Source organism: Struthio camelus, chromosome Z, assembly GCF_040807025.1.
Source record: "Struthio camelus isolate bStrCam1 chromosome Z, bStrCam1.hap1, whole genome shotgun sequence".
NCBI lineage: Eukaryota > Metazoa > Chordata > Aves > Struthioniformes > Struthionidae > Struthio > Struthio camelus.
Genome location: NC_090982.1, coordinates 7689967 through 7834145, shown reverse-complemented (window position 1 = coordinate 7834145; position 144179 = coordinate 7689967). Strand labels below are relative to the sequence as shown.

Below are 144179 nucleotides of genomic sequence, written 5' to 3'. Positions count from 1 at the left end.
GAATTACACCTGATGGTTGCATTTTTATTTTTTGCTTTGTAATACTCTGATATTTGGAAAATAACTTAAAATCATTTGACTGAAGTACCTGGATAAAACCCAGAGGATTAGACATACACAATTTCTGCATTTTTAATTGTCTGATCAAGGAAACTTGGATACTAATGTGAGGGCCACTTTGTAGGATGTTGGTGTTTTGTATATTAACATATACAGATTACATGCTTAGATAGTTCACACTAACAATTTAAAACTAGGCAGGAGAGTTCACTTGAACATTAGCAAATAGCACATCCAATACTGATTAAGATCCCGTGTGCATCTGTTGCAGAGTCCTGTGAGACAGAGTCATGTCAGGATACACGTAAGGTGATCATAGAATTAGAGAGCACATTAAGACTCTTGTAAAGCTACAGGGATGCATTTCCCCAGCATTACAACCAGGACCTTTTAGCTTTAAATTTCTTTTGTGAAATAGATATTTATGTGCAATACCCTACATGCCTTTTATGAAAAGGGAAAATACATAGTTTTGATTGTAGCAAGCATTGCATATTGAGCCTGAAAATAAAACAGCTCTAACTCCAGACAGAAACTGGATTACCTGGATCCAGCAACGTCTGGGAATGGTCTCCAACCCCTCGCCCTCACAACTACATTACTGGAAGCTCCATGTGTTTGTAATATGGTTGCATCGGTGGGAGCACAAGCCCTGCCTCAATATACTGAGATATTCAACACTGACATGTTGCCAAACTCTGAAACGAAAGAATGAATCTGAGAGATGATCAACACAAAGTGTGAAATAACCATGAGCTGGAGAAGGGGTGCCCCCCTGATGCTGCAGAGGGGCTGGCGTGAGAAGAAATAGGGTTACCTTAAAGCTCAGTGAAAGAGTGAGACTGCAGAACTGGGAGGCACTCGTGGATGAAGCAGCTCACAGGGAACAGAGAAACACATGGGCATACAGTCCTCACAGAAGTGACTTCCATCCAGCTGCAAGATACATCAAAATAAAAGAAACTGACTGATCAAAACACTTGCACAAATCTGTTGACTGAGTAACAATACACAAACAGGAAACAACACTCGCAAGGTCTTTGATGTACAGGGACATGCAGAAGTTGAAACACAGAGAGTAGCTGGTTTATAATGACTTCATACAAAATTGCTGTGCTTTCAAGCACACGAAATAAATGACTCGAAGTGAGAGCTCAATAAAACGTGTTTCCCTGGCTGGGTTTCCTCACCCATCTACAGCATTCTTTGTGATCTGATCAAAGGTCTTGTGAGTGTTGTCTTCGGCTGAGTGTCCCAAAGGCTGGAGCAGTAAGAAACATGGTCATGTCAGCCAGTGGCGTATCTAGAAAGTTCAGCATTGCCGCAGGGGTCGGTCTTAATGGAGCTGACTAGGAGACTAACAAACCATCTGCTAGACAGAGAGGCTAAAAGACAGATAGGGTTGACTCCTATTCTCAGCCCAAGGAAGACAAAATGTATGGATATGCAATTCAAACATCAACTGGAGTGCATCGCATATGGTTGTTACCAGATTTGCTTAGATTTAAAATGCTAGGCTATTTGAAGTTGCAGCCATGGCCTACACCTTACTTTTAAACCCACAACATAATTTTCCAAAAAGTTTAGAAAATAAAATTAACAACGAATCTAGCTTAGTTTACAGGAGACAAAATGCAATTACCTAAATTTGGTGTGGATGTGGGGAATTTAATTTTTTCTCTGAGATACAGAACTCTACACCACAAATGCACTATACAATCTTCAAGGAATCCCTGTAGAAATTTTGGGAGACATCAACCCTTCCTGAAGTGTTCCTAACCAGCGACCCTCTCCCTCCTTCCCACCCACCTCCTTTGCAGATTTTCCACTGAGGAACTTCAGGTAGCTCTTCAAATCACTGCTCAAGACTAAACAGTTGATGAATTTCCTTGATTTTCATGCCCTTCTACTTTTTCTTCTTTTGCCACCTTCACATATCACATGTCAGCAACAGGAAGACAACAGGTATTTACTCAGTTAAAAGTTGGAAGTGTCTAATGCACATGAAAGCAGTAAAATTTAAATGTAGTCCCTAGGTTGCTGCCAAATGCATACTTTGATTAAAATAACTAGCAGAGGATACACACACTCAAATATTAATAAAATGCTGCTTCTCCCACAGTCACTGTCATCTAATAAAGGTTATATGATTTATTTTGCAAACTGATCAAACAGTTTTACACCCATGGGTAGCATGTTGGTTGTGGGAGGCAATTTTATTCTAATTTAATGGCAGAGGTAAGCGTAACAAATACGCATTATACTCGCTCTCTAGCTTCAAGGAAATTGCTTATTATGAAGGGAGGTAGGCATGCCTGTGCTTGTTAAACTGTTAAAATTAACATATTTAAACTTTATTTAGAATATACATTATTTTTCACTCTCTCAGAAGACCTTAACTGACTATAGATTATAATGAATATTTTTACTGTTTTGTTGCAGAGGAGCAGAGTATGCAAGTGGTAGGAAGTAACTCTGATCAGAGATAAATCTAGCAATCCCTACGAAAGAAACTCAAGCTCCCAGTTATCACTAGAGAATCCCATATGAACTCATAGTGTACCCACCTTTAAGTCCAGCTAGTGCTCCACTGTTTTATAATTATCTATTCAGGTCTATATCTAATAATAAATTTCTGTATAACCCTACAACTGGCATTTCATTCTCAATTGCTTTTTAAAGCAGTAGTGAGGCACACACATTGAGATAACGACTAAATGCCATATACATGTATCTACTAAGAGAGATAGGTGAATCAAAAAAATTTATAGGCTAGTCAGGGAAATAATAGGAAAAAAAAAAGACTTCCCATGCCACTAACCAGACAGCAAAACTTAACATCTTCCCAACTGATCCGACACCAATCCACTTGATCATGCTGCTTTCCTGTTCATTTTAAGATCCCAGCCTTCTCTAAGAAGAAATTCAAGGCATTATAGAGAAGCTAATATGATGAATGGTGTGATATCAGAAAACGGCATGAGCTTATGAACGCTTTGCTGCCTATATATTCATAGCAATTTCAAATAAGTGGTATCTTTCATCACTGAACTCTTTTGCATTCAGCAGAACATCTAAGAGCAGTCTACAGACTTCCTACTTCCCCTAGAAAGCTCTGAGGCACAGAAAACACCAAAAGCTGCATACTAGCAGAGCCAGTCAAACCCTAATCAAACCGGACTCAGTAGAGCTTTCAGTTTCTTTAAAAACATATGGTTGTCTCAAAGCAGAAAATGACCACAAAGAATATGCTGGGCTTATCCGCAAGGCAGATGTTTTGAGCACATCAGAATAACAGTGGATGAAGCTACTTAAGCAAGTTACTAGCACTCCTTCGGGTGTCCCAAGAATACCTTTACACTATATAGATACACATTTCTGTTTAGATTTTAATTTTATCAGAAATTCTGATAAGGTTTCCACTAGATTTGATGTGATACAGAGCAACACATTTGCCACTAACACCCTTTTATTGCCTATTTTGGAAGTGACAAACAGAAGAGAGGTTAAGGTGAATGAGATATACTATTTTTAGAGAACCATTTCTCTCTTTGGCTTAGTTTGTGTCACTCTACACTGAAGGTAGGCTCTTAATTCAAGTGATTAAAGTCAGCCTCTGCACGCCAGCTGCCATTTCTGCCTCCATAAAATAAGATCTTCTTTGTCTCCTGGGAGGTGGCTCTTCATGTCTATAATAAAGGAATGTGTAATGCACCCTGGTCAGCTGCAGGCAGCCCAACAACCAGTTCTCACAAATTTACTTTTAACCTCTCAACAGTCTAAAAAGGGCTGACATGAACAAGGAGACAAGTTCTTCAGCTTTATACCACAAAAACTGGGACGATTTCTTCCTTAGAAGAATCTTAAGCCAGGAACAAAACAAATTTAAGCAAGTGACAGCTTCTCTCTGCATCTGTACATACTGTTTTAGAAAGTACTTTCCTGTGCATCTGCAAGTCTAAAAATAGGTACTTTGCTTCTTGTACAAGGGAGATTTTCACCTTACTGCTGTTCTTGAGCGAGCCCAAGGTAACAGTCTTTAACATATTGATTCTCTCACACTATTTCAGGTATACCTACAGCACAATAAAAGGTTGTGTAGAGATAAGCTAGCTAGCTTAAGGACAAGAAGTATCACACTTACTTGAACAGAAAGAGAAGCTTGTGTTAATGAGCTCTGTCAAGAAGCTAGCAATTAGAATGGGTGGAAAGTAGAGCTAATCCAGCCACACTATGTTCGTTAACACTGCTTAGTCTCGTCTCTGCATGATCCTATAGGTGAAATGTAACCACACCCTATGTGCTATTTCAAGTCAGTTTTAGAGACCTGGTTAACCCTGAAATTTTCTTCCTTCTTGTGTAGTCAAATTAAATTTATAGATTTAAATACAAAATCAAACGGAGTTTGGAACAATCCTATGTTGCCATCCTAAAATTTTAGTAATGCTCCTCTTTCTATCCTTGAGGTTAGTTTCTATGCTGTCATAGATAGCTTGGATGTTTGCTACTCTTTTGAGAATGCCATGTGCACACTGATTTTGTTTGAAAGACTTGCATATTCTGCTTTTCTGTGAAATTTGCCCTGGCATGTTAGTAGCCGCTCTTTCAAGTCTTCTCACTAGCAATTAAAACATTTTCACAAAAGTGCTATTAAATAAATGCATTTTTAAAGCCTACAGAACTAACCGCTGCAAAGCAACAGAACTCCAGTTAATAGTTCAAAAAGCAGAAGACGTCAACAAGATACAGCTTTCTTTTTACTGGAATTGGTAGAATAAGTTCTTATTTAAATCAAACTTTCATCTCCCCAGTGAAGTCAGTTTACACTAATGTTTTGTCAGACTTGTTTTCCCTTGCAACCTAATTTTGTTCACTAGACACGAGATAACTACATGCTAGATAAATGTTGATTTCTTACTTTTTTCCTTTTTTAAATAGAGACTTACAAGACCATCTTTAGGGACCTGACTGATTTGCTATTGCACTTCTAATCATTTTGCTGTCTTTGGTAAGTTAAGTTGATAAAATCCTATAAATTTTACAACCATTTAGCAAGAAGAAAATGATTTTGATGGCTTGATCAAATGGGACCATATTAGCTTTACAACCTGCAGAGAGCAGAAGCAAAGGGTATATTGCAGATCAAATAGAAGTTGTGATTTTCATGTTCATCCCTAGTTGCTAGTTTTCAATGCATCTTTCACTCAACTTCAAAAGTGAATAAAAACATGAGCCTGTTACTCATTATGACTTCAGTGTCAGATGCTGGATGCCGTAGTTACCTGCTGCCATTTCAACTGGAAAGAACTGGCAGGCTTTACAGTGAGACAAAGAAACTTCTGAAAACTAGTGACGCACGGCTGTCTCCTAATACTAGAAACCCTGGAGACAGGACATATGCGTACCAGGACACTGGCTTCACCAAACAGGAGATGCAGTGGTCCCTTATTTCATTGTGTGGTCAGCTCCGGATGCACGCTCGGAAAGTCTGAAAAGCAAACCTTGCTACATGCAGTCAGAGTGAGTCAGTATTTCTTGGGAAGTGAGCCTGAGCTCTGTGCATGCAGTGCAGATTCACTCCCCTCTTGCATCCTTGCCCTTCTTCAGACTTCTCCTAGGTGGGGTCAGAGGGACCTGCACCAGGCATACCTCTGCCTGCTGCCCCTGGCTATGCAGCCCCCTCCAGATAGCTTTGGCCTCATGAAACTCCAGCTCACATAGGGTTAAGAGGTCACTCAGAAGAGGCTAGCAACAGTTGCAAAGTGCTATACAATTGCTAATACTACTCATGAAACAGCTGTTAAAAAATGCACTGGTTTTGTCCCAGTAAACTTTCAAAAATTAGTAATAGAAAGGAATTCAAATAAAGTTTGTGTTCTCTTACTGCTCAGGGAGAAGAAAATTTGTTTTTCAGTTTCCCCAGCATTTTAAATGGTAGTCTATGAGAAGTACTACTTTCCTAGCTACTCCTGTTTCATTTCAAAGCACCTTATCCAGGAGGAGAGGCAATCTTAGAAGAGTGAGCACCACATTCTTGCTTAGCCACAAATTCACTTTGTGACCCAGCTGAGATTTGCTTACATTACTGAGCACGCACAACTGTGCAGGTCCCGCTGGCTTTTAGGAATCTTTGTAAAAACGGAAAATAACATCATTCTCTCACTTTCAACCTTCATTTATGCTTCTTCATTTTTACATAATATGAAATGAGGTTTTGCTCTAGAGCTCTACCTAGACCATGCATCTTTCAGTTGGCTATGCTCTCCTGAAGTAAGATTAAGCATGACTCTCAAACGAAGATTGTATGCTGATTAAAAGACTTTATTGATTCCGAAGAAAATTCAGAATCCATCAGATCTGTGGCTACATTATTGTTGCTGTTCATGGAACATTTGGAAATTCCTGTGTCGTTATGTATTCAGTCAAGTCCAAGAATTTCTTCTCATATTGGTTTTTAATATTCCATAAAGGGCCACAATGATTACTACATTAACAAGTTGCTATTCTATTTAGAAAAAATTATGTGAGTAGAATAATCACTATCTCTTGTACTCTACACAAGATTCTACTAGAACAGTAAAAAAAAAAAATCAAGAGGTAAGATCTTATTTAAATTTTAAATTTTAATCTCATTATATAGATCAAATAAAGCAAACAGCAATAGATCACTCACGAGTTTTTTAGAAGAAAGTGTTTATAGTTAATCTAGGCTGCACATGTGCTGCACAACACAGAACTGTAAAAATGTCCCGTATATGATACACACTTGGAATTTTGCTCACAACCGTCCTTCTCCGATGGAGCTTTCCAAGCTGGGCTGGCAGGGAATTGTCTTACTCCACAGATGAAGAGTATAGGGAATGCTTGAAAAGAAAAAAGCAAATCCATGACGGCTTGGACAAAACTATTAAAAATAGCACTATCAAAAGTTCCATGCCTGTTGCAGAAGGTCCAAGGAGCTGCAGAGGGATTTAAACCGATCAACCTTTGATTACTAAAAGTAAAATAATTATAAAAAGTTTAGGTTACCTGAAAAGTTTCTTCATTAAAGTCATGCAATAGGATTAGTCTGACTAATTCTACCTACTTTCATGCTCAGTCTGAGAATGACAGATATTATAGATTATTTAAAATCATCCCTCCTCTTTGAAATTCAGAAAAATGGAAGGATTTCCATCACTGTTTGTCTTCCTGAACTTATTTGCTTTTACCGAAGGCAATCTAGGCTGAGTCAAATTAATTTTCTTGCTTCTGATGACATGCACATTTCCCGTATTGCTCTTAATTTGAGCTGCTAGCTCAGATATAAACCTTCTCACCCTGTGCAAGGCATTCTCTAGGTGTAGCAGAGAGGCAGGCAGCAATTGCCTCCAAAGGACAGTGACCTGACAACTTCAGCACCGCATTATAAAATGCAGTGGTCCTCAGAATGAATGTTGATAAACACCTAAATATCTTTGCGTTTTAGAATCAAATTCACTCACATCTGAGAAAAGAAATAAAACACCCATGCAAACAATTTTCTGCTATGAGTAGGGTTTCAGTCTGTGGTTTTCAGAGGTTTCACGATCCACTTTTCAGGACATCAGATGCAAGATGATGAAGAAAGATGACTAAGAATATAGGCATATGCTGTGTAACAATCTACAACGATGGACTTTTCAGAAAGGTCCACACTTTCCTTAGTAAATTATCAAAAAGGTCAAAAGCTACTGGCTAGATAAACCTACCAGTTTACAAATTTCATATTACAGATGCAGTACATTGTTTTCAACACATTTGTAGTTCTGTCATGGAACAACCACAGAAAAAACTCCAGTTCTAATTATTTCATATCAATTAAAAATTCATCATTGACACTGCAGTAGGATAAACTATTAGGTCAAGGAGCTAATATTTTATTAAATTTTAAGGTTAATTCCAGATTATTGTAGACCATCAATATTCATGTTTAAGCTTAGCCAGTTATTTTCATGCACAGTCACAGGTAAAAACAAGCCTAAATTTGTGAATCTTTATGGACGAACATTACTAACACTGACTGTTCGCATCTCTGAAAAACAGGATTCAGCAAACTTCTCCTTATCAACAAGATGCCTTAGTCACAGTAGTTATAGAGGACACCTTTATTCATACATTTTCTGCTTTGATACTAAATTCAGTTCACATGACTACACAAACATGTACTCTAAAGACATGCAATCTGCAAAACAGATCTGCTTTTATCATAGAATTATTAATTCAATAACTTTTGCTCTTAGTCTAAAATATTAAGTACTGGGTAATTTGGGAATGAACTTGACAAAATATTCTGTTATCTGTGTTTGGATAGTTACGGCCCTGAGGAAGAATCTTGTTTGAACAACTCTGTTAAGGAAGGTAGTTTCATGATAGCAATGAAGTTGGAATTAGGAACTGAGAAGATCCTGGTGCAAACGTGGCTCAAAGTTGGACCAATCTAATGCAAAAATTTTAGTATTAGCTATGATTCTTAGCTTTGCATACCATATAAAAGCAATTCTCCTCTTTACAGACTACTCAGTAGATTGTGTACAGCAGGAAATCTCACCATTAACATGCAGCCACAATAGATCAATTAAAAAAAAAATCACAGTATCAATGCTGTAAGCCATAAATACTTATGAATAGGCTGAAAAATTTACATGCATATAAGCTGAAATGCTAAACGTTCTCCTTTTAAAAGAAGCTATTTGATCTTTAAGTTTTAAAATTTCCATAAGAGTTTTACTCTTGGTACCATAGAGATTGCAGACATGGGGTCTAATTGAACTTAAGTCCACACAGCTCAGCTTCAGGCCAAGGTGATGGGAGAATATAGAAACTCTAAATTGTAGAAGTGGTAAGCTATAGAGAAATATCATGGGGCTGAACTGCCATGTACTATGCTTGACTTGCATCCTAGACAGATTTTTCTTCCTCAAAATGTTAAAATGTTGTTTCTAGAAAATAAGGTTGTTAAAAAAATGTTCCTGATGCCAAACATGGGATTTGTCCAAATGTAATTTAATCAGTCACAACTTCAGAGAATTAACAACAAGAACCATAGCTTTTGAGCTTCATTCCTCTCTGCTAGTCTGCGAGGCTGTTACTAACAAGACTGTTGTCTTAAGTTTATGCTTATATGTATCACAAATGGTTGAGTCGCATAATTCTGCCTTGAGGTAGCTGTGGAAAACTCACTGCTTTTCTCTTTCAGGATACAGATCCATGGGTATGTCACAGAGGTCTTATTGACAGGAAACCTTTCATTTGTAATTTGTCAGCCCTTTGAACCAAGGCTAGCCAAACATTTGAGGTCTTGCAGGTTGTTCCTGTTAGAGGGATTCATCAGTGGTGCCAAGGTCTCTTCATAATAGACTTCTGCTTTGCTTCAACAAAGGCATAACATCCTATTCTCTTCAACATAGCAGAAGATAGCTTTTAGGCTGAGCTGTACCTAGCAAGATCCTGTAGCTATCAGCAAAGGAACATGCTCAGCGATTTTCCGCTATTTAACTTCTTTCAGCTATGCTCATCCTTTCTACTCCTTGTTCAGTAACAAAACCTTTCAATGAAAAAACAGCTAGCCAAACCTTTCTTCCAGCTGTTCCTTGTGTACTTCCTGAGGATGGCAGTGACATGTACTTTTGAACACGTGCTCGATATGCGCTCTTCTTGGAGCAGATATTGTTTCCATAACCATAACTCACCTAGTTTCTATAGCTATTTTAAAATGAGAAGTAGCTAGTCCCGTCCCCAGGATCCTATCAATCTGACTACAGCGCAAGCGTCCTTTGATTAGCAGGGACAATTTTATTCCAAGTCAGGAGCAGCTCTGCTGAGATCAGACTGGTTACTGTAAGGTTTGACTTGCTTAACGTGAGAACAAGCCCTAGCCTGATTTAAATACATACAAATGCTTAGCTTGCATCTGAACGGCAAAGTAAATCAGTCACTTACTGGCATCTGATTTTTGGAAGTCCAGCTCACATACATGGTTGCAGAATATAAATATCATGTTTCCTACTGCTTTTTAAAGCAGTAGTTTCCATCTTGTCTACCTCTTTCCAGTTGCCTGAAAAGCTCTGACATCTGCAATCAGAGTGCTTCAGCCCTATGGCAGCCCCACAATTAGAGCTGGGTTTCATAAACAAAGCCCCAAGTTTTCATTTACCAAAGCTATAGCAACAAAAAACACTGCTACTCTTTTCACAAGGAACTAAAGGCACTTGATTTCTGATCAAAACACATGAACAAAACTCAAAACAACTGCTAACATTTATTTTAAATTGAGGAACAGCCTGCACATTTAAGAAGAAGAGGTTGAACACTATATCTCCCTTTAACACGGCTATAAACAAAGACATTAAGCAAGGGGCTAAAAAAGGCAAAACGATAACTCTTAAAAGAAACAAAATTCACCCTGAATATCACGTGTTTAGATCAACAAAAAAAGGATGGGGAGAATTTACTCTTTTTGCATTACCTGGCAGTCAGTGATGTACGGACTAACTCCCTCGCCCTCTTCTCTAGCCCATAGACGGTACGGCTTCTTGTCATCCCACATTTATGTGCGGTACAGCTAGTTTCTTCAGCTTCTCGCAGTACCCGTGGTTGTACTGAAACAGATAGGCTCAGCATCTTGCAGGTGTTGTCACATGAAACGATCATAAGCATCCTACAAAAGCAGTAACTAGTCCAACTATGACCATTTTCTCTTCAAAAGGAGAGTAACAGATAAAGAAAAATGCACACAAACATTAGAAACCTTTCACTCTGTCAGAACTGTAGAGAACAAACCACTTCACTTACCTTTGTTATTAATTCAAATTTGAGAAGACTAAAAACACCCACAGTGGCAAATATCAGCAACTGAAAAAGAAGAATAGCTGTAACTGTAAATAAAATTCATTCCGCTTAAGAGCTTTGTTTTCTCCCAGTCGTACAAAACTCAGAAAGAAAGGTTACTTCTTGTAAGAGCTTAATTTAAATCTAGACCTTTCAAACTGCTCAATGACTTATAACACTAATTGAATGCAAAATCTGAATGTCAGGAAGAAGAGGAAATACCCCTTCCAGCTAAAATACTTATTCTCCCTTCTCTGTCCCCCCTCACCTCAGCCCAAACTATGCAAATAAACTCGCTACTTTCTCTAATAGTGAGTCATCTGCTGCCAAAGTTGACCTTCCCATTATTCACTGTGCATCAACCCCCTCCTGTACAAATAACAGGGGCGATGGACTACAGCAAAGAATTAATTCTGCGGAGGACATCTGGAGGCATGCCACAAGAGCTGCTGAGTGCTGGGATGCACAGTCAGGGCAATATTCTGCAGCATACCTCCTCTTGGGACTTATTCCCAGTGCGAGCAGAATTGCTGCACAAAGCGTGTCAAAATATAGATTAGCGTTAGTGAAATAACTAGGATAAAATTGATTTAAATAATTAAATTGTTGAAAGAGGCTTTTTAGCTACTCTCAGAAGAAGAATTAATTTAGGAAATTTAAATTACAATTCTGTAATTGACACATGCATATTTTTTAAAAGGGTATAATCATCCTGATGTCAGATATGCAGACTTAAGACTTAAAAAACTAAGAATGGCTTACAGTTGGCACTTTCCACACAATATTGTAACGGAAGACTAGGTATCTGTGTTAAATTATTGGCAGTTTTCTGCAAGACAAGCACCATTTTCACAAAATCATTCCTCTTCTTGCAACATTTCTAAGACTTTCTACTATGATACATGGCATAAAGCAGCACAGCCCTTTCTGGTGGTGAAGATCACTTTCCTATTTTAGAGTTAGTGGCTCTGTGCATGACAGGCCCGTTCTGAGCACCTGACAGAAGAAACCGCACATGCACTAGGCTCCTAGTAAGCTGATTAATTGCACATATGCTGTCTTAACATACAACGCATTGGAATCTGATGCTTTCAGGCAATTTCATTTACAAGCTTGCAGAAGACTATGTGTGCAGTAACTGATGCAAAGAGTATACTTGAAAAGGGTTGGGGGGCACCAAAGTTGAGTAATAGGGGATGGTGGAACAATTAATTTTCCCTCTAGCCTTCACTTTCTTTGCTCCTGAATTTCCCACAGGAAAGAGACCACTGGAGGAGACCATAAGAATGGTTTCATTGTTCAAATGCAGTCCCTGCAACGAAGTACGCAAAAGCAAATAATGCGTTGAGGGCTACAAAAGTCTTTCAAGCAGTGCCACAGCTCTGATTTTTCTAGTTATAAGTCACTGCTGCAGAAGCTACTATAAAGATGGAATTGGTCACTCGTGGCAATAGAAAATGCAACAGCATACTACCCATGGTTGGGCATGTATTGTAGCAGTGAAGGGGTCAGCTTATCTGGGCAGATAAAAATCAGTCTTTGAAGGTTACAAATACTTCTGACTGTTGGTAAGGTCAAAAAAGCAGCAATTTCATTGGTATATCACAAAAGCATTGGATCTCTGGAAACCACTTGGTTCAACACCCTGCTCAAAGCAGGTCCACTTAGATCAGATCGCTCATGGATTTGCTGAGATTTGATCATCTTCCCCATGCTCACAGTGAAGATCGCTTCTCTTACATCTAATCTACGTTTCTTCTGTTGCAACTTGTGCCTATTGCCTCTCATCCTGTCACTGTGATCTTTCAGGAGAATCTGACTGCATCTTTGCTGTAGCCTCCCGTCAGGTAATTGCAGACGGTAGTGAGGTCTCCCCTTCCCCTTCTCTTCTTCAGGCTGAACCAGCCTAGTGCCCTTTGCCTCTTCTCGTATGCCTTTCCCCCCAGCCATCCCTGTGACTGTGCACTGGCTCACCCCAGTAAATCCACATCTGTGCTGTGCTGGAGAGCCCAAACCTGGACACCACACTCCAGGTGCGGTCTCACCAGTGCTGAGCAGCTGGCAGGCTTGCTTGCCCACACCATGCTAATGCAGCCCAGGCAGTGGGGGACCCTCTTTGCCACCCAGGTTCCCTGCTGCCTTGTGGTAGAGGTGTTGCTCCCCAAGGAGCCCCAGAGCCTTTCCTCTAGAGCTGCTGCCCGGCTGGATGGCTGCAGGCTGTCCTGCTGTAGGGAGTGAATGCATCCCAGGGGCCAGGCTTTGCGCTGGCCTTTGGTGAACACCACGAGGCTCTCATCAGCCCATTTCTCCAGCCTCTCTGGGTCACTCTGAAGAGCCACTCGGCCTTCCAGAGTATTAGCTGTTCCCTCCACTCCCCACCTTGTTTGGCATTGTCCACAAACTTGCTGAGAGAGCACTGCCCTGTCATCTAGCGCAACAGATAGTACTAGCCCTATTATCAACTCCTGAAAGACACTACTGGTCTCCAATCAGTCTTGGACCTCATAGCACTGATGGTACCCTCTCAACTCTAGTGGTACAGCCAATTTCCTACCCACCTTATCATCCACTTATCCAGCCCATACCTCACCAATTTGGTGAGGAGACAGCTTTAGAAGGCTGTGTCAAAGGCCTTGCTAAAGTGAAAGTGTACAACACCCACTGCCCTCTCCTTGTTCAGAACTTTTTCTGTTGAGATGAATGGTGCTGTCACAGCTTAGTCAGGCAGGATTTGCCTTGGTAAACCCATGCTGGCTGCTCCCTGTCACCACCTTCTCCTTCTTGTGGCTGGAAGTGGCTGACAGGAGGATTTGCTCCATCACCTTCCCAGGGATTGAGGTGAGGCTGACCAGCCTGTAGCTCCCTGGATCCTCCTCCTTTGCCCTTTGTGAAGATGGGTGCAATATTCGCCTTTTTGCCTATGATCAGGAACCTTCCCCAATTGCCATGACCTTTTAAAGAGAGTAGAGAGCTGCCTCACAATGACACTAACCAGTTCCTTTAGCATCCTTGGATGCATCCTGTCTGGTCCCAGGGATTTGTGGGTGTCCAGTAGCTGAAGTGCTCCCTACTTTGATCCCCCCTCCTCCGTGTTCACTGTCTCACTCCCCCAGACTCCGCTAGGAGGTTCAGGGACCTCAGAGACCCAAAGGGCAGACTTTACCAGCAAAACTAAGACAAAAAGATGAATCGATCACTTTGGCTATTTGCATATACTGCTGCACTGAGCAGCAGGCACAAATTTTCCTCTAGTTTTTTTGTTTAATTACGTTGATGTATTCATGGAAAAGCTACCTGGTGCCCTTCATGTGCTTAACTGGCTTCAACTCCATTTGAGTGTTGGCTTTCCTGACTCCACTCCCGCACACTCAGGCAATGGGTACTCTCTCAGGTGCCTCTTCCTTGTTTCCAGCTTCTCTGAACTGCCTTTATGCTCTTGAGCTCAGTCACGAGTTCCTTGTTCAGCCATGCCAGACCCTTGCCATGCTTGCTTGGTTTCCTGCATGCTGGAAAGGACCATTCTTGTCCTTAGAGGATGTTTTCCTTGAATATCGTCACGGGCCCTTTGCCCTCCAGCGTAGTTTCCCAGTCATTTCTTACCTATTTGCATCCAGCAGAGGAACTCCGTAAGTTAGTTCATCCATCACCTGCAACCACAAATTCTCACCAACCCGCTCCAGAAATCTCCTGGATTGCTTTCTTCTCACCATCAAGCAGGTGTTGGGCTTGTGCAAGTTAACCATGAATACTAGGTCCTGCACATGGCTTTCTCAAGATGCCTAAACACAGCTTTATCTACTTCTTCTTGATCAGGATGTCTTTAGCAGACACCAGCTGCTACACCATGGGTGCTGTCTTCTGACACTTACCCATAAGCTCTCTGCTGGTTCAGCTCCTGCCCCAAGGCAAAGCTCCACACACTGGAACTTCTCCTTTGCACCTCCCTGCACCCTACCTACCCTGTCTTTCCTAAAGCGCCTGTATCCCTGTATCCCCACCACTGCAGGTCTCTGGTCATGAGAGCTGTCCCACCACATCTCTCCAACCCCAGTGGGGTCACAGCTCTGCAGCTGTGCATGGACTGCTGATTCTCCTTCCTTGTTCCCTGTGCTGCTTGCACTCACGTACGGGCTTATGAGATGCTCCCTAAGTTATGCTGCTTTTACAGGGAAGTGTGAGATCCTCCCCTCTGAACACCTCTGCTTTGCCTGGGTTGCTCTCGCTTCTCCTAACATTACAGGAACCCTATCCTGATAAGTCTAGTTTAAGCTCTCTTCATGAGCTTAGCAAGCCTGTTGGCAAAGACACTACAGGTTCACTTTGTTAGATGTATCCCAACCCTGCCCAGCACTCCTCATTTCTCAGGGATGGTCCCCAAGAGACTGTATTTAAAGCTTTCATTCATGAACCTATTTTCATTGCCTCAATAATATTAAAATGAAGAGAGAAGATTTTTATTTCAAACTGACCGTTAAATATCTGAATTTATTAGTGACTCCTAACAAAATGCCTTTCATCAGGCTTACTCCTCAGATAGGAATAAGCACTAACTCCATCCAAGCTGAAAATTAAGAGTCCAAAATATAGAAAGAGAAATATATATAAACATATGACCAATTCAATCTGCATTTTATCTTTGTGACTGATTGCAGACTGGCAGATGTCACAATTAACTTTAGCAACATAAATATAAATCATAAAAATTGCTTTAACTTACTTCTACAGGAAAATTATAAGCAGCTATTGAGTTTTGAACAACTAATATGCATATAGTAAGGAATTCTTTTCTGGGCTTCCAAATTTGAGACTCGTTTGCCTTTGCCTGTTTCTTGCAGGCTCCTCTTTGTACCACTTCAGAGTAGCTTACAGCCCACCTAAATAAAACTTCCAGAAGACATTATGAAGTCCTTGCAGTAGTAGGGATTTTAGGATATTGGCAATGCTGTTGATGTCTCCTGTTCTTGTGGTACATTTGTGGTATTAGCATGAAACAGGAAGCATTTTTGCCTTCGTTCCACAAAACTAAAGAGCACAAAAGTTGTGTAGGTCCTTCTGCATTACCAGTGCTTTGTGACTGCAGAGGACGAGATGCAATAACCAAAGCGTAAGCTTGTTTCAAGTTGCTTTAAGAGACAGCTTTAACTATTTATAGCTTCACACAACAATTGATGCCCTTCCCATCTCTGTACCTACAAATGTTGGAGAAAGATGACTGAAATACCTCACACAATGCAAAACCCCATCCCCTATTTTCTCAAGAACATGGTATAAACAAACAAACTCATGAGTGCTGAGGGCAAGACTGTGATTGCATGAATAACAGGAAAATAAAACGACTAAATGTTAAACTATAAGATCTGCAACGAGAAATTTAACTAAACAGCATTCAAGTAAATGATTTATGGTTCAAGCCAGCATTCTCCATGTAACAACAATGGGGGGGGGGGGAGAGGGAAGAAGCTACTTAGCAGGGAATACTCTCAGTGGAAAAACGAGCTGCAGCTTTCACTTCTGGCAAATGGCAACTCATTTACACCCAGGAAACAGGAGGTCCTACACAGGAACATGCTTAGCCGTTGACATTTCCCTGCTCTTATATTCAGTCAATTCCCTCGTCCTATTCAAGGGAAAGTCCACATCATCTACAGATTAGTTCCTGTAGTCTTTTAGCTAATACTGAGCTGGAATCTTTCCTCAGCACATTAATTACCAATACAGAAAAAACACATATGTTAGGTGCAAAGGCTTAAGTCCCAGTGGTAGGCAACAAATTATTCCTTCCAAGTTGAATAAAAAGCCCTAAAGACATCTTTTTTTCCCTAAACCAACTCAAAAGTTATTTACTTATTTTGAAGGAGTTAAGTGCCTTCATATATGTCCTTTTCTAGGCTGCGTATTTTTATTTATCCGTTAAGTACTGAAAAAAAGACCATAAAGTGTCTCAGCATATAATTAGTTATAGTTACAGCTAAAAGTAGAACTGTGCCTCTGCTATCACAAAGCACAGGAAGAGAAATAATAGAAGCTGGGGGCTTCTGAATTTATGCCTAAACAATTCACTTTACATTAAGCACTGGAACATACAAGGTTCTTACTACCCAGATGTAAAGAACAAAAGCCACGACCGTGGATGTGCTGACACATCTGCAAACTTAATGCATAATGATAGCATCCTCCGAACGCTCCATGAGGGGTATAATTTGCTGGGGGAAGAGAGGAAAGACATTAAAACGCTGTCTCTTTAAAGAGGTAGATATGTTAATACACAAACAGCAAAAAAGTGTTAGAAGGGGGAAGTGACTTCCCTCCCCTTCATACACCGTTCTTACCAACTCTGACCCTGCTGCTCAAAGGCCCATATGAGCTTACCGCCAATTTACAGACAGAGCAGGAACGGAGCTTCAGGGATTTCTTGCATCTAATCATACCCATTGTTAAAGAAAAACACTACTCTCTGTCTAATCTGTATTTCTGATATCTCCTCTTCATCAACCTACGAAGGCAGATACAAAAGCATCCATTAACTGCAGGCAAGCCTTATGCAGAGCTCCTTCTACAATGAGGGGGAGGAAAATCAAAGCAGCATCTGAAATTTGGTAAACATTTAAGGAAAGATATAAACATGACTGCTTTTGCCAGAATTAAAAGCAAAAAATACTAAGCATTGTTAATTTGCCAGTTGGCCTCACATATTTGCAGAGAGCATTTACAGATCAGCTACAGGTTTTTAATTATAAAAACCAACAAGGAAGCCTTACGCTAACAAGTTAACTCTGTGAATAAATTTTGATCTGCAAACTTCTACCCAATATATATCCTTACAGTAAAGGAAACAAATTTCTGGTAAAACAGAGTAATAGGGACAGAAATGGTTTTAAATTGCCATGTTATGCACAATTTGTATTCCCAGAGTATTCTCAGCCATTGCAGTGGCAGAAGCACTGGAGGATAAATTTCCAGATGGGTTATTTCTTTTCTTGACCTTGAGCACCTGTTTTCTTATATTCTATGCCTCAGTTTCCCATCACACAGAGACCAAATGAACTGAACGTCATGCAAGCTAAGCTGAGAAACCAAATGGAAAGTATTCCCGGAATGCAATTGATATAAATTATATATTCTGGTCTAGGCCTTTTACTGTGATCCTTTCCACCTTTAATGTTTAATAAAATAAATGGCTTGATGGGCTGATTTTGTTGATTAAAAAAAAAAATGGGACAACTTGCAAATGCTACTAGGTAAAGGCATTTCTTATCTGCATGTTAAGCTTGCTTGCGAAGCAATGTTGATCTCCTTCTCGGGACCCCAGGGGTTAAAGTCAGACCTAAGTGTAAAAGATCACTTCACATATCACCTACTGCTGGTGATTTATCACCGATTAACAAGTGCATAGGTAATCTACCCAAAACTCTTTTTCCAAATACCTGAATATATGCTACACTGTTTATCTGTTCTTAAAAAAGGCTTTAAATCAACGCAAAATAAACACTCTAACTGCTGTGTGCCTTATAAAATCCACTTGAAAATTATCTATAAATAACTGCCAATCTGGGTGTTAGTTACTCCTTCCACTTCCATGGGTTAGCCTGCTCACATAAATAGTGTAAGGGAGAAAAATAAAAAGGAAATCAGTGGAAGTTGATCCCCTGGGTTGTTTGATTTCATACTTAGTCTGAATTGATATTTTTAAATTCAAAATATCATTAAGAATCCCAACATTGCTCAATTTTTTTGTACATATTATATATATATATAGTTTTATTTCTTTTTTTTTGTAAAGTAAAAGTTTTAGTTCTAAAAGCTTTGAAACAGATTTTAACTCAGATTTAATTATTTTTTACTAAAACTTAAAACCACAAAAAGTTTCTATCAATATAGCTTGCATATATTCCATAGGCGATCTTTCAATACATCTCTTTCCCTCTGTATACTTAGCCTCTGTAGAATATAGGAAAAAGAAATGCAAAAACTAACTAGGATAACTTCATTTAAGTTTAGCTTGTTTCATTTTTTGCAAAGGCTGTCTTGCATGTAACACAGATGAACAAGTGCAAAAGTTATTGATAAGTTATTGGTAAGTTTCAATAAGTCAAAGTTATCGATAACTTCCACTTCAGATAAAAATAAGACTTTTATGTAGTCCTGTGCCCCAAATTTTGGTTTAACATGATTGCTGACCCTCTTAGTCAGCTTATTTCCTACTGTCTTAAAAAAAGAACTGATGCCAACACTTGTTCTCTGCATCTTCCTAAAGACAAACAAAATTGCCTTTGCCATCACACATGCTTATTGCCAAACGCAAGAAATTAAACAACATCCCTTGGAATTTATATTTGAGAATCAGATATGCAAGAGTTCTAACATGTCCGTATATTACATCTCAAAGCATACAGAGACCAATACAGAATGTAACAAAACAATACAGCTAATGTGTTATACAAGTTGCAGCAATGGTTTGATTTAGCAAAAGTCAGCAACTATTTGTGATAAACAGAGTTTCTCTTCTATTTTCTCCCTGTGGGAATATTTTAGTAATTGGAATACAACCTAAGTAGCAGCACATGAAAACCCTCTGCCCTGCTAGCATCAATATATGGCTAGATCCCATTCTCAGTGGCCCACAGAGAACCACTTTGACTTCAGCGCAGCTCCACGCAGAGCTCAGCCCATTTCTACAGCATCCATTCCAGATTTCCTAATCAAAGTCTGAAAGCATGTTGGTAGTGTCATGAAAACTTGTTTTCCTAGTTGACATCTGAGAAAAAAAAATATGCCATTAACACTGGGACTTTTCCTTGGCTCACAACCTGTCTAGAGAAAGAGTATAAACTGGAGAACATCATGGTTTCTACGGGTCAGCCCTGAGCAGTTCCTGAAGCAGAAGCCTGCAATGCCCACTGTAACGTAAAAAATTGTATTTCTACAGGACAATCAGAGAAGAAAATGAAAAGCTAGCGCGGATGGATGTTTAAGAGCCACAGAGCAAAACTAGGGCTAAACTTCTCTAACTGGGTTGCGTGGTGTGCCTCCAGAGTTGCAGCAGCTACATTACAGAGCACGGCACCTAAAGAAAGAACCACATTCTTCTGTCTTTTTGGCTGTTCTCTGCTTCCCGGTTTAAGGCAGAGGCTGGCTAGAAGGCTGCTCTTTCTCATCACCCTTTAAAGTCGCTAAGTATCTTTCAAAGATATTGACACTTTAGAAAAGACTTTTCAGAGAGAAAAAAAAAGAAGTCAGGCAGTAAGTGGGTACAAGCTTGGCAAAGATATTTGTTTATTCATTTTCTTTCCCTCTTTCACTCACGTTTTGTAGGTGAGCCTTTAATAAAGGAGGCTTGTTTTGATTGTACAAGCAAAAGCCAAGCCCCTGGCAACAGAACTGCGATATCTTAGTAAATCTTGTGGTAAGAAAACTAGAACGTAGACTAAAACTCATGACTTTCTAAAAGCCTTGTATCTGCAGGGCATTGGTCTTCAAGATGTAGATGACTTAAACGCATACGTATATTTCCCCACACATAAATATTCTCGTATATTACATTTCAGGCCAACTGATGGCTGGAATAAATCAAAGCTTCAAAAAGAGAAATGTTCTATAGTACGATTTTCATGAAAAGTCTTTTTTCCAGCTTGTACAACAACTGACTTTTAGGCAAACATTTTAGTTGAATTATTTGAAAGGTATTGAAATTGTTCTCTTGGGTAAAAAAGATTTTTATTTTAGTACAGAGGCATCAGATTTGTTCTTTTCTTCCTATACCCTTCACTGTTTCTTGAACCAAAACAAGCTTTTACTTCTGCAGCTTTTTAAATATTTCTTCTTCAAATATTAAAATAAAGCAACATTTCACTTTAGAAAGCATATTTCAATAAATCTAAGCTTTTAGAAGTTGGCTTTTAGAGTCTCTAATCTGCAAAAACCATCAGGGAAAATAGAAGTAGTGCTCAGCTAATGACAGTTCTCTGGCTAGCTATGTAAACTGGTATATATACACACACTATTACAGTGCTCAGACTTAAGAAGAGACGGCTATGTTTTCTCAAGTTGGTCAAGTTATGAAATGTCAGGGCTAGGCAACTTGCACCAGCCCACTGCATAATTTTCCCTGAAAACTAACTTTGCATGCAGGTACTTTGACAAGATCTCTGTGGGTATGCTTCTTGATTCCTGGTATTCCCTAATTACTTTTTGGGAATTGGTAACATTAAAAAAATTACCAGAAAAAGGCAAATCGGAATTTTCTGCACTAAACATCATGCAACCATAATGATGTGCTTTTTTGATATTCAGATCCACTAGATAGACAACTGAAAGGCCAACAGTAATAATATGCTCTTATTAGCACAATGGCAGACACAGGATAGCATTTATTAAAATCAAGCCTTTTGTTTGTCATCAGCAACATCAACATTGGATACACCTAATATTGTTAATAAACTTTTTAAGATTCAGCAGAGCAACAGTGTTATTTTTGGTAATTCTTATTCTTGGAGTAGCTGTAGTGGGATTATCTGAAGATGTTCAATGTTTACAAGTGACGCTACTTAGCCACTCCTCCAAATAAACCAAAAAAACCTCAAACAACAAAATCCCAATCCCCCAGCTCATTCTTACTGAAGATTAGAAAAATTAAAGCAGAGGTAGTCCTAATTTTCAGATACTACTTGGTTACTTAGCTAATGCTTTAACTTAGCTATATGCTCTTATGCAACAAATGTCCAAACACGCTATGACATAAAACTTCCAATGCACATGTACCCACCAACAGCAAAAATTATTTTGGTTAGCATCATTTCTGCAATAGCATGTGTGTAATACACTGACTGCATTGAGAAACAGTTTTTTTCCTCTCTCTATTCTGATTCTGAATAATTTTGAACTTTGCACAGCTGGAGAAAGGTGTGAAAAAACAGCACTTTGCATGGCTTACGGGCACGCTGATCTGCAGAGAGGCAGCCAGGGAGATAAGGAACTACAGCTTCTGGGATTCTTGTCCAACAGAGAACAACATACCACCTTCCATCAGGACTTCCCTGCTCCTGCTACACAATCAGAGCTAGAAAATCTGAAAAAAAAAAAAAAAATCCACATCAGGGTAACTTTGAACTATGTAAGGCATCAGCGACTCCATTTCAGTAGTGAAAAGACGGACTAAACTCTGTTTCCCTGGTGGAAGAAAACTAATTTAGCTACAAAGGTTCTGTAGGTGCGGAAGCAGCTTGCACTGCAGGGTGAACCTCTTCCTCAGGCTCACGGAGAGTGAGCTACTCACGAAGCGGTTCCCACCCTCTTCCAGCTCACGACCTGACAAGTCAGGGGAAATCAGGGCAGGGGAGACAGCTGTGATTTGAGAGCTGCTTCCCACACAAGACAGCTACTTCTGTGTTAGGTGCACAAGCCATGATAACCACCCCAGTGCCAGTCCTGGTGGCGAGCCAGAGGAAGTGTCCATACCAAACTGACACCGAACATTTAAACAGTTTTTAAGTGCCCAAACACTCAGGTTATTAGGCGTCCTAATAAAACCCACCGTTACAGAACAGTGGCAGCAAGGATCCCTCTCTAGCCCTACTACATCATGCTAGAATAAAGCTAATATTGGGCAGCAGTTACATCCCTGACTTTAACCACAGCTCACTTTCCATGCTTAAACTGTGATCATCTTTTTGTGAGCAAAATTGCCTGTTATAGTGACGAATAACAATAACGACATTAATAGGCTCCTACTCAAATCTCTTTACTAAACACAGGCCAATTCAGTACTTGTAGGTCAGCACTGTTAAAGAGAGATTTTTCTTCCCCTAAACCTCTATCCACAGCTGTCAAGGATCAGAAAACATATATGCAGAGGCTATGACGTCACTTCAACAAAAGCTGACTGAGGTATCAATGAGAGAGACTCATTAGCAAAACTAGGTCTGTTGTTTGGCAGGGGCTGCTGGCATCCATCAGCTGATGGCTGATGGTCCAAGGTGAGCACCTTGGCGTCCAGGACTGCTGACAGAGCCCTGGCAGGGGGATAAATGCTAACCTTTCCCTCTGTAGCAGGGAAAAACTCTGATTTAAGAGAAGAGACTACAGTGAACAGAAAGTCTTGAGTGCTTGGCTGATGATTAGCAAATATTTTATGCTGGCAGCGGGCTCCTTGCAATGCGTGTTTCAAAGGAAAGCTCTGAGCGTGAATGATCGACTTGATGCCTGACTCGGAGTGTGACTGCATCTGTTCGCAGTGCACTTGGTTAGTGCCCCCTTGCCACTTTTCTGCAATGCTGACAGAGAAAACACAGATCCTTTGGGCAAATGCAGCAGAGGTGCCAATTACAGTCACACTTCCCCGTCTCGTTGCGGCATCGCTTCTTGTCTTGATAACACAGACTCGCTTGCTTCCTCATGGCAAGTAGCCACAGCTAACGCTTGCAATTACAATCAGTCACAACACGGTACACTTAATTTCATACTATACTGTAAGAAACAAGCTTCTGCATAGGAGGAAAAAGGATGGACCACAGCTGTGCCACAGATGTGGCATCATTGCTGTTCCTTTGAAAAAGCTCCCTTCCCTCACTCCTATCACGACCGACAGTGGCATGCACGCATGTAGGGGGCAGCGACTAATTCGCTAGAGGTGGTGTTTAAGCATTCCTGACAGCGTCGTATAGGTTTTGCAATAATCCAAGGAAAGAAGCTACCACTTACAGAAAGGATAGATGTAGCCTCCAATAAATTAAATCTCTTGAGGGAAGAAAAAGAACAACAACAACAAAGCACTCAGGCAAAAGAGGTCTAAAGTCAAATAATTGCATTTATTACAGCTGACTTTGAAGTGCTCACTAACGGATTCACAAAATAGCCACAATTTCCCTCACTACTACTCTGCTGTTCCCTAAGGTTATTGCAATACCCATTTTGGCTGGCATAATACCCGTGCTCACAAACCAGGTAAATTAATGATGCAGAGCTACATAGACTTAGGGAGTCTTGAAGGCTTAAACACTTAACTTTGATTGCATCTCTCAATCATAAAAGCTTGAAGAAGCAAGACTGTATATCATCCTGAATATAAGTTGTATGTCCATAAATACACTCCAGGCCTAAATAACTGGTAAAAGTTTAACGCAGAGATTCTGTTCTTTGCAGAAAGCAGTCTACATAAAGTACAAATCTCAGGACACTGACCTAGAAGTGACAGTTAAAAAAACCTAAGCGGCAGCATTAACAAGAGCTATCACATATTCGCTTGGTTTTATAAAGAGCACATTTACCATAATGTTCAAGAAAATACCTAGCTTTAAAAAGAGTAGTCTATTACTGATTATACTTAACTTATACTTAGAGAATAATGTTTCCTTAGCACTTCAAAGTCTTTAATAATGCTTTGTTGTAGCAATTTTCAAACAAACCATGCACAATCCTGATACTAAGAGGACTTACATCTTTGATCTATTCCAGATACAGAGAGAAAAAAATTTACACAGCTACTAACTGTTTCTCTTTTAAAATGTCTAACACAAAGATATGGAGACAGATCAGCACTTCTGTTGCATCAATATCGTTTACTATTCTGAAAAAGATCAGATTAAGGAAACTTCAGTTAAGTATCCAGTACCAGTGGACATATGATTAGTTCGGCCACCAAAGCCTCAAAGGGGAAACTTGAGATAAATGAAACTTCCCATTTGTGTGTTCTCCATAAAATTAACAATGTCTTCTGATGGATTAAAGTCTCTTCCACCCCCAAAGGAAACCAAATAAAACAACAATAAAAACAAATTAAAAAAAGAGTTAAATTTAAGAGGAAGTATAGGGCAGAGAGGCAGAGCAAGGAAGAAATATCACCAATCGTGCAATGGAAATCCAGATCATCGTTTTGCATGAGGAGGGAACAGGCATTCTAGATGTACAGGGACAGCTCCTGGAAAGACTTAATACAATACAAGAGACAAAACTAAGTGATAATCCACTTTAGATGTTTGAACGTTATTGATAAAACAAAGCTTTACCTTGGATGAGTTTCTTGTCCAACAAAGTCGGCTCATAGCACAACGGCCTGAGAAATTTCTTCCTCCTTTGATTCTCTAAGGCAGATTTTCTGCAATAGTAACAAAAAATAACTCAGACGCTTACTTAGTTACTAGTGAAAGTACCGCTAAAACATGGGCAGCGGGACATAAAACAAGAAGTAGAACCCACGCCCGGGAAAGCTGAGCATCGTAACAGCTCACCGGCAGAGGAGCTCCCGGTATCTACGTGTTCTCAGGAGTTCTGCACGCGTGCAGCCAGGCTACGTGACTGAGAACGTAAACTGCGGTGATCAGAAGAGCAGTGCAAGCTCTGGAATCACAGTCACTATTCATGTGACTTATGATCGATTTGTCCGATCAGAAGCGTATCTTGAACGCAAAGGTCATAGCAGCCCAAGTTAAAAATGCAATCGTTCTGGAGGGATTATTCGTGTTAACTTTCTCCTATGCATTGTGAAATGCTTTGCATAGATTTTTTTTCATCTTCATGCCAGAAAGTCACTCCTTCAGAAAGTGGAACTTGTATAAACTGCTATTTTACAGCACAGTAGAATTTGCTTTGCCTTTTACTGGATAACCCAATATACTTGAGTGGGGTAATTCTACTTTCAAGGATAATCTGTACCTTAATTTATATTTCTATTATTAATAGATTTTTTTGCTATGTACAACAAGCAGACATCTATAAACAATTGAATGGATTAGCAGAGAGTATCTGCTCTTTATGCATCATTTTCCAAATCTTTAGCAAAGACAAACCAGTTTTTACTGAGACCACAGACCTTTTTAGAGTGTACATTAATATTTCTATAGCTAATTGAAACTATACCATATACATTTTTAAACATTTAACTATTACAACTCTCAATTTCAAGGCAGAAAAAAGAGCAGAATTGCAACACATTATGGTGTATGTATTGAATAAAACCATGGTTTTGCAACCAATATCCTTTCAGAAAAAGTGAACAAATTCCAACCACAAACACATCTATCAAAATCATTATTCATTTTTATTCTAGGACAGAGAATGATTTCCATTTTGTGGAGGTCTTCCTTGGCATTTTTGGTTCACAAGCTTAAAAAAAAACCTATATATCTAATTTCTTGCACGACCATTCCATATGGTATTTAATTATCTCTTTCCCCTTGAAATTATTCTATAAATACTTATGTCAACAGAACTGTGAAGGATGGCTTTTCTGGGAAAACCCATCTCACACAAAATTTGAAATGTAGTGCTTTAAAGAACTTTCATATTAATAAAATGTAATGTATTGAGATGTTTATCTTGATGGAGAAAAAAGTTCCTTGACCAAACATCAGGACGGTTTGGTGGTTTAATTGCCCCATTAAAAGAAACAGATGAAACTAGTCCTGAGTTTCAACCAAAAGTTTAAATGTTGCTTGTTGGTTAGTAGCAAGTTATGGTAATTGGTAGGGTTTTTCCCCAACAAGGGTAAAAATAAGAGCATGGTAAGTAAATTAATCAAAGGCACAACATCACCAGTTCTTCTCAAAAAGGTATAATCCAACCTTCTCAACTTTGGTGTTCTTTTGTTTTCTGAAAGGAGCTGAAAATCTCACTAATGCTGAATGGCTAACATGGTAAAATATGCTTTTGCACAATCTTTTAATTTGGTCTTTCCTCAAAGATGACTAAATTTGAACTTTTAAGCAGCAACCTACGCAACTTCAAGATAAACCTTGCACCTTGCTTGCGTGCATACCCTGCAAGGGAGACTCAGAGAGCTTCCTAAGAGGTATCCTGTTGCACTTAGCAGTTGCAGTCTACTGTCATGGATAGGAAATAAGTTTGCCAACTTACTTAATCAGGTGCACACACACTGGCACCTGAGGTTTGGGGACTAAGACTAAGCTCGGACTTTTTGTTAGGTCTATTTTTCAACTCTGCCAGAAGGAAAAAAAAATACACCACCAACTGCAGCTTATGGTTGCCTCATTCCACGTTTTGGTAATCAGGTTTTGTATGATTTTTGTATCACCATTGAAGGAGACATAAGACATCAACCCAAGTTTTCTGAACATTCTTTGCAAAACCTTGACATTTTCTCCGACTTAGTTTCTTAACTCCTTGAGGAGCTTATAAAGACTATTGCCACACCTTTAAAAGTATTTTTCTAGTTCTAACATGGACAGAAATGTTTTGCCCCTGATTCACATCACATGCCTCCTGGGACTGTGATGCATAGGAGAGGGTGATTTGAAGGGCGACTTTTGCTATTTCATAAAAATCTTCAGGGATATTTTTGCCTTTCTGTGTCCTGATGCTGCTGATCTGCCAGTCAAGTTTTCACAAACCAGCTGGAGTCTAAGAAAGAACAGATAAATGATATTGGCATTCTAGAAATAACATTGTCTGGGAGAAGAGCTGCTGCTGGTCCTGAACCGCCCCAGGGGCAAATGAGGGAAGGGAGAGTGGAAAGTGAACGTTTCCATCCTCTTCAAAGTGTGCTACACACAGATCGTTGAAAACATTATACATTCTCATATCCAGCTAAAGGAGAATTAAACTGTACTTTTAAATTAAAAGGTATAAAGTCCTCCTCTACATGCAGGTACTAGAGAAGATAAAATAGCAGCAACTCTTACTGCAGGGAATGAGCAAAATTCTTACCTGGAAATGAGCAAAACCTGCAACACAACAGTTCACCTGGCCTTAAGGGCACTTAGAGGAGTTCTTCCGCCAAACTGCACCCACAGTAAAATGCAAGAACTTCACACAGTTGACTCTAATTCTGCAAACAGAAAAGTTACCAGCAAATTGGGTTATTCAGTACCACCTCAGCTGTTCAACTGAAAACTAAAAGCACGCAACTGACAAAAAATACAGGGAACTACTACTGAGCAAACAGCTGAGTGTCTTGCTAGTAATCATCCCTGAGCAAGAGGACAGGTGGTTGTCTTCTGAACAAAGTCACACAGACGTACACTGAAATAAGTTCTCTGTGACATGCATGCTGCTTCAATGGTAACAAAATTAGGCTTTTGGACAATTACTGAGAGGCTGTAAAGCTATGACTATACTGTAAGTTTATCTCATTTCTTTCAGTAATGGGAAACGCACGGATTGCCAGATTCCCTGATCCTAACTCCTCCAGAAAATCACCCATGTAAAGAATCCAAACAGGATCTCAATACACACAAGGCCTTTCATGATCTCTGCTGGAGCTTACGGTACCTAACAGCTGCAACTGACTGTACGAGCTAATTACTGCTAGCAACAAAAAGAATAAACAATCACTACAGGAAGAAGATTCATTGCTAGTGAAATATTAACGCATTTTTAGGCAGCTGCTGTTTGCCCTAAACCTTGGTTGAAGTTTTCTCAGAGGTAGACCTCCTTTTGCAAATTGGTGCTCCTGGACCTGTTTTTAAAGATTCAGGGCTACCACCCAACAAAAACGAGTAACATAAGATTGCCTCCCCTTTGTCTCGGGGAAAGCAAGGAAAGGAGACAAGCTCCTTAAACAAACCTATCAGACCCAGGAAGAGTCATATCCTGCATCGTACAACATCCTAGCCGTTGTACGCAGGAAACAAGCGTCTTGTTTACTCTTGCCGTATAGTTAAGTCTTGAAAGCCTTTAGCACTGTAAGACAGTTTGTGATTTGCTGCTGTGGGCTTTAGGGGAGTGGTTATAGCTGTGAACAAGGTAGAGGTTTTGGAACCTACTCTTGTTAAAAAAAACGCCCCACTTACAGGGGAAGATGTGTGCTGTTCACACACATACAGCTGTATACAGTGATTTGCCTACCTTGTGAGGAATCTCTGCCTCAGTACATAAGCTGAGCGTGCAAAGGAGTCAGCATTCAAAAAACACTTGGGCTATTGGCTTTGCACGCCTCCCAAGTCTTCCTTTCAGCTCTACAACAGTGAAAAGAGCATGCTTGAACGCACAGAAGGAAAAAAAAATGTCTAAGTCAAGAACAATACAATCTTTTCTTACCTATAATGACCTCCTCTGGCATGAAAATCCAGGTGAGTTTCTAATAGCTTATGGAAGCATCTTTCCACCCTCCCCCAATGAATGAGGAAGTTGGATGTGTGAGTCTTCTCCCTACCAGAACTTTGAACAGATGCATCATCTTGTCAACTGCACCCATACCTCTTCCAGCAATAGGAAAAGCATGAACAGTCTAAAGGAAAGAAAAAGAAAAAAATAAGTTCTGACATTTCAAGGTAACTCATTCTCTGCTAAACCTTTACTCCTGCCCCCCTTTAATCTTATTTATAGATTTATTTTTACTCTATGTATCTATTAAAGCAGCCATATTTCTAGACCATCTGATTTCTCTCATAACTTAATTTGTAGTAATGGGATTTTACAGTCATCTGACTGCATCAGTAATGCACGTAGTAGTGCGCTGCTGTAACTTTAAAACAGAAAAACATTAAGACTATAGATTGATTTTAGTTAAAAATTGTGTTTTCAGTCTGCACTGTCTGCACCATTAGAAAACATAGCTTCAGTAACAGTCTTCACTTGCAAGCTAAGTAGCCAAAAGTGGAGAGAAAAACACATCAGTATTCAAAATAAAATGACTTTTTTCCTTGTCTACTTTTTCTTTTCTCCAGAGCCTGAAAACATCACACTCTAATAATAGAGAGGTGGATTTGAAACAAGGTAGGTTGAAGCTGGAAGTGATGAGACATGGGCAGCTAAGGCTGAGAGATGCAAAAAAGCTCAAAAACTCAGCATCTAAGCCATTTTTGACTATATTGTTGAAAACAATGAAAATTGATTCAGTTTAAGATACTATTCTGTAACGGTCTTTCTGCTTCACTTCTATGAATACCAGATTCTTAAGAGAGCCGACTGAGCTCAGCTGGTGAGCAGCTGTCTGGATTTAGAAAGCATAATTCTGAATCTATGAAGACTTGCCCATCCTAGACAATACCGTAGGGAGCCTAACAAGAAACTGTTTTCACAAGGATCAGTTCCATTAAAAGTCAACAGTACACACCTGCTTGCCTACAGATGTTCTCCCTGAACCAGAAAGGACAGGGAGAATTAAGCTAGGTGGACCCCAGATGATTTCTGGGGCAGTCTGGAGTTACTCGAGGAAGAGAGGTGACCGTATTAATATTTTGGGTGTCACAGACAGAAGTGAGAGCTACCTATCTTCCCAAAGGTCTGGCCAGTCACAAGGCTCACTTAAGGAAAGAGCACGTCAGCAAGTCTAATGGTAGTTTCACTTCAGATGCATCGCACAGACTACACCACCTCTCCTCCACAAGCAAGCTGAGCAGTGTAAGAAGCTGAAGCACACCTCTTCTGGCTAAATGAGCTCCTTTTATAACCAAGCTCAGAACTGCTTACTTCATCCCATTTTTTTGTGGCCCTGGTGACTTCTGCATGATGCATGCAGAGCAGATGCATGCAGTTCCAGAGAAATATCGGAGCACTTCAGTGCTCCTGAATATCCAAAGTTCCGACTTTCAAGTTTCCCTCTCTCTTGGTGGCTAAGTGAAACCAGAGTATGACACATCCTCAGGAACAGGTACCCTCCCAGAGCCTGACACTGTCTACTGCCTGCTCTTAGTATGCAGATACTTAGAGAAGACCGCTTTGCCTGGAACTACACAAAACCCCAGATGAGCTTCCAACCAAAAAAAACAGCTGGCATCACGACTACCGCTAATTCTGACAAACTGCTTTACCAATCTCTCTAAAGCCTGCCCCTGTTGCTGAAGGGACACTTCACACCGCAGACTCACCAGGTCACAGCCCTGTTTTCTAACAGGATATCTGGAAAATCTAAAGACCAGAATTTGAGAAGGGATGGCTGGTGACATCCTTTGCAATACTGCCATACTACTGAAGGGCCTTGCATGTTTAGCAGTCATCTAAGGTGAAAAAGCTGTCAACTAGTAGCCAAAACGGTTATACAATGCCTTCACCCAAGACTCTCTGTAATCTGTGTAGTCTATTCCCTGGATTAGACCTTGCCTGTCTCCAACAAGGCTTGTTTTGCATTCATACTGTACAGAAATAAAAGATGAACAACAGGATAATGTTTCAAAATTATCTCAGCCTTAGTGCCCTGAAGTAAAAATGAAATATTCCTAGGTGGAATATTTTAAAGGATTTGATCCTTCTCAGCAGAGAGAGTACCTGCTAGTCCTGAGAAATAAGAGAAAGAAGGGCTTTGCAGCAGCATCTTCAGGAATTCATACAGCTGGAATTAATTTAATATGAATTTGTTCCAAAAAAAGTGATCTTTCCTTTGAGTCCTAGGACAATTGCTTCACTCTCCTATAGAAACCCTCATCTAGAGCTGCTGCTAAGGAAAAATTGTGTGGAGTAATAGCATTATTTGATACATCTGATAGAATTTAAATTCTATCATGAGGGAAGAAATCTGGGCATCACTTTCTGGGAAGTCATCATCACCTTTTCTAGGCAATAGCTACAGAATTTTATCCTGAACAACAGCTGCTTAAAACAGGGGCTCTCAAAGTCTCTTCAGAGATTTACCATAACCAAGTAAAATCCCCCAAGAAACACTTCACCAGTGGCAGTTCAATAAGTAGAAGAGGAAGACCCGTTCACTTTTAGTTTATTTTTGCTGAAACCTATATAAAAACTGGAAAGCAGGTTTTTGCTTCTGGTGTTCTGTAGGTAATTCCTGTTAACAGGAACTGAATTATTTATTTTCCAAGAGTAAGTGAGAACAAGCCAAAGAGCTAAGGAGAATGACCTTTAAAACATAAAACCTTGGTGATCTTTAAAGGTAAACTGAAGTGTCATTGACCCAATTAGCTCTTCCTTTTGGCCAAGACTTGATCCTTTCAGGCTTTCCACAAACTCCCGAGAGGCAGCCATCTAAAATGCATCAGCTTCAGGAGACAGGTCACATATTATATTATTAAGCCATCTCGAAAGTTGAAGACCCTCTTTTCAATCGGGGAGGTAACCAGTAGCACCTAGAAATGAGTTCTTACTTGAAAGTCAGTTGTTCTTCAGCTATGGGCCAATTTAAGTAAATACTGTCTGAACAAGCTAAGGAAAATAACCTAAGGATTAATTCTGCTCTGTTTGATTTTTAACGAAATCAGCAAAATATATAACTTCGTGCACTAGCAATAGAAAAAAAGCTTATGAAGAGGCAAGAACTCAGACTACTCATATGGTTTAGATGCACAATTTTAAGCATTAAGGTCATATATCAAGGAGAAAGAATGCTGCAGAGCACATAAGTTGTTCCTTGGTCTTCAATATCCATTTATCTGATCTTTGCCATATTGATGTGAAGCACTTGTTGGAAAGAGACCGTACACCAGACAAGAGAAAAACAGTAGTGAATAAAATGGTTAGCAAAGAATTAGAAGCAAGAGAAAACACAAGTAATCATAAAGTGCAGGAGAAATTAAACAACAGCACAAGAAAAACATGTCACACCAGGAGGAAAGACTTCGAAATAGTAAGTTAGCTTTTCAGCTTACTTGTAATTATTGCACTGATTGAAAATAAGATATTTAAATAAAGTGCAAAGGCATATCTGATGACATAGGCATTACAAGTGCATCATATATGGGATGTAGTCCCATATAACATCAAGGTATGGCCTTAAGAATGGCCCAGCACCCACTAAACTATGCATCTCTTCAGAAGAATTAAGCAGCGACTCTACGACTAACTAATCTGAGCTGAACAAACTCCATCCAAAAGGTTAGTGGAGAGGTAGGCCTCAAAAACGAAGCAAGAAATATGAATGCTATCACAAGTCAATGATATTTGAAGGCAACAATGGTAATCCACTTTCTTCTTATGAAGATTTCCACTGAGCTTAGCTAAAATTTCTAGAAAAGAGCTTTTTGTTTACGTATTATGCCAGATATTCTAATCTCTAATCTGGAGCTGTTGAGCATTAGCACAATGTGAATAGGACTGGAGGAAGCCCACATTCACTTTACTTAATATTTTACCAATAAAAAACCCTATCATTAGCATTTACAGCAAGCACTATAATTACTTGAAAAGTGTTGTTTGATGATTAAATATTCTTCTCTCTATACTTTTTCAAAAAATAGTAAATAATCAAAATTCAAATTTGCAACAGATCTGAGTTTCTAGCAATAAAAACAGATACTGCAGCTGTTTGTAACAAATATGCAACATGACACTTTCTCAGAAAGAAACTGATTCAACGAGAAGGTCTCTGGAGTCATAACTTCTCAGATAAAAAAACAAACTGTCAAATAGGAAAGATGGGCAACTTGAAGTGAAGTGTGTAACTGAACTGTTTGGGATCCATCAAATAGTGACAGTGCTAATCAAGGACAGAACAAACAACCTGCCACTACCCTTTTTCTGGCCATATTTTGTATGATGGTACAAATATTAGCGAGGAAAAAGTGTTCCATCTCTGCCTATCTCCATGTAAGGTCTAACATCGAAAAGGCTGCAAGGGAATACTTTTCCTTTCTAAAAGGGAACACTGAATTTTTCAGACAGGTAGACATGAAGAAATCATGGACAAATTTTTATTTTTAAAAACATTTTTATTAGTTTTTTTTAAATAGATGCTGACAAATAGTCATGTTGTAATTCTTAGGCAATAGCCAAGAGATCAGCAGGTAGATGACCTGCAGCAGCTTTTTTTAGTGAAGCATTTACGCAGACACTTGAAACTAAGAACATCATTGTATTTGAAGCTACAGAAATACATGCTCACTACTAAGCAGGGGTCCTATTATCTACATGAGACATATTTAATATGGAGCAACTCTTGCATATTGCAAAAAAATACAAGATAAGCTGAACTGCAAAGTATGCACTGTTAAAAGCTATACTCTGCCAGCATTTCTAGCAACTTTCCTTAGAGTGTTACAGGGTTACTAAAAATGTCATATTGACTTAAAACTCACAAACAGAAGACTCATGATGTAGTATACAAGAATAAGAAATCAAGTATGTTACATTAACTTTCTATAGTTATGCTTCATTTTAAGTAGTAGCTTTACCAAAAAAAAAAATTGAAAAAACAAAGTTAGTAGATTTTCCTTGTTCTCCTTCATGTCTTACAGCAGAACTTTGGTAAAAAGCAAGAACATAAGAGAGAATACTTGTAAAAAGAGATAGTAATGCATTAGATTTGAAAGCACGTTGTTAGGCATGAACGCCACTGAAGTTACAGATGCTGTCTTGAAGATACCTGGGAATTTATGTTGCTTGCTGGCCTTAAATTGTTCTAATTCTAGTTACTAATATTGTTAATATTCTACTTTTTAGAACTACTAATTACTCTGAAAATAGAAAGGATTTTGCCACCCACATACTTTAAGCACAAGAAAGCTAAAGAATATGACCCTTAATATGTTACATGTCTTTCAGTGTGGACAAAAAGGTCAAGCTTTTCAGACTAAATCCCCTCTTACAACAGACTCTTCCTACATGTTATCACATGCGTCTGTATACCTCCTCCCATCCGCAGACCTGACCCCCACCTCCCAGCCTTATTTCAAGCTGCTTGACCCAGATGACCTCTCATGTGCAAATACTACATTGTTTCACATCTTCTGGCACAAACGATTGGTCATTCTAGCACTGGTTTTGTAGACAGGAGCATGCATAACAGTTTATTTAGGAAAATTTTCAAAAAAAATAGGTGCATTTTTAGCTTTGAGGTGCACACAACTGAACTCTCAAATTCCAAGTGCTACAGTCTGGCAGGACGACAAGCCCAACTTAAAAGAAGGTGCAAGAATACAATAGTTCTGATAAAGATGAAACAAGCCAGTTGCAGGCTGTTATTTTACCTCTGATGGGGCATTTCTCCAACTGCTTTCATTTCTCAAACAGTTGTAGCATGAAAACTAAGGAACTCTCTGCTAGGCATTCAATATGCCACAAAAGTTTTGTTAGGAAGGTCTAGCTGCTCACTGCTTTTCAAGGTGTTTAACCTAACTTACCATTCCTAGATACGGGTCAACTTCAGGCAGTATATATTAAGTGACAACGCAGATGTAAACGTCCAAATATCTTTTGAACTCTGGCCAGCCCTGCTCAGCAGTAGAGGCACAGTATCCCAGACTCATTGTTATTTGGGCAGCTGTCCACTTTAAAAGGTCTCCATCCCCCTGCACCCCACCAGAAGAATTCTTCTAGGAATAGGTGGACAGTTCACCAGCTGTTGCCGACTTTGCTGCAGGTATGTTTTACAGGACAGGCCATGCACACTTCAGGCACGTTCCTGCAATAACAAATCCCTTCCACAAGTCTCCCAGCTAGCACATCCGTCCCTCTGCTCCCCGTTGCTGTACTAGGCTCGTGACTCCAGCTCATCCTACCTACTGCTGTTGGTCCCACACAGATGTTCCTGGAACTCTTATCAGATATTTCGGTACTTCACTTCAAAAGGAAGTAACAGTCCTCTGCCACATCCCAGGAAGCAGTTTCACATTTTCTTCCTTAGCTTTACCATAAAGCTTTAATACAGTGAGAAAAGTACCATCTCCATAAATTAACATCAGGTTCCTCCACTAATGAACTTCCAGAGCCAGAGGTGCTCAGATACACATGGTCTAATTTGTATTTTCCAGCGCAGAAATTATAAATGCAGTAGGCCAAAAGAATGTTAAGTTAGAAATTAAGTGCTGCTCCCTGACTGTATGTCCATCTGCAGCTAACCCTCAGAAATAAACAGTTTTGGTTTCAAACTGAAGACAATTAAATGAACACATTTTGCCCTCGTTTCTATAGAGCAAAATAATTAAACCTAGCTAGTTGCATTGTACTCAAGTCGGTTTAAGTTTAGAACTAAAACTACCCTCCCATGAAAGCATGCAACCCGAAAATGCAGACGCCCCTGCTGGAACATCTACTCCAAATATAGCTCTGTATTTGCTGCCAAGCTTCTTGCATCCTTTGAGGTGTCTAGCCAGAGAACATAACTGCGTAAGAAGTCACCAGCATACACTACACTTCTACATGTAAAACATGACGAATCAGTTTGTTAACACTGTGGTTATGACTTAACAGACATCATGAAGTACTAATCTGTATCTGTTGCTCAGAGATGTCTGACCCCACTCCCTCCAAGGAAACGTGGTTGGAACAAACTGTATTGATGGGAGAAGCTGCACACTACGACATATAATACAGGTTTTGTTTTTTGTTTTCTGTTTTTTCATTCTTACTGTGATATTTTATTAAAAAAACTGAGGTGGAAGATGACAATTAAAACTAAAAGCTGTACTCTCCATATACTATTTTTGGAGCTATACTAGCTGGTGGATGTTCATTCCCACTCATTTGATACAACCAGTGAGTTCAGGAGTACTGGTACTTTCAGGGGGAAAAGAGAGGCTGAATGCAGTTCTGGGAAATTTAAGAATTTCTTACTTAAGAATTTCAAGAGGGGGCAAGGAAAAAGAACAACAAAAAGTAAGGTTAATTCAGATATTCATGAGCCAAACTCTGAATTCATGGGGCCCAAAAATTAATATAGTAATCAAATGGTCACCACAGTAAAGAATAAGCCCCCTTCCTCCAAATTTATCCTAATGTAATACTGTGTTAACTACACTGAACAGCTGGCTACTAGACAGACAACTTCTTTTTTTTTCCCCCCCAGATTGTGTTTAACGCTCCTCGTTTATTGTACCAGCCTAAGAACTGAGTAATACCTGAAACACTGAAGTGAAAATATTCAGAATTAATTCGAATATAGCAGAGTTGGCATACAGCTCCACTACCTTTTACTCACTTGTTGGTAAACTGGGATTCTAAGGTAAATTTAAAAAAAGATAGCTACCCAAGAGCTTGGCATAAACCTTTCACCCAGACTGCTCACCCATTGAAGCAGAGGACAACATGTTAACAGACCTGCTGCGACACTGTTTTCCCTTCAACTTTGTTTATTGATGTACTGAACATGAAAAGGTACAAAGGATCCAAACACAAAAGAAAACGTGTACAGCCTCTTAAATACTCAACAGAATATATTTTCTATTCCAACAGATGTGAATTAAGTCATACTATACAACTTCAAATAAATACCAGCCTTACATTTTAATAAGTGCTCTGATAAACACCGTAAAGTGAAGCCCAATTTACATGCCTTCTCATCAATGCCTTTGTTTGCTACAGTAGTATAGGAAAGAAGCATGTAGCTACTGTTTTCCCCACAGTGGAAAGGCTGTGTTTTCTATAGTATATACAATTTTTAACGCAGAGGATTAGCTTTAACAATCTAAATGCACCTAAGAATGAGAAAGTGCTCAGGAAGCCAATTGATTTTTTAATAGCATTGAGTGGGTCAGCATGAAAACTCGCTTATTCACTTTAGCACGCGCTTCACAGTATATGTACTGTACTATACTGAAAAATTTATAACTACAATTTAAAAGAATAAGAACCAAAAGCAACTGCAAAGGTAATGTACAACTATGTTATGCATAGCACATTGCTTTTTCTAAAGGGGAAAGCATATGAGCATCTCAGTTTATACAAAAAGCAGGACGTAACTATATAGTTGTCAGTGCATCCTGGTGAAGGCATCAAAACCCTCAGCTGTTTTAAAAATTTATTATAAGCTAGATGCTAATCAGAAAATATTTTGTCTTTTTTTTCCTCTTAAATTTCTTCAATACATGGTAAAGACTTTTACTATTTCCCCAAATAGTGATTTAAGCATCATACAAAGTTAAATTTCAATAGCATACAGGTATTTATGGTTTTGTATGAAAAATGTAAGGAAATTTGTTCAAAACCTATGATTATACTCGTTTTTACCACAAATATACTTATAAACAAAAATGTAGCATCACCATAAACAGCTGAAGCTAGACTATCTACAGACAAAAATAGCAACAGATCTGATGCACTGTAAATTCAAGTCCTCAGGACAACAAAAATGAATAAGCAGACCTCAAGTAACAATGTTAATGCCATTTACAAAGGAAAAAACTCATACAGAAACATTCAAAACCTGAACATCACTTGGCATGTAAATTAAAAAAAAAACAACTAAAACCAAAATTAGCTGAAAGAGTCATAACTCAAGGTCTTATTTACATTACACAAAGCTCAGGTGTTAGCCTTGAACATAACTTTCAAAATACCTCCAAGTATGTCCAACTCAGACCACTTCTGATGATTTGCTACTGTGCAAACCACGCACGTCTTTTCTTAAGACAAAAGAATTCTTCAAACAATAGCAAGTACATCACTAAACACCATGAGCTCTATCTGAAGGGAATTCTTTAGGAAGAACAGATTTTTTTTCCCCAACTTTTTTTTTTTTTAATTTGCAGCTTGCTTTTATATACTTTTTTTTAAATTTGTTTCAAAATCACACATTAATGTGAGCCACCTATCACTTACTAACCAGGATGACCAAAGACCCCACTGATGATTATACAAATGAAACCAACAGTGCATCCCATTGATTCTACTTCGTAATACAAAGGTCTCAAAAGTATTTCTACATCATAAATCTCTCTAAGTTTCCCCCAACAACTGCAAATTTCCTGGTAAGTTTTAAAAGCTCACTAGGTGTCATATGAAGAGATTTCTCAAAGTATTCAAGTCAAAATATTTGTTCCAGGACCAGTAAAAAGTTTCTCCAAATTTTTCTTTTTTATAAAAATAGATGCTTTTTTAAACCCACATCAAAGAGGCTCTTATCTCTTTGGCAAGGTACTGCTTTACGAAAAGTTCTCCAGTATTCTTACAATAAGCTTTTATAATGTGTTCCCCTTCCCCAACCCAAATGATAACTATAAAATAAATACTGCTGATAACTTTATTATAAATAAACTGTAAACTTCAAATACGTCTCAAACAACAGAAGAGCAATGCATTAAAGTGTAACTTAAACAAGGCTAATCACAAAATTATACAACATAAAAACAACTCAGAAAGTATAACACAAAGCCTCAATATTTACTCATAGGTTCAAGGCAGTCATGTAAAAAACAAAACAAAACAAAAACACCTTCCCTTAGCTGAAACATTTTAAAAGGTTCACCTTCTTCAAAGAAGGCAATAGAATGCATTGTAACAGGTAAAAACCCTGTACCTCTTGTCAATATTCAAACACAAAAGATATTTAAGAAGTTTTAATTCAAATATTAGCAATAAAAAATCTCACATATTCTTAGGATGCTAAGTAGTCATTTTATCCCCATTTCCACACTGACTTACAACAAAGACAGTTACATAAAGTTTCTCTTAACTTGCCTTTGTTGTATAGTTTTCATATTTTAATGCACTGAGAATAACTTTTTAGGCTTTGTGCGTTTTGTTTGTTTTAAAGGAGACCTGCAATACTCTGTCCCCAAGGCGATATCCATTCAGACTGGCTATTGCCATAGCTGCCTCATCATAGTTTGTCATAGTGACAAATCCAAAACCTTTGCACTTGTTAGTGTTAAAGTCACGAATGACCTTCACATTGGTTACTGCTCCAAAGGGTCCAAACATTTGCCAGAGGATACTCTCATCAGCATCAGGGGCCAAATTGTACACAAAAATGCACCATCCAGTTCCTGCATGTCCAGGGATATTAATTCCAGCCAAACTGGTCATTCCATCAATGGTCATTGGAGGAAACCTACTAAAGAAGGGGAGAAACAAAAACAAACACAAACACAAGCATAAAAAGGCTGTTTACAATGAATTCTGAAAAAAAAAAAAAACCAAAAATGAAAAAAGGAATAAATACAAGGCTTTTCATAGTGTGCATAGACATCTCAGCTAGATAATAAGGTAATACTGCAAGTTTTTTCAACTGCACAAATAACAACAATACTATACAGAAGTGGGGAAACAGTGTTTGGCCTCGCAGAAATAAGCAACATTTAGAAAAACAAGAAAAACATGCTATAAAACTAATGAGGATTAATGATAAATAAGACATTTCAAACAGGAAATCCATGGGACTGCTGCAAAAGATTCATCTCTTTCATGCACAATGCACTAACATGAACAATTTCAGCTGCAAGTCTCAACATGCAAGAGTCCAGCATTAGTCTTATCAAAAAAGTAAGAACAATACTCAAGATACTTTCCCTGATCAACTAGTTTGTTGGAAAGTTATTATGAACTTAACAATTCTTCATTACCTCTTTACTCCGTAAGCCATGTTCAGCAGATTGTCCAACCTGCAAAACATTTAGCAAAGCGTTCAGTCTTCAGACTCTTCCATCCCTAATCTTAAGGAAACTTGGTATATTATTGCCAGTCTCCCTGCATTATATTCTACAGAACCTGACACAAATCTTGAGCACCATAAAAAAGCAGCAGCACCTTACTACACCTGATACATTTAGTGCAAGAGCATGCAGATATTCTTGTACAGTCTGTCCACAGCCCTCAATAATTCAGTTCAAAATGTCCACCTACAACAAGTTAGGGTAAATCAAATATTGTTAGCATAAATATACAGTCAGTGACCACTCCAGTGAAACTCTCCAGATCATAAACTTGTTTCTGATCTTACTGAGACATCTGACACTATGCTGACAGAAATCACACAAATTGCACAGGGCTTAGGAGCAGTAGCAAATACTAGGACATGCACTGGAATAAAAGAGCAAGCAATTACTCATTTTTCTATTCTAGAATTTCTGGAATAAAACATTTTAGGATATGAATAGATATTAAATCATAAGCTTTCTCCATATATTTCTTCTCTCATCATTCCTTAACCTCGTAAAGAGCAGCACGCAACCCCACCTCCAATGATTTTAGGGTTATCCAGCTGATACCTGGAACATACAATGCTTAAAAATCCTGGTAAGAGCCTTCAGGAATAAGATTAAAGTGCTTCTCCAAGAAACATTCCTCAGAGAAGTGGGGTTTTTTTTCCTAGAAAGGCTCAGACATGCCAAGGACAAACGAACAGAGGAATTCTCTTGCTTAAAGGTTCTCTTCAGGACTCTACAAAAGATGAGTTTAGAGAAAAAAGGGTCACTTTTAGTATGAAATGAATCGATTCAGTTTTTAACTGAGCTAAGACCACTTCCAGGGACAGACTTCCCCCTCCACTCAGTCCTGGTGAGGCCACATCTGGAGTGCTGTGTCCAGTGCTGGGCTCCCCAAAGCAAGACAGACATGGACCTGCTGGAACGAGTCCAACAGAGAGCCACAAAGATGAAGGAGGGACTGGAGCATCTCTCATGAGAAGAGGCTATGACGGCTGGGACTGTTCAGCCAGAAAAAGAGAAGGGGGACCTTACCAAGGTGTATAAATACCTGATGCAGGGAATAAAGAACACTGAGCCAGACTCCTCTCAGTGGCATCCAGTGACAGGATGAGAGGCATTGGTCAACAAACTGATATACAAGAAATTCCATTTAAATATATATATATGCGCATATATATTTTATATACATATATATATATTTTTTTTAAACTGTCGGGGTGATTGAGCACTGGAACAGGTTGTGGAGCCTCCATCCTTGGAGATATCCAAAACCCAACCGGACAGGGTTCTGAGCAACCTGCTCTAGTTGACCCTTCTTGAGCAGAGCTGGGAGCACAGGTGAGAACAGCTGATAATTTCCAAAGGTACCTTCCAACCTCAACTATTCCACAATTCTGTGAAATAGACTGGTTAGGGACAAGACAAAACAGTTCACATAGCTCCCTCCTTCCCTGGGTGGTACTCAAGAAAAACTCCATTCTGTATGCAGAATCATCCTAAAATGCATGTTTGATTTAATTTACAGCTAGTATTTAAAATAAAATTCAGAATGAAATCTATATTGACATAGGCCCATTATCATTTACACATTTCTAACAAAAGATACATATTAATATCAAATGGTATAATTTAAAAATGTAAGAACTGTTTACTTACTTCATTACTGTAACCTGCTGTAGATGCAAGTAAAAATTTACAAGTTTCCTCTAAAAGGGAAGGCTGAAATCTCAGAAATCCTGAAACACTCACAGCTTATGTCCTTCTGGAGAAGTTTTGGAGAGGACTGAAGAATTCCAGAAACACTTAGAAGTCCTTGCTGTAGGACATCAAACTGAAGACTCCATATAGTAACAGCATGACCATAACCCAGTTTTCATAAGATATTTGGATGACTTAAGACCTTGGAACGATGTAGTCAGCATGTTCAGAGGCATTTACTGAACAAAACATCTAAATGTTTTAAGTAACTGCTTTTGAAAGTTCAAGATTTTTATTGACAAAAATATGATGAATGGGATGACTACAATACTCCATGTTCTTCACTTTGGCATGACATTGAAATTTACTCCAGTTGTGCATTTTCAAACCACTATCAACTGTTAATTAAAACTGAGCTGTTAAGTAGGTACGGTTTTTTACATGTGAAAGACATGAGAACTGAAGTTAGAGCACGTAAGTGAATTCAAGAGGTTTTTTCTGCTAGTGCAATTTGTGAACTATGCAGTTAGCAACACAGCTGCGGCAACGGCAACTAAACAAAGCCCTAAAATAAAGACAGGTTTCCTACGGTTACAACAATTACAACAATTTAAGACTTGTCAACGCTGTCTCTTTTTCTAGAGAAAAGAAAATAAGTCTGAAGGCCTTCCAAAACCTAATATCTGGAACAGTTTACTTTGCCAGTCACTTTACTTTGTCAGTCATGTCCACCTTGTTCTTTCTTCCACATCCATAGAAATCAAAGATTTTACTCTTATTTACTAGAGATTTGATATCTACTCAATGATTTCTGTTACTATTGTACTTAAGTGCGGCAAATCACATCTGCTCTTTCAGGGTTGTTTCAGGCACTACTTGACGCAATCTCAGCAAAACCTCCTAGTGAAAGCACATACATAAAGACAGTCTTCCTTTTTTAAAGAGCCACAAAACCAATCACAACAAAGTTTCAATGCCTAGTTTTGTAGGACATGTGTAGTCTGTTGATATTCTGCAACTGCAAAGAACTTTAGGTCCTGTCTACAGGAAACGTAGTTGAAGAATTTTTACAAATCATAACAGACATAGCTGGAGTAGATCAGTTTTTTAAAAATGCATTATTTAAACACAGAAGCTACCCCAGTTGGTATCAGTAATACTGAACCCAGTCGAGTATCTGGGAACAAGTGTACTTAGAAGAACTCAAGGAGTTAGAAAGCCAGTCTTGACACAATGTGCTGAATGCTGCAGTACATAGGGTTTATCGGTAAGAGTTATTTGTCTCATTTTTCAGGTCTGCACAACAGCTCCCTCATGATATTAACTCAGGATAGTTCATTCCGGCTCATCCTAAAAGGGCGACTTCCACCCTGTGCTCTGTACTGGAGCAGGCATTCCTAACTATGGGACGATGGAAAGTCTACTTTTACTCAGTCTGAAGCAGCCTGTTTAAATTAATCCTTTTATTCCCTTGAAAAAAGGTAAAAAAAAATCCATGCAGAAATGAACAAAATCAGTTATGCCTTTTCCTAGGGCGGGCAGCCAGGCTGAGCCAGTGTTGACCATTACCCCTATAAGGCACTTGCAGTACATTGTAAGGCTGAGAAGCTGAAGAAAACAAGATTCAGAAGTTCTGCCAAAAGTACAGTCCATGAACTCTGAACATATGGACTAGGAGCGAGAGGCTGTCAACGCAAAGCCTTCACAGTTTGGTTCATTACCTTTTAAAATTGCCAGGTGAATTTTATTTCTTGAAAATAGTGTTTCACTGTATTAATGTTTAACAATTCTAATTGCACAGGCCAGAGGTGGGGTGGGGGTAGGAAGAAACAATCAAAATGACTGAAAAAAAGTCCAGTGGGACTCAGGAATGTAGTTAATACAATATTTGTTTCCCCTCTGCTCTTGCCTTGCGTCCCTTTTCAGTACACTAAATATCACAGGGAACTGCAGCTGTAGTTTCAACACCATGGAAACACAGATCCACAAAAGATGATACACGTGGAAAAATCTTTGAATATGTTTTCATTATAAAAGTGTGGAATAAGACGAGACAAAACGTGGCACGCAAGATTTAGACCATTAACTAGAGAAAGAACTGAAAGCCAGAATGGGGAGGAAATATCAGAAGGAAGTGGCCGGCTGTGGCATGCCACATGGTTAAGAAGGAAACTGAATTGTCTAGGTCAATGTTACTTGACTTGAGTTGCACATTATGTCAATAGTAGCCTACGAAAATAAAAATATTCTTAAAAATAAAGAGATCTTTTACAGATTGGCTGGAAGAAAAAAAATCTTGGTTTAATCCTGACTGTCTAATTAAGTAGGTTTATTAGATACTGAAAAGTTGCAAGTTGCAACTCGTTTCTGCTTTTAGTTGTATTCCTGGAGAATAGCTGTAAAAGTTCAAAATTTTCAAGGATCTCTTTCCCGCACACAAGTCTGATAATCAGGGAGGGGAAGGAGTAAAAGGAAATGAATTGGCAGACCCCTAGAGAGCAGAAGCTTCCAACAGCAGTTCAATCACACACAAGTACAACTTACCTAAAACGTTGAGCCTGCTGAGCTAGAGGTCCTGGATATCTTCTGTTTGGAGAATGATACAGCTGAGAAAGGATGGCCTGATTGGTTTTTTGGCTTGGGTTGTTAGCAAACTTTACAGTGATGGGCTCTGTGGCACCTGGAGGTTTCTGGCCATTCAAACCCTTGATAGCCTCTTCTGCTTCAATGCGCTTGTCAAACCGGATAAAGCCCACGCCTCTTGATACTCCTGTACAGGAGGAAGAAAGCATACAATAATTAGCTCAGAGACTCTGGAATGTTGAACATTAAGACGATTTCATTTATTTTGCCCGAGAACTGAGCTTTGCTGATAGAATAAAGACTTTACTTTCCTCCCCCACCTTTTTTTTTTTTTTTAAATAAAAAAAAATGCAAGACCAGTAAGATATGCTGTGTGGAAAGAAAGTTTGGAAAGGTGAGGAGAAATACAAGACAACTTAAATACAGACAGTCAAAGGGAAAATCCGAAACAAGGTGATTGGGGGGAGGGGGTAATGAAGATGAAGGGGAAGAGGAAGGGCAACTTTCAGAACAAGCTGAACCATAATGTCTATTCAGTTGATGCTACTTTGCAGTATCCACGTTTAAGTAACTCATGTAAATAGATTACTCATCTGCTCCATAGCTGCAAGAGATGGCTTACGGTCTCCTACAGCATCCCTTGAAGCTCACATTGGAGTGAAGATGCTGAAGAGACCAAGAATAAAGTGCAGGAACTACATTACTGTAATGGGAATTATTGCCCTATTTTAACAGTCACTGTTTATTTCTATAAAGCAGACATTCAGTTTTAGCAAAGCAGACTGCTATACACTTTTCTTATTTGATTTTGGGGGGGGGGGGGCAGGGAAGGATTTAAGTCATAGATTTTTTTCTTAGTATAAAGAAATCAAAGACAATATGCAAGGGTATCAGCAAGTGTCTATGAAAGGTCTTAAAAATATCAAATTCCAAAACTTACACTGTAGTTTGAATAAAATACAGGCAGACATTAATATTAATTGGTTCAGGCAAGAGAGTTATTATAAATAAACTGCAAAGCACGTAAAGTAACATTCTTGAAACTATTCAGAGGCCTCTTACATTTTGGTTCATGAATACAGAGATAAGCTAGAAGCTTGTCCTCACTTGAAAAAGACAGTGACAAGAAATGTATTCTGCTCAAACAGTGACAATTTAAACCATCAAAGTGACAATGAACAGGCGTAAGAAAGATTTAAGAGGCAAGTGTCACAGCCTCAGTGTTGCATTTTTCATATGTCAGTGTGTCACAACCTTATTATTCATACAATTGAGTCTATCTTCTCTTCCTTCTCAAAAATTTGAGAAAAAAGCTGAAGGCTGAACAAGTCTATGCGAGAGAAGTACTGTGCACATATTACGATTTATGAGTGTTTAGAATTACAGTGCACACATTTGCAAGTTGATTTATATTTACTTGTTTTGCCCATTTGTCAAATCCTACCACTTCTGTGCATGAATATATGAGAATATACTATAAACAACTGTCCACTGCATATTTGCAATGCACAGTCCTTTAAAGCAGGACCATTTGAAAGTTTTACGACTTTCTGCTGCTGAATGTTGTCACCCGTGATGACATGCAACTTTGAAAACAAGCCTCAAGAAAAGCAAACCCAAGTTATCTTACTCAGAAAACAATCAGATGAGCAACGGAGTTTCCCCTGCTTTCCCTCTCCCCTGCCCCCAGTTTTTTTTTTTAGTGGGATAGGAATTCTTGTTTCCATGCCTCAACTCCTTCACGTTTTAGGAACTCGATAATTCTGTGCTGAGCTAGCAGTTTTGATCATTTATTTTTGTAAGATGAGTGCTGGACACAGGTAAGGAAACAAATCATAAAGCTCCTGAATTTCAAAACCAGCCACTGAGCTATCATAAATATACAACAAAAAGACGTGTATTACTGTCCAGCTCTGGCCAGTTTCAGTCAGATACTACAATAGGGCAAATAAAGAACAAAATAACCCTAGTAGGTTAAGGCACTACTAATCACAGAATTTATCTGCTCCTGAGGAGCAAAAAGGTTCATATTTTTCAGCATGCCCATGGTTGATACGGCAACCTGGAAAACAGTCTTAGCAGCAATTACCAGCCTGGGTGTTTTGTAATCCTAGCCTCAGAGAGCCAGCTGTGGATTCCTGCATAAAGGTTTACTTTGTAAAAAAATTGTTTAATAGCATTTCATAAGGAGCATAGGGACTATTTTCACACAGCAGCTTGGAAAGGAAGATTATAGCAGCTGTAAATTTATTACAAGCCGTGAAACAGGCTTTAAACCTGCACCTTCAGGGTGGAAATGACTCAGGCTGGCTCAGTATGCGCCACAATCTATTTTTGTCCATGCATATTTATGAACAATTCCAGCAGAAAACTTCATTTTCTGGCCCATATACACCTTCCCCTCTTTTTTAGGCTGGTAATTTAAGAAATATTTCACCTTCTAATACGACAATCTTGCCTCTAAGAATGCATGAAAGAGAAACGCAGAACTGCCTACTTACCCGTGACTTGGTCAACTAGAATACGAGAAGTAATAATGCGTCCATATTGGGAAAAGAGCTGCTCCAGTTCTTTTTGGGTCATTGTTTTTGGAAGTCCGCTGACATACAAGTTTGCATCTCTGATAGAAGCTGAACTTGGTCGTGCATATGAAACCTTCAGAAGAGGAAAGTTAAAGAAAAAATACATACACACAAGAATCAGCCTCTATCCTCAAAAGGGTTGAAATGAAGCAGTACCTCCTGAGACACTGAAATGTTTAAGGTAGGCCAGGGAAGTTACCTTGCAAAGCCAGGAATATGTTTTTGGTGTCGATTTCTGTAAGAACACTAAAGGAATACAGCATAGATCATACAGGAGAAGTTGACTACATCAACTCAGATGTAGAACTCTCCTTCATTAAAGGAGAAAAGCAAGGTACACACTCCAGTAAGTCTTGATAGAGAGAAAGCCTTCTTTTTCCAGCTATTTTAAGATTAAAAAGAAGGATTCAGGGATCTAAGGCAACTTTCCTTTTGCTTACCATTAAAAACACAAGGGATAAAGATTTCACTTTGGTATCAAGATCATGAACACAAAGACAATTGCACCCTTTGTAAATGTTTAGCTCAATATCAAATGAAACAACCATCCGTAAGAGTCAGGACAAGATAAACTGCTAAATATCAATCATTTATGCAGCCTTAAGGACAAGGGATTGAAGCGGGATTGCAGCATGCACTTCTGCTGCACAGAAGCTTGCTCTTTTCTGCAACAGTGAGGTTCACAACCACACACTGAATAGCAGTGAAAGTTCCCCAGGTCCCTTTGGGCTGAAGTTTTGACCTGCTTCATAAAGCACTGCTCAAAGACATTTTACTACCTTCACAAAGGCAAGGACAAAATTAGAGTCTTCAAGCCTTAAACACGTGCTGCAAAAACAGCATGTTGAGAAGAGTTCAGTATCTCCCACTGAAGCCTATACAAGTGAACTACCTTTATTACAGGAAAGATATTGGAACCTGAAGTCCACGTATACAGAACACGATAGGCCAAAATAATTTGGCACTTTCACTGTGCCAAAAGTATAGTTAAAAAGGAGCTCCGAGATGTCACCTGATTTATCCCCATTCCTTTCAAGGCAGGATCAGCTGCCTCTGGGCAACTGGAACTTAATTTTCTTAGGACTAGACCTTTTGGTTGATCATTTAGCAGTTATTTATTTTCAAACTCTCTCCCCTTCTTGGCTCTGCAGGCCTAGCCGACTCCAAGACTCCTGTAGAGACTAAATGAAAACTGCAACAGAAATGGAGAGCTTAGCGCTCCAGGTGATTACATCAGTAGTACCCCGAACGCTGCTCTGATATTCAGTCGTTTTTCATGAAGACTTTGTGCAAGGTATCTTCTAAAGCTGGCTAAACAGGACTGACCTACAAAACTTCTGACTGTCCAACATAAAAAAAACTATCCTGTGTAAAATACTGAGCTGCATGGCCTTGCTCTAGCATGAGAGCCACGTGAAAGCTGAAGGGTTGTGTTCAAAATTCTTGTCTTCTGGTCCCCCCCCCAAAACGGGCAGCTGCAAATGACGTCACCCTTTTCCCCTGCATTTACTTCCTAAATTTTTTATAAGGATGTGCTGGTTTAATTAGGTCAGAAAAGCTGTCAGTGCCCCGTTCTACAGAGCAGGAATAACACAGAACTTTCCAGTTTCCTACAGCTCGAAACAACTCCAATAAAGCCGCATCGTTAAGTGCAATTTACTCTCCAGTGGAGATCAGCCCACTGAATGCTAAAGATTATTCAGCCTTGTTTGTTCCACAGCCCCCTCTCCCTTCTCTATATCTGAATATGCACGAGGGAATTGACTACTGAAGAGATGATAATAACTACCACCAGCAAGATGCCAGCAAGAAAGCCACAAACCTTTCTTTCAGCAAAAATGCATTCAGTGGCTCTGACGCAAACAAAACAAAATAAGACTAATGGCCTCTGGGCATAGGAATCTGTGTAACCCTCAACAAATCTTTTCACCTCCGTTTTCCATGTCACAGGGAGCTTATCTGTAATTCTGACATATCCACTAACAATCTTTTAAGTTAAGTTTTTTCCTCTTCAAATCTTCTTCTCCCCACCCACACCTCAAGGGGCAGAGTAAACAGAAAATATATCCTTGTAAACTAGCTGGGAATCAATAATTGAAGTTTATGTTTTCAGTTGATTCTTGTCAACCAAGAACTTTAGCAAAGAATGTTCTCTATCAAAAGTCAATATACGATTATTCCTAGAAAATAATGTAAACTACTTATTTTGCTAGAGGCAGATTCACACAACAAAAAAAACGTTCAAGCTATACACACCTGTAACCTGCTGCAGGAAGCTTCTCCAATGCTACCAAAACTATAGTAGCTATTTTACAGCATTATATATTATAATGTACCCATACACTACTCAGAATTTCTCTCTGAACTACAGCAGTGATAGAATCTTGTAAAGTATTGGAAGCAAGACACAGGAGAATAGATGTTTCAGCTTATGAGAGCAACAGCGATCTTCCTGCATAGGATGTACCTGATTCCCTAGAGCCTTTCACAAGGCAGAGAAGAAAGTTAACGAGTTCTTCGGGAAAGGTAAAATTATTCCTAATAGATAATTCTGATTTCTTAAAAATCGCTTGAGTAGATTCACTACTCTGAAATCCTAATCTCATCAGCAACATCAGCTGTTTCGGAGGAGGAAAGGAAAGGAGAGATCCTACTGTTATCTCATCTTGCTGTTTTTGCTTAATCAACCATGACCTCTGTTTAGATGAGTATCTGCAAAGTCAAGGACACTGTACAAGTGGAACTACAGAAATAAAGATAAGGGGAAAGCATGATCTTGCAATTAAGACAAGAACAACAGGAATCGCCCTTCAATTGCCAGCTTTAAAGCAGATTTTGACACAGCTGCATCAAGTGGCCAGGACTGACCATCAAGTGGAAAAAGAAAAACAGTGACTTATCTTTAATAAGAAAAAGAAAGCTGTGTGACTGCAGCTTACAGAAATGAAATATCATTTCTCTAATGAGAAACTCCAATAAACTAATTTTTGCCCAAGAGAAGGGGATATTGTGGACCTATTTTTAATAATAGCTTAAAATTCTGATGGATATCTGCTTACTAAGCAGTTTCCTAAGCATGCGTATACGTCTAAGTGCTCAGAACAAAAGTTGCTGAACATAGGACTTGCAAACTGCTTCCAAACGAATGGTGGTGGGGGAGAACTTATGTGAAAAGATACCTGAAGGCCTCCCTAAACTACTAAGCAATACTTTAGGGTGCTGCTGTTTTCCCAGTCTCCAAACTGGAGTTCGCTTTAGAAGCGGTTCTACAGATGTAGATGTTTTGCTTAGAAAATGGAGCTACTGAATCTATCTAGTGCAGTAGTGGGACCCTCCATCCAACTGCTCACTGGTTACTGGTCAAAGACAATCTGATTCACCACATTAGAATAAAACTGAGGAGGGAGCAGATAAATGTGAGCAGAGAGAGATACATGTTCTTTATAAAGGCAGAAAGTTGCATAGAAGGAAGTCTAGCAAAGAAAAGCGTAAGCCAGATAGTGACCTGTAGGGCATTACTTAATAGTGAACACTTACTTTCCTGTTCAGTGCTACTAAAATAGTCTGGAAGCAAGTAAGTACAGTTCAGATGGCCTGTCTGATCAGCAGTTCAAGGTCAGCAGTGAATGGAATTAAATTAAAATTCAGTCTTATTACTTGTAGACAAGCCAGCCAAAGCCTTCCTGTTAATTAACAAAACCCTGTTAAGCAAGGCCCTGATGCTATAAGTCTTATGAATGAAGCTACTGGAACAGCTTTATAGGTCTGGAAACCATGCTGATGTCCCCAGTACAGCTGCATCTCTTGCTCACCATCTCCAGTGAGGATATATACTAACATCAGACGCTAAATCTGCCTCCGCCCATTCCTTCATCTCTTTCTCCACCACCTTCCTTTAGCACTTTGCTGAGCAACAGGGCACAAACTATCAACAGGTTGTTCAATATTATCAGTCTGGGGAGGACAGGTAGTTGAGGAATGACAAGAGGCACCTGTGGTTCCTTCTAGGTGTTCTTCTTCAGGAAGAGACAAAGCCTGGGGATTAGCTACCTGCAGAGAAAACAATCCTTTCTATATTGCCTTTCAAGGGAAAAGGCACCCGTCTTCCTCAGAAAGCAAACTCCCCAGAGTGGCAAAGAACAGATTGTTCATATAATCCATTGGAGAGGCAGCGTCCTTCCCTGCAGGAGTGGTGGGCTGGCCTAGGAGCCACATCACCATGCTGAGGGCATGCAGGAGAGGCAGAGCAGGCTGTATAGCATCAGGGAAGATGAAAAAAGAAACAAACTAGATCCTCTCCCAGACCCTGCAGAAAGGAGCACCTCAGCCCCCAAGAGCACAACAGGAGGGGCAGTGGGAGTCTCTGCTTGCTGTGTTTCAGCTGGGGACTCCTGCAATGTTGGGGAGAGGGAGGATAGTGACTTCAGGCAGCAGTAGGATAGCTCCTTCTCCACCCACAGGTTCAGCACCCTGGCAGCAGAGACAGGAGAAAACCCTGATAAGAGTCAGAGCTGCCAAGCCTGAGCCATGAGACAACGTCAGTAGTGGTGGGAGACCCCTTGCTGCGGGGACAGAGGCCCCATCAGCCAACCTGGCCTGCTGTCTGGGCAGGGGGATTGCTGCTTGCGTGGTGTTCAGGTCCAGGATGCTATGGAGAGACTGCTGATGAGGTTTTTCCAGCCCTCAGACTATTACTTCCCTCTTGGGCTCTAATGACACTGCTGGGGAGACTTGGAGAGTATTAGGAGTGACTGCATGACTCTGGGATGAGGGCCAAGGGCACGGGTGTCCAGGTGGAGCCCCGTTGATCCTACTGCTGATGGGAAAGGGCTTAAGAAATGGACAGATCCTACAGGTCAATGACTGGTTTCACAGCTGGTGTCAGCAGCAGGGATTTGGCTTTTATGACCATGCAACCTTCTCTGAGGATCAAAGACTACTTGGAAGAGATGGGATCCTTATTGAGGCAAAAGCATCTTTGCTGACAGGCAGGCCAAAGTGGTAAGGAGGGCTTTCAATTAGGAACAACAGGGGAGGGAGATGACAATGCACAGTCAAGTGAGGAAACGATGCCTGGTTTGACATAGAAAGGATGCAGGCTGATGTGGACACAAAGGATGACATGATCAGGGCTGGAAGGGAACCACCTCATGTATATGTAGAAAAAGGGAGTGCTTACAGGACAGTATAATAAGGAAAACTCTCCTACCTTCTCCAGGAAGCGAGCAGGACTGGGTGTCCCCTGCAGTGCCTATGCACTAATGTACACAGCATGGGGAACAAACAGGAAGAATTAGAGATCTGTGCAAGTTAGAGATAGGATTTCACTGGCATCACTGAGATGTGGTGGGTCATGTAGCACAGGACTGAAGTGCTACAATGGATGGATACAAGCTGTTTAGGAAGGACAGGCTGGGAAAGTGAGGGGGGATTGCCATTTATGTGGGGGAGCTGCAGGGATGTGTGGAGCCCTGCCTGAGGACTGGTAAGGCGCCATCTGAGAGCTGGTCAAGATTAGAGGGCAGATCAGTATGGGCTACAGTGAAGTACATGTCTGCTATAAACTGCCTGATCAAGAAGAAGATGAGGCCTTCTTCAGACAACTGAAAGAAGCCTCACACTCACAGGCTGTGGTGCTCCTGGAGGACTTGAGCCATGCCAGTATCTGCTGGAGGGTCAACGCAACATGGCATGAATAATCCAGGAGGTTTCTGGAACGTATTGATGAAGGATGCATAGCCCAGTGAAGAGCTATAAAGCTGATTAAGGGACTGCAGCATCTGACATACAAGAAGAGACAGACAGCTGGACTGTTTAGCCTCAAAAAGAGAAGGCTCAGGGGGATCTTATCAGACTTGTCAGAGTACCTGATAGGAGGATGCAAGGAACCAGTCATCTCAGTAGTGCCTAGTGACAGGACAAGAGGCAACGAGCACATATGGAAACACAGGAAATTCTACTTGAAAATAAGAAATCATTTTTTCTCTGCAAAGGTGATGAAACGCTGGAAAAGGTTGCCCAGAGAGCTTCTCTTAATATCCCTAGAGATATACAAAACCAACTGGACAAGGCCCTCAGCAACACTGTCCTGCAAAAGGGAATTCATACCCCCAGACACATGCTGTCACTCATTGACAAACTAACTCTCCCAGTCCCTTCCACCACAGAAAGCACTTCTTAGTTTAGATAAAGTGCACTAAAGAACCCAGATCTGCCAAGATACCTACTCTAACTTTTCTTATATTCAGTTAAATACACAGGAATTCTTTCATGGTGGCTAGTGATGTCTATTGCTCATGTGTTGGCTGGTAATACATATTTGGAACAGAGCTTGACATGGAAGTCAAGGCCCCAGCTGAACGCAACTTAAAGGAAAAAAGTTCTCATGAGTAAATATAACCATTACAAGTTCACTTTCAGTATCATTCTCCTTAAATTATTGAAATATTTTAACCAAGGTATTTTTCACAACTAAGAACATATATCAATGGCAAATAGATTACCCAATGCGGAAAGCACCTCAGGGACTACTCCAGTCCCTGACTGATGCATGCCACAACCTGTGTACACTAGGCACAGGAACTATGGCATATATCAGACAAATCAGTATTCAGCATTAATATCCAGACACTATCTTTAGTATCTTACAATTCATAAGCACAAGAAGTCCTGGCTGGGAAGAGAAACTAACACAATTCAAGGAACTTCAAAAACCTAACATAACTGAAGTTTAATCTTTTTCTGGCAAAATACTTCTATTTCTACTGATCTGCTTGTCATATCTACTGATCTGTGATTAACACAAGTCAGCATCAAAGACAAACTATCATGAAAGCACAAAATGTTACTGGCATAAAGAGGACTAATTCTCATGGAAAAGAGCATATTTTTGTGTCGACTATAAGGTTTCTCATAACTATTGATGTAAAAACCCAGCTATTTCACTTATACAAATATAAGGCAGAGAATCTCCAGATTCATCTTCCTACCTATATCCTGCCAGTTTGTTAGTTCAGTAATTATTTGGCTATAGTTCTAAATTCAGTCTTCTCATGCAACATATATATGCACTGAATTAACTAACAGCTGTGCTAGAGTATTACTTCCACAGCTACTTCAACAGGTGAATATTTAATAACTAAACATTAAGGTTATGCAATGTCAAAACCATTAAGCACAGAACATAAGTCAAGAAGCAGCCAGAAAGCTTACACTTTTAAATATTTAACAATGATGTACGCTGTACAACACTGAACACCGTTTCTCTGGAGACACCAATTCAAAAGGAAGTTTTACTGGAATTTTCCATTATACTGTTTGCTCTTTGCGGTTGGTAGAAAAGACATTGGCTTCTAGAAGTGAAAATATTAAAACATCAAATCCAGGTATTTTTGCAGTTTTAATATTTCAGCTCTTAACTCCACAACAAACTGACTTAATTTTCGAGTCAGAACTGTGAAAGCTATCAGGTTAAACAAAAAAAGTTCCAGAAAAGAATAAAGAGACCCAGTCCCTACAAACGAATGTTTATCATGAAAATGAAAATTTATCAGTTCTTTACCACCTAATACCGCCTTTATGGCCATCTCATTACTGTACTTCCACCCTTTTACCACATCGCTTATTAATAGTACAGAGGGCAAGTAGGTTGCTTATATTACTTGCAAGAACTTTTAAAAGGTTGAAGTACAGTATTATATATGCATATATAAATTATATATATACACACACACTATTAAAATAAATCCCACAGCCCTCTAATTGGCTTTCTTGCAATTTATTAAGAAGTATCAAAAATCAGGATTTCAATAAAATGCTCACATTCAATTACTTCCGGTGCAGTCTTTCAGCCTAGAACACTGTTTGCTTCATCACGGAGAACATCCAACTGTTCTTTTTAATGCAACTATTTCAGTTAAAAAGATTGAACAAAACAAAAACCCAAAGAAACTACAATCCAGACTGTTCAGACAAAAATAAAACAGGGGTTAAACATTTCTGCAAGCCGGGCAGATGTTTTGACTCCTCTTAGGCAGTGTGATAAAGAGACAAAGATACTTCTTTGTAAATGTTCTCAGAGACCATTGTACCAGGCAAGTATTAACTTACACTAAAATTAGCATGTGAGAGGCCAGGACTCAAGAACTATTCTCAATTTTATTTACAATAGCAAGATGCTTCAGCACCGAGCAGAGACTGAGCCTGGTCTCGGCTGTCACCAGCTAGCGACAACCCATCTAAAACAGGAGCGTGCATTGCTGCATATCCACCCAAAGTTCACTTTCCACCCTGCTCAAACAGCAGAGATTGTTCCAGACACACAGAAAGCTCGGAGACCGGCCTTTTCAATATGCACCTTGTTAAACACATACATACGGTTCGGAGCGTCTTCAACGCACCAGCCTTTGTGTCTGCCTGCAAAGCATAAACTAGAAATATAACCGACTTCCTCCTGCAAAGGCAGTTTAGACTTAACCCTGCAAAACTACAGACAAAACAGCTTCACCCATGCGTCGAAGTGAAATTAATAAAACGGCCCATACCCAATAGAGACTCTGCCTGCGTAAGTCAGCATTGCAGCGGATCACTTGCCAATAAGAAAAAAAAAAAAAAAAGGGGGACACAGAAATAACAGCCCTCTGGGGCTGCCATCTGAATACTTTCTGCTATTTTAGTTCACGGCTCATAAAGAGCAGCAGGTCTGACAGCTATAACCAACCCCCGAGACACAGGCCTAGGTAGGTTAAGTTACGGGATCCCAAGTCCACTCTGCGTCCAGCCCGGCTCTAAGGACGAGTCGGATGACCTGCCGCTTCTACTCCGCCGTGAAACGGCTGCCGCTAGGACTGGCCACAGAAGAGTAACTGGTGCTTTTCTTCCACGGTCAGCAACTATAAGTCACACATAGGAACATGGCTCATCATTGTGCCGATACGGGAACTTTTTCTGCCAGGGCTATGCAGAAGAGAATATATATTGAGAAAAAGTGCATGTGCATAAAAGGGAAGTGCAAAGTTCAGAATTATCTCAGATATCGCAAAGCGGTAATTACATCAATCACTAAACGCACCCTTGACAAAGGATCTCCCCTAACACATATTCAGGGAGAGCTATAGTGACCAAGATAGCTCTTTCTGTGCCCAAATCAACAGCCAAACTAAAAAAAAGTGAAGCTCCACTTCTCCTTTACGAATTTCTTATGTAAGCAGGCCTAAAATATGATGTTCAGAGTGATTTGACAGGTGTACTAGTTTACATGAGCATGACTAAGCCAACATAGGAGTATCTATATTTTAAAATAAGTTCTTCCTTTGAACCGGAATAATTCCTTCTAGAAAATATAAATTTGCCAAAGAGCTGTAAGCTAAATATACCACACTGCACCTAAGACTCACAAACGCATACCCGACATGTTTATAGAGTGAGGGAAAAAACAACCCAAGGGTATGTTTCTCAAGGCTAAGGAATGACCTCCACAATTAGTTTTCATTGACGTATCTGAGGCTTCCAATAATTGTGGAGTTAGTTACTGGATGCAGAATACCAGGGATATGAGCACTGAAGCTCTGCGGCAGAGACAGCCTATAACCTTTCAGTTACCAAAAGATTTTGTACTTTCATCTCCTCCGGCCACCTGGTGAGATTCTCTATTTGACTCTTGTCATTTGGGAAACAAGAACTTGTACTAGCCACCCTGCAAGGCAGCCCTTGCTTGGCAGACCCCACTTCCCAGCCAACAGCAGATCAGAAGCCCTAGCCCCACGGCAGAGCTAGGAAACCAGGTTGGCCGCTCAGGCAATTCAGCTCAGCATGAAAATCTATTTGAAAGTCTGGTTTCAACTCTGGCTCCAAGTCCCAGCTCAACCTTTTTGATCCATTCCTTTGAGCTCTGAGACTTCCTCAGAATCACGCATACTTCAGTCATTATTAAAGCAGAGACAACAAGCAAGTTCAGCACCGAAAAATCAAAAGCTTTAAGAACTCTGGTCCTTCTTAAGACCACAAACAGGTCTTATCTGGATGAGTAGAAAGACTGAAGGCTTAGGATAGCAGCAAGACCTTAGAGAATCAGACTCCAAGAAGATGAGAAAGCCCCAATCAAATCCTCAAGATGAAATATTTTCAAGATAGAGCAGGGATTCTTTAGACTGGGGAGTGTTTCTTCACAATACTGTTTCCCAGATGATCTTGAAACGAAGCACAGAAATACTTCTTCATGAAGCCAAGATCTTTTTATTCATGCTGAACACCTACTATCTAAAGCACCTGAGCTCTTATGTTGACACAAGACTGCAGTCTTGTCTCATTAAATCATTAACTGATGTTCCCCACTATCACTAAGCCAGCCATTAAGATAGGAATTCTGTAATAAAATATGGCCAATTCTTATCACTAGACAGTAGCAATACTGATCCAGAGTAGTACCAAAGAGAAAAAAAGACTGTCTTCTGTAGGCTAATTCACCACACAGAGCAATATCATGCATGATCAGAACCACTGTTTCAATACAGACGACTTTTTTTTAAATTGTCTTCCCCTCCTCCCTCTTCCTCCACCTTCCCTCCTAAATCCATGCTGATTCCTAGATAGATGCGGGCCCTTTGCTTTGCATTCAAGGAGCCTTGGTTCTGGCTGAACCTCATATGCTTGGATAACACTGTTATCTGAGAGAGCCATGTTTCATTTGGAAAATAACTACTCACAATGATGGAAACTGACGTAGAGGGAGGGATGTCCTTACAGGATTACAGGCATCATACTCCATTTAACAGTTCCCAGCTGCTAAACCAGCTGAGGATATAAATTCCTTCTGTAGTTTTCTTACAGTCTAGAGAAAACTGGCCACTGTTTGCCAGGTTTCTGATAAGGTTGTTTGCAAGCAATGCAAGGCTTCTCTGGGTGGCAGGAGTGCTTCAACTAGAGCTGCAGGCCTGCTCTTTGTGAATTTCAGTAGCCATCATGAAATAATCTTTTGTTCTGCAATTCTTCAGAGGAAAATGGCTTTATAAAAAGAAAGAATGTAACAAAATTCTTCCAACTTACGAAAGAATTTTCCACAAGCAACTATTTCAAAGGTACTTCAGGCAAGACTGACAAAAATGGGACTCAGCAAACAAGAAGATATCAAGGTGATCTTCCACTGAAGTAATGCACCATGTTGATGTCTTGTATGTTTATGCAGTTCTACCAGTTCCTTGAAAATATTCACTTGAAATGTTAGTGACAAGTTAATAACAAAGAACTATCTGCTATTTCTTCAAGATCTTCATATAGTTGAAAGAAAAGAGACAAGAATCTTAAAATATGAGAACCCTCAAGTATTTAACATTTTTCATGAACTGACTAGACTTTGAAAAAGTACACTATAGGATCTTTACAGATTGTTCACAGCACCAGATTAGGAAATATTCTGATAACAGAGAAAAAGCTTTCTAAACTCATTTAGTAACATCTTGGAGATGATACTATAATTTGGTATGCCATTTCATCTCCAGTTGGCCGCTTTGGTGCCTAGCTCTTGATTGTATCCTGCCTTTCTTTACTGCATTCAAGTCCTAAATATTTCCCACCGTGTCAGCATTCTCTAATCAGTCTTCTTCCAGAAAGAATTTGCACTTAAGATTATGATTCAGAGGAAGAAGGTCCAGAGTCTTCCTTAGACTCTACTTGCATACCGTTGGAAGAAGGTGGTCATAGTAACAAACTGCTGCTGTATCAAAGAGTTACCAAATATAGGTTTTCCTAAGACTTGGTCTGAAGTGGAGATGAGATCCAAACTACCATTTAGTGAACGGAAGCAAATGTAATTAGCATCTAATGTTAACAGCAGAAACAGATTAGAAATGCTGCTAAAGTCAAGAACAGAACCAGAGGTTTTCCCAGAAGCGCTCAGGACACTACAACTTTTACTTACACAAATAGAATTTTAGCATGCTATTCAGGAGAAAGTGGACAATTAGGTTTACTGACCTCTTTATACACTGAGACAGGTAATGAGAATTGTACACTACAATAACAGAACAGTAAATCTGCTGACTGCCTTTCCTTTAAAAGCACTGTAACAGAGAAATAGTTTAAAATCTGCAGTGATGTCTATATAATTGTTTGCTTATAAGCAAGGAATACTTAAATCTCCTAGAATTTAAGTACTAAGCAGAGGTTAAGAAACTTGAGGAGATGTGGTCCCCAATCCCCATCCTTCTTGAGTTTGGAACAAAGCCATTTTCCCCACTTACCCCACGCCCTGACAGTCCATCAAAGTTCGTCCTCCATACTTTGTTCTTCTCATTTGAAGAATACTCCTTTCCTGCTCAAACACTGAATATCAGTGTTATAAATTTCAGACATACCCAGTACTAAGAAATATGCAATTTCATACTTCATAGGACAAGAGTACACAGGACAATATCCATGCTCTCCACAGGAGAAAGCTGCAATCCAGAACAACAAAATCTTGAAACACAGGATCCCTGGTTTAGTTCCATTTTTGGAGTCAAAGAGAAGAACACGTTCAAGTGTCATCCCTTCCTCTGAGGGAAACAAGTTTACTTTAACTTCTCCACGTTTCTGTTCAGAGAGCTGCTAAGGAGAGAGAGACAGGCAATCAGATTCCTTGGGTCTCTCCCACATTAATCATTCACTTACAGAAACGCATGAAGCACATGTGCAATAATGCCACTTGCGGTTTTCTCTTCTCCAGAAGATTTTACAACTTATGAAACCTTTCAGTAAAAAGTATTTACAGCAGGAATAATTAGATATTGACTCTGGGCATCCCTTAAGTTGTCAAAAAAAAAATTGGAAAGCCACTAGCTTAACAGAGGTCTATCAATTTCTCTCAAGACTTGCGTAATTGCAAAAATAAGCAGCTATATTTTACAATAATAAAAGCACTCTTACAAAGAAAATGAATATTGGAATTAAAGAAAAAAACCCAGATGGATTTCTATGCTTGGCATTTGCAGTATCTGAGACATGCAAAAAACCGTATCCTACTTAAAGGACTCTCCATAGCTTGGGGATGGCAGAGGATATGAATGTATGTTATTGGTCCCAGTAATAGGCAGCTTTTCGGGGTTTTGGGGGGGGTAGGGGGAGGGGATGGAAGGGTTATTTAGAGCTTGGCTCTTGAGCCATGCTCAAAGTGTTCCCTTAGCCCTATAGAGCAGCATTTGCCCATTCCAGTGACTCTATTTCTGGGTAGGAAACTCCGCATGCAGGCTCCAAAAGGACCATACAGCTCTGCTGAGGGTTGTGGCAGCAAGTCTGCTCAGCACGGTTTTGGAGAACTGCATTCGTTCAAAGGACACATGCCCCGGGGGAAGTGGAGACACAGACCCCCGGTGTGAGAAAACCGGATCAGCTGCAACACAGCACATTAAGGACCTGAACAGAAAACAAGCTGTGCAGTTGCTCATGGAGGGATTAGAACATTTTAAAATTCAGCCTGACAGTCTGCTTTATTTTCCTCAAAGTGATTAGGCATTATGGAGCAATCACGTGGCTTTAATACGGTTTACAGAAAGTGACAGCAGTATGCATTCATAAGTGAATCTTCCTCTCAATATTGTTCTGCAATCTGAAAAATACTTAACCAGCTCAAGCTGGCTGGTTAAGTAACATTCAGAGTCTGAAGGGATTTAAGCCTCAGTGAAGAACAAGTTTCACCTGGAGGTGAAAAAGTGTGTGTGGGGTGAGGAGAGAGTTTAAAATGGAAATGCTGTCAAAGCTTAACTATAACATAGCTAAAAAGACTGTATAATTACCATTTATGTAACTCCTGAAGAAGTTAAGGGAAAAAACACCTTTACCTTTGTTCCAAGACAAATTGTTCTGCTGCTTCAGATCTGCTAGAGCATTTCAATTTTATCTTGAGAATACAGTCCTGAGGTATTTAATTACCCTGTCAAGACCACTAAATGGTCTGGCACCTTGCTCTCTCCCTGTCTCTGCTGGTTGATAACATCAATAAAATTCAGTAGGTTTAATTAAATCTCCAAATAGGATCCCTTTTTGCCATTCACTAGATCAATGCTCTTTACTGCTAGAAGAGCAAAACAGAAGTGGTGAGGAGGACTTCTTTCTCACCTTCACTTGTCCCTGGATTCTAATGGGCTTTTTACACAATCCATATATAACTCACTGTTCCCCAGGGACATCAGTCAATGAAAAACACCCTATTAAAAATTACGTTGCCAAAATTTTTTGCTACAAACACAAGGGTACAGAAAGAAGGAGTAATTTCAAGATAACCTTTACCTGTTGCATTAGTTTAGGAAACAGGCTAGCATGTTAACCTCTTCAGCATTTTCAAGAGCACTGTCATAGGTTCATAAAGGTAGAGGTCTTGAGCAGTTAAGTTACAGTACAACTCCTTTAAATAAATCCTACTGCAAAGCTAAGTAAAGCTTCACAGCATCAAGTGAAAGTAAGCTGCATAATGCCAAGTTTCAGGAACATCCTTTCTCAGAATGTATTAATGAAACTTGTGGCACCTCCCTCCCTTCAAGTTTCTCCTTACCCAACTGCACACTTTTTGGCACTACTAATGCTGACAAAGCAGTATTTGCTGTTCTACTGAAATCATGACTGTTTTCGTTACACAACCTTCTACAGCAGGGCAGTTAAGTGATAATTATGGCAAAGCAGGATATCTTTGCAGTGTAGCCAAAAATTTGTCAAATAAACTTTCTGCCAACTTCCTGCTAGAATAACATTACATGTTAAGCCTTATTCTTTTTAATATATGCAAAGCTAGGAAGGAGTGGGAAGAAAACCCACAGATTTAATACTTCAGATAAAATATTTCTTAAATCTCTATTCATATGACAGGTGATAATTACCCATGTAAACACTCTAACAGTCCAAAGAATTTCAAAGACAAGGAAACATTACTAAATACGACTCTTAAGAAGCACTAACTGGGTAAAGATTGGTTAGCCAGTCAATGCTATCTTAATAAAGGGCAATTTCTAGACCTTTATCCAGGACTACCAACTGTAAGTTGGCTTTGCAAAGGTCCTGGTGCAGAAAGCTCAGAAAGGACGCTCCACCCCAGGTGTTTGTTTGCAACAAAGGCCCAAGACATCAACCTCACCTCTGCTCAGTCTAGCTTCAGGATTGACCTGAGGAATATGCTAATCAGAAAGGGCTTCACAGGAGGCCGGGTATTTCTGTTGGGTGACAGTTGAAGGTAAATGCTCCCAATTAACCGTATTTCAAGTAACTGCCACACTTCTGATACACAAACGCCTCAGTCTCAAAAGAGATTAGGGATGCCCCAGCCTCCAGCAGCGTGGGAGGAGGTAAAAACAGCTTCTTCTAACACCTGCCTTGGGAGAACCTGCAGTTACTGAAACATTACCAGAAATGGGAAAAGAGGAAGAGAGGAGAAGGGAAAAACCTGTGTTGCTCCCAAGTCATGCATGCATGCTAACACTGAAAGCTGCTGCTGAAGTTAGCTAGAACTGAACACTTAACCAAAAATGAACATTTGAGCTGAACAAGCAGCAGTCACAGATTTTCTACCTAGACAATGATTTACTTATTTCGGTGAAGATGTTATCATTTTGGCTTATGGCATAAAATCCCTATATATATATATATATATGTATATGTATGTTTGTCGGTAGACAGATAGCTGTAGATGCACGCACACACATTTCTAAATATATGTGCACATGCATGCACATATATAATGAGAAAGGAAAAGCAACTGTGTCATCTTCTATACCCATCCACTCAATCTTCACTTCCCCTCAATCTCTTTTTCAAAAATCAATTTTTATTTGTAGAATTACTGTGCCTTTTCGCATTATTTCTTAGCAAAGTGAAGAAGCATTATTAATTCATATACTGGGAGCATAAACCAACACACTAACCACCAACTTAGGGGATTATTTTGATTTGGGAGGCCTGGTTAGATTCTCTATATGTAGCATTTTCTTCTTTTTGTGTCTGGCTATTTAACCCCTAGAACTTTCAGCTTATCACCCCCTGACAGCAGCTTTTTCTTTCTTTTTTTTTTAAAATTTGTGCCAACACCACATTAAACGCCAGGACACAATGTACTTGCAACATTACTAAAGCACAATTCCACTTCCCATGACACAAAAGACAATAGCTTCAGAAACTACATGCTCTTTTGGAGAGTTAAACGACTTCCCCAGTTTTTCTCAGGAAGAGTCTGCCCATGGCAAAGAGTCTACTAGAGGCACACAGGAAGCTTTTTGCAACTACACATCTATCAATGTCTTCCATCCATTGCTATTGCGAGTAGTGATTCAGCCTTTGATAAACAGCAGTATTTATAAGTTTCAAATAACGTACTGCATTTTAAGTCTTACAAACTCAGAACTGTTAGGGCATTTTAATCATAACCACTGCCATCTTTAAAAATGATTCTGAGATAGAAGTAAAGGGAGTCGAGGCTGCTTAAGATCACACCCTTGCAGAAACAAGCTTTATCTTACAGCTCACGTTTGACTCCACTCAGGGTGCAGTCACCATCCAAGTCACTAGCCAGTCACTAGCATTATCACGCTGTTTAATGTGGAAGAGTGGACCAGTGGGCTCATGTGATGCCTTCAGGCACTAACACCTCTGAATCACGTTCAAAAGCCAGCTTTCCCTGAAAGATTTTATTTCATCTCCTCTCCTGAGATTACAGAGCCCAGACAATTGCTCGGAGGAATGAGTTGTCACTCTTCTGACAATAATTGTTTAAAAGAGCATTTCAAAGCGCATCTTAATAAAATGAACCTTGAAATAGGCATCTAAATCCAGATGCTAATTTAAAAGCCATTTCCCCACCACCATAACGCAGGTAATGAATTTGGAGAAACTTTAAGCTAGTTTGCCTGCAAGAAGAAAATGTACTTGGGGCAGAGCAAGAAGAGGCAGTTGATAAAAAGCATTAACTTAGAGATTGCTTCTGCTGTTAGAAATTTTTTCTGCCTAATTAAATTTAGGAAAAGAGGTGAAGGGGTGACAACATACACTAAATGAAAAACCAGAAATCCCAAGCACTAGAGTCGAACAGACATATGAACCCTAGAAACAAAACAAAAGAACCCATAACCCTAGGACTCCAGCAATTCATGATTCTTTGTGGCCAAACTAGTTACTTTAAAAAAACCTTAAAACGAAGTATGCTGAAAATAAGCCGCCACCACCACCATGAAACAAGGAAAACGCTAAAAAGCGATTCATATCATGTTAAGTAAAAAAGAAGCAAACAGTGCAATCTCTTCAGACTTACAGAAATGCACCACTGCATGTAATCATGCATGTAACATACAATCTATTTCTCAGTTAAAACAGATCAAGCTTACACCCAAAGTGTTAACAAATTGAGTGTATAAAAATCTAACTTCTCTATAGCTAACCACAAGTCTTCAATATAACCAGAATCTAATTCTGTAAATTTAAATAAAGCCTGTTTAAAGCTAAGGACCAACTAACAATCTGTTCCACAGTGAAGAGAGCAAGCCTATACAACCAACATGAGAGGAATGCTTAAATTCCACTTGGAAAGGGGAAACGAATCACGCCTCTGATCATCAAGAAATCAAGACATTTCAGTTCCTTTAACACATAATCATCTCTACTTACTTTTATTGTTTTAGTTTGAAGTCTCAATCCATTCAGCGTGTTGATAGCTTTTTCAGCATCCTTGGGATCCACATAGTTCACAAAGCCATATCCCAAGCTCTGTCCTGATTAAAAAGGGAAGTAAAGTGATCATTAGCACTGCAGTGCTACACAGCAGATAAAGATGTTTAAAATGTATATGGATACATTGAGCAAAAACTGCTTATATTAAAAACAGTATTTACTTCATTTATTAAAGTTTCAAAGGATCCTAATTTTTCCAGCAACATTAGTATTTTTATCTAGTTTTTCCTCTGTTCCTGTGGACTGCCCTAGGGTTCAACCCCTAAACAACTACAGCCGATTTAATGAAGGACTTCACGTTTAGGAGAAATATGTTCAAGAGTTTGTTATGATTAGTTAGAGACTAGAGGAAGTGAAATATCTTCAGGGTTTAAAAATACACACCCACATACATATCGCTTGCTTAGTTCTGAGCTTCCACACCTGACTGTATAAAGTCTAATGGCAAAATTCTGTAATACTGCTTTAAAACACACATACCTCAGGATCACAAGTCTGATTTCTAAGCCAAAAGTTATCTTTGAGGCTGGACATTTTTACAGATATTTATTCATACTCTAAGTACAGAACCTCACAGTAAGGATTTTAAAAGGTCATTTTATTCCTACATTCGAGGTAACAGCCACAAGTGACTGGACATTACCTAAATATCTTCAGAACAAAGATGCACCATTTTCAGGTTCTTGTAGCATCTGTTAATCAGATCAGATGGCCATAAAGTATTTTTAATTACTTCTTACTGAATTACTGCATACTTCTAACAGTATTTTTGGTGGTGGTGTTATCAGTCATCTCCTAAACAGGAACATATTTCAGCCAAAAACATTAAAGGAAATAGCTTTTTCAGAGATTTTGATTTCTTTTAAGATGTTTCCACCACTATGGTGACTATTTCCGATGACGACGACTTCCACTCCTCTGTTCACATGATCTATTTTTCACATAATAAAAACAGCTAGATCATTCCAGGCAAAGAACAGATACCCAACAGCTAGAAGGCTGCTGCTTATAACCAGTTGTTCTGGAGAGACTTTAACATTAAACTCAGAGAGGAACATAAAAAGTAGGAAGTTGCACAAATACAATCCAGTAATTTATCGAAGACAAGCTTGAACTAATTGATTTGTGTTTCTTCTGTGATTCAGGCAAAAAAGTTTTACTGTGAGAATGGCTGAACACTGAATCTAGTTGCCCAGAGAGGCTGTGAAGTCTCCATCCTTGGAGATATTGAAAACCTACCTGGGTACAGTCCCGTGCAATGTGCTCTAGGTGACCCTGCTTGAGCAGCGGGGGTTGGACCAGATGATCTCCAGAGGTCCCTTCCAACCCCAACTATTATATGTTTTATTTAATTTTATGCCATTGTAAAAACCAAAAAATTCAGGTCTGACATCCAAAGGCCTTCTTACATATTTGAAGAGGCTAGAAAAGGTGAACCTTAAAAAAAAAAACTTAAATGATTGAAATTTTGCCTACAGACATATGCAGCGTTTTAACTACATGTTATCAGTAATTCCAAGTCAAAAATCACTTTCTTCACAGAAGCATATGAGAAGAAATATGAAGTTTGGCTCTGTACAAGGAATATAAATACTTTTTCATCAAAGTCAGAGTTGATATCAAGCATTCTTTTTGGAATCAACTGCTTGAAGAACCACTTCAAGAATCTTCCTGCCACTGTTAGAGGAAGGTGCTTGTTTAGGTGGCATACCAGTTCGAACTGCAAAAGGCTGAGTTTCAAAGAATATGAGAAAACATTTCACAAAAAGCAGCTGAAGTGTAGAATTCAGATGACCCATCAGATGTCCCAATCATTTTAAAGCATCATGTCAGATAACTAGCGGGATTTTTTCTTATTGTGGGAATATACTGAGTGGCAAGTAATCGGAAGCTCCATTCTTCCAAGTGTTTCACTGCCCCGGATTGGGCTTCAGTCCAAATCTATGTTAAAACTATAGTGGCTGCACAAGCCAGGGAGAAGTTGCTGGAATGTTTTTTTCAGATAGAGGAAGAGCAGCATTTTCTATTCCACATACACTCTACTAATCAAATAAAATTAAACATACCTGGCTAATATAATTCAAACTGGTCTCCTGTGCAGCTTTTCTCTTCCTCAGTGTCTAAACACTTTTGCTTTCCAAAAAGAGATCAACTTAAGGGAAACTAGACACATTTAACCAAATCAGCCACCACCCACTGAGAATATTTTTAAAAAAGCAGCTTATTTAATAATTCTATCACTCATGTTGTATGTTGCACAAAGCCAAAAACTAAAGTAAATACTGACAGAAACAGCCTGGGAATTTTGTTCCATCTGTGCCTCTTCCACACCAGCTAACTTCACACACTGAAAGACAGAAATCACCTGTGATTATCACAAGCTTGCTTTCAACTCTAGAAATACATTCAAAGTGGACATTTGTCACGGAGTCCACAAGGGGTGAAGGCGGAAGGTAGAAAGGAGGCCTATATTTGCCCAAAAAGTAAATAGTCATCAGATATAAATGTATATTAAGATGTAGCTTAGCCTCCTGCTACCTTAAGACCCAGTCAGCCACATCTAGTTCTTGCCTCAGCTCTTTGTGCTTAATGACTCTTCAGTTTTGAAACCTTCCAACCTCCAAACCATCTACCCTGGGGCTCTGTTTTTCCTGCTATATGTTTAGATCTTCCTCGAGTTCAGCCTTTCGAGATCTTTAGCATTTTGACCTACTCCTCCCGAACACAGAGGAGAGACTGCACACACCTGCTGCATACTCCAGAACTCAGCGCCACGAACAGTGCTAAATTTAGTTTATCCTAAAGAAAGGAGCGATCGTTTCCTCTTTTTATGAGCTATTACTTGCACCAGGGAGAAGAGAACACTCTCGCTGCCTTCAAGGAGAAGGCTCTGCCCGTTTGCAGAAGCGTCCATCACTGCACACGTTATATATTCAGATTGTCTCAGTTAAGCTTACTACCCTCAGTTTTTTCTTGCGCGCATTTCACAGCACTGTATCCATGTAAGGCATATCTACATGCTACCTGCCACTGGATTTTCCCCCTGGCCTGGGGGAAACTATGAATATTAGGCCATGTGGCATAGAATCTAGAAACCAGTTGCCTAAATCCTTGAGATTACCTGAAGTGGCAAAATCCAAAATAGTGAGTAGAGAGAAAAAAATACAAACATACAACACAACAAAAACATAAACCTAGTAAATATAACAGAAAACCTCAAAAACGGGGCTTCTTATCAGATATTGTCACCTGTACCACCCCAAACCAAACATGCAGGAAGATAGCCATACAGAGCATTAGTTATGAGGAAAACAGGACAGACGAAGACCTCCAGAGTGTTCTGGACTGGGTCAGAAACTTCATCTCTGCTCAATTATACTATAGCCTCTATCATCAGTTACTAAAGCCAATAACCAAGCACTATCACAGCAGCCACGGTTATGCCCACAAATACCGACAGAAGTTGCTTTTATCATTACCCCATTAGATAATAAGAAAAAACAGTCTGACAACTTGAATTTTGCTGTAAAGTCTGATAACAAAAAATAAAACACAAGAGAACTGCATCTAACATGCCTATGTAATACAAACAGTGAATGAGTTAAGTTTGTGATGTGAAAGTTCATATTCAGTAATTACATTCTGTGTTTCCTCCAAGCAGCATTTGTCACTGAGTAAAATTCAAACATACGTGGCAAAAACTCCTCTTAGACCGGGGAGTCTTTTGGAACTAGGCTTGCTATACTCATCACTAGGCAGTGAATCACATACTCATGCTGAGTATTATGTATGTGGCTTACCATAAAACCCATGAACTGGTAAAGAAAGGCACATACACACTTTAATAGAAGAAATTGTTCCACTTGTGTTTCAAGTTTTATGAGCTTTATAAAGCCCACTTGACCCTCAGATATGATGATGCAAATTAAATGGTAATTTATTAGATAATGCCAAGGTACTTTTTGGCATTGTAGTCAAAATGAAATGGACTTTTGAGAGAAGTGGGTCAAAAACTATTACAAACCAAATTTGATTCTAATTAGTCTTTGAAGTCTTGGACAACTTAGAGACTGAGTGGACTGCATGCTAGACAAATAAGCACTGAGTAACTTAATATTAAATGGGAGAAGCAAGTAAAGAACACTTAATCCTTCAATATTTAGGAAAGGGGAGTAGACAGACTTTTTACAGGCACCAGTTAAACTTCAACTAAAAAGAAGGAATGAAATAGATAGGAAGGTACAGCCATGGTCACAGTATACTTGCATTTACTGTTGCACCTCAAAACTGTTGCATCGTCTTTTTTTGCTTTAAGCAAATTCAAACCCCATTTTACAACAGTTACAAAAGGAACTATCACCATGAACGGAAATGAACTAGTCCCTTCCTGCTCAAGCTGTTTCACAAATGCTTGTTGTGAAGTAAGCCTACTTATACGGCACATACAGGTATAAAAGCCTGAAGAAAATCCTTTGCTAAGCAATGCTCAATAGGAATGCCGCAGCAGGATCCACAGAAAAAGCTGTCACTTCACTGTTCTCCATTCTTAATGTTTTAAAGTAACAACAGTATTCCTGAAAGCAGAGTAGAGACTTTTTAATATAATTAGAAAAATAAAGAAAAACCACACATCTACATCTTTATCTTTCTCCATCTTAAGAGAAAGGAAAAAAAAAAACAGGTTTCTGAATAGGAATAACTGCACTCCAGAGAATATCTTTAACTTAACTAAAAAGGATTCCTTGGTTGCTTCCAGCAACTGCTTCAACATTTCTAAGGAGAGAGGATTATAACAGAGTAGATCTAAGGTGTGCTGCACTCGAGAACTGAATTTTAAAAGTAAAGCTCATGAGAGGACTTAGGTTAGGCTACTGGAGATGTGACTCTGGAATGAAGGAATGGCAAAAGAGATCAGGAAACCTAACTGGTTGTTTAGCAAAGTCTAAGCCAAGCCTAGTTCTTCCTTGGATAACTCAGGACTGTGGGATACAAAATGCATTACTACACTGAACTGAATTTCCATGAAGCGCAGCTGTTTACACCATTTAATAAAGGCTTCTGTTGAATTACTGAAGTGCTCAAAAATAATTGCAAACCAGGTGCTCACCTCACTTAGCCACAGCTAATTACTTAGTTCTCTCATTAATTCGGGGAAGAACAGGAGATCCAGAGACACAAGGCAATTTTGTCCTACTACTGTTACTATCCAAATTATTTATAAGGGAGCAATAAGCAAGAGATAGGTGGTTACGCTAAAGAACAAAAAAGAACGTCGAAGCTGTCTGAAGGTTCTGAGGCATCTACTACCTGGAAAAGTCCTCTTCTGAAAGAAGGTTTCACGCATGAAACACTTGGTCATGTCAAACAGCCATGGTGTCCCAAGGCACTTCCAGTTCTGGGTTAGGAAACTGTTCAGTTACTGAGCCCTGGATAGGAAAGCTAACAGCATATTAACATGCAAGAGTACAGATCAACAGGTCGCCATTTTTCTTGCAGCTTACTATAATGCAAAGGTTTCACTGAAATTCCCCTTTTATCTTAAATACAGCTCATCTCCTCCAGTGGGAATTTGACATTGTTTGTTTCTTGCACTACTACCATTCTGTGCATGTGCAACTTTTTGCTATGAATTTATAAGACATTCTAAATAATATAGGAGAATTCTTTTCCAAATGAAGTGTCTGTAGTCCAAAAGTTGGCATCATTTTCTCTATTATTTATCTACCGACAGATAATCCTAAGGGCTAGGCTGTCAGAGTAATTGCTTGTCCAACATTTATGCCACTACAGGAGCAAGGACAGCACCTGCAAATAACAGGGAACAATTAAAGACAAGCACAGGATAACATGATCAAGCTTTATTCTCCCTAAGTAAGCCAATCATTTCTATCTCTTGGAGTATCTCATTGGTATCAAATCATTTCTGCTGCTTTTTCCAAGTTTCCCGTTTCTCAGTGATATCCAGAACTTATTTCCTAACATTAATTCAGCTATAGTGGAATCTAAGAAAAGCTAAAAAGACATACCATCAAGAGCCTGGCTTCTTCTGGCCAACAAACCTGCATCAGTATTCTACTGTTACGTTGAAGAGCGTTGTGTAAACAACTGAACCCTGACATTTAGCCTAACTGCACCACCCCAGCAATTTAGAGATGTTCTGTAGCTTCACCTTTCAATTTCCCTTGGAAACGGCCTCCATCAACTTTTCTTTTGAGGAAAAGTGTACTCAACCTTCATTTCCTTCCTTTTGCTCCATGGAAGCAGCTACAGCAGCCATAGACAGTGGCCGATCAGGAACCTGTCTTCTAAAATTTTGTTTAATGTAACTGTCACATAAAAGAGCTAAACTCTTCCATGCTGCACCTGCACAAAAAAAATCAGACAGGGAAGGACAAGAGTCTTCAGATCATGCAGCCTCCTTGAAGGACAAGTTAAAGAAGAGACCCTCTCCCTTTGTTATGACTACTGTACCCATATACCTGGAAAACAGGTGCAAGTAAACAAAAAAAAAAAGAAAAAACACAGCAAGTAGGGCTGAAGCGCTTAACAACAGGAGACAACTTCTGTAAGTAAACAGATGTAGGAACGTCACTACTGGGTAGCTGCTGCCTTCTGCAGGTCAAAGGAGGACAGTCTATTTTATAACAGCTCTGGGAGCAGGACATGGCTGTAAAGTGCTTTTGTTGCTTTTTCAACCCGAGAACCACCACTTAAGAGGGAACGTACCTCTGAACCCTACAGGCATCTCAGAACTAAGCATATTATCTCAGACACAAGCAAAGGCATCAGCTTCAAAGGTCTTTACTCAATGCTACTGGGCTGAAAACATTGTAGCGGGCAGTGCAGTCATCTGAACTATGGAGTTCTGTTAAAAGTTTGTCTAAAAGCACTCAAGTGTCATTTACAGTCTCCATTACACCTTATAAGAACGGCTTCAAAGGTAGACAAGCACGAGCTTTAATTTCACAGATGTTAAGTGGGTCCTTGCAAAGCTATTCCTTCTGAAATATAGCTAGAGCCCTACTACACAGGAAAGGTCCCTAGGATGTTATAAACACACAGTGAACTCGAGTGCTGTGTTTTTAGTGGTCATGTAGTATTTTATCACTCTTGGGGGAAAAAAAAAAAATTCCTATAGTCTTCTGCCTGGTAACAAGATTACAGAGCTAACGTTACACCAATATAGGACCTGTTTATCTTCTCTTCCTGAAATCTCCTGCTGCTGTCCTGTTGCCTACTGAATCCACGTTCTCATGGCTCTCCCATCAAAGCAGATACTGCTGAAGACAGTTTTTGCCACAGTGCATGATTATGAGAAGCTTGACTTCCCAAACAAAACCCACAGCTCACGTGGCAGAATTTTAAATTTTTGGGGGTGGGTGCAAAGATGGTATTATATTTCAGCACTCCTCCATTGCTATATGGTGGTAATATTATCTGATAACTACCAGATGCTGCAGAACCAGGATTTTGGTACTAGTAGAGTTAGTACTGTTGCATTTTTTCTAAAGTCAATAGTTGCATTATTTCAACATGCTCTTTCAACTCACAGTAACCAAAAGCCTTTTGGCAAGCTTTCAAAGGCTTCTTGCATGCAGCAAAGCTTGGCACACCCACCACACGAGGGAGTCCTTGGCTGCTCTGTTTCCCAGAGCCGGCAACACCCTATGCAAAGGCTAAACCAGTTCATTTCGAACTGATTGAAAATTAAGAGTAACCAGCTAATCTTGCATTTTGGAATTTCTGAAGATTCCTGTAAGATGTACAAACCAAACGAAACAGACAATCAAGAATTTATGCCAATCACCTCTTCCACTGAAAAATAACTAGAACCAAAGTGTTTTAAGGGATACAAATATTAGTGGTGTCTAACCTTTCAAAACCTTTTCAGTAGGTACTTTACTTCTTAAAAGCTGACACTGAATGAGTTCTGTGACAAACTGTTAAAATAAACCCACAGTCTTCAAAGTTCTGTGTCCCCTTATCCTGTTCCCTTACTGATCTCCTTAGCAGGTAGAGCAGAAAAAGCAGTCCCTCTACTTGAGATATCAACGTTAATTCTTTTAACAAAGACTGTAAACTATTATTCAATTTCAAATTAACATCGCAATACAGATTCTACATAAAGCTAAATCAAAAAGTGACAATTACATTTGGTTATTAGTACATCTGGAAACGAACAGGAACAACCAAGCTAATAAAACTCATTTCACATTCTAGCACAAGAATTTACCACAAAGAAACAATGCATCATATACTGATGAAAATGAAAATCTCAGGACTTTCTACAATATAATCACAATTTCAGTGAGGTGAGACTATTCGACTTATGCAAAGATACTCCTACCATAAGATAATGGACTAAAAGGAGAATACCAGTAAGAACTAGAACATCACATAATAAATGCTAACACACACAACCCTCCCCACTCTTCTTCCAAAAACATTACATACTATTTGCAAAAATACTGACAGTGAAGAATATACTCCTGAAGTTAAGAAATAACATTAAGGAGCAGAAAGTCAATGTCTGCAAACCTATAGGAAAAAAAGGATTCTAATTGATTTGGGACTTTCTTTTTTAATAACTAAACTTTAGCTCTGTATGCTGCCTTCAGTAGATTTACTCCTTGAAGACCTGTCAGCCAGTCCTCGATTGAAAGCGAATAGCCTGCTCCTAGCGAATATTAATACATTTTCTGCCACTAGTCATGCAAGTGTTCATTTTACATCAAACACTACTTTCAATAAAGTTAAAGAATAATTTGGTTTAAAGCTGTAAGCCTGTCTTTCTCTGTATAGAAGCTAGTTGGCAAAGAACTCCTAAAATACAGAGCAAGACAACTTCGTATCTTTGTAAACAGTACCAAAATTAAGCTCATAACAACTTGACATTAAGCTTTCTTCTGCCTTTCATCACTTATGTTGCACACCCTGGTGGAAAAATGCTGTTAAAAGAAAGTGGCATGATACTCTTAACATTACAAGCCTATATGCAAAGGCTCCCCTCTTGGACCTACACTATTTTTCACAAGTCCCCTGGAAGTTCACTAGAGGGAAGAATGGGCCTGAGCCACAGGGGCATAGGTCCAGCAAGTGTCTTCTCCAACCGTACAAAAGCACAAATAGCGTGGCATAAACCACCCACCGTAAAATACACAGTACTACGTTAAATCAACCTAAAAGCCAGTGAGTAGTCAGAGCCTGCAATGCTTCGAAGGCAAGCAAGTAAGGCCACAGGAAAGATCCATGAGCAGTATTTGTGGCCTGTGGCCCAAGTTGGTAAGTATGGAGAACTGAAGTTTGATAAAATTCCTATACGTGAAATCTGCTTAAAACACACAAACCCCAAGTCCTTTTAGTTCTCTAGATTTGCAATTTAAAACATCCACATGCTCCACAATATGCTATTGTGATACTCCCAAGCTGCAGTCTACAGAGCACTTACTTGTTTGCAAGGAAGGGACCGGTCAGCTGGTACCACCTTTTTTTTATTAACTGACTGTCAGAAAAATGCTGCTGCAGCTTCACAGGTCACCACTGCCAACTGAGTCTGGTTTAAGTCACTAGAGGTTACCAAAAGCATTTTATTTTGACACTGAATCAGGCTAGAAGCACAAACCCTAGCCTGCAATTCATTAAACTGGACTGTGATCTAACGTTGTACCTACACAGCTATAGTCTCTAGTGAGAGAAGCTAAAGGATTTTGGACAGAACACCATCCGTGTTGCTCACTCACCATTTATTTTTAACATAAATGGTAAACATTTCACAGTTGTTTCAACTTTGCTTTATAAAGCTTGAACTGCATTTCAAAATCAGCTTCAGCAAAATTAAAGCAACAGCATGATTTACTGAGTAAGGGTTACTCAGACACACTGCATCCAAACAAGAATATACCGACCTGAAAAACAGCTGGAAGCAAGGAACACGTGTGGAGGAGGTATATGCCTTTGCACACAAGCAAAACACCAGGGCATTCATTTATGGCCACTACAGGAGGCTGAATACCGACAGTCTTTCCTGTTACGGCTTCTTCTGCGTTCACAGACGGAACTGGTGACAACCATGGACTGCTTGAAATGAGAACGACTGGCCAAAGGAGCATGCTTTCTTACAAATTGGCTTGTGATACCACAAGTAGAAACCCTCATGTTAAGGTGAAAACAGACCATGGAATTTGCCAAACCAACTACCTTATCATCTTAACTTAGTCTTTACCTCTGTTAGCAGTAACAAGTCCTACCGTAAGCAGGAACAGGTCCCAGGTAGGACTTGCGCCTTGCCAGGAGTATGACAAGCAGAAACGCATAATGTTCTGCCCTGTTCTAGCTTCTAACCACCTTAAATAAAGGCAGGCAGAAGTGTATTTGTGCATCCAAATAAAAACCTAGCAGCTGTGAACAAAAGTTCTTTTCCTCAGTTTTAACACATATTGCTGGACACTGGATTCCCCATCCCACCTCCCCACCCTCTTTGGGCTCTTTTATTTGCTACTGAACTTCAGAGCTTTGAAAGACAAATACACCCTGAAATGTATCAGGATTAAAGGTTTGTTTTCTAAAAAAAAAAAAATCTTGTTTTTTTAAGACACATTTTGCAGTAGTTAACTCATGGTATTGCTTTCAATGTGTTTTTACTGATCTTTACTGATGACTGAAAGATAGCAATCAAATTATTGCAACTTCTAACCAAAAGGCTAACATTTACGTTAGGTGCAGAATTTGACTGGGTCAATTCATAATAAAGTTAATGTCCTTCCCAACAGTTCAAAGGGAATACCTTTCTTTCAACTTTAATAGTAGTAATCAACATGCAAGAACAATCACTAATCTGGAGTACTAGATAGCAGAAAAAGTCATTTGTCACTGCAGTTGGTAAAAATGCACAAAGAGAGGATATGCTGAGGAAAAAAAAAAATTTTTTTTTGTTAAATATAGAGACTTATTCAGGTTCAAGTCATGCAGTAATCCCCATAGAATCACAGCAAAATTATTCTGTAAGAAAACAGTATTAATCCTCCATAAGGCTGGGAGGTGGGGAGGGGGCAACAAACAAGGCAAGAAAGTCCCCACCCACCAGCAACCACATCTCACCATAGATGCAAGACTTCATAACCATTATGAAGCAACATTAGGCCTCAAATGCATCTCAAAAGGGCTGTGGCTTAATCTGAAGCAATGGAGGGAGGGACTGGTACTAGAGAGAGCAGGAAGAATAAATCAGCTTTCATCTTCAGTATAACTGGACACTTATAAGATAGAAAAAAGTTAAATTACAAGTCCTTCTGTTTTGGTCATAGTTCTAAGTATCATGTTTTAAAAAAAAGAAAAAAAAAAAAAGAGTAGCTGGCCAGTAACGTGGAAGCCCTTGAATGTAACATAACTATACCTTTGATAAAGCTGGAAATTGATTGTTTTTGTAAAAGTTGTTAAAGGGATTTTAAATAAACCTTAAAATGGAATCCAGGATTTCAGCTGTATTTGTGCCACTTGTGTATTTGTGTATTTTCCCTTCTCATGTGGGTTAAACAATTTAGTCACAGAAAACAGAGGCTCACGCTTTTTTCTTCTTTTGTTGGATTCTATAACTTTCTACCCACTTCTATTCACATTTGACATAGTCTAGGAAGACAAAAAAAATCCGAAGAACAGTATGGTAAATCTGTGTAAAACTGGGAAAATCTGTGGTTTAAGAACTGCCAGGTGAAGTGCACCATGTAAGAGAACCAAAAGTAGAGATAATGTTTTCACACAGTAAGGTAAATATAAAAACACAAAGTTAAAGAAAGCTTAGATTCTTGCTTCTGTAACATGACACACTAGCTGCTTCAATACGTAACAGACTGACCACGAACCTGTTCGGACCATCTGCAGATGGAAGACCTAAATGTTTATTTACCGCTCTGCTCCTAGCGATGAAAAGTGAGTACTTACCTTCTTGCAGGCATACCCATTTCCACAAAATTCACATGACATCCCTAGAGTGAAAGGGCTTTAAGTCGTGCAACCCAGCAAGCCATATTTTACTGCAAAAAGTCTCAACTATTTGGCTGTAAGGCACAGTGGACTATAAAAACTTTGGAGACCTATAAAGTCTGATTACGGTGAGGTCTCTTAAAACACAGTAGCTGCACTAGAATTAACATATATTCACAAAAGGTGGCCTGGAATCACTAGGATATATCAAGGCTTTATATACCTATAAGCACCTCAGAGCAAACATTCGGATTGATAAAACATGCCGCGTGTGCAACCTGGGGTTTTCAAAGGTGTGAACAAAGCGCACTATCACTGCTAAAAGCACTCAAGAGTATCTGATATCAGTAGAGGAGGGCTGGCAGCAGCAGTTTGAGCGCGGCAGCACTGCCTTGGGGTTCTCCCAAACTGCTGCTGTCACTTTGACAAGAGTGAATTTTAATTTGTCTGCAGAAGAGTGCCAGAGAAAATATGTATATTGCATTAATCCCATCAAAAAAGCACAGGGCTTGCTGAAAAACAAAGTGATTTATGTTTTGATTCAGTACGTTCAGAAAGCTTCCTAATCTCGTGTAGTCTTAAAAACATTACAGTATGAAAGCATTTAAGTCTCTGCTTATGCTGTGTAGATCAGCTCATTAAATCAGGTTAAAATATGGTTGAATAAACAGTTTAACCATTTTAAAAAGAGTTTGTTTCAACTCAGGTTAATATATGGTTGAATAAGCAGTTTAGCAATTTTTAAAAATAGTTTGTTTTCACACGAATGTCAGCAGTAAGAGTTGACTAACTAGACAACTTGAGTCCCAAAACAGACTCTGCCCAAAACATGACATGTCCCAAAACAGACATGAAGTCAAACCATTCTTTCAGTTAGCTTTTTATTTGAAAAAAGGCAGCCTAGAAACATCTGAAAGCCTGGAACTGTCTAAAAGCACAGTGTCTGTGCCTGCAAAGGAGTGGACATTTCTGGAAGAGCAAAGACAACCAAATACCATCTTGAAGAGCATACCACAAAGCAAGTTACTTCATCTCCACTGATCTGCATGAATAACTTCCAGGAGACACATGAAATGCCACAAATCATGCAGTTTACTATGAAAAAGCACAGTAAATGCCATTACGTCCTTTTCGGTAACATTAAACAGCAATGCTCCGCCCGCATCAGAGAAGAGACACTGTGACAAACAACGTTAACACACTACAGAAAATTTTCCACTAATACTGCTCTGGATCCATACATCAGGCTAACCCTTCAGGATTACTCCTGCCAGCAAGTCAAGTGAAAGTTATTCCAATCACCAGCTAAAATAGCCAATTCTGCTGTAACACTTTCTTCTTGCTTTGACACACTGAATCCCTACACCATATCAGAAACTGCATTTTTAACAACTGCAGACTTCAAACTATGGAGTTTCTTGAAAATTAAAAAGCTGGGGTTAACACTAACCTTCCCTTCCGCCCTCCCTCCCCAAATCCACATGTGAAATTCCTAAAGTGAGTTGCTTCAGAAAGAACAGACAAAGCAGTCTGTCATATACCTATATATAAAACTGTCTTCAATCACACTTTTTTTATTCTCAATTTCACATTTACTCATGGTCTGCATAAGGCATCCCTGCTGGCAAGATGCAGTCTGCCAGGCAGTACCCTTTAGTCCATATCACTACTCAAATCAGAAGCTGTTTGGCCTGCCAAGATTGTCTCACCTTATCTCAGCACACTGCTAAGCAGGAGCTAAGAGGAACCGTCGTCTCTCATAGCCTCAGCGTACAAAAAGAGCAACCAGCTTCTGCTAGCTCTTCTTTACCTCAACTTGTCTCCCACCCTTAGCGCCCTCAATAGCTTGCAAAAAACATTTGACAGATTAGCATGGTAGGACTTCAGTACATCAGGCACGCTGGAAGTTAGTGCTGAGAAGGCAGGAGAGCTGAGGAGTGCCACAAAAACAGCAATCTTATTTTGGAAAATGGAAAAGTTGAATGAACAGGCTAGGGTAAGTTGTCCTCCCTGCATCAAAACATGAGTTCCAACTAATCCCTGCCCTACCATCCTCAAAGTTTTAGTAAAGAAGAATTTCACTTTCATTACAGGAATATTTAAGGCCTTCTACACTGTGGATAAGTAAGTAGCCATTTTGCAGACGCAGCCACTCCATACACATCTTTCTGTTTGTTTCCTCTTGTTTCCCTGGGAGATGAAAAGAAACAAAGGCTACTTGCCTAGTTTGTCTTCTATATCATCTTGAAGTATAGCACTTGGAGGCAACAAGCCTCGAGTGCCTGACTGAAAGCATAAATATATGACTGTGCTTTCTTTCCATATTAACCGTATGGTTAATTTAGATGTCCCACAATTAGTCGTGCATTAAGGTAAGAGAAGAAACATGGGGTCTGGAGAGAAAGCTAACACCGTTCAGCACCAAAGCAATGGTGACAGAACACTCTGAAAAAACTACAGCCTAGGCTTGACTGATGAGAAGATCACTGAAATCTAAAGTTCCAGTACAGAAAAAACTCAAATTTTGCAATAGCACTGACAAGAGTTCCCGTTGCTGTTCTTTGCAAAACACTTGTGTGGGATAGGAGTTTTGTATGGTCAGAATAAAGACAACTACAGAGGTTACAGACTTTCAAACATTCCAGCAATGAGAGTCAACCAGCCAGCTAGATGGGACACCTTCTACTGTTTCCACAAAGCTTGCAGGATATCTTCCCAGCCAGGAGACTAATAAAATAGCTATAGCAAGCCCAAGAGCTACCTCTGCGAGCCCAGTATTCCAACCACGCGCTGCTCACACAGATTACCCTCCCTCCAGAAAAAGAGGAAAACCCTTCTCTATTTCACAACCTCAAACAATTATTTGGGCAGACTGCATGTTATCACCAGATGTTTCCCTTCAGACTCTGCACAACTGGAGAGCACTACAGAACAGAGCATCTGACAGCCTAGCGTTCCTCTTAACTTTTCAGCGATTGCATGCATACACAGAGCATACACTGAATTTTGACCATTACTGGAACTTTTACTTCTGTAATACTTAATGTGATAAAGCTCAACTCCTTGGATGATATCATTTCTAATTCAACACAAGTTTTCTATTTTCTGCTGCAAGTAACCCAGAATCCTCTGCACTTGTTACCATGGCTCTTCAAGGAAAACAATACAGAGAACTAGCATGAGACATTTCAGTATTAACAACTAAAAACTATTTCCGTATAAACATTAAGTCTAAGCATATTGGCTACAGCTGCATCAATTTTCTGGAAACACTCAACTTTCAGGCATTCTTTTCAAAACCATAGTCCTAGGCACCTGCTGATTTGTGTACTGCATTTTACATCCAAACTATGACCAACAGAACGGGAGAACAGTTCTGAGTATGTGGGAAATTAGCATCTGCAGAGGGCAAGACGCAGAATTAAACAAGACAAATATGAAGAAATATGCAGAATTAAACAAGACAAAACAGACAACTGTTTACAGACTGGTGTAGAGAGAAGGAGAAAGAAATACGTCCTTTCCCCCTGCGTCTGTTCATCACACTACAACGATGGAAGTTAAAGGCCATATAATAACACATGAGAACTTGATTCTGAAAGACTATAGATTTGACCATAAAGAATTTCCACCATATATATTCACTGGCCATGGGCCAAATGGGAGCACAGATTTTTGGAGGAAGGTGCACAAGAGGATCAGGCTTCCAGCCAGCATGTAAATTTCAGAGTCAAGCAGCTGGATCAAGTCTGCAGAACAGGTGCAAGTACTGGTGATCAGGAAGATGTTCCTAAATAAGCTTACCCTGGGATTTCATGTTTAGAAGGAAGAAAACGTGTCATTAAATAGTAGTACAAAAAAAGAAAGAAAAAAGTGAAGAACACTTGGGTCCTTGTACGAAAGGTAACAGGCTATTCATAGTACTTAATTTCAGCTACACAAGTCTGTTTCTGTGAAACACTATTCTAGGTTGATCTCTAAATGTGTCTTGCCTTGTCTTCCAGGTAACAAAGGCTTCCATACCAAACTGCAAACTTAGAATATCCCCATAGAGGCAGCGTTACTAGTTCAAACATGCTCTACCAAAGACAGACAGGAAGAACTGACCTGTCAACAAAAATTCTTTTCAATAAAAAATCTGTAAAATTTCTACGCATATGCATTATTACAATACGAGAACCACAACAGCACTCTGAAGCTGAGAAAACTAAGATGTTCTCCCAAATTCATGAAATCTGATTTCGGCTGCCTCAGAAATGAGACGGAGTTCTTCAAAAGAGCATCCAGAAAGGCAACATCTCCTCAAGCAGTCCTGGGAAAGTGACCAAAAAGCAAAGGCCTCCAGTCATGCAGATTCTTCCACTACACTAAAACAAAACATTTGTTTTCTCGATGTAGAACTGATTTCCCACTTTAGCATAGAAGAGCTGGCATTAGGAAGTGCAGTTGTCTTTCTCACCCACATTCATTCTCATTTGGCCTATTCAGGTTTCAGAAGAGCGGCTCCAGAAACATGGCTCAGTTTGCCATATTAATGTAAGTGTTGACTTTTAAGCAACAGCTATCACCATCTCTTGCATTCCTAAGCAGCTGCTGAACATACCCATCTTGGGGTAGCAGATAGCTTCGGCTTCTAATGCTTAAACCAAAGGAAGGACACGCATAGCTTGTCATAGACATGAGGGCTAAAAAGCAGTTTGATAACTAAGGCTTCATGCTTTCCTACCTTCTTCCTCTATTTTTAATACATTTGCAGCTTAGTTTTCATAATTATGTAAGATTAGATTAAGTAAATGTTATCTGATGCTTTTAAATAAGTAAGCATATAAGATCCTGAATTAAATGATTATTCAGAGCAGGTGATAAGAATTCAGTTGATGCTCTGCAGAGACCATGGTCACCCATCTACTGCAGAACTACAAGTAGCTATCTGGTAGTTTTGTACCACATACTTAACATACCTGCACCTTGGCAAATGCATCTGAATCAAGTTAAAAGCTTTTAAGATTTTGCTTAGACCCCAAAAATATTTGGGCAAAATGACTATTTCAGATAAATTATTTGGTTTGCAAATGAAGATAAGTGACAATTCATCCCCCCCTTCTCAGATGCTACTTTGTTGGTGAGGTTCTCCACATGGAGACTAGTGGACAGCATATTTTAAAATCTTGATTAGTATCATGGTTAATTTCTCTACCTTCAATAAAACAGAGCAGCAATCAAATAGTTACAATTTCTGCCGAGAAGACTGTCAGTGTTTTTCCATTAGCTGAGCAAGTATTTTCCACTTCAGCTACAAAAGGTGCCCCAGCAGCAAGTTGGTCCTGTACACTGCATGCTCCGAGATGACCAGGGAAAGAAGTGGGTCTCTCTTTTCTGCACTTCAGCTCTCTGCCCTACCTCCTTCACAACCGAATCTTTATAAAAGAAGGAATAAGGGACATAAACTTTACATAGACAACACATTGCAAAGAACTATAACTGTTGGTTGAAATAATTAAAATATTGTTCAAATGAGTTGCTCTTCATGGAAAAAGGCTAAGCATTACTGAAACTGCTAATAGAGCCCTTAATAAACAAAGCTTCAGATCGCTCATATGAAACAGAAGAGTGAACTCCAGGATGCCTCCCTTTCCTCCAGCAGGTTTTCCAGAGATGGAAGTCCTCAAGGTCAACTGGATTGAACCCTGAAGTGTGTAGACAGCTTCAAGGAACTGTGGTACTCCTAAAATGCAGTCTTAACCCCACTCCAACAGTGGTAATGGGAGATAACTTGGTTCAAGTCCACAGGATGCTTCTAGCAATTATTTAGGGTAAGATGTTCATCTCCTCCGTTGATTTCACAGCATTTCATGCTGCACTGGTGATCCAGGGCATAGCAAGCCTCAGGAATTTGACACTACCTGCCTATACAAACAGATGGGTTAGCATTTCTTGTTTTCTTCAGAGAAAGCTTAATTGCTGAGCTAAATTCCCTAATTTTCCACTGATGCTTCTTCTGAATTCTTTGTTTTTTTCATTCACTCATGCAGATAACACCAAATTTCCTAGAGCTTCTGGAGTTGTCTTATCTGCTTGGTAAACAGCTCTTCGTTCTGAGATGTTTTACACAAAGTTTCACTTCCTGAAGAAAGAGAATGTGGCCAGACAATGCATCCATTAGTGATGTAAACCCACCTGAATTAGATAGTCAAAAGGTAGATCAATACTTTATTGCTTCAAGTCTCACTCTGTGGTTTAGTACATACAAATATGTATTTCAATTTCTATGCTCCCTCTAGCTTTTCACTGATTAAAGGTATTCGCTAAGTATCTAGGACTCATGACAGTTCACTTAAGATGAAGTTAAGATTAAGTTTCTTAATTCTGGTGTTAAAACAGCGAAAGTAATCCCGAAATTCAGGCCAAATCTGGTAACAATTTCATGTTCCAGATTGTAGAAAGAAAAGAAAAACTTGCTTCCCAAGCACTCTCTGTAAGACCTGAGGATGAATGAGAAGAGCAGGACTAAACCTAGAGCTCTTTCTTCCCAGCATCCACTAAGACAAGGTAACCTTACTTCAGGCTTCTCAAATTAGAAGAATTGCTCCCAAGGCAGTTATGAGGTCAGATACTATATTTTTGAGTCTCATACATAATGAAACCTTTTGGAACAAGACTAGTGCAGTATGTTTGCTAGCAGCTCTGAAAGCTCAGGAGCTGCTGTTTGATAAAGAGGAAACACCACTTCTCTCCAATAGTTCTCTCCTACAAAGAGAGTAATTTAACTTAAGGATCCCTCTTAGGCATCACTTTATACTTCACAGAAAACATTATACCTTCAAACAAGAGGTTTGACATTACATTCTGCTCCATTCTCTACTCCCAGAGAAGGAGCTTTTTGACACTGAGAAGCAAATGGCTTCCAAATATCAAAAATATCATGTAAGGATGTGAGCAATTTGAACATCTATCATTAAGGCCCTGAGGCTCATCTCTGTGCCTCCAGCAATCTTTAATGGAGAAAAGTATCTCATAGTTTAGGAACTTTAATAAGGAATGCTAAACATGCAGACTCAGATCTGCAAGATAAAGGGCAAACACCATGAACTGCCATCCCACAAACTGATGGGATGCCCACTGATGAAGTTCCAGTTACAACTCTGCTTCTGGAACAAAAGGACAGGAAACAATTAAGGAAAAAAAACCTTTTGTTTTGAAGCACTAAGGTCATTACTTAGAGAAGACAGGCCCATTTTTCTTGTATGAAGAAGCTTTTAGCTGAAAACAACATGTGGCATCTACTCAGCCTAGTTTGTCTGACATCCCCAAGCACGTTCAAGAACAATAGGGGAAAAAAAGCAACCTCAAAAAGAAAATTACATCTGAATAATATCTAAGTGTAAAATCAATATTTTGACTAAGTGTGTATTAGCAGTAAATGGATACGAATCCTGGCAATTAAAGCATTTTGTGGTAATAGCTACAAGTTGAGGCAAAAGTTTGTCCCACTATTCAGCAGACTGGATGGTCAATTTAGAAGGATAACAGCTGCATAACTTATCCTGCTCTGCTGACTCTAGGCAGATGCACACATAGCTGAACAGAACAATGGGAAATAGTCCACATACTAGCTTTTTCCTGCCACAGTCCTACTTAGATATCACCCTTCCAAAGACACAGCAGTGATAGCACCAATGCAGACAGAGCTGACAGAACTTCATACTGCCACCCTAGAAGAACAAGTACGTACTCGGGACAAGAGAAGAAAGCAGATGCTGCAAGCTATGCAGAAGAGGTTGAAGCCACATATAGTATGTATAAACTAGAGCTTTTATCTTCCTGCTCAGTGTTGTTGCTCTGGGAACACTGAATCACAACGAAAAGATTTTATTTAATATGTGGAAAATACTTATATTCTGCCACTACCTTTCCGTACTACAGAAGTCTCCGCTTCCATCCCTTAGATCAGAACATGAAGAACATACAGATAGCCTTAAAGGACAGTTTTAAACACAGAAGCTAACCAGCACATTCAGGAGCTGCAACCAAGAACATAAGTTATATTCTTCAAGGCTGGAAATTTGAAGATTGTGCACCAAGCCAGGATATTAAGTGCCAAAGTCAATGTTTCTATGTACAGCTAGTATGCAATGTCAACATAACCGTATGTCATCGTATATCGGCTCTTTCAATAGAACAGAGCTTAAAGAGTTGAAAACTGGAAATGAGATAAAGTGAACTTTACCATTCACTCTTTCATTCTTTCTAAGTATAGGCATCCATCTGATAATTCTTGCAAATTTAAAACAACTGGTCTAAATGCATGTGCGACCTGTGCAACGGCTGTTAGAATAAAGTGCTAATACAAGACAGGACGTACTGTTTCTCACTCTGCAGTTCATACCTGCATTCTCAAGACAGCACACATTGCTTAAGTGGGTATGCTAAAGGAAACTGCCATGAATGCTGCAGTGCAAAAGCTGTTCCACCCAGAACACTAAATAAGGCCCACCCTTTTCCCCAAAGTACAATTTTAATTCCCATCCTCCAGAAAGTTTGTTAGCCCCAGCTGACACAACTAAGTCATAGTTCCAACACAGTTGAATAAAAACTCAGGTAAGTCTTGTGTAATTATCTGCTTTTCCACATCTAAATCTTCTTCCCAAGGACTTTCAGCCCAGAGGCTCTGTTAGCATTTATAGTGCTCATATGCAAACCTGGATGAAATGCAAATATAAACACTTCATTTTTTTCCTGTATAATCAAGACCGTGGTACAGCTCAATTCCTTCAGCCTAGCAACATCTGCATTTTTTCCTGTTGTTGCTCCATGATTTAGAAAACTGTAAAACACCAACTGAAAGCTCTGTACTGGAGAGGGAAGATATGTCGATGCAAATAAATAAATAAATCGCAGCACAAGCATACCTGTTATTTTGTCTCTGACAAGCTTGCAGGATTCTATCTCACCAATGCTGCCAAACAGACTCTTCAGCTCCTCCTGTGTCATGTTCTGCGGAAGGTAGTTGACTATTAAATTGGTCTTGCTGTCCTCTGTGTTCCCCGAATCAACTGGCGATGAGCAATTGTTTATGGCATTTGAACCATTGGCTGTGTTATTGCATGTTGGTCCATTAGACAGTTGTGTTTCCATGGCAGCAATTACCTGCTAAAAACATAGAAAATGAGAACTGTCAAAATGCGTATTTCACAATCTATGAGGGAGAGTCCAGGCAAAAATCTAAAGACCTGTCACTATACAGAAGTGGTATTGCCAGGCTTGTATAATACCTCTCTATGCAAAAAAATAAAAATAAAAAGTTAGTCAAGGCCGGTATTTTAAAAACATATAGGCAAACCAATAGCCAAAATTTATTTCTGCCCTCCTCCCCAACCCCTGCATTTAGGGGCATCACAGCCTTTCTGGTATAGAAGTTACCAAGCAGAATGCGCCACCTGCAAGGCTAACCAGTACTGTTAATTTAGATTCATGTCACTTCCGTTCTCCATTGTGTTTTTTAAAATTACAGTATTTGGTTTTATGGTTATTTTTCAAAAAAACAGCAGGGTGTGTTAACCATGTCCTAAGCTTAGTAAGCACTGGAACACAGCAAGATTAATAATTTATTTGGAAAGAGATGCTCAGAGAGCTAAATGAATGTGCTGGGATGGAAAACACTCTTCCTCAATAACTCTTAGGTCAATCTGCTGTCTCCAGTGGTTGGAAATAGGTTTTTTAAATGCATTTCATATTTGATTACTCTGAAACTTACTGGTTTCCACTTCTTCTTCTTCCCTTCCACAAAAACCCAAAACATTTAAAGTTGATATGCTATTGATGTGCAATGGTAAATCAACAGTGAGTGAGCAATCACCACTCCAAAAATTTTTGTTTCACCCCCAAGTAACTGACTGAACGACTGGCAGATATAGCAGCAGTCCTTTAGAAAAATGCCCAGGAGTTGCCAGATGTAGGAAAGGCACTCTAGCGTCTCAGTTACTCACTAAATGGTAGTGGCTTGGCAAATACAGTAGCTCTTTAATGGTAGCCAAATATCCAAGACTTGGATAGCCTACCCTGTTAGAGACCAGCAACACAGGACAACTCATAAAAGAAAAAAAATCTGTAGATTTGTTATCCGTTAACAGACATTTCAAAACAGAAGACTGATCAAGACAGTTTCATAAAAAATTCAGTGACCATTGAAACCCAACTTCATACTGAGATTCTAGAGGGATTTTTCTCACATGAAAAAGCCTATCACAAAATCATAGAACAATTTAGGCTGGAAGTGACCTCTGGACTTCATCCAACTCTCCTGTTCAAAGAGACATATCCAATCAACGCATAACCAAACAGCTAAGTCAACTGTACTCAGTGACTGCAAATCTGAATTTTAGTAAGTCTCCTAAAAACATTAGAGGAGGTTAGGTCGAGTTGTCTTAAACTGTAAATCAGACATTCCTGGAAAGACATTTATGTTTTGCATACAGAAGTATTCTCCAAGAAGTTACTTCAGTACAAAAGCAAAAAGGAAGATGCCTATTAGGAGCTTTTAATATAAAAATGCGATCCAGTTCTCCTGAGGAGCTACCACTGGAATAGCTACGGTCTTCCTGTGCAACACACTCCCAGGGGTAACCTGCTCCTGGCACTGTCATGAAACAAGTCTGCTGAAAAGCTGAGAAAGTAGCTGAGGCCAATTGAGATAAATTACTTTTCAAAATGCTCGTTTCCCTGGCAGAGCTGGTAGCCCCAAATGCTGTGCTCTGACTGAAGTTCTCTAGGACTCCATTTAAAAAAAAACAAAAAAAATTAAAGCATTCACTGATGAAAATTAGCAAGATTTAGCAAGGACAACAAACAATCCTCACTTAATTGCACAAGTATTTTGATGTTCAGGTGGCAAGAATGAAATCCTAAGCCAGCATTCAAGTGAACAGCTGCAGTAGCCTGTGTGTGCTGAAATTACAGCATTTCTCAGCCACAAGGCCATCTGGTCTGAACAAACTGATACTAATACGCTTTACAAATAATGCATATTCCACAGATAGGTTGAATACAACTGTTCACAAAACACAAACCACATCTTCGGCAGTTATTGCATATTTTTCATCCAGAAATAGTTTAAGAGATAAATTTACAATTTTCAAACAATTTTTTAGAATAAGTATTGTAAACACACTTTTAAAATAGTAATCAAAAATACACAGTATACAGGTTTTTAATGCAACTGCAAATTAGTATTCAGACCATACCAAAACCATTTTAGTACAATACTACTCTTCAGTTATCCACTGGATATTTTGAATAAGCGCTAGATCTAATTGACATTAGAAGAGAGGCAAACCACTGCAGTTCAATTTTTACAGGAGATCACCATATTAAGGAAAAAGTTGTCATGGTACACTAGTGCGCTCTAGGCCCTGACAGAATAGGGACACAACCTACAACCTATAATGAACAGAGTTGAAGTGCCAAATGAAAAATTAAGGAGTTTGGTATGGCCTCAGCACTATTAACACGTAAAAAAGTAGCCTACAGAATTTAAGAAAAATCCCACAGACCCCAGTCCAAGGCTCTGCTGCCCACGAACCACTTCTAAGCAGAGAAGCCACATCACACAGTCTGACTGCCATGTTAGTTTGGAGTTGCCGTCTGCAATATGGACACAAAAAGTACCATATGTTAGATTAGCAAGAGAATGCAACAAATCAGTTTGTACAAATTTACAGTAATTGTATTTATATTCCCAGCACGTCCATGCAGTGTGGCTTAATTGGGTTTTAGGCAATTCCAATCTAATCTGTCCAAATTCCGTTCCAAAGTTACTTTTCTTACGTCATTTGAGATGCTTATTAAAAAGACGATTTAGAAGACAGTGCAATCTAGTTACCCCAGAATCTAGCCTGGAAACTACCTCAAGAACCGCACCGTACCTAAAAAGAACCACACCACAGCATCCTTTTTTTTTTTTTTAAATCTGCAAGACAGAAGGAAGAAAAAAGCAAGAAAATGTAATGAGCAGGCTTTCTGTTAGCATGTAAGATGTTCATGCACTGTTGAAAAATAACTCCCCTTACCTGCCTTCTCCAGCACACAAAAATACAGAACAAGACAAACCACTTTGCTAGAATCTGGACTGTTCTTTAAATCCTATACCACTACCTTTTAAAAATAAATTAAGATCTTCCACAGACTTGCATTCAGTATATTTGCTTGCAGTGGTTCTGCTGAAGTATATTAGTAGACGTACAAATGGCACTGAAATAACCAGTCCAATAAATAGGAATACAAGAAGTAGTTCCTCATAAGGCTATTTTTGTCCTCAAACTGCTTCCCCCCCTTCTTTAAATAAACCGTAACCGCAAACCCAGTGGGATTCGAAATGAACAGTGCTAGGAGGATACCAGTAAAGCTAATGGGCCTTTTGCAGCTGATTGCAAACAGTTCAGATGTTAAATATAGCCACAATACTGGCAGGAATAGGAAAGACACCTGACGCTGTTGCTACAGCTCCAGACTGATGTAAATCCAAGCTAGCCTTCTTGCCCTGTAAGTCTCGTTAGCAGATGAGAAAAATCTGAGCAGTGGATTAAACCTGATCAAAAAAGAGAGAGATTCGGCTTTTGGAAGACTGCTTCACACAGGATTTCAAACACACATGTATTTCGCAGAAGCTTTTTCTATTTTAAAACAGCATAGATTTGTTCCGATTATTTCAATTTTCTACCAAAGTCAGTATGGTTAACTGACTTGATGCCTAGCCTTTATTTTTAACCGAAGTCAATAAAGACCTTTTACCTTTTTCCACACAAAATACTCGAGGCTTTGACATCAGCTGCAAGCTTGCAAAAGCATTCTCTCTGGTCTCAGCCCCAAAACAAGGCCAAAGACTAAATTTCTGAAGGACTCACAGGCAATTGTTCACAGAATTGCTTATCACATCAAGGAGAAAACAGAAAAACTCGTTGCACTTGTGCTAAGGCCAGACAAGTTTTATGAAGCAAACGTCAATAAAACAGTCGTCTACAAGTTTCTCAGATATTGCAGTGATGTCCATGAAAGATTATGTATTTAGACTCCTGCAGCTCACAGGAAAATAGCATGATGATTGTTTTCTCTGAGCCATGAGCTGAGGATGGAGAACTCCTAGAGAAGGACATAACTGTATGCAGCAGATTTCAGTGCATTACACCAGTAGACTTCACTATGTTCTCAGAGCAGCTCAGAAAAGAGAAAAGATCTCTCATTTAAAGTACTTAAAATTTACACAATACTGAAGTGTTTAGTAAGATACTTGCATCAGTGTACAACTGGTCAGTCCCTTACTATACCACTATGGTGTCAAAATCAAGTTTTGATTTTCTTTAAAAACAATTTTTATTCCTTCCAATCTTACACAGAAGATTTCACACCTAATTTGGAAAATACTGTTCTTACCCTTATATTTTTTTCAAGTGCAGCAGAAGGGTAAATAAAAGGAATATAGCTATATATTGCAAAATGAGGAAATTGATTTTAAAAAGTCACATTTCTAACACAGACAAGCCTATAATTATTTTAAGATTACCATATGTAGCATGTTAATTTAAAGTGTAAGCTGTGAACAGTCTCCAAAAGTTTTTTTTTTTTTTTTAAATACTGAACTAGTGAAGAATTACTGGTACTGTAAAGGAGAGCTAAAAAAGCTTTGACCATATTATCTTCTGTGGAGATAATATTACATTTCAATTTATTACACTAGTTCAGCAATTACTGCATTCAAAAACTGAGAAGTCAGTTAAGTTTAGGAACCTGGACTCACTGTATCTATTAAAGGAATTAAAGAATGCATTTAAAATACATTCAGATTAAGAGGAAAATAAGTAAATTTAGAAAAGGATTTGCTAGTTTCTTCATAGTCCTGAAAGCAGGCATAACTGAAAACAAATGTCTTCAGTTCAAATACAGTGATTATTTCTATTTATTAATGAGTACTCCATTGGAGCTATTTTTAAATAAATGTATTTTAATTCATCAACCACAGTTAAGATTTTACATTCAGATACCTTTAAAACACTGTCTGTGGCATTTTCTAATTAGCTGCTGACCAAGCAAGTCATTAGTAAGGTATTCAAAAAAAAAAAAAGAGTGCTTTAGAAAATAAAGTTGAGCTAGCAAGACGAAAGAGAGGTAACAGTCACTGATAAGAGTCAATTGCATTGGTCTACTATCTCTTTTTGCCAGGAAAAAAAAAAGTCAGTATGTAACGTAATCAAGTATTCATGCATAGTGAAAAATAGTAACTGAGTCTAGATCCTGGCAGTCTTAAGTCAAAGACTGAAGCAAGATGCACTGAAAAAACGGGCAAGACTTGTTCAAACACCATTAACATCCCACATGCGTAAGCCAGCGAAGCCTTCATCCAAGTGCATCACAGTTGCAGCCAGGGCCTCCCCACCATCTGTTTGGCATTGCTGTTTTGACATCTTCACATCCACCTCTCTGCATCCCTGTCATTTTGACCTAAAATGATTTCATACAAGTATATTCCAGATGTAAAAATCTGTATTTCTAGATAGCACATCAAAATCGCTACACAGATGCATGGTCCGATTAAGCTGTATGCTTCTGGATGATATTACTATATAAATATGAAAACATAAAAATCAGCACCCTGAAGTTAACCAGACATCAGATATTGGAGGCATCTCCCTCTAACAGGCTACCTTTTTTCAAAGGCAACCAAAGCTGCACTATCATGTAACACCAGCATGAAGAATGCACACAGCTGATCAGATGTTTTCCATGTGGTCCTAAAAAACCCTAAACACCCTTCTGAAGATCATCCAGAGAAGGCACATATCATCCGGACATACCAGGACACTTCCAGAACATGCTGCAGGGACCATTATTTCCCTCCTTGTCTTCTGGGTACAGAGAGTGGAACTGAAGTGCAAGCCAATTATCATATGTTGCTAATTTAGACAAGCTGATGCTACTGGATTTTGTTTTCATAATTCTGGGGGTTTTTTTTGGGTGCCTGTAAGGAATATTTCTAAACCTTAACTAAAAATGAAAGAAAACAACCACCACTGTTTGACCACTCAGTGAAAGAACGGAGCCCAGACTAAAAAAAGAGTACTCAGCACTAGAGTTGGTCAAATTGCCACACACTTGCTAGAAGTCCAATTCACTGTAAAAAGAGAACTTTTTTTTTGTGGGGGGGAGGGAGAGAAAAACCACACACAACTCAATAATATTTTTAATAGTATCTTCAGAAAGAAAGAGTTCAAACTAATATTGTAGTAAAGATAAAAATCAGTAAAGAGGAAAGATGGTAAGTTCTAATTATCAAAATACTGGTAACAGCACACTTTTGGGGGGGGGGGGGGAAAGAAGGGGGTTAGTCCAGCATCCTTTATGAGGCTGCAAGAGCACAGCACCCATCGACGCATGGTTACTCTGAGGCCCGTCAGAGGTGAGCAGCTGCCAAATTCAGCATATCCAAGAGCACCTAGAAAAGAGCTTCCCAAACTCCTTTATGGGTAAAGACACATACAGGCAGCCAGAGAGCATCTCTTCAGTCTGCATCTGCTTTTCTGACCAGACCACCACCAACTCTTCCAGGCCCCCAATTCAAAGCAAACTTGTTGGTTACTCCAATATCTATGCATAATGGCACACATTGTGTTTGGCGAGTCTGCAAATACAAGTCTGATCAATACGAATCTTAGTCTATGGCTTCACTGCTATTTTCAAACTGCCTCAGACAGCATTTCTCCATTAATACCCTTCCTCACTCACACACCTGCTCACTTGTGTGTCATTCTCTCTGTTATATCAGTAAAAAAGTTGCATAAATCAGATTAGGGAACTGCTCCAGGGGAAAACTCACACAGGACAAGAGAAAAAAGCCTTTTCGTTTATGCAGAAATTATGAAGAAGAATTCTTGTGGTATAATATTGTTCAAAGTCCCCAAAAGTTCATGAAAGAAACCTTATCTTCTGATAATAAGGTGGCCTCAAATTTTTCCTTAAAGTTAACAAACTAAACAGGGGCAACTGTAAGAGCAGACAGAGTAGTCAAGCTATGCATTAGTAAAAACAAAGAACACAGCCTCTCTCTAGAGCGATCAGGTTACAAGAGAAGTATTTTCATACTGACTCTTGTATTCATCACGAAACAAGTAATACAGCTTAACACTTCCATATTTTGGCCTTAGCGAAGCCAAGAAAAAGGAGAAAGTGAGTGAAGAGGTGGAAGATGGATATGAAGAACAGTCACATAGGATGTGAGCAAAAGGATTTTAATTCATCCTTGTGCATGGTGCTGCAGCAGTTCACCTGTAGAAGATTTTGGCAAGAATGAGGAGGCAGCTAGGCAGCCTGGACCATTCCAGGTGGGCAACAAGGAGGCAGCTGCTGGAAGGTCGGAAGGGAAATAGCCATTAGTACAGGCATGAAGTCTGCTACCAGGGAAGAGCTTGGTAGTCCTCGTGACTACAGTGAAAGGACAGAAGGATAAGTTATTTGCTGAAGGTAAGAATTTAGAGGGAACAGTGAAAACATACCTAGGAAGAAAAAAGTCTCCATACAACATGCAGTGTCTTCAGAAACTCTTCGTGTTCCAGCTAGCTGGCATTCTTAAGCCAAAATAACTTGGGTGATGCTCTAATAATGCTGCACTGACTACTGCTACTAGTTTAGGAGGAAAGAAACCAGCATAAAGCAACTACAAGCAGTTTTGCAAAATTATAAATACAATAAGATGAGGACATTGTTTGACATCTTATCTAGAGAACTATCTAGGACTGACCTAGAGAACATGCATGAACCATTAACAAAAGCATAGGCTAATTATCAGATAACCTCCTTGACAGAGGAGAAGGGAGAAAATGTACAAGAAAGCTGAAGTAGTTTTAGAAATTGCACTGGAAATATTGACTCTAATATCCTTCTGTAAAGAAAATATAAACCTGCCTTCTATTAAGTGATCGATTCAAGATGTGAGACTGCAGTAAAGCATTTATATGTTCCTGATTATACAGAAACATAATCACTTACAGCAACATAAGTAGTTATTCCCAGAATGAGACAGCATCAATAATCAAGAAGCATGAATAAGCTTAAGCTAAGGACAGAAGAACCCAACATGAAATGATATCCTTACTTTTTTATTGCCATCTTTCATACAAAAAAGGTTCAGGGCATCCGAGGGGAAACTTTTATTATATTCAAAATGCTAACTAAACGTCAAGTTGACCGTCTTGCCCAACTACTACCTGCAACGCTACTGACCTGAATAAAAGTTTCACCAAAACCGTAAATGGCTCACACAACAGTTCACTGATAGTACCAGAGTATATAAAAGAGATATACCATCCCTGCCAGATTAGTTTTATTCAATTACATATTGTATAGACCATGGTGGACCCCTACACTGATCTACTATTCTGAACAGTCTTTGGTTGCTTCAACTCAGCTTCTTTTTTTTTTTTTAAACAGAAAAAGTTCTTAGAGGACAAATAAATTTGGTGGTCTAATAAGAGATAACTGAGTAAGAGAAAAGTTTAAGCACAAGCCTTTCCTCCAGTTTGAGTCAAATGGCAAATCTCAGACATAAGTTGAGAACAATTCCAGGCTTGATCAATACTTTAAGTATGGCCTAAGAGAAGAGGTATGCAGACCTTCGACTGTACAACACCATTCACAAAACCTTGACAACCACAGAAATGAAGTTTTTGCTCTTGTTCATTTAAACATTGGCCCACACAGTCACCATCTCATGTGCTAGCAAGTTTGCAGCCTTCTAAGGAAGTGCTATCCAAGGCAACACAATGCTGCCAAAGGGCATATGCATCCCGCAAGAAGTTAAACTTCAGCGGTCTCTTGCTACAGACATTTCCCTTTGGCCATATGCATCTGCAGTCCTCTTTGAGCATGCTGTGAATAATGAGACAAAACCCTGAGATTCAGAGTGGAAGTAAACAACTTGAGGACTGTATTAAATATGGCATCTTGACACCTAGAAGAGTTTCAACTCTTCTGTGAGAATCCATTTAGATAGACTGTCCCCACTCCCCTTGAACTGGCTAGGTCTCCCCCTTCAGTTTAACTTCCACCTCATTCTTTGGTTTAGGTGCTATAAAACTTCTTCCTTTCATATTTTGAGCTTTGGAAATTTTAAGACTTTAGTGTTACTTACATTGCTTCCAGCAAACAGCCAGAGAAAGGAAGCAAAATAAGAGTATTGCAACTCTGAAGAGATGCTCAAAGTCAAAAAAACAACCCAGAAAACCAACTTCTTCCCGATTCAGGAGGCAGCACTCTCACACTCCTTTCCCTGAAGGAGAATATAGTTAAAAGATTTTGTCCCTCATGTCCCAGAGTCTCTGTAGCACAACACAAGACCCAGCAATGGGACCAGAAGACCAGATCTCATCTTCCAGACCAAAGAAGCCAAGGTTAAGGAAACTCTTTGTTTTCCTCTCCAATTTTCACCACAGCATTAGTCTCTCCCAGCTTCCTGGGAAACTGGAAAGATGAGCTGGCCCAAAGCCTGGCAGTGTCACAGAGACCCCGCAAGAAGCAAGTCCCAGCAGGTCCATAATGACAACAAACTCTTGTAACTCATCATCTCCCTCATAACCCTACCCCTCAAACTGTACAGCAAATCTCCATGATGGGGATTTTAGGGAAAAGGCAAGTTTTGTTTTCTCACAGTTAACTTCGATTTAAGGAAGAAGTTTCTTAACTGAATATCCCTATCTCTTAACCCCTTCCATATGTAGCTAGTTAGTGAAACAACCGAAACACTCAACCTCACATGAGGAAGGAAAGAAGCAAGCAGCTGGAAGTCATAAACCTCCAGTCTCCATGCCTCTCCTTCTCACATGCCCCTCTATACAAGTCTTTTCAAAAGGCTGCCAGCCTGGGACACCAATACAGCCTGCCCACTCATGCCTTCACTGGTCTAGTTCATAAGAGGACTGACAGACAGTCATCTCATGGGTTGTTTTTTTTTTTTTTTTTTAAAAAGCTTTAGAAATGAAGATAATGAACATGCAAAAGTATCTAAACGGAAATAAAATGTGCATCATTTCTGCACACATAACTAAGTCACTTTTGCACACGAAAATTTCAATTAAACCTTTGGAGGAAGAACAGATCTTCAGAAAGACAGGAGCTTAGCTTGCAAGAGCAGGTCAGAAGGTAGTGCAGTCTGCTGACACTGACTTAACCGTAGATCTGGCAGTTAAGACAGTGAACAGAACTATCCAAGCAGACTGGGGCTGTACACTGTCTAAAAACAGCTTACCTGCATGCGACTTATCATCGCACAACACAAAAGTTTAATATTATAATCTTTTTTGGCTAACCTAGAGACTGGGCATATGAAGAACATGGATAGCATGTTATTCAACAGAAGCACAGTTGATAAGGTCAAAGTCTATTCTAAAATATCTGTTCTCTAGAAGTCTTCCCGACTTGACCAACTCATAAGAGCTCTCCAACTCCTACTGATAGGCACATAAAAGTCAGAGAGAACGGCAGAACATGTGGAAAGACATCAAGTCTTTATAGCAAGTTAAATTTTTTTTTAATCAGAACATTTAATCACTGCTTTAGGAGGTTAATATGCATTGGATGAAAAAAATAAAGAAAAGGTTCATGTTTTTATAGTACATACAACCAGTTTTCCAAGGGATAATCACACTATGACCTAAAGATTCTGCAGTCCAGTACATGGGTTTTATGACTGTTCTCAGGAAAAATCCCATTTTAGGTTTAGATACTATTCGTTTTCAAAGCTTCCTTTTAAACTTTAAGGTAACCATTTCAAAGGGCTGCATGTTTGAAGCAACTTACAACTTCTTATTCTGAATGGATCAACATACAATTTGACAGAAACACCTTCTGCACTAATCCTGTGAAATGCTTTCATAGACTTTGTTGTACATGTCATAAGTGTACACCTAGATTATCTGATGCATTTCTAGTGAACAGGACAGCTAGGATAATGGCACAAATTAAAACTAAAGAGCAAAGCCACAAGAGGTGTAGTTTTGCATAATTCTTTCATCTGGACTCTTACTGATCATTTTAAGAGGCCGAACAAACCCACTTCCTCCTTGAACTGCAATAGAAAAAGGAAAAGTAGAGGAATAAAGAGCAGCTTTCAAGAGTACAAATGACAAATATGCTGTTTTTCTCCTTTAAAATACCACATTACAGGTGAAAAGAAATGCAAGAAAAGCATTACTTTGCTTTTTACTGGTACACCCTTCTATCAGGACGGGTTCAACATATTTCTTTTAATTGCTTTATGTCAAATACTAAATCTGTTTTTTCCTCACTACTAGAAGACATTGAAACAGAATTTAAAGGCAAAAAATGGAGGTCTGTGCTAGCAACTGACCGAGTTGCAGAATTTTCTTTCACAATTGGGGGCAAGTAGGTGAAAAATAGAGGGAAAGGGATGGTGCATTATCCAGAACATTTTCCATTGACTTTCTGTCCTCTTTCAGCCAACGAGAGCTCAAGCTTCTCTTTCAGCCTTATCAGGCTTCCATTATTTCATATCTTAAAATAAACACTCACATAGAACAATGAAGAAACACATCAAGACACACCATCCCAGAGATGTGTAAAGTAAAGACATCATCAACCCAAGCAGTTCATAACTGACTAACTTATATGAATGAACATGGTCAAGATCAGATTCATTTTATTATGAACACCAATAATAGATTATGCACTGATATTCAGTCCATAATTAGCATTCTTAATAGCCTGATGTTAATAATTATATCTCAGGGGGCGGGTGAAGAAGCCTGACACAGCTTTTGTTTTCAATCTCTAACACACTTCCCTGCCCACTCCAGCAAGGTAGGAAGTCACCACAGTTCCATGAACGCAGCCTAGAGAGCCTAGATTTCCATAGAAGCAGACGAAAGGAAGTTCTTTTCTCAATCCTGCAATACAATGAGCAATGAATAATGCAATACATCTAACATGACAGATCCATATGCTGCACTGAAATGACTTATGCATAGCTTTACACAATACAACTAAAAATGTGGAGAGAGATATTTAAGTATTTTTCCTATTTTAAAATAATCTTGCTCTGGATTTCCATCAGGACAGAAGTCGTACCTAAGGCTGAAGACTCTTGTTTTCTGCAGATGGGAACACCTGCATGAACTCAATAAATTGAAGGACTGGGAGAATGACCCGTCGAGATGCCAGACTCCGCTGTTAAACCTCGATGAACGAGATGCATCTCGGTCATTACTGCTGCTAACTGTAACATCCTAATCCTTCCGTCCTATCCTATCTGCCCAGAAAATAGGGAACTTCTGGGGACATTTGGCTTTACTCTAGCTCTTCCCTCCTGTTTGCTTGTGGCAACCCTATCTAAGCTGTCTTCACCTCTAGTGTTTTCTAATACACTAATAAGCTATATGCTGCTATCTTGATACAAGATGCCTTTATCCCTACATGAGCTATGCTGCATGTGTTCTTATCTTATATACATGAAATAGCGTAAAGTACAATATCTTATAATAGAGATTATACTTAAGCCTATTATAATTTCATCTTGAAACACTTACGCAGTGCAAGTTTATTATCTATGTCCAATTCCCTAAAAAAAAAATGTCTATCACCAAGATCTTGGCCTTCTAACAAGAAATTCTAGGTAAGGCGATTTGCTTTAAAATTAGTTTTGAAAGATTGACTGTATCCGATTTTTAATTATATCAAAACTTGAAGTAGTATCCAATTTCACAGTAGTATTAGTTATATGACTAATTCCGTAATGAAACAACAGTACCCACAGGAGTATACCACCACAACAGTGCCCTAACACTCAGAACTGTATCTTTTCCACTTTATGCTATTCTTCTGTGAACAGCTTCACTGAACTTTGATTTTATAGGAAAAGCAACAGAGCTGTTTGCAAAAAAGTTGCTAAGAAGTCTCAGGATAGCCTCATGGTAGATATATTCCCAAATACATTAAATCAGAAGCTTAAAAAAAATTCTTAAATCTATAGTTTGCTGCTACAGAAGAGGTCTAGATTGAACAGTCACAATTATAAACTGTAAAAATTTGCAGGAGAAACAGTTCTCTAAGTACTACTGCAGGTGGTATATTAGAAGTGTTAGTACAAAAACCAATCCCTTACATACTTCAAATTTCAGCTCTACCCTGAGGAGACAAGACCCAGAAGCATTTGCCATTTCATATTAAGTGCCTAGCCATGAAACTCGCTTTGTAACTGCAGCACTGGGAACATGGAGGAGTCCATAGTCAGGAGTGCACCACCATGACCCCTCTTCCCATGCTTCTATGGCCAGCGCTATGGCCTACTATGACCAGGCAGCCCTCGAATACTTCTTCCTCAAGCTTTGGCTGAAGTAGGGTAGTAAATTTCAGCTGTGTATGGTTAAAGATGCCATTCAACAGACAACTACTTGAGGTTACTCAAAAAAGCCCATCTCCTCTGATTGCTTTCGACATCCACCTGCCCCCAAAACCTCACATTTCTCTCGCAAAGTTACAGTTGGCACAAATGCCTTTCATAGCAGTCTGATTATTTTGAAGCAAAGGAGCTTTTTATCCGAGGAGTAGAACTGTCTCAAATACTTGTGTGGTTTTAGTAGTCTAGAAAAATGGGCATACAAGGCATCACCCAGCTGCTGGTACCGGCTTTTTATAATAAGTACTTGAGTAGTCTCCAGGAGTGTTGAATGAACACTACCTTAAAAGCCTTGATAACAACAAAATTAGTCTAACAGCACACTGCTCGGAATAAACCTACGCTTTCCTACCCTGTATCACTGCACATCAAGTGCTAGAAATGGTTGATTAGAGAGACTTAAACAGTGCAATTCTAAGCAGCCAAAAAAATCTTGCACACTATTTAGGTGTGCTGACCTGACCACTTTCTCCCTCACCAGAAGTATCTAACCTACTAAACCTTGCTGTTGGTACATTGAGACTAACACACTATTAAGAAAGTCCCTTACCTCCCCCTGCTCCCAACCGAACATCTCCCTGCACCATGCCCTGCAGGATACATAATGGCTTGGAGCCAGAAATGGGACATGCAGCAGTGACCAAAATTTTCCTTTGAAAATACGATATTGATGCTATTTGAGTACCATTTCACTGACAATGAGGCACGAAAGAGGGGGAAGCTGCCTTCACCTAGGGCCCAAGCTGAGATCTCAGGAAGTTAAAACCTCAATTATTTCTCCAGCAGTCCTGTCAAATTATGTTTATTTGTCTGGGCACCCAAAGGCTGAGCTCCAAGCGTTGAAGGACACCGCAAAATAAATCAGACGTGAGAGAGGTATTACTGCATAAATTCCACCATGGAAATGGGAAACCGAATTTAGAAGTTTTGCCATTTGTTTCATAATGAAGTACTTCTAAAACAGTAACAAGTCCATTTTCACCAGGTGAGAACCACATTCATGTTTCAGGGGGTTGGGGAAATCATCTATTTAAGGCTAAGGCATTAGAAATGTAATAAAGACTACTCTGAAATAATATACATCTTTCTTCATCTTGCAAAAACATGACAGTAGTTTCTGCCAAATCTCCTAGCATACAGGGAGCGTATGTATACATATATTTTCCAGCATTAAGATCATCATCTACTACAGCAGAAGTCAGTAACTACCAAAAATAAGCATCAGAGGCGTGCTTACACTAAGTCGAGATGGGTCAATGCTTCATTCAGAGAAGTCTGAACGAAAACTACTATCGTCAGTATTAAAGACCTTGCCATTATCAGATGTGGTTTCTCAAAGACAGCCCTGTATAATGACATCTTTCCACTAACTAGGCACAAGAGGCTCACGAACACTTAGAAAAGGTAGAAGTTGCACCGTTTTAATAAGTACTGTTACCCTCCACACACTCCCTCAGGACATGGAATTATCCTAAATCTCGTTTTCCAAGAGAAAGAGCTGCCATTCAAATTGTATTAGACAGATTCCTCAATGATACCTAATAGAAGCAATTCCAAGTTTGAAAGAGATGGTCTCTATTTTTCTAGGGGTCAGCATGGTCTAGCTCTAAGAGAAGGAAAACAATTTACTTCACATTGTTCTTTTGAAAAAGTCAGTCATTTAAGCTCCACTGGCCACATTTTAAGTGTGGCTATTTAAATGAATAGCTTGCCTGAGAATATTATTACATGGACAAGAAACAAGCTTAATTCACTTCTGGAAATGAACTCAAATACTCAGAAGTCAGGATGGCCAAAAATTGAAAGGAGTCAGTTTACACAAAGTGGTGTTTTGCCTCATACCCAGAAAACAAGGATCATTTTTTCCTTTTCTGCACTGTGGATAACTACTGTAAAGAAACTGTTCTACCAGGAACAGTGTCATCATTTATTCTCCTCCCCCCTGCTACCAAGAAAGAAGTCAAAATATATTGGAACCATTTTCCAACTAATACACAGATCAGCATCTCTAGATCCTGAAGCAGCACTGGTATAAATTACATAGCTCAGTATTAAGATCACAACTGCATGTTATTGTCTAGTTAAACATACGACATTGAAAAATAAGCTTGTAAGGCTACATTAGGTTATTTTTAAAATAGCTCAGAAGTCAGTCAGCATGTACATTTATTTCTTTTCACTTTGCAGGCATATTATACCATTCTACACAAAACACAACTTTACTCAGTGCTGAACTTCCATCATTCGTTAGTTCATGCACTGCTTTGTAAAGCTTTTCTGAGGGAAAGTAGTAGAAAAACAAGTTAAAGAATGCTTACTTGCAACAGAAGAAACGAAAAAGGAATTTACAACAAATCCTGAACAAGCACTGTATAAAATACATGGGCACTTCAAGCAAGTTATCCACAAGTCAGCTGTGCAAGTCCATGCCTGGGCTGGAAGACCTGCAAGTGCTCATTCAGCCTGTGCATTAATGCAGAAACTTTACAGCCGTTTCATGCTAGGCAGAGAGTGTACACATCAGGACTAGCTGCCTAACAGTATTCCCTCTGCAATTGCACACTAGTTAGTTTACTGAAAAGATATTAGGAGAGCTTTGGTTTGAGATTCATGACTGCTGGCGGTTCATTTAACCATATCCAAGTTCTAGAGTCTGATGCCACAAACACTTTAAAAAGTTAAAGCCACGAGCCCCAAACAGACAAACCTACAAACATAAGCACTAGCAGAGTTCCTTTATGGAAACACCACGGCATCAGGCAAGACAGTCAGAAGAAGCTGAGCCTGGGACACAGAACATATAAAACCTGAAGAACGGCAACTGAAGACTTGCTGTCAAGCATCAGTGGGCTCATGACAAAAGTTTCTGTACCACAGCAGCTTTCACGTCTAATTTGCAAAGAGTAGACTACCGGCAACTTGGTCATCTCCTAGCCTTTTTCCCTACACTTGCTACGAACTGCCAGAGGAAAGATACCATATAGAAATTACTAATACCACTTACATCCTGGGCCACACAAGTGTTCACAAGCTTAGATCCTGCCTCCTTTACCGTGCATTCCCAAAGGGACATGAAAGTGCTCTGCATGGATTGGTTTTTGTTTATGTAAAAAAAACAACTTACCAGAAAATGAACTCAAAAGACATGAAAGTATCAGATGTTCTCTTATTTCTCTCAGCAGCTGTTAAGTTTAAAGTTCATACAGCAGCAAGAACAACTTAATGAAGCAGAATTTCAGTTTGGTCCATCTCTGAAAAACGCTTACTGAAGCTACAAATTCTTAATAGGACATAAAAGATTTAAACAACTGCAACAGAGAGGCTTGAAACAGACATAAACGAGAGGTGTAAAACTAAAAACAAAACAAAAATACAACAAACTTTAACCAGGACCTAAAACACATCCAGCAGAAAAGAGATGCCAAATGTTGCCATACCAACTGTGTACTCAGTTCACAGTAAGCAACTCCTTTTCTGCGTAGATCTGTGGACATTGACAGCAGCTCTCATTCAAAGCCAAATGCTGACTCCATCTAGCTGATAAACTAACCAAAAATGCTCAGGCACAAAGTTTCTGAAGTAGCAGAGACTGTCCCCACAATACAGACATCCCATAGCAGTAACTATTTTTAGCCTATTAAGTATCAAGGATTAGAGAAATCACCTGGCAGCCTCCAATTTGCCAGCTCCTCAGCTAATTTTTATCCTTTGCATAACAAAAAGGCAAATGGGGATATTTTACAGATTTAGAGCAAAAAAAAACACCACACAACTCAAACTGTGCACCCCCTGCCAAACAAGTTTAGTTTCCGCTGTTGAACGGAGTATTTCCAGTAAAGACTCAGAAAAAAGTTAGGAAGCCTTTGTAACTTTGGTAAAAATACCTAGGACATCCAAGGCAGATCAGCTGTGTTATATTTAAGTCACTTCTAATTCACTGCAGCTGCATCTAATGAACCACAAAGAGAAGCTTATTACTACAATAAAAGCAACACAGCTCAGAGCTCTGTGGCTGAATACTCTCCAAGCTTCCAATATCCTTCAGTTGGCTGTTCTCAGCATCAGCTACCGAATAATCTCTGCACTCTAGCTAAGCATTCAAAAGCAATGCAAGCAACACACCCGTGTTTGACAATCCTTTGAATATATCATCATGGGAGTATCAAACAGGTTATGTGCTGCTGGCACCGCATGTGTGCATTCCTCAGTCCCTCAAGCAGTCATCTGCTTTATAGACTGAAAAGCAGCAGTCCTTCTTGTGATGATTATTCATGTGTATTGGACTTGGATGCAGGAGCTTGTGATCAGCCACACTGAAACTAGGTGAACAACCCGAGTTGCTTGCAGAATTATCAGCCTCATCTTTCCAAGGGGTAATCACAAATCATCTAGAGACACAGGTCTTGATGTAACATAAATGAATATTGCTTAGGATATTGTGCTCTTACATAAAAAAAAAAAAAAACACACACAATTTTGCTTGGGAATCCTTAAAATGGTAAAAGCTCAATTTAAAAGGATCTGGAATCTACGGTGCACGCTTTGGGTCTAATAATCTATTTCACTAAGCTTTAAATTCAAGAGTTTGCAATATTGTCAGTTCTCTCAAGAACTTCTCAAACCTGAGCTTGAGTAGCTTATTAGTAACAACTTGGCCTTTGACATACCAGTATGTTTTTATGAAGATCACCGTTTAAGATCACAGTTTTATCAGGAAGCTCACCATACCCTTCTCCAAAAGTTTAAGAGCATTTTTCCAGTCTTTCCCAACTTCCTTGGTCTCCAGTTAGAGTCTGACTAGTTGAGTCACATGGTACAAGTTATCCGGTCCCAAATGGAATATTTATTTCAGAAAATGTATAAATCTAAAAACGACACATAAATAATCTAAGTATTTGTGAATCAGTAAACGCACTTGCTTGACCATCTTTCATCTGCTGTGACAGGAAGATGCAAGGAAAGGGAGAGAAGCATAGAAGAGACTTCAGAAGCTACTCACAATGTCTTCCACTTCTTTGACAAAGACTGATCCACACTAGCTGCTGCTTCAAAGTACTGTCTGTATGCAAAGTAACTAGGATTTAAAGTCTCCCTTTCATCTCTGGAATAAGTGACACTTGTGCTGAACACAAGTAACTTCACCAATTTACTCAACAGCTGCATTCCACATTCTGCAGTAGCATTTAACATGCAGAAAGACTCAAAAATCCATTGGGGTTGCATGGAGGGAGGGACAAAAAGCATTTTCTTCAAAAAAACACCCACACAACACCACACAATCAAGTCAGCATCCATAAATAAACCTTTCAGAGAAGTTAAACCTTAAAAAGGAGGTCAGGTAAACCTCCAGATCAACCTCAAGATCAAAATCAACCGCACCCCATGCTGTAACACACAGACCAAAAGTGCCTTTAAAAGTCTTCCAGCTGAAGAGAAGCTACCAGGTATTTCAGAAGCAGGTCAGTATGCTTAAGCACTGCAGACTTTGAAGTTAGGAGGACTGATTCCCCTAGAACCACTCTTGTATTTCTCTCACTTCCTCCCCACCACACACACATCACCTAACACATTTTATGCTCTATTCATCCAGCTTTTTCAGTAACAACAAAAAAAAGAAGAAAAATCTTTATGAGTATTATCTGTCCAGTGAAACGGTTCCTCATAGCTGCCTCAAAACACAGGCCACAAGTATTTTTTCCTTCATACTCCCAGAGCCAGCAGAAACAAAACAGGAGTGGGACAGGAAAACTCTATCCCTGAACAATAAACCAGAAACTACTACCAAGTGTGTGCGTGGAGAAAACATCACTATCCTTATTTCCAATATTTAAAAGCAGTGAGTGGTGCAGTCTCCCAGCTGTCATACAAGCCTGTTGCATTTTAATTTGCTTATGCAGAGTACAAATTGTCATATTTCTCCAAAGAATCGGCTAGAGTAAGTGATTAGCTACACAGACTAACATTATTAGTAAGACTCTTCAGTGAAGCACTGAGAAGAGGTAAGACTCTGGAGGTGGAGTTTTGCATTTATAGAGACAGCTGGCAGAAGAGAAACAGCAGTATTCTTTCAGACCACAGAAAAGAGTAAGTGGTGGAAGTGACTCAGCTGGCTGGGAGAGTCCACTTGACAAGCAGTTGAAGGAAAGTAGCATCAACTGCTTTGCAAACCTATTACAACAGGGTTAGCTGACCAAGAATAAACAGCACCAGCATAAGCTGACCTAGCATACTCTGCTCACCTCTGGGAGTGATCTGCTGGGATCTCCTGGTCCGTCCAGCTCTCAGTGACTGTCTGGGAATAATGCTGCAGCACATGATCATGGGAGCCAATTACAGACAGAAAGGCTCTTACAAACAATTCTGTAAATCAGACTCCTTGGTCCCATCAAGCTGTGAACCAGGACACCAACCGCTTCTGCACAAGGCTGCAGAGCAGTAACAGACTATGAGTCAAGTCCCAGGGAGAACAAGTCAGAGTTTACCCCCAAAGCAGAAAGGAAGAACTTGAGCAGGTTATTCTGCTGCATAGGCTGAAGTGTATGTTAGCATCTGAAGCTTATGTTAGCATCAAAAAAATGGTTTATCCCATTTTGATCCAATTATATCTTGTTTATCCAATCAGATAGCCTATGGCATCACACATTCCTTTTTCCCACTAAGTATGGGTGCTCCTGAAAGCATTTTTGACAGCCAGGCTGGAGGTTCAACATCTCAGCATTTTGTTAACAGCACTTACAAACAGAAGTTTCAAGAAGACAGCACCAAAACTGTAACAACACTATACCAGACTGGACAAGGTAAGCAATGATAACAATAAATGAACACACTTCAGGTGAGCTCTAGGTCTCTGAGAGCCCTCTGTTACACAGAATTGACGTCCAGACCTCATATATATATTTAAATATATTCCATTTGCCCTTTTAAAGCAGCTATCATTTTGTCAAGCCTACAGCCTGCTACAATAAGACATCTCTCAACAGCTTTCAGGAAATGGCTTTCAGAAACACCCCAGCACCAATGACAGTCTCAAGGTGTCTTAATGGACAACAAATCACTGCTTCTGGAAGCAGCATGGCTCTGTTCTGTCCCAAAAAACCTATAGGGAAACCCAGACTGTCCACCTTACTTTTTCTTACTAGAGGGTTTGGAGGGGCTTTTTAATCCTAGCACAGCAGCTTTGTTTTCTTAATAGGTGAAGAAAGACTAGCACTTAATCCTATTATCTATTAAACACGCATTCACCTGCCAAAAGCAAAATTCAATGCAAAGAAAAAAGAAAAAGTTAATTGAATTTGAAGCATCTGAAGAGGTTTTGGGATAATTTTCTGAAAGAAATTTGCTGGGGACTCTAGGCAAAGTTCACTAGAATAGACCTTTTCCCCGCAACCCTAATTTTGCAGATCCTGCCATGTTTCAGTTCCTGTAAATACTCCAGCAGGGCACAAGTCAATTCAACTCTTTCCCTTGTTGAGGCAGCTAGAGTATTCCCCACTTCAATATCTTGACTCGGTACCAAAATCCTGAATGTCTGAATCATGCAAAAGCAAACAGCATTCCCCACGATATACTTGCAAACTTATTCCTTGAAAGACAGGCAGAATGCAGATGTACCTAGTTTAAGTGGTTAATGATGCAGACACTAGATATTATTGACCCAGGAGATTGTGCTAGGATTCAGTAAGACACTTGTTCAACGTGTCATTTCTCCCAGTTCCGTGAGAGCGCATCTCTTGCGCTGAAGCCACACAGCACATTGAACTGCACCTGAGGACACTGTGCCAAGTCTCTGAGCTTACCAACAAACCTTGCATCTTTATGAAAGATGCACAAATAGGCAAGTACAAATCATTAAGACAGCAAAAAAAAAAAAAAGTACAGTGCTATGACCCAGGGCACTATTCAGATGAAACACCAAACCACCTTGCAGTTTCCTTTTCTGCTTTCTCACGCCAATAGTCAGTCCAGTTCTACCTGTAACTTTAAAAAACAAACTCTCAAGGCTGCTTTCTTTACACATTAAGTTTTAGAACAGAAACCTAAACTCTATAGTTTTGACACAAAAATGGGAAATCCCAGATTTGACAGAAACAAGCTGTAGCCATTCTTAAGCATCAAAAGCTACTAAGTTACTGGAGATACGGGTTTATGTCTCAAATCTAAAGTATTCAAGGAAAACCACATTATATCCTGGCACTGCTCCAGGAACCCTGTGACACAAGACATTCCCCGACAGAGGAGCTGTTTCTTCAAGCAGGCTCCCTTTAATCCTTCAAATATTGGTATTAAGAATCTCACCCAGCTCTAGCATGCTAGATTGTAAGATCTTTCAGGGAGATCGTTGAAAAGTTCCCCTGTATATTCTTTATGAGGAAAAAAACTGCACTTTAAAAAATAGTGGCTTTCATTAAGAGACCAAAGTTTAAAAAAAAAAGTCAGTCTAGGCTCATTTTTATTCCAGCTTTTAAAATAAACGCTTCTAAAGTGCTCCCCCCTGCCCGCTTTTCTTTTAAAAAGTGTTCTGGCTTCAATAGCCAAGTTTTGACACACTGTGCACACCATGATACCTTGCTTTTGAAGAAAAACTGATTGACGTGGCCTGGCACTTTTTGCTTCTTTTGAGGTCCAGGTACATCAAACTTCAGTTTTACCAGTTACCACCCTACCCAATCCCTTTAACTCAGTTTTTAGATTAATTTTCAAGTAGCAAGTATTCCATTGCCATTCAAACTTCTGTGTACACCAATTTTTTTTCCTTCTTCTCGATATAGTAACTCAAATAGAGATTTAAACCCTTACCTTTCTGAGTGTAATCTACCATATAGGGGTAGCACTGTTTGACAACCAGGAAATCCCACATAATGAATGATTCTCAGATTTACTGAAAGCGTTAAAGGACATAGAGTGCAGAACAGTGACTTTTCCTTACCTCATAACACGCTTTTTTTTGTACAGATTGCCAAAGTGTTTTTTTATTCTATTTTCTATTCTCTGCAGCAGCTCAGCTCAACTGGTACACAGTACGGAGCCTTGGCACAGAATGAAGTTATTTGAACACTGACAGCTATACGCAGTCCAAAACAGATGGCCAATCCTCCAGTGTGTTTAAGAATTATGAGAAAGATTCATGCGAGTCTCAATGTGCTCACTGAACCTGTTTTTTTTCCCTGATAAGCTGGGGAAATTAATGAACCTGCCTATTGCGGTTATTCGTGTGAAGCTATAGGTCTAGTAGACTTACGCAGAAGGACTATCCCTATTCATACGCAGCTAGTCTTCTACCTTTTCATCACCATCTTCTTATGCAAACAGATTTCATTTCTTTTATTCCAGAAAAGAAAATTAATTCAAAATCTGTGAAAAGCATATAAGTTCTTATCTGTATTTAGGCACATCATTGAAAAGTAGCTGGCCAATGTCCATTGATGCAGCTCACAAAATAGTTACTGTCCAAGGCACTTCAGTCTTGAGTGCCTTGCCATAAAAACAGTAACTCTAGCTGACAAACTTCAGTTCATTAAGGATGAAGAGAATTAATAGATTTTTAACTCCCATAATTTTTCCCCTGCCAAGGACCTACAGTATTTCCTACAAATTCTTCGGTATGCTATACCACTTTCTCCTACAGATCTTTTCAGGACCAAATACAGCAAAACAGAATGCCTTTACAGACGAGACACTGAACTACAAGACCTCTTTGCTAAGCTCAAAAACTTTGGAAGCTATGAAGCTTTGTTATGTAGTGCTATCATTGCCATTACCTTTACGTAGGAAATCAGCATTCACATGAGGATATGGAAATGCTTTAGAATTTGTCAACAATAAGATAGCGATGCTAGAGAGCTCACCCAGAAGAGTTTAAAAAAAAAAAGAAAAAAGAAAAAATACTATTTTTGTTACAAGCAAGTGATTTTTATCTTCAATATATTATGTGCTTTTTCTGGGTAAGTCAGTTCACAGAAAACAGAAAAACATTTTCTAGCAGCCTTAATAAAAAGCTAACAAATATGAGGAGCAAACACCGCAAACAGAAGAAAGTAAATGCCAGCATGCAATTAAAATTTCCAAGGACCATGTTATGTGAAGGTTTCCTCCATTAGTTTTAAACTCAGAGGCAAATTTGCCAAATGAAACAGCCATCTTTAGGCTTTTTACATAAGATATGACTTTTATCACTTCAAGTTTCACTAAAATCCAGACGGTCCTCACTGCAACATTGATCAGCAAAGTAAAGCTTTCAGGATTGCTCATTAGTGGGAAAACCCAACCACACAAAACACAACTTCCTCTAAGGACTCTACAGAGTACAATATTGTTTTTTCAATAGAATCTTGTCAATACCACCCTTTTCTTCTAAGAAGGTCAATTCAATCAGCAAATTAAAATAGTCTTACTTAACAGGGACATTTGAAAAAAGCTTTATGTTCCAAAAATTCTAGCTAGAGATGCAAACCTTGATATATCAAATTTGTATATGTGCACAATTCTGTTCTGACATTTGTACTACACGGTCTCCCTCCTTCGGGCTGTTTGTGACAGCTTCCTTACCAACTGGAAGCAGACAAGACGTGTCATGCCTTCACAGAGGCTTCAGAACAGAATCTTCCAACGTTAAGGAACAGTTATACCAAGCTTGAGGAGGAGGGAAAAAAAAAAAGAAAAAAAAGTCACGCTTCAGAATGAACTAAAGCAGAAGGAAATTCCCTTGAACATCTATTGCTTGATCCATTGCGTAAGTTTATCACCACTCTTCTGTTTTTCAGGGAGATTTTTCCTCCAAATACCAAATGTTGCCTATGGAAGTCTTTACTAAGCAGAGACTTAGCTGGTACACCCTGAAAGCACTAAGTTTTACAGCTGTGTTATATTCAAGCAATTGTTCTCCCCAGTCTATTTAATCTATTCTTGCCTGGAACACTCTTTAGTTTATTGAGCATACCTGGGTTCCTCTATTATAACACCCTTTGCAGTGCGCAACAGCCAAGCACCTCCAACTTTAGTTCACTGTCTCTCCCTCCCCAACCTGACATGGATGGATGCCTCATTGGGAAATTTCATAACACTTTTTCAAAACACTGAAGGAGGATTTGACTGGACAGGGGTTAGTCATATTACTCACGTTAGCCAGCTGCTAATTAACTGTACCACAGTCAACTTGACTTTCAACAAATGCTTGTTCCAAAGCACAAAAGTCTGCCTGTTCAGCAGAACCATGACTAGAGCAATTAACTGTTGAACAATTAATTGTTGAAGAATACAACAAATGCTATTCTGCTTTGTACAAATCTGGCAGGAGGAAGACAGAGAAGGGGGAAGGAAGTTAGGCATATAAACACAGGCATACTGCATCCATTTTGCATCGATATAAAGGTGCCAGATTCTTAACTCAGCTTGTTATTCAATACTGCTGTTTTGTTAATGTAGAACAGGGTTTTCAAATGCCATATGCATTATGTACAAACAGAAATGAGAGCAGAGTAGAAACACTAACCTGATCAACATTCCTGGTGTTGCATAAGCGGTGGCCCTGGTTTTTTTTTCTAGCATTACCAGCACCTTTGCTAGTGCCAAGGGAGAAGAAACCTGCAATCAGAACTAGCACTTACCAGAACCAGCCACAGCTACTCGCAAGTGGACAGTCCTGCTTCCAGCCTCTCCACACAGAGAGCATCAGGCAAGTGAAACTCCAGAATGGGTGCAGGTTTCACTTCTTGGCTTATCCTATATAAATCTGATGCAACGTTTACAGGAAAACTTGATTTAAAAAAAGCCATCTAAGATTGCATATACATTAATGATAGTAGCTTGCTGCTAACGGGCAAAAAGAAACAAAGGATTCCCCATAACTGTGACCTCAATTGTTTGGTAATTGTTTCTTCACTGGCAGGAGGCCCCACAAATGAACATAGCTATCCTCGAGTCCTTGCAGCATCCATTCACGTTCTCCAAATCAGACAGAATTACACGTAAGGCAGACAACTTGGTAAAAGATCACACTCCACTTCTCACAAAATGAAGTGAACGAAGATATACGGGGGTGGGTGGGTACGCATGTATGTACAAGTGCGGGTCTGGGTTAATGCACAATCTCCACGGGTGTTTTACTGATAGGTAGCAGTAGTGCTGCAGCTTTTAAGGGTGGCTAAGTTTAGCTTGAGCAAGATTAGCTTCATAATGCAGAAAAAAAGTAAGGAAATATTGATTAGCTAGCAGGAAACTGTGCTCTCGGCTACACCCACACAGCACAATAAACCATAAGCACTTCCTAATCAAGGAACAGCAAAGCAGTTCAAGTAAAATATACTGCAGACAGCTATTTTGATGAAGTATGCTTTTAGGAGAGCAGCAAAGGCTGCCAGCTGCTCATAGGTAAGAAATAACAGATGCTTTCTCTTTAATAAACTGAGGACACAATCCTGGTTCGCTCCAGAACCTGACCTTGAAAAGAGGCTTTTTATTAAGTTAAAAGAATGTTATTGGACTTAAAATATGTATGAAAAGGGCTCCCTATAAAAGGGGTGGCAGAGCATTCCTTCGATATCATTCTTCCTTGACATCACTAACAAGGTTGAGTTTGCAAGTAATACCTAGAGAGAAGGTAGTATACCAGAACAACCTAGATGAGCATCTGCTTGTAAAGCAAGGATTAAATACAGACAATTAAAAGAGCTTCAGTTTCTCTGGAAGATTTTTCCCTCCCTCCTTCACTACATCAGGCTGTTTCTTCTTTCCATACTCGTCAAGCTTCCTTACTATGAGTTCTTCTGATTAGGTCTAGTAGCTGGGTAAGAACAAAACTGCGCCTGCATCATCAATCCAATGTTTGCTTTGCACAGCTGGACTTCCACTAGCCTCCCCCACAATCCATCTGTCCACCTCACTCAACTCAGATCCTGAATCCTGAGCTGGTGGCTTCTCCTGGGAGAAGTGGGAAAGGTAAGAGAACAAGACTTTAATCACTAATTCCATTTTATTAGATTACAACAACTTGTTTAGAAGTAAGATCTAGTTACACTGTGGAGCCCAGGACAGCAAGATGCTGTATTTTAACACCACCATATCAACCACAATGGCTAGCTACCGCATCTTCTCACCAACAGTTTGAGAACCATTTATCTCCTCTCATTTAAATAGACCCATTTCTTATTCCTCTTAAGATTTCTCTTTTGGCTCTGAAGATTTGACATGACCGTAAAACACAGCAATCATTTGGGATTGTCAGCACAGATAAAACCAAACTGCTAATTAGAATGACTGTAGACAGACCATTATGGTGTAATGCACTAGAAGTGCAGTTTAGGATCCCTATTTTTAAATGCCTTTAGGGACCATTCACATGATATGTGAACTCCACTCAAAGGGTGGCAGCAGTGAAAAGCATCATATCAGTATCCAGGCACAGAGAAGCTGAAGAACAACCATTACCCTCCAAAATAGGTCTAAAATAGCTGAGTTTTAGAATTTTCCATAATCCTGCAGGTATCTACCTGGTTTTCAAGACCACCACTATACATCAAATAGAGGAGACTGGGAAAGGCTGTTCAAACACGCATCCTGTTCCTTCCTTGCTTCCCTCCTCCCTGCCACCCAACAAAGTAAAGTAAATGTAGAAGAAGGAAAGCTAGCTTTTGTAAAAATATCTGAGCCAAAGACAATACCTCTAGTATTTAGTGTCCTCTCCTCTCCTCCCACTGCTTTTCATGCTCAGAGAAGTTCTTCTTCACACCTCCGCATCCCAATCCTCCTGAAATCACCCAGTACTACATAACACCAGCCAAAATGGACAGCAAGTAAGGTGTGGATATAAACAAGCTGTGACCAGTTTGGCCACATACTGTTAATGCATAAGCAGCACATCTCTGCAACACTACCAGGTCACTACTGGGAGCAGAGGGAAATACCGACAGTGTTAATGTCAGAAGTAAAAGATTATAGACTAAACTTTTGCATTTTTTATTTGTTATATAGATGTACTACCCCTAGAGTCTGGAAGCACAGTATAGCAGCTAGTCCCTATTTAAGTTACCATTTAACTACATGATATCACAGTCACTTCCACTAATTAAATTACAGGAGGAGGAAGCAATACAATTCAGGAAGCTAGAAAGGGAGAACAGTTACTTTTGGAAGAATAGGGATATCTAAGTCTAATACACCAGAGAGAAAGCCAGATTTACATTATGTTGATAAAGCAATAGGTTTAATCCGACCACTGTAGCCACCTTTAGTCTTATGACTCTTGCTAGCTTCATCCCTTCCTCACTTACTGCACCAAAAACTACTCTAATAAAAATAGGTATTATCCAACCCAAGTTTGCCTGATCCAAAGGACACTTAATGACCAGACTCTTAATGGGCCTATGCCCAGCCAAAGCTTAGATGTATTTTCCTAAAACCATGCCCAAAATCCCATTTGCCATCTGGACCAGTACTAATACTCTTGGGAAAAAGCCAAGCCCCACATTTAAAGCAACACATGAGCAATAGTTCTGCGTAGTTTCTGCTTGGCACACAGGCAAGTTGGGTCAGTATCAGCCAGTACCTCCTCAAACTGCAGTACATCTCCTATCCACACGACATCACTAACACACTTCCACTCTTCATCATAGGACCCTTATTTGGCCCAAAGCCAAATTTATAGGGAGTGCAGAGAAAGGCTTCTGACAGCCAGTACTCTCTCAAGAGTCAGTTTCACAGACAGTTATGTCATCTTAGTTCTAACAGTGCTCTAAAAACCGCTTTAAAACCTAAATACGGAGCCTGTTTTCCCCTAGGCTGATCCTCACCAGCAAAGTAAGCTGGGACCATATCACAATATTTGTTTTTTGATTAGCTGAATTTACGCTGACAAAGATGCAACTAAAATCTTTTCTCAAGAGAACTACACCATACAGTCCCTCAGAATTGGAAGATACTTGGATCACTACTAATATTTGTGAGGAAGTTTGGGGAAAAACTTTTAACTGATTAGATGATACAAGTTGAAGTGCAGAGCAGACTCAGAAAGGGAGCTGCCCACATAGTAGGCAACCGTACTAGTTGTCTAATTGCTATCCTAAATGACCATAGCCTGAAGAATAGGAAAGCAGCGAACTTGTCAAAGATTTATTACTACTGTTAAACAGTGCAAAGAACTGAATTTCACCTTGAAAGTCACTTTGAACAGCAAGTAGTTTCATACTGGGCTGGCATTTCTGATTATTAATATATTATAGGATGGCTCTGTCAGCTGCTTCTCTACATAAAGCTTATGTGACATTAGACTGAAAGCTACAGCACATCTTCTAAATGAGTGACCTCTTAGAGCACAGCTGACAAAGCAGAATCTAATTCTGATGCCTTCAGCTCACCCCAGCCTGTCCTTCCAATCCCCAGTTCTGCTTTTTTCCCTTAGATCAGATATGGCAAAGCTCAAACCCATTGGCAAAAAGAAAATGATCTTTCAACTGTACTGTTAAAATAAAGGCTTTGCTTGTTATACCGTTGGACTCGTATCTTCTTTCTATAAGAGCTAAATCAAATGACTTTGCCACTCCTCAATTCTCCATCGACCTTTTTAGGTGATTCTGTGCGTGATTCTGTGATATAAGGGGCCTCAGGAGGTCTCAGTCCGATCCCACCCAACGCTGGCTTAGCCACAGGGCCAGACCAGGTTGCTCGGCTTTATCCTGCCTCCCACCAGGCACAGCTGTGAGGAAATGTCCCCATCCCCTCACTGCCCTCCCCATCAGTGCCAAGGGCTGCTGTGAGGTGCCTCAAAGCCATCCCTGCTCCAGGCTGACCCACCCAGCCCTGCAGCTTCTCCTCCCAGGGAGGAGGCTTCAGCCACAACACCTCAGGACCCTCCCTGGACCTGTTCTGGGTTGCAGACATCTCTTCTGCACTGGGTCCCACACTAGAGGCAGCGCCTGGCCGGGGTGTGATGGGGGCTGAGCAGAGGGGACCATCCCTGCCCTGCATTTGCTCTGGGCTGTGCCCCTGCTCACACTACCCCCAGGATGCTGCTGCCCTCAGGGTGGCCCAGTACACAGCTGGCTCCTGCTCAGCTTGCACAGATACATTTTAAAACTCTTCTTCAGATGCCAGTATGAACATTGGAAGAAAAATATCTGATATCGAGTCAGGTACATATATATAGAAATTTTTGAGCATCAAGCAGATATCCTACCTAGTGATCTACGCTAAGCACCTACATATAGCAACCACCTCTTCCTGCAAGTGTAATCTGGAGTATAGAAAAGACAGAGCCTTTCACATATAACACCACGGATGCACAACCCTCAGCCACTTTGAAGTCTGGTTATTCCTTATAACTAGGTGATAGAGCTTGGGGAAGTCATATCTCAAAAGCGCATAGAGTAGACAAACTTGGAACCTTTAAAAAACAGTATGACTACCTTCATTCTGATGCATGATTCTGCTTAGTTTGCCTACCAGTGTCTTCACTGCCAAGTAGAGGCTGCTTTTAAGCCACTGACTAGTAATGTATGTTACCATACCAGAGCAGGAAAGTTTGGTAGCCAGTTCAGGTATGTAGAGCCTAGACGCAGAACAGCATTACTTTAAAATGAAATTTCTAGGTAGAAAAACAGCAAACATTCCTACCATGTCAGAACAAGAGAGCAGTCATAGCTCCTTGAACTCCTTTTGGATTTGCAAAAGTAGCAGTGTTGAAACCACTCCCTTGCGCATTGCTGGTCAGTGACTCTGTTCAATTATCTTCAAATTGCTTTAATTGGAAGTCATGAAAATATCTCCCACTCTAAGGTTAAAGTCTGGGTTTTTCCTTGGCGCTCTTCAAGTTCAGTTTTCATGAAAGAAGCCATGAAGGTATCTCTTCCCACAAGCTCTCATTTCAAGTCCTCTCAGCCTCTGCTTTTCTTACTAAATCCAAGGACTTCAGCAGAACTACAGCAATTGATTAAAGAGGCTGAGACTTTGGACAAGGCTCCTATTTCCTATAAAGGAAGGAAAAGAAGTACTTTCCTGGGCTGAAGTACCCCAGCTAGAGACATCCTGAGAACAGAGAAACACTAAGCTGAAGCACAGTAAGAGAAAAGATCAGATAAAGCTTTTTCAGAGTATTTTAGCTTCGAGACTGAAGATTCTGGTATTAAGATTGAAACAGGTCATTTTGCTCTCCTCCACTCAGGGGAAACAAGATTTCCCCTTGGGATGGGTTTCCTCCTCCCTGCCTTTTCAAACCCAAAACGCTAAGTAGCCTGGACAAGCCTGATTTATTTCTTCACAAGCAACAGCTATTGACTGCTTTGTCACTCTTTCTTCAGCCATCTATCAAACCACCACAGCAGGTCCTGAGAGCTCTGTCTGCCTCAGCTCCTTGCAAGATACCATTTTCTCCAAGCTGGGAACTGACATGAGCTGATTAAAAGGCAAGGTACAATCAAATTCACTTGAAGCAACTTCATCCTTCAAGCTTCAGACGTGGAGGTAGGGCAGACTTGTTTTATTTTGCTGGAGGACATAGAGTGAGCAGAAGAAAAATACTTTCAGAATTCCTCGTATTTGTAAGCAAGTAAACAGCTTGCTTCACACACTGTTTATGAAGTGAGTTGGGCTTAGACCCAACTATTACTATAGTAATAGTATCTCACTATTTAGCTCTCTCCTATCTAGCTTTGTGCTGCATGGCAAAGTATCCATTTTTGAGACAACCACTAGTAGCAGCAAAAAGGCTCAGACTCAGTTCTCTGGATTAAGTTCTGTTGCCGCAGAGGAACCATCTGTGGGAAACTGCTCCTCAGGGAACACCTCCTTTTTTGGTACCAGAAAGTGCAGCAAACAGCTTTTCAAGATAGGAGGTACAGTATGTAGCTTCTCTCAAATTTCAGACCTATATGGGGAAAAAAAATCATCGTCTAGAAATAAGGAAAAAATTCCTCCATGTTTCCTCATCTTCACAGCAATGCAGAGCAGAACCATTGCAGTGAGCATACTATCAAGTGGCACCACCCCTGAAGTAAGATTTTAAAAAAGTTCAACATGAAAGCATGATGATGCCATCAACATTTTAATTTGTAGGTTTTAACTGACTTAGACTACAGAGCGTAAACGTTCAAGTCCATCTTCTTGCTCAAGTCAGGATAAGAAAATATAAAACTGACACGCTTACCAGAAGGAAGGGCTCATCTAGGAGCTGAGGACCAAGAAGTTACACCTCCTCCATCTGCTTAGTTTAAAAAAAAAAAAAAAAAAAAGCATTGCAAGGTAATTGGAGTCTTATGCGCCTTAAAAGATGTCCAAGAGACTGAGCAGCTTTAGAAGTTCTCAAACACGGGTCACTGACACCGCTCAAACTATTCATCTTGTATCCAGGTACAATTGGCATCTTCACCTCTTTGCTACATGTACAATATTTCAGTGTCTAATACTTGTATGTTTCAAGAAATATTCCGATATTCAATATATACTCAGTAGGAATACTCAGTTTTCCTATTCCCATTTAATCCTGATATACTTCTATACCACTGCATAAAGGATTATCCTTAGTTTCTTCGATCCATACACATTACACATAACAAACACCTACCATCTGCAATTCAAGTGTACAAAGCTGCCCAAATAGTGTTAGATGTTGTCTAGATAACACTGCACCAATCTGAGTGTACCATTTTATACTCATTTAGCTAGGTCAGTGCAAAGTCTTGTGTACATCTACTTCAATTGGATGGGAATATACTCATAGTTACCTTAGTGTGGTATAAACATATAATTAGAATTGCATGCCTACAGCTTTTCCTATTAGCCTAAAAGCCAGATTTTAAGATAGATATATGCAGAGAAAGGCAACACAGCCTTCTCAGAGAAGCAAATCATGAAAACAGATATCAGAGTTTTGAAAGGGGCAAGGCAACCCAGTAAAATAAACAGGAGAACAGTTAGTTGGTTATTAATATTCAGCATCAGAACATTTGAGCATTCACTAGTTGAACAATGATTATAACGTTGGACACAGAGCAGTAACATTACCCAAGATTTTTATAAGCAAAGTGTAAATTAAAATTGAAAGTGCGGAGTTAATTGTAAAAGTCAGCAAAAGGAAAAGGTTCATACAGAAATATCAACTCATCTTGTGTTCTCTTGTGTATGTGTTCCTTTGAATATGGAGATTGCTGCATTTGCTCATTCCATGCAATTTACATCAAAGATATGCAATTTGACTTAATTAGCACTGCTTCAAGAACATTAACTTCTTGTTTCCCAGCTAAAATACACAACCTTTACTGCACCTGATTACATGCGATCAGTATCTTTAAGAGATTGCCAGGAGGGAGATGTCCATGTTAGCGAAAGCAAGAGGAAAAGCAGAGTTCATTCTTCTGCTACAGCAACTGCTCCTAGTCAGCAACATCTGTTCCTTTTGTAACAGCTACTTCTTAAAGACCAGATTATCAAACTCAAAAGTTAGTAACGGAATCTACTCTTCACCTGATGTTTTCCAATACTTGGACAGAAGATCCTTCTCAGACACTTTGTATGCATAGCCCACATTATACCACCAGATGCATGTGCAGTCACCATTCCCTACACATCCAGCTGTGCAAGAAATCATCAACAAAAATCAGCTCCATTGCCTAGTTATGATTCAGTAGGGAAGAGATCCCTGACCAACAGAGCTGTCTCCAAAGCAAGCCTGAAGTCTCCTTCATCAGAATAGTGAGTTTATAGCCTTAAACTCTACTGGCACAGATGAATCTCATTACAGGAAAAGTACTCCTTATAAAAATAGTCTTTATCAAAAGGCGAGCATGACTCCACATTTAATTTTCTTTCAGTTTGCTCAACCATTACAGGAAGGGGAGGAAAAGAAAAAAAAAAATCAACTACTTGCTTAATGAGGCTGTAATTCTCCTCTTGCCTACCAACATCTCAAACATGGATGCCAAGTTTTACAGTTCAGCTAGATGAATGCAAAAGTAGTTTAAAATCTTCCTCTTTCTATATAGTTCACTTTGTTAGTGATTTAGAATCCCTGTCAGAACTGATTTTCTGGCCAGATTAGGAATAGCAGTCTTAGGTCAGGAACTCATTTCTGGGATATAACTAAAACAAAAAAAAAAAAAAAAGGTTATTTAAACTCATTAATAAACCCATTTCTTCACTACTAAGCAAATGCAATACATGCTTACTTTTCACATATGCAGAAAAGGCTACAAGAAGCATATGGTGTTTTAGAATTATGACCTTAGTTGTCCCTTTCTTGGAAACGGACAGAAAACAGCTTCTAATACATAATGGGTAGAAGGGAATGCAGCAGGAAGCCTGATGAGATTTTTAAGTATGTTACTAGAGATGAAAATAAGAGCCTTAGCTACAATAATAGTAAGTATATATTAAGTGTACTTAAGATTCAAGAAACCCTTCTTATACCGACTGTGATATGTAAGCTATAGCATTTGCCTCTTACCTTTAACTAGCTATGTTTCCTGGTTCAAGACTGGAGATGAATGGTAGATATAGAAGAAGTAAGTAAATTCCAAGATCGTGCTCTGCCTTGAAACTGGATTGGCGTACATGAAATTTAATGCTAACGGATTAACAGAAACAGAGTTACAGCACTAGTTTTTCAGCATTTCAAAACGACAAACAAAATGGATGGCAATGAAACAAGAAATCTACTACAAGACAAAACGTGAGCACAGTGAAGGTATGTTTGCTACTAGCAGTCTTTCTGTATATTACCAATTTCAGTGTAATTGCTATGCACGCTCAAAGCAATCATTCAGAAGTCTAAATACCCCCCCAAATCCTTTCCATTGTCACGACAACACCCACTCCCAGATCTTCAGAATCCTCCTACTATTATAAGAGAGCCCCAAGGGAACCTCTTCCTCCTCCTCTCCCCGCTTCCCATCAATGCATGCACTTCTGTCAGCATCACCTGAGGACGTGGCACAGGACACTTACCTATTTCTGTAGCTAAAGGAGTGCATTTATGTCCCACAAGTTCCTTCAGCCACTGAAAACTATCCAGCTGTCCAGAAAACTTTTGGAAAAGCACTGACCAAAACTAGGCACATCTTTCTGTGGCATGTAAGGAGAGGCCCTATAACTTTGGGAAAGCCATCTAAATAGACGGGAGGAGATATTCACAGATACCCTTAAAACAACGAGGGTAAGAACAGATAAGCAGCGGACAAGTGCCGCACTTAGGTACCGAAGCTGAAATCACAAGCCAGAGACATTTACACTGCTGACCGAGTCACAACACAGAAAAAGCCAAGCTCGCAAGTCCCAGCACAAACACAGGGCAAACAAACCACCGCCCTTTACCCAGGGTCCAGATATTTCATTTCTCACATTCGATACCCATTGCAGTGAGCCTAAAACAGGTGCCTTCCAGAAATGGTGGAGATCCTTAAGAGTTTCAGTACTGGAGAAGAGCCATGACAGATTTCACCATGAAATCCATAGCTCATACATACGTACATACACCACCCCCCCATACACATCACAGTCATACATATACACACATTACAGTATATTAACATTAAACTTGCCACGACTTTACGTAACACCAAAACCCACAGCCCCTGGCACACGAAGGCTGACTGTCCAACCCCCAGAACGCAGCACTAGACATAGCATCCAGTGCCACAAAACCACAGAATTTTTCCTACCAACCTGGATTTAGTTACAAGTTGGAATATTTTGAACTTATCTGCTACTGACCTTGAAATCAAAGACATGCAAGCCTAAGAGGCCCCTTTCACACATTCGGCCCCAGTGGTACGCAGACACAGTTTGAATATATGCAAAACCTCGTGCAACCTCTACTTCAACCCGGCCATTTAGCTCGGTGGAAATCACACAAAGCAGATCTGTCTGTTCTCTTCTGCCCAGCCTCCTCTCATACCCTGCTCTAGGTGACATGGCAGAAATCTTCAGTGAGTCAACATAACAAGAAACAGGAAAATGGACAAAAAAACAAAAGGAAGCAGATTCCAAGTGCCACTACAGGCAACAATTCTACTTCTGAAGAGGAAAAATTTAAAAAGACTTAAAAAAAAAATCAAAACATTACTGGCAAGGTAAGAAGCAGAGACATTACTGCTAGAAAAGTCAAGTTTACATTACTATTCCATTTCCACAGTGGAGTCTCCTCCTCTCACCCCTTATAAGTTAAAGGGACTAAGTAATGCATTTGCCTATAAGTTTCCTGGAAATTCAAGTAAGTAAATATTAACTCTATTCAACCATACTGCAAAACAAACCCTACTAATTTCGTTTCTGTCATTAAGATTTGAACCAGAAGTACAGAACACAAGCATTTCAGCAATCATGCAAAGGCAGTTTCATTCCACAAGCACACATTAAGATTGTTTGGTTAAATCTAAGTATTTAGTTTAAAAAAAAAAAATCCTGAGGAGTTTAAGAGCAAAGGTGCCTAGCCCAGGCCCACAGAAAAGCTGCTCAGTGCATCATGGTGATTATTCCTTGAACGCCCTGAACAGCCTTTCCCACCTGTGTTTAGAACATTTCACGAAGCGGTCAGATGTCCAGATTCTCCCTACTCTACTAGTACTCAAGTATTCAAGAAATTACATATATGTATTTTAGATTACGTTTTATCAATTCGGTAACCATCTATATACAAGATTATCTAAGCCTACTCCACACGGAGCTGAAAAACCACAGAAACTGGCTGGAGCCCTCAACGCCAGCCAACAGAACCGTCAGTGTCTTACTGGCTTTCTCTAGGCTCACAGTCATTTGGGCATAAACAGCAGTTGCACTGGGAAAAGCCAGTTTTGCTCACTAAAGCAAAGATAAGATATTCTCTTACTCATACAGGATCTTACAACCTCATCTGCTCTAAGGGTCTGAGAGTCATTTTGTTTTAAATGACAGGTAGTAAACTTAATCCAGTAACAACCTGGGGTGAGGAACAGTACTTGGCACCTACAGTTAATAGGTTTTAGCCTGCTTAAAAATGGCATAGCTAACCATATAAAAGAAGCATTTACCAGTTACTATTGGGCTCTCTATATCAGGAAAAGGTTATAGCAATGCTGTTATTCACCCCTCACTACTTGAGGTGGGGGGGGGGATGGGGAGATAAGGGGAAAGTAAGAAGAGAGTGAGAGTAGCTATATAACATAGAGTTGTACTTCCAAACCTGAAGAACCCCCCACCCCCTTTTTTTCCTTTGAAACAAACATTCTGTGCAGTTTTTGCTGAGCATCACCAGCAACCTCAGAACTGCGGATAAAGGAATTAAGAAATAGCATCACCAAAAATCTGATGAAGTGAAAAGTAGGACTGTCTAGAATGATTCTCACTCTCATCCCCAGGCTGTTGTACTCTCGATTTAAACCTCTTACACTCATTACACTTTCTACTAGGAAACTATAGCTTCTTCCAAACCCACGTATGTTTGGGCTCGCTGTAACTATCAATATCAGTGAGAAACCCCTGATGGTCTAGTACTAGACTACCAGAAAAGCAGTAGCTTAAAGAAAGGAGAAAACAATGCAAGACGGAATTGTTTTATAAGCTCCCTCTGGAAAGCTTCAGCTTGCTTCCAATTTGGATTTTTCAAATGTACGCAAGTAATACCTTGCCATTACAGTTTGCGTTGTTATTATATAATTACAGTTCCTAAAACTCCAGATACCTCGCCAGCAAAGACAGAATTAGACTGATCTGTTTCAAAAACTGATGCGCCTTTAGAATTTTTAAGTAAGTTTCCCGGAAAAGAGCGTTTAAGATTTCTGCCGTAAGCGGTTTGTAACTACTTCACGTACTTACTAAACTGAAAAACAGCACTCTCTACAAAACCCTGATTACTAAGGCTGAACGTTTCACTGAGGTCATCTTTTTACAGGTGTACTTTCTGCACAGCTCTGTGCCTTGCCAAGAGCAGCCTAGACAAAACAGCAAGTGCTTGCAAATGGGGAAAACCTGCAATTAGCTGTTTTGTAACTACAGCCTCTGCCAAGCACAGGGTGCGATATAGTTACACAGCAGCAGCATGGGAGATGCTAGGAGTCCCTACAACCAACACCAACGCCTGCTGGGCCAGGGCAGCTTGCTCAATACCAGCAGTTTCTCCCAGTTCCGGTGACAGTCACGGAGCTGGCCTATGAAAGTTATTTTGCCAGCAGAAACTTGGTATGACTTTTTAAAAAAAAAAAAGTGTCAATAGCGAGGACTGGGCAACAAAACATCGTGATTTGACCCACAGGTGGTAGCAACAGTCACATAGCTAAAAGCCACAAATTCGAATTCTGTTATGCCAGCTTCTCCAGAAAAAGTCCTCTGCAGTAAATGAAATTAGCTAGATTTAGACAGATAACAGATGGAAAAGTATGCAGTTGCTTGCTTCAGAACTGGACCAACAAGTGTCAAACCCAAAGCACCATCAGCTAACCCTCCTGAACAGGACTGAGATTTTTTCAAATAATTTGAGGGCTGTTAGGAAAAATAAAAAAGGCTGAGTGCACAAAGGCAATGCCCTCTCCTGTTAAAACTCTTTGTAACAGCTGGTAGCATTCATTGCCCTCTGTAGATGCCAACATCTATTACAAAAGCATTAGAACAAAAGCAGAGACAGCATTAAAGAAAGATCGAAACGTACACTCATCACAAATCAAGTTTATCTATCAGCTAGCTTTTTGTTTTATTGCTCTGAAGAACATCAGTGGCAATAAATAGAATAAAACATCATTATGCTCCAGCACAGCAAGGTTTTACCCATAAAAGCAACATTTCAACATCACTGTTCCAGGAAAGAGCTTGCCCTTAGATCCTTGTGATGTTTTTACATGCTGAGTCCATCTCTACATTAGCACTGTCTCATTTTAAGACAGATGCACAGAAGAGCTGAAGTATTTCTTGGAATTTTTTGGCAAGAAAATACTAGATGTGTCATTTATTTCCTATCTATCCCCCAAATAAAGCCTACCTAATCTAGCTCATTTAGCTTTACAGGGGCATTAGCAGAATTCAGTCTGGGTGTAGCTTTGATGTAGTTTAAACAAGGCCATTCAGAAGTCTGGGAAATAATTTGAAAGGCTTTTAGTGGCACTTAAAAAAAAAAAAAAAACATACACAGCTACTCCAGATCAGTTCGCAGCTGCTTGAAACACTCTAAACTCACTACACCTGGGTCCTCCCCACCTCCATTTCTGTCTGTTTTTTAAGTGTTGCAGTTTACGATTTTGGAAGAGCCAATAACGAAATAAATCCAAAAACACCCTGGTAAGATGACCTATGCTTCTCACTGGAAAACATCATTCGAAACAGGTCCGGGTAGAGGAATTTCAACTGGAACTTCAACTGGAAAAGCGGAGTTCAGATTGGTACGGGAAAGTCATATTGAGCTTGCATGCAGAAGTATTATACTAGTGTGATTAAGCCAACAACAGGAAGAGATTTATGCAAATACAAACATATTGAAGAAATATCAGTTTTAAAGATGAAAGTAATTAAAACCTCCACTGTGCAGAAGAGAGTTCAACCACTCTACCAGAATAAAAACATACAAACATTAAGACAGCTCTACTTGAAGGGAAATACAAGGTTCGGTATAGCCATAAGACGTTTGAAAAGGGAACCAAAGCTGTTATTTTGTCAAATTTTAAAAACAAGATGATAAAACTCCCTGGCAGTTTCAAGGTCATTTGTATGTGTCTGCTGTTGCAAATGCTGTAAGCATATCACAGCAATAGCATCCTTTTCAAACCGTAGGAAGAATTACCATTTTTTGTATTTGCAAACAAAAATATGTATGCATAATAGCTACAAAGCAGATTCAAAGTCCACTCTTAAACATTCAACCCTAATATAACATTTCCAAAAGGCCATGAAAGAGAGGGAAGAGGAAGACTTAATGTGATTTCTACAATCGAAATCTCCCTAAGATTAAAAGAAAAAGGCAAAACTCAAGGTCTAGCTAATATCCTGGTGGTTATCTTCCCTTAAGAGGACAGATTCACACTTGCTGGAATATTTTCTGGACCCTTGGATTAATTTAACTAACAGTGGTCATGAAGAAAGAAATAAGGAAGTCAGCACAGAAAAATAAAGAGTGTCTTGCCTTTTAGTAAAAGAATACATACATACGTGTGTGTGTGTATACACACACAAACTCCTACATACTGTTAAATACTCAATTAACCAGGAATTACTAGTTTATCAAACATAACACTTACATAAAGTGCCAGACACATAAGTCTTATCTAATTACTAAGTTATATAATGAAAGTTTTCTTCAAAAGCTCCATAAACGTAGCAACATATTTAGTCTCATAGACTTCATTTAAATCATTCTTTTAAATTTTGCAGTAATATTTCCATTATTCCAACAATCTATAACCACATTTAAACTGCTGCACAGAAATCTAGATCAAACTACGCAACAGAGAGATTATAGAGGGAAAAGGGATACTGAACTGTCTTCCCTGCCGAGACTAGCTATTTTAGCCATTATTATTGGTACTATGTAAATGAAACAAGTTGCTTTAATCCCTCTCTCCAACAAGACTAAGGAGGTTTTTTTTTAAATGATGCAATTAACTGAAAATAAAGCCAATGCACATTACCTACAAAGAGGCCAAAAAAGATGAAGCCTAGCAGAATTTAAAAGAAAAAAAGGATAATGAAGAGTCCCACAGAAGCTCACTTTACTGATTTCTCTGCAAGAGTTTCCTGTAAAACAGCACTTATTGGCAAGGTCAGCCCCAATACTTGATTGGGAGGGGGGGAGGAGGGGGGGGCATGAGACCTGACCCCGAGCAGCCACGCCAAGGGCGAAGCTCTCTAGCAGAAACTTTGAGATTGCCCTCAAAACATGCAGCAAGCTTTTCTTCTCCCGCCCCCTCCACCAGCATTCCCGCTTTCGGTTTTCGCATGGTGCTAAAGCCACCAGCCTCCTACCCATCGTTCATCACCCCCCAGCGCAGAGGGGTGGCAGCAGCCGCTCAAGGAGGAGCAACCACTCAAAAATTTAAAAAGTTTCACACACTTGCAAAGTTGAAGCCTTCCACGGTTTCTTCACCCTAGACGGGATGGGGGGGGGTGTGAGGGCACCGCCCCACGGCCGAGCAGTTACTCCCAGCCCCGAGCCCAGCCCCACGTCCAGCCCCCGCCGCCCCCGCTCCACCTCGCTGCGGGGCCAGGGCACCTTCCTCCCCGCTGGCGGGGCTGGAGCCCCCCTGCAGCCACGCGGGTTATCGCCACGCGTGCAGGCGACCGCGGGCAGCTGCAACCTTTCCCCCCCCTCCAACCCCCGCCTCCCAGCAGGAGATCCTGGTGCAGACGCCCCGGTGGTGGGGCTGCCAGCAACCCCACTTGCAGCAAGGTCGGCCCCCAAGCAGCGGGGTAAGCGGGGCAGGCTGTGGGGAGAGTGGCGGGGAAGGGAAAAAACACGCCAAGTGGGGGAGAAAGTCGCTGAGGCAGAAGAGGCGTTTGAGACGAAATGAAGGGCTTATTGCACAATGCTTTCTCGGGGGGGGGGGGAGTGGGGGAGCAACAAACCACAGGTGCCAAACGCATCCAATTAGCACCGCATGGGAAAGAGAAAAGAGAGACATTAAAAAAAAAAAAGGAAAAATCCTAAATGAGGAAAACAGGCAAAACAAAAACAACAACAACAAAAAAGACAATCCAGCACGAGGAAGGGGGTGGGGGGGAAGACAAGAGCAGTTCGGACAAAAAGAAATTGCCAGCAGCAGCAAGCCGCTTTGGATGCAACTCTGCAGCTACTCTAAGAGTTTGCAAGTTGGAAGAGCAACCACCCGAAAACGACCCCCCCCCCAAAAAAAAAACCACACCTCCAAAAACAAACAAACAAGCCAACAAAAACCCCACCCACCAACTCACAGGCTACCTACTACAACGACGGAGGAGCGTGGCAGGCTCTCTGCACACTGCGGGCTTTAACACCTCCAAGGACAAGCGAGGACCTCGCTCACCTCCCCCACGTCCCGGACGGCTCCTCACTCCACCATCCCCCCCCCCCTCCCAAATCCCCACCCCTCCTCCTCCTCCCGCTCTTCACCCCCGCGCAAAGCTGCGTCCCCTTACGCCTAACAACCAACCCCGCGCGGCAGGAGGTGCCTCCTTTAAAAAAAAAAAAAACAACAAAAAAAAACAAATAAAGGAGATAAAAGCGAAGAGCTAGACGGCGCGGTCCCGAGACGCCGCCTCACCCGCTCGCTGCCGGCCGCAGATGCCGCTGGTGCCGGTGCCGGTGCCGCAGGAAGCGGGCGCGGGGCGGCAGCGACGGGCTGATAGCGGCGCCCCCCGCCCGCCCCCCGCCTGAGCGACGCCGCCGCCGGCCACTCAAGGAGCCCCGCGCCCCGCCAGGGAGGGGGGGGGCAAAGGAAGCAGCCTCGCCCCCCCCACCCCTCGCCTCCGCCCCCCCCACCCCACCGCCCCCGCCGTCGTGGGTCCCGCCCGCGCAGCCTCCCCCCCCCCCACCCCACCCCGCGGGAGCCACGTCGGTGGGTGCGGGCGGCGCCCGACGGCAGGTGCCGGCGCGGCTGCTCTCCCCCCCCCCCCGCACACACCCCACGGAGGTGGCAGCGTGGCGGGGACGGTGCCTGGCCGCCGCCGCCCAGCGCGCTCCCACGGCCCGGGGGCTGCCCGCGTCGTCGGGGCGGGCCGTGGGTTGGTATCCCCGCCGACGGGTGGCCGGTGGGTGAAAAATAGTACAGGGGCAGCAGTTTACACCACCGCCGCGTGGAGGCACGAAGCGGGGGAAGGTCCTGTCCCACCCACCTGCCCCGGGCTGTGTCAGTTCTTTCCCGACGTGGACTAGGTGGGTAAAGGAGCAACGCGCTGGGGATAAATTAAACAACAACGGCAGCGCTCCGGTCCGCTCCCGCAGGGCAACGCACGCTGCAGCGCGATCGTTTGCCGGCTCTCAGGGGCCTCCTCCTCCTCCTCCTCCTCCTCCCCGTGGGAACGGAGGGCGAGAAGCCCGGAGAGGCCTCAGCGGAGGGGACGCCCCGTCCAAACCTTTTGCCGGTGGCCCCCCGCCCCACACCACCTCGGATTTTGCTTCTGCTGCTCAATGCGAACTTCCTGCCCCATCCCCCAAACACCCCCCCACAGCCCCCCGCCCTGCGCTTCCCCCCCGGCCGGCCGCCGCGGTAGGACCACGGACAGAGCCCGCGGCGCGACGGGGCGGCCGGCCGCCCACGCACCGCGCAGCGCGCACCGCCCGGCACAAAGGGCAGCGGCGCCGGCGCGCAACCCCCGCGCTCGCCTGCTCGCGGGCCCGCGGCCGCCCCGCCCGCCCCGACGGGCCCGGCCACCGGCTCGTCCGCAGGCGGTGCCGCTCCCGCTGACAATGCGCGTCGCGCGCACCGGGGGGGGGGGGGGGGGGAGGGGGGGCAGGCAGCCGCAAGCCTTTGTGTGCTCCGGCACACAGGCCGCGCCACGAAAACACGGTTTGGCTTAATGCAATTAGGCGGGGCGGGGGGAGGGGGGGGAGCGGGGGTCTTATCCCGTCTAATCGGCAAACGCAGGTTTTATCTTTTCAAAGCGATACTCATTCATTCATTCACCCATCCGCACGAGGTGGCTGCCCTCAGATGCTGCAGGAAAGTCAATGTATTTGGAGTCAGACCGGCGGTCTGGTGCTGGGAACTTTACAGCACGGCCAGGACTGACAATGTCCTGCAGACGGCATGTACACCTTTCTACTTGAATGCAATACGGTCATCCTACTTCTGCTGCTGGTATCTTAGTATTAGAAATACTTCCAGGGAGCCGTGCAGTCACGCTGCAATATACACGAATTGCATTATACAGTTCAATGTACACGAATTGTATTATACAGAGCAAGCATACATAAAAAGCATAATTCTGTACTGCATACATAATAAGCGTAATTCTGTACTGCATGCATCTTCAGCTTTTTTGTAGACCTTACCATACACATACAATCATGGAAAGAATCAAGGCACAACTTACCTTTCTCTCTTCAGCTTAAAAAAAAAAAAAGTAACGGTGCAGCTTTCCCAATAAAGAGGAGTAAGAAGCAGATGGATAGCTCTCTCAAGACAAAACACGAGAGCGAAACTGTGCACAGTTCTAAAGAAAGAAAAAAAAAATCCTCTCCCTCCCCCCTCAGCAGTCCAACACTCGTGAGAAATCAAAAAAAAAAAAAAAAGGAAAATGTAAAAAAAAAAGGGAGGGGGAAACTCAAAAAAGAGAGAGTGACAGGACTACGCTCCTTTCGCAACCCAGCTGATGCCCAAAAAAAAAAAAAAAAAGAGAGAGAGGAGGGAGGGGGAGAAATAAAGGAACAAAGACAAGGAGGGATGGAAGGGCGATTTAAAACGGCGGGCGGCCGGCCGGCTGGTCGCTCGGTTGGACGGACGGACGGACGGACGGTCGCTCCCTCCCTGCCTGCCTGCTTGCTTGCTTGCTTGCTGGTCCCTTGCTATCGGCGCGCCGCCGGAGCGAGCTGCTGCATCGCTCAGTGGGCGCGGAGCCGCGGGGCTGGGGCGGGCGGGGAGGGGGGGGGGAGGACGCCGTGCCGCGCCGTGCCGCGCCGTGCCGTGCCGGGGAGGTGGCCGCGCCGCAGATTTATAGCCACCCCGCCACCCCGGCTCCCCTACCGCCGCCGCGCCGCGCCGTGCGTGCGTGCGTGCGTGCGGCTGCGCGCCGCGTGTCCGTGGGGGGGGAGGTGTGTCCGCGGGTGGGTGCGCGCAACCTTCCTCCCCCCACCCCTCCCTCCACTCCGCTCCCGCCGCCGCCGCCCGCCGCGGCGCCGCGCTCCCAGCCCCGGCGCCACGCGCCGAAGGGTCTCCTCCCCCCACCCACCCCGGCGCAACGCAACCTGCTGCCGGCCGCCGCCCTCCCATTGGCCCAGCCGCCTCCCGCCGGCCCCGCCCCGGCGAGGCGGCGGCCGCCCGTTGGCCGCGGCGCCTGCCGCTCCGGCCGGCCCCGTTTCAGGCTGCGTTGCGGCGCGCGGGGCGGGGAGGGCTGGGCGCGCTCCGCGGCCGCGGCGCCCCCGGGCTGCGCCGCGGTGCCGGGCGGCGGCTGGTGCCCCGGGGCTGCGGGGCTCCCTCCGCTCCCTCCCCCCCACCCCCCGCCGTCGTTGCCCAGGGGTCAGGGCAGCCCTTACGGAGCCCAGCGCAGAGGCAGCGGCGTTAGGCAAGAGCGGCTCGTGTTTTTTCTCGCGTAAGGGCGGGGAGGTGCGGTCGGACCTCGCCGTCCGGGGGAGGACTGCGCAGGGCTCGGGGACGTCCGGCTGCCGGTGCCCTCCTGCCTTTGCAGGAAAAGCTGCCAGCAAACGTGATGCCTGTGCGCACCCCATGCTGTCCTGGCAAAACGTGTGTCAGCACTCTGAATTTAAAGTTGGGGCCCTGCCCAAAGATCGTTTTTGCAGTTTGCCCTTTTGAAAGTGGACGTAGTAATGAAAGATATTTATTGTAACTACCGTTATGAGTGCAGAGAACGGGGTGGGGGGAAGGGGACCTTTTAGTCATTATATGCTTCCTTTCTCTCCCAGGGAAAAAAGTTGTGTTCCCAAAGAGAAAGATCGTTGTGTGGTACGGGAGAAACAATTCTGCGTGGTGTACACAAACGTGCCGTTCATTGCTCGCACTCCTTGTCCTTCGTTGCACTTGATCTTAATTTCTTTTTATAATCCGAAATGCTTCCTAAAGACAGTTTTCTTTCCCCTGACTCAAAACTCAACGGGCACATAGCGTACTTCCAATAGCAAAGCACTTAAACCCTTCAGAAAGGAAATTTAGATACTTATTTACTGCAGTCTAGTACTTGCATGTAGCAAGGTGCGGAAGGAAAGAGGCATGCGATCTCAAAGAGAGGCGTAAAGTGAATTAGCGTTCCTTGAGAGCGTCCTTGAGTGTTTATAAATAATTAATAAAATGAAAGAGAAAACATGCTTGTTTTGGTCCTTGTAATCTCCATATCCTATCACTATGACAATAACTAAGTGGCACAGAGGGCCTGGTTTTGCAGCTCACATAATTAATTGCATTCCAAATGTATCTGACGCTTTTCTAGAACAGACAATTTTTATCTGATTATTTACAGTCTATTTTTAACTCTTTGAATCAGCCGAACTCTGAAAAAATGAATGAGTCCCTGGGTGAACAAGTGACGAAGTAGCGGACCTAAGAACTGAAAAAGAACTGGAGAGCAGGCTCTCACTTTTACAAATATTTCCCTACCGAAACAATCATGCAACAGTCCTACATGAAGTAAAGTCTATATAGTTTGTAGCAGAACATGTGCAAATTATGCTTCCAGTGGTGTCAGTCTTTGAGAGCGAGAGCGTCTTCTGAGGTTACGCTATTGTTCATCTAATGTCTGTCGATGACTCTTGACTAATTATGGCAACTGTTATCCTTTGATGCAGCAAAACTGCTTTTAAATGTCTACTAATGATACTACAATTACAATGAACTTGGTAATGTTCTTTAAGGTGTTATTGCACATCTGCAAAGTTTTGTGTATGTCTTTAGAAGAAAATGCAATTATTTGTGCCAGGCCGAGTGCTGAAGTGCAGGTTAGAACAGAGACCAAGTAGGACACATCTGTGAAACTCGTGTACTGTATTTTCATCTTAGGAATTGTTAGATTTCGTCCCTCATTCCTTTCTCCCCCAGTTCATTTTGTGCTGAATGTGTTTAAGCAAACAACAGTGTTCCTTAGCAGAATGTCAGCAGTGCATTAGCAAAAAATGAAAATAGGCTCACTGAAATTCCTAAGCAATTGAAGTCGTTGGCAAAAATAAGCTAGTCGAATGAATAAACTGCTGTTCTCAGAACAAAAACGCAGGCTCAAAGAGAAAGCTACAAAGTGTGATATTAAAAATCAGAAGCATGGCTTTTTGAACGTTCAGGAAATTAAAGGACTCCACCGTCAGTAGCTTGCCCATCAGGTCTGATAGATATTCTGATTAAACCTCTATGTCCTCCCCCCAAAAAGCACGATATCCCTCCTGTAATTAGTGTCCAGCTTTTAGTGAAAGAAGCCAAAACTTTATATACTCTCCTTTAAGGCTTAAGATCACTACAGATAATGCGCTCACGTTTGCCAATACACTGTGCTAAAGTGAAATTAGGCAGAAAATAGCTGTTGGAGTGAATTGTCTTGTCATTGGCCCTTCCCGTCTTTAATACGTTTTCAGAAACCCTTGATGTCGGCAGTGGCAACAGAAGGAAAGCTAGATTCTCCCCTCTCCCAGGAAGGATACGCTTTCCCGCAAATTAACTGCCCCCTTTCTTTGGTAATGTGTCTTGGAAAGAAGTCCATATGATTAACGTTAGCTGGCTGACTGGACATAGCCTTAAGCTAAAACGTGTGTGGCTTGTTAAACACTCTTTGAACACCCGAAAACTACAGCAATTCTCCTGCGGAGGGGAGGTTTTATTCGTTTAGGCAAGCTCCTCGTTGAGGCCCCTTCCCTTTCGGGCTGGGAGGGCAAAGAAGCTTAAGTCAAAGGAGCACTTCGCAACCTGGAAAGAAAAAGAAAGAAAGAAGGAAAGAAAAGGAAAGAAAGAAGGAGAGAAAAGGAAAGAAAGAAGGAAAGAAAAAGGAAAGAAAGAAGGAAAAGAGAGAGAGAAAGGAAGAAAGGGGGAGAGAAAGAGCGAGGGAAAGAAAGGAAGACAGAAGAAGACAATCAAGCAAGCAAAAAAAAAAAACCCCTTCGCCGTGAGTTACACGCAGCGGGTCTTGCGAGGGGGGACGCGGGCCGGCAGCAAGCGCGGGGCCGCCGGGGGCTCCGGCGCTGCCGCAGACGGCGCCGCCGCGCCAGCACCACGGACAGCGGCGCTGCCCGACGGCGCGGCGCGGAGCGGAGCGGCGCGGAGCGGCTGCCGGCGGCGGCAGGCGCTGCTGCGGAGGCAGGGGCTGAGTCCCCGGTGCCGGCCGCTTGCTTGCATGCCTGCTTTTTGCACAGCAGCGACGAAGAGCATCGCGCCAAACGGGGATTTACCTCCCTCCTTCTCTCTCCTCCCCCCTCTCCAGGAAAAAAAAAAACCCTTAAAGGTATGTGTGATGTCTCGGTGGGCTTGGTCTGTCGAAGGCACTTCAGGCAAATGGTTCCTGGTTAGGGGTGGTCATGTGTGACAGTGTACTCTCACAAGAGACGCAGGGGACTGAAAGGAGCTACTGGCCTACATAAGGGCCTATACAGGTCATTTTTACAGTGCAAGCTTGGGTTTGTTCCTGTTACTTTAATAAGCAGTAACAGGCATGAAGGTTTTCAGAGCAAGTCTTTAGACAGACACTTCTTGATACAAAACAGACCTGTACCTCGGTACAGCTGTGGGATTGTTTTACCTCCTTTTTCTTCTGGAGACAGTTTGCAGTAGTAAGATAGGGCTATTGTAAATCTACGACAGTATGAACATTGCAGCTGATGCTGCTATATTTGTTCTCTGCCCTATAATGCAGCAGTGTCTGAGTATTAATAAAACCTAATTTTTAAAAAGAAGTTCCTCTTGGGACGGGGTGGAGGGAAGGGGGATATTTTCCTTTTTTCGTTGGAGAGTCTCCTAAAACTCAGTTCCACACGAGGTATCAGCAGCTGCTTGGATTTCTACAGTCAATTGTGGAACCTTAATCCAGATAAAAATAGTACCTGAAATAAACTGTCTGTTCATTCAAATTATTGTATCTTTGCCTATTTCCTACTGTGACCTGCAAGCAGAAAGATTTCTGCTGCCCCATAGCTTGGGTAACTTCTTGTATTGAAGATTTTTATTTCCAATGGTATGTAATACACGTTTAATTATAAAATAATAAGACTGTGTCAACCAGCAGTCAATCGCTTCCATTGACCTCTTTTGTGCTCAGATCAAAGGCTTGCACAACAGAGAAAGTGACAGCACCAGGGCACAGTAACAAAGCCGTAGTTTGTACTAAAAGAAGACTGAGGCCCAGAGAGACACTGCAGCTAGAGAAACAGCTGTCTTATCAGTACACTGCAGAGATGGAGATGGCTCAAGAGGTCCTCAACAGATAATCACTTGAATAGGTTTGCAATGCGCCAAACTTCACGCTTGATAAGACCAGCCCCGTGTAGAGAGCAGCAGAGATCCAGCTCCATTCTATTTTATCTGTGCTGTAAATTAAGAAATTGAAATTCAGGTGGCACTGCCAGCATGTTGCTGATAGTCCACTGCAGTAAACTGTCATTAGAATGTTTTCAGCAAAGAGAAATAGCTTTCTCTTACCCAATGCTGCTTTAAAAAACTACTTAATAGCTGTCCCAAAAGTACGTGAATTGGGGTGGGCTTTCCTCATTTGTTTCATTGTTATGACATGCCTTTGAGTCACAGAACAACCTGCCCATTTGGCTGACAAGTTCTTTACAAAAGATGAAGAAAAAAACAACAAAAACAAAAACAAAACCTCCCCTCCACTTTGAAACTGCAGTGGCTTATTTTCAACTCCCTGTTTCCTCTGCAGGAGAAGGAACTGCACTGTGATTTTTAATAAACAACCATCAAGCTCACATTAAAGCGCGTAAGCTCAATTCTATAACAGACAATAAAAGCATGTGTTGTGAGCACAGATAAATGAAAATTAATTGGTGACGCGAAAGGGATATATAATGAGCTTCAGAAATATTTGCTTGACAAAAAACAAACCATAGGACACACTAAGCCATCTTGTGGGAGCAGAAAATATTGTTTCTAATTGTATATTTTGTTTGACTAATGGCATCAAATTAGAATACTGTAGCTCCACCCTATTTCAGCAAATGCACCTAGTTTAGAATGCATTCAGCTTTGATTTGATTTTTTTTTTTGAAAAAAGCTTTATGGAAAATACAATTAAAATGATGTAGATGGCGCACATAACCCGAGGTCACACAACGTTATTTTCTAAAGAAGGGATGGTTACATTCACTTAACTCCTTGTGATTGATTGCTTAAGAGCCAGAGTAACTGCATAGGTTTATAAGCCATTATGTTATCTAATTTTTGTCCATTAAAGCTAACTTTCCATCTTCTTTGGATAGTAACTTAAGACAAGGCAGGTTTTATTTCTTAACAAAAGACGAGTTGCTGGGTAGGAACGTATTAGAAACATAAGGGCTCATCACTGAGCTTTTGACCAATTCCTAGCCAGTTCCAGATAATCCTGATAATCTAATCACATACATTCGGCCTTAGCCTGTTGCTTAGACCTATCCAAGACAGAAACCTACCGAGGAAGAAGAGGAAGATACCCCAGGAGACGTCTCATTTCTTTCATGCTTTCAGAAAATAAGCTTTCTCAGAGTCAAGAGAAAAAGCAGAATGGGGTGGGGGAGGAAGGGAGGCATCTTTGGTGTTTACACTTTGCTGGAAACATTTATTTGCTCTTCCTAAAATTGGAAGGCCCTGCAGCAGAGTGAAAAACTGTGAAGTGACTGGGAGAGAGCAGAAGGCTAAGGACGGATGAGGTCAAACTAGTTCAGCGACTTTGGTGGAACTCTCTGTGCTTTTAAGACTTGAAAATTACTGTCATGTGGCTCCTTCAGACATTTGCTCTTTAAGATGTGTTTCAGAAATTTGCAAGTAGATACGTGGTTTAAGCAAGATTGCAAGTCAGAGAGACAGCACAACTGCAACAATACCTTCTTGCCCCATCTAATTTGTGAGGAGTATGTAACCAAGGCAAGGAGCGATACCCTTGCCAGTGAAGCATTGTGGAGAGATGAGGTAACTTTTCATGAAACAGGCAATCAATCAGAAGCATAACTGTAATCAAAATTCTTAATGTTGCTCGTTATTCAAAAATAATATGTTCTTTAAGTTCTCCTGTGACTCATCCTAAATCCTGTCAATTCAGTTAGATTATTTTTCTCCCATAACAAGGGGGAAAAGTTCTTTTCCCTATGAAAGAGTTGCAGGTTAATAAACTTACGGTAATTAGTGTATCCTTCCATGATATTAAGGTTATAGAAATATTCATATAAAAGATGAATTTTATTTTTTCAAACATGTATTTTTTTTGTGTTACAGTAAGATAGGATTTTCATTCTGCTATCATTTTTCCTGCTGACAGCATAGTGGAATAAACTACTGGCTGTTACTACCACTGTTTTATTGAAAAAGTTCCTATAATTTCCAGAGTGTTTGTACAATATGTAATTAGATCATCTTCAGATAATCAGATCACATGCATGCTACTTGATTTTAGGTTTTTTTGACTTTGTAGAGCAATTCTTTAAATGCTTTCCACATCAGTTTATGTATCAGTTTGAATCCTTTCATTCAGTTAGGTTGATAATAGGAACCCATCTGGATATTAAGAACCAGTCAAGGTGCACATCATGTTCTGTTCTAACATATATGTGTAACAATTTAGAAGGTGCCTGAAAGCAGTACATCTTTCTCCTCCAGACAGAGTGTATTTGTCTTTAACACACACTTAGCATAATGGCTAGGCGGCGCAGAGTGGGTCGTTAGTTATAGACTACTGATAGGGGATATTAAATTTTTTTAGCCTTTAGTAGAAGGCAATTACCTCCTTTTTATTAGGTAGCCCTTCATGCTTATCAGATAACTTCTACCAGTGCTTTACACTTTCCTTACTTATATAGCTTACACATAATCAAGGTTATAAGGAAATGGCTCAATATTCTAAAGCAGCAGAATTAGGCTTTGTTGATTACTCCTTGCAATTATTAGCCATAAAGATCAAATCTCAGTTCCAAAAAGCACTTCCTCTATCTTACACTAATCATTATGATATTACTTTTAATGAGCAGGTTGAAAATTATCTAAATGACTAGTTTTTCTTCTTTTTAATGTCAAAATTATTCACCTGGGGATGACTTAATGGTCTTTCACGGGGACTGCAATACCTAGTTTTATTCTCTTTAAATGCAGCTTTTGTTTCCTTTGCTTCTAAAATATTTTCTTGCATTCAGTTTCTTGCATTCAGTTTCTTGCATTCAGAAGTATCATGCACAGCTCTGTACCACTTTGATTCTGCCTGAGATGAGTCATCAGCAAAATCCAGCCCATAAATGATCATTTAGTAGCAAATATCTAAAAGCTTGTTCAAACTAATAGAAATACACTGAGTTGTAATATGGTTTACTGGAATAAAAAATATGATAAAAGTACAGCCAATGATTCTGAGGATGTCATGGACATTTCCTGACTGTTGAAAATTCTGCTGTACGTCTCGTCATCAGGCAATATACATACACCTCAAAATTGGTTCAAAGATACTGTATCATTTACTTTTTTAAAAACAGAGTCCAGGAAAGGTAGATGTCATTCTTATTTCAAAACTCAGAAACAGACTGCTTGTTAATTTGAAAAAAACCTTCCCAAAACTGTAGCAATAAGAAACAGTTGATCTGCCAGGAACAAGGTGTCAGTCGAACGCTATTTTCTTCTTTAAAAGCAACAAGCACAGCATATTGCATAAGGTACAGAGGCAGTGTATGCAGTATATATGACATACCTTTTTTAAGGTTTTTTCTTGCCATTCAGCATTGCATTCCATGGCTTAACAAAGGAAACATAGTCTCGGTTAAATTACTGTAAAATGGGTATACAACATTATATCCAGAGAATATTCAGTGATAATTCACTGACAGAATGAAAGTCCATGTCAAATGAGGTCATGTAGGTGTTTGTCTTTTAAGGTCAAGTCAGTATTTTTAGCTATGATTTGTAAGATGAAACATAGTGCACGTTTATGAAGAAGAGTATGCAGAAGGGTTGTAAACATTTGGTGGATAATTTCTGATTATAAAGTGATGCTTTGGAAGTGGAGAGATGTTTTAGTATCTGCAGGATAAAGCTGAATAAAGATAAGTGGCAAGTGATTTTTAGGAAGGAAAGATCATAATCAAATGTGCAAATTTAAAAAGGGAGAATAACAGCAGTACTGCAGAAGAGGATGCAAGTTTACCACAAACTAGAAGAGCTGTGGGACTATGATATTGAAAAAAGAGATTTCACTCTGGGATGTAACAATGAGATTGTGATTTGAAAAGACATTCATTGATATGTTCCTTATTTGGCATTGATCAGCTCAAAACATAATGCTTAATGTCCATTTTGTTCATGTTTTAAGAAAACTGGAGAGACCCCGGAAAGGGTACCGAAATTAAAGGTTTTGGAAAACATGACCTATGAAGATATTTTAAGAGAGAATTTGTTTAGAAATGAGAACACTGGCGAAGGGTATATGAAATTGCTTTTAGAAATATTCTTATTGGCTGATTATGCTCAAGTGGTCTTCGTGTGCGCTACAGGGAACGAAACAAAGAAATGGAAAAAATGGCTTAATTTTTCAAAACAGAAATCCCGGTTAACTGGTAGGAAACACTATTTAAGAGCAGTTAAGCACAGGAACATATTATTTAAGCAAGTCATTGAGGTTAAAAAGAAGTTTGTTATACACTTTATTTTTCCTCAGAGAATTGGAATGGACTATTTGATCTTTGAAAGCTGCTTAGAGATTTACCTTTCTGACTGATATCATTCCCCACTACCAAAAAGAGTAAAATTCTAAGTGATGCTTTTCATATTTTTGTCTTTTATAAGCATGCCTCTTTTAGTAATTGGCATTTGGGCACTTACACCTTACTAATGAAAGTTTAGATTTTTAAGTACTAGATTACTAGCATAAATGCAAATATCTGCCAAAGTCTGTTTCTAAGAGAAACAAAAATTCTACATTTTGGATATAATTTTCAGACACGATTAGCAATGCTAGGAGTTCACCTGTAATCTGTGAAAGAGAGACTACAACGCCAGATCTTATTTTTACCTCCAAAGGGTAGAATACTGAAAGATGTGTGATTAAGAGCGTAGATTCAATTGTATTGGTCTAGAAACAGGTCCCAATGACAGGAACTGATTTACTGCAATACTTTTTTGACAGTGCAAAAACTCTATTAATTTCTCCTCCCAAAAATGTCCGTGATCCGTGATTTGCTATGACGTGCCTTATTTTGCATGAAAGAGAAGATACATTATATAAGACTTAAAGCTGATTCCTCTAAGGATTCCTATATTTAACAAAAATGGAAAGTAAAGTCATATTACATGTCAAGGTGATGTGAAATATCGTCTTATTACTCAGATCTGTGTTCCAACCCTAAGACTTGCCTTTCTCTCTCAAGTCATCTTTAGTCCTACGGAACCTAACTTGTCTTTTTTTAAGGTATTACCAAAGAAAAGAAAGACAGAACTAGCATTACAGAATGACTGCTTATTGCCTTTTAGATTTTGAAAGCCTTGTCTTTTTTTTCCCAAAGACATGAGCAAATACCCATATTTCCAATGTTCATGAAAAGAGATGAAAACAGGAAAAACAATGAAGCCACACTTAGTAAAAATCCTGAAAATAAGGTTTACTTAACCTTTCTTAACCTTTCTTTTTCTCTTTTTTCCCGCACAGAGAGACCTTCAAATTGACAAGGTCTATAGTAGGTATATTTGCAACAAATGGCACTTAGTCAGTGGTCCTAGCTGATATAGTAAGACAAAAGATAAATATTAGGATATTATTCAGATATTTATTTAATACTTGCTGGATAGAGTTCCTCCTTAATCCTTGTAAAATGCCTCCATTGCTGTCACTGAGCATTCAAAACAGGAGGATAATAATTCAACTCTGAAAGTTATATCCATCTTTGCACTTTTTACAACGCAAGTGTATGATGCTTATTTATTACCTTCAAATGAAATCTTGTTAGTTCTCCCAGCCTTTCTTTTGTGCATACAGATTCCCATGTTTCTTTAGCATGCCCAAACAGCCTAATACTTTATTCTATTTTCCTATTTTTCATTGGTTCCTTTGGATCTGAAAAGCCTACTACATAATAACTATGCAAATGACCATTTTATATAATGTAAGTGCACTGTGTAAAGGGATGTTCATGCAGTCCACCCTTTCTGCAACATTTACTGTTTGGAATAATTGTATTTTCCATGTCTAAGATGGAAGATTAAGAAAGAGAGATGAGCTATTTATGGTTTGTACTTGCATCAACTCACCAAGGGTTCAATGTAGCATGCATCTTAAGTAGATCAGCGTATTTAAAAGCGTATTTGAAAGAGGATGGTTTATTAACATGCTGCTCACCTCCAGAACCTGGATTCGAAGGCTGCTAAGGTCGAAAGCAAAAGAGTTTCTCGCTACTGCCTGTCTTACAGCATCGCCGCCTAGTTTGCCACAACCGGCAGCTAGCTTGTGACAATGCTGTTCCAGCCATGTTCTGGAAGGTGCACAGAGAAAACAGGCGATGACAACAACAGAACCAGCTGCGAGTACGAGGCAGTGTTATGCCTTTTGCAGGGAGAGAAAGGCAAAGTGCTCAAGAATGGGGAAAGGAACTGTAAAGAGAACAGAATGACTAGACTGCTTTCACATAGGAAGAAGAGAAGAGTAAAGAAGGCATTTTAAGCCGTTAGTATTTATTTGGGAGACTGCACCTCTTATGCACAAAACGTGAGAAAAAACAGGGAAAGAGCAGACTCTCTGTGTATGTAAGGATGTAAGAGCGAAAAAGAGAGCTATTACCCTGGTTAAGCTTGGGATGGGATAGATTTAGATCTCTTTCATTCCTCAGAACCGGAATTTTTCACTAGAAATTCATCTTTAGGCTAATCAAAGAAGGAGAGAGGAAGAAAGGAGACGTTTCTAGACTCAATCCTTCCACCTCCAGACAATATGAGAAAAACTGATCAAGTTCTGCTTTTTAGAGAGATCTTCTAATACCTCAGTCCATGGGGCTATCATTTTTCTGAATCTTGATGATATTGAGAGGAGGACACATGAGATTTTCTAGAATGGCAAGGCTGGAGTTAGTTTCTATCTAACTGCTGCTTCTCTGAATTTCACTCCCATCTAGTCCCTCACCCGACTCTGCATCATAAAATACTGATTCAGTCATATCCAAGCATTGTTTAGAGTAGTTAAAATGGTTTGAATAGAAGAGGCATAACTCCAGGATTTTAGTTTTTTCTATTTTTCCTTAAAAATAAGATACTAACCAAGAAAATGTTTGCAGAGTCACAATGAATAGACAGAGTGCTTTATTCTCACTTATAAGTTTTGCTGTTCTGGTTGTGGAAAATGGCTTTTGTCATGTCTATTTGGATAAGGTTTAGGAACAGCATTGTAGAGGCATAACTGTGAAAACTTCAGCACGTATTTAACTTTTCTTGTTATGGTAATCTTACTGAGATCAATGAATATATCATAGTGTGTAAAGTTAAATGTGCAGAACACTATTTATTTAACTGTCAAGGATTTGTATCACTTTATACACATATAATTTTGCAGAAAATAACTTTCACACTGTAGGTACAATCTGTTCTCAAATGGAATAGCAATATATACCCAGCTCCTTTATTTTGCTCTTTTATGGTGATATGAGAAATAATGTTACCGTGGTTCTGAAGAGCCCTCTGTAGTAATCAGAAGTCTAATGCCTTAATGTAAGCTGTGATAAAGACTGTTTTCAAGTTACTTTTGTAGAAACAAACATTTTCATGAATTAATCTGGCATGATGTACTGTGAAACATCTCTTTTTGTTCTCACTGTGCTTCTCCTAGATTTCAGAGGAAAGAAAAATCCTTCTAGTGTTGTATCGTTTAACTACTATCATGCTAGCTAGCACTTTTCAGGTAACCTTTTTTGTTTTTTTGTTTTTTTGTTTTTGCTTTGCATCTGCTCTGTTACTATTAACCACATTGGATTAGGGTTTTCTTTGGGTCAATTTGTAGAACTCAGTACAAAAATTTGAGACTGAAGTGCATCACTCCTCAAAAATTTATCTAACAAATTTACATCCATAGTTGAAAGTATTGAGGCATCATCTTCATCAATTTTCATATGACTTCACAGCTAATTTACTACTGTCTACTCACTCTATATGAATGCTTTATAATGCTGCAGATTTCCATTCTGAATTAAACAAAGCAGTCAAGCAAGAAGCAGACAATGTAGAGCTAAGATGCCTGCATCTATCTCAAATAGAGCATAACTTGAAAACTAATAACTAGAAAGTTGAATGCAAACTACAGTTGTATTCCATTTTAATGTGGTGCTCCTAATGTGGAAGGTTATAGAATTCATTAATAAATATCCTTCTTTTGCATAGTTTTGTTTTAATGCTTATTTTGTATGTTTTCAATACTTTCTGGGCCAGTGTGACTTAAGGTTGCTTATTCTGAGCGATAATATGCAACAAAGTAAATGTAAGCAAGTAATTGTGGAAGCTGCATAAATAGTTCCGTAGCTGTAGAATCTAAGAATACGTTGTGGCTAAAGTTATACAGTGCACCTAGTTTGTAATGAAGATTGTGTAGCATCTTTTGCTGTTGCAAAAATGTGGTAGGTCTACAAAGGTTTGAGAATGGTACAGCAGAGCACACATCACCTTGCTCCATACTTATTAATACAGACATGCTTCTTGTGTAGTTTAGAAGGCCAGTATGCTCCATACTCATCAATACAGATGTACTTCTTGAATAGTTTAGGAGGCAGATATGCAATTAAGCTACCTGATAAAGGCAGATAGGTTAGAACCTAAGTACAGCAGTTTATTTAATATATCATTTATACAAAAAAGGAAAATTCTCTTTCTGTGGTCCGCTTCACTTTCCTAAAGCCACCTCTGATTCCCTACATTGTTAAGTGTATGACATTTTCCAGATTAAATTTTACATTGTCTGAAATATGAAAGCTGCATCCTAAATATAGTTAGAGGTTGATTTAATATAAATTCATATTAGATAAGGGAAGATGGAAAGGAAAGTGAAAGAAACCCTTGAAATAGGACTAGTAATTTAGGATTTAGGCACTATATCTTCGTGGTATATTGTCTGTGTTTGAAGGAACCACAAAAAGTTGTTTAAACATTCCTTGCTTTGTTCTTGTGGACCTCGTTATCTTACCTACAGTCTGGTGAGAGAAAACTCATGTAAAAATGCTCAGTCTAAAATCTTCATATACTATTACCTTCCTAAACTATAAGCACGCATGATAGGATTTGCAAAGTCTGCTTTATTTCCAAACAAGCATGTCCTGGAAAGCAACGTTTTTTAGATTTACCAAGCTACACTGTAGTTGGTCTGAGGAATTCTAAGGGTAACTGATTACAATTTTGTTGATAAGACTGAATTTCTCCTTCTGAAATGATGCTGGTTTGGCTGTGGAAAGTCTGCAGTCTGCCTGCACACCCAGATGCTTAAATCTTCTAAGCCATCTTCTGCAGGTTGAAGTTGAATGAGAAATGTCTTTGAGTAGCCAGAACTGGAAAACATCCTGATTTAGGTCTAGCTTCAGACAAACCGATTACTGGGGAAAGCTAGTGAGCTGTGGCTGCTTAATGCTAAATCTAACTAAACCTTCTGTTAAAAAAAAAAAAAATCAATATTTATTCAGGAAGGGATTTTAAATTCCAGTTTGCATGGAAATGCTAAGCATTTCATTCCACAGCCAGAGCACAGTGAAAATGCCATTTGCGGGTGGAATGGGAAGCAGTGCGATCTGGCTGTGGAAAGGCTAAGTGTCTCCCTTCTGGAGAGCAGCCAGGCATATAGTTTTGATGTATGGTTGTCAGAATCTTTGTTGCCAAGAAACGACCTCTGAGCAGTCGAGCTCCTTGTCGGCCAGGGCCCTGTCTTTCCTTCCTGGGTAACCCCATGAAGAAGCTGTTGCAAGACCACGCTTTCTTGTGTTCTGGATGCTTTTGGACTTCTTAATACTTGTGCAGCTCACACAGAGGATATAAGATCAATCTTTTCTTGGTAAGGAATGAAAAACAGGTGATAGCTCTGATGAACATTAGCTGCTTTTATCATTAGTTACCTATTCTTTACTTGCCTTGTCGATAGGACTGATCTCAGGATTGCCGTTGCTCTTTCAGCAAGCAATTTTATTTCCCTAAGCAGCTATGAAATGCAGCCTCTTGAGTCCCTTCTGCTTCACAGGGACTGCTAAACATGGATTTCAGTATTTTCTATATGTTGTTGATGGCCTGTCATATTCTGTTAAAGATACTCCCATCACAGCGGGTGGCTAGTTAAATTGGGAAAAGGGAGGATAGCTCAGTTCAGACAAAAATGAAGAACTTATGTTGAACTGAGGGAATGTAGATGCGGTATCTGCTCTTTTAT

At 40.2% G+C, this 144179-nt stretch overlaps 1 protein-coding gene across 10 annotated transcripts; it reads right to left on the bottom strand.

Moving 5' to 3' along the window:
* Nucleotides 1-36794: 36794 nt before the first annotated feature.
* ELAVL2 (ELAV like RNA binding protein 2) lies at nucleotides 36795-129725 on the bottom strand. Of its 10 annotated transcripts, none has more exons than XM_009686777.2 (8): nucleotides 129018-129102; nucleotides 88174-88264; nucleotides 85534-85774; nucleotides 64583-64686; nucleotides 46889-47042; nucleotides 44349-44574; nucleotides 40023-40061; nucleotides 36795-39514 (listed from the first exon to the last, which is right to left on the bottom strand). In XM_009686777.2, exons 2-8 carry the CDS (start codon nucleotides 88243-88245, stop codon nucleotides 39184-39186), a joined length of 1167 nt encoding a protein of 388 aa, XP_009685072.1. In that variant the 5' UTR covers nucleotides 88246-88264; nucleotides 129018-129102; the 3' UTR covers nucleotides 36795-39183. The 10 variants fall into 10 exon arrangements, with proteins under 10 accessions (XP_009685072.1, XP_009685073.1, XP_009685070.1 ...); XM_009686778.2 differs by having other exon boundaries at nucleotides 36795-39511; XM_009686775.2 differs by having other exon boundaries at nucleotides 85534-85771.
* Nucleotides 129726-144179: the final 14454 nt, after the last annotated feature.

Coding starts and splice junctions, on each gene's coding strand:
- ELAVL2 (XM_009686777.2), bottom strand. CDS start 88,245: ATGGCAGTCAGACTGTGTGATGTGGCTTCTCTGCTTAGAAGTGGTTCG. Junction 44,575..46,888: donor TCTAGTTGACCAAGTCACGG/GTAAGTAGGCAG, acceptor CCTCCTGTACAG/GAGTATCAAGAGGCGTGGGC. Junction 40,062..44,348: donor CAGCAGGCTCAACGTTTTAG/GTAAGTTGTACT, acceptor AATGTTTTGCAG/GTTGGACAATCTGCTGAACA.